Source organism: Pleurodeles waltl, chromosome 8 (assembly GCF_031143425.1).
Source record: "Pleurodeles waltl isolate 20211129_DDA chromosome 8, aPleWal1.hap1.20221129, whole genome shotgun sequence".
NCBI lineage: Eukaryota > Metazoa > Chordata > Amphibia > Caudata > Salamandridae > Pleurodeles > Pleurodeles waltl.
Window position 1 is genome coordinate 1,535,269,028 of NC_090447.1, and position 144,179 is coordinate 1,535,413,206.

The following is a 144,179-nucleotide window of genomic DNA, read 5'->3' on the forward strand; positions in this document are numbered from 1 at the left end:
TCACTGCGCACCGGTGCAGCCTCTGTGCACCATCAGTTGCCGTCTCTAGTGTCATCAGTGCGCACCAGTGCAGCCTCCGTGCACCATCAGTTGCAGTCTGTATTATCAGTGCACACCGGTGCAGCCTCTATGCACCATTAGTTGCTATCTCTAGTGTCAGTGTGCACCGGTGCAGCCTCTGTGCACCATCAGTTGCAGTCTCTAGTGTCAGTGCACACCGGTGCAGCCTCTGTGCACCATCAGGTACAGGTTACAGTGTCATCACTGCGCACCGGTGCAGCCTCTGTGCACCATCAGTTGCCGTCTCTAGTGTCATCAGTGCGTACCAGTGCAGCCTCCGTGCACCATCAGTTGCAGTCTGTATTATCAGTGCACACCGGTGCAGCCTCTATGCACCATTAGTTGCTATCTCTAGTGTCAGTGCACACCGGTGCAGCCTCTGTGCACCATCAGGTACAGGTTACAGTGTCGTCAGTGCGCACCGGTGCAGCCTCTGTGCACCATCAGTTGCCGTCTCTAGTGTCATCAGTGCGCACCGGTGCAGCCTCTGTGCACCATCAGTTGCAGGTTCTAGTGTCATCAGTGCGCACCGGTGCAGCCTCTGTGCACCATCAGTTGCAGGTTCTAGTGTCATCAGTGCGCACCGGTGCAGCCTCTGTGCACCATCAGCTGCAGGTTCCAGTGTCATCAGTGCGCACCGGTGCAGCCTCTGTGCATCATCAGCTGCAGGTTCCAGTGTCATCAGTGCGCACCGGTGCAGCCTCTGTGCACCATCAGCTGCAGGTTCCACTGTCATCAGTGCGCACCGGTGCAGCCTCTGTGCACCATCAGTTGCAGATTCTAGTGTCATCAGTGCGCACAGGTGCAGCCTCTGTGCACCATCAGTTGCAGGTTCTAGTGTCATCAGTGCGCACCGGTGCAACTTCTGTGCACCATCAGCTGCAGGTTCTAGTGTCATCAGTGCGCACCGGTGCAGCCTCTGTGCTCCATCAGCTGCAGGTTCCAGTGTCATCAGTGCGCATCGGTGCAGCCTTCGTGCACCATCAGCTGCAGGTTCTAGTGTCATCAGTGCGCACCGGTGCAGCCGCCGTGCACCATCAGTTGCAGGTTCTAGTGTCATCAGTGTGCACCGGTGCAGCCTCCGTGCACCATCAGCTGCAGGTTCCAGTGTCATCAGTGCGCACCGGTGCAGCCTCCGTGCACCATCAGTTGCAGTCTCTAGTGTCAGTGCACACCAGTGCAGCCTCTGTGCACCATCAGTTGCAGGTTACAGTGTCATCAGTGCGCACCGGTGCAGCCTCTGTGCACCATCAGCTGCAGGTTCTAGTGTCATCAGTGCGCACCGGTGCAGCCTCTGTGCACCATCAGCTGCAGGTTCCAGTGTCATCAGTGCGCACCAGTGCAGCCTCCGTGCACCATCAGCTGCAGGTTCTAGTGTCATCAGTGCACACCGGTGCAGCCTCCGTGCTCCATTAGTTGCAGGCTCTAGTGTCATCAGTGTGCACCGGTGCTGCCTCCGTGCACCATCAGTTGCAGACTCTAGTGTCAGTGCACACCAGTGCAGCCTCTGTGCACCATCAGTTGCAGTCTCTAGTGTCAGTGCACACCGGTGCAGCCTCTGTGCACCATCAGCTGCAGGTTCCAGTGTCATCAGTGTGCACCGGTGCAGCCTCCGTGCACCATCCGCTGCAGGTTCCAGTGTCATCAGTGCGCACCGGTGCAGCCTCCGTGCACCATCAGTTGCAGGTTCTAGTGTCATCAGTGCGCACTGGTGCAGCCTCTGTGCACCATCAGTTGCAGGTTCTAGTATCAGTGCACACCGGTGCAGCCTCTATGCACCATTAGTTGCTGTCTCTAGTATCAGTGCACACCGGTGCAGCGTCTGTGCACCATCTGTTGCAGTCTCTAGTGTCAGTGCACACCAGTGCAGCCTCTGTGCACCATCTGTTGCAGTCTCTAGTGTCAGTGCACACCAGTGCAGCCTCTGTGCACCATCTGTTGCAGTCTCTAATGTCAGTACACGGGGTGCAGCCTCTGTGCACCATCAGGTACAGGTTCCAGTGTCATCAGTGCGCACCAGTGCAGCCTCCGTGCACCATAAGTTGCAGTCTCTAGTGTCAGTGCACACCAGTGCAGCCTCCGTGCACCATCAGTTGCAGTCTGTATTGTCAGTGCACACCGGTGCAGCCTCTATGCACCATTATTTGCTATCTCTAGTGTCAGTGTGCACCGGTGCAGCCTCTGTGCACCATCAGTTGCAGTCTCTAGTGTCAGTGCACATCAGTGCAGCCTCTGTGCACCATCAGTTGCAGGTTCTAGTGTCATCAGTGCGCACCGGTGCAGCCTTTGTGCACCATCAGTTGCAGGTTGTAGTGTCATCAGTGCGCACCGGTGGAGCCTCTGTGCACCATCAGCTGCAGGTTCCAGTGTCATCAGTGCGCACCGGTGCAGCCTCTGTGCACCATCAGCTGCAGGTTCTAGTGTCATCAGTGCGCACTGGTGCAGCCTCTGTGCACCATCAGCTGCAGGTTCCAGTGTCATCAGTGCGCACCGGTGCAGCCTCTGTGCACCATCAGTTGCAGGTTCTAGTGTCATCAGTGCGCACAGGTGCAGCCTCTGTGCACCATCAGTTGCAGGTTCTAGTGTCATCAGTGCGCACCGGTGCAACTTCTGTGCACCATCAGCTGCAGGTTCTAGTGTCATCAGTGCGCACCGGTGCAGCCTCTGTGCTCCATCAGCTGCAGGTTCCAGTGTCATCAGTGCGCATCGGTGCAGCCTTCGTGCACCATCAGCTGCAGGTTCTAGTGTCATCAGTGCCCACCGGTGCAGCCGCCGTGCACCATCAGTTGCAGGTTCTAGTGTCATCAGTGTGCACCGGTGCAGCCTCCGTGCACATCAGCTGCAGGTTCCAGTGTCATCAGTGCGCACCGGTGCAGCCTCCGTGCACCATCAGTTGCAGTCTCTAGTGTCAGTGCACACCAGTGCAGCCTCTGTGCACCATCAGTTGCAGGTTACAGTGTCATCAGTGCGCACCGGTGCAGCCTCTGTGCACCATCAGCTGCAGGTTCTAGTGTCATCAGTGCGCACCGGTGCAGCCTCTGTGCACCATCAGCTGCAGGTTCCAGTGTCATCAGTGCGCACCAGTGCAGCCTCCGTGCACCATCAGCTGCAGGTTCTAGTGTCATCAGTGCACACCGGTGCAGCCTCCGTGCACCATTAGTTGCAGGCTCTAGTGTCATCAGTGTGCACCGGTGCTGCCTCCGTGCACCATCAGTTGCAGACTCTAGTGTCAGTGCACACCAGTGCAGCCTCTGTGCACCATCAGTTGCAGTCTCTAGTGTCAGTGCACACCGGTGCAGCCTCTGTGCACCATCAGCTGCAGGTTCCAGTGTCATCAGTGTGCACCGGTGCAGCCTCCGTGCACCATCAGCTGCAGGTTCCAGTGTCATCAGTGCGCACCGGTGCAGCCTCCGTGCACCATCAGTTGCAGGTTCTAGTGTCATCAGTGCGCACTGGTGCAGCCTCTGTGCACCATCAGTTGCAGGTTCTAGTATCAGTGCACACCGGTGCAGCCTCTATGCACCATTAGTTGCTGTCTCTAGTATCAGTGCACACCGGTGCAGCGTCTGTGCACCATCTGTTGCAGTCTCTAGTGTCAGTGCACACCAGTGCAGCCTCTGTGCACCATCTGTTGCAGTCTCTAGTGTCAGTGCACACCAGTGCAGCCTCTGTGCACCATCTGTTGCAGTCTCTAATGTCAGTACACGGGGTGCAGCCTCTGTGCACCATCAGGTACAGGTTCCAGTGTCATCAGTGCGCACCAGTGCAGCCTCCGTGCACCATAAGTTGCAGTCTCTAGTGTCAGTGCACACCGGTGCAGCCTCCGTGCACCATTAGTTGCAGTCTGTATTGTCAGTGCACACCGGTGCAGCCTCTATGCACCATTATTTGCTATCTCTAGTGTCAGTGTGCACTGGTGCAGCCTCTGTGCACCATCAGTTGCAGTCTCTAGTGTCAGTGCACACCAGTGCAGCCTCTGTGCACCATCAGTTGCAGTCTCTAGTGTCAGTGCACACTGGTGCAGCCTCTGTGCACCATCAGCTGCAGGTTCCAGTGTCATCAGTGTGCACCGGTGCAGCCTCCGTGCACCATCAGCTGCAGGTTCCAGTGTCATCAGTGCGCACCGGTGCAGCCTCCGTGCACCATCAGCTGCAGGTTCCAGTGTCATCAGTGCGCACCGGTGCAGCCTCCGTGCACCATCAGTTGCAGTCTCTAGTGTCAGTGCACACCAGTGCAGCCTCTGTGCACCATCAGTTGCAGTCTCTAGTGTCATTGCACACCGGTACAGCCTCTGTGCACCATCAGCTGCAGCTTCCAGTGTCATCAGTGTGGACCGGTGCAGCCTCCGTGCACCATCAGCTGCAGGTTCCAGTGTCATCAGTGCGCACCGGTGCAGCCTCCGTGCACCATCAGTTGCAGGTTCTAGTGTCATCAGTGCGCACTGGTGCAGCCTCTGTGCACCATCAGTTGCAGGTTCTAGTATCAGTGCACACCGGTGCAGCCTCTATGCACCATTAGTTGCTGTCTCTAGTGTCAGTGCACACCGGTGCAGCCTCTGTGCACCATCTGTTGCAGTCTCTAGTGTCAGTGCACACCAGTGCAGCCTCTGTGCACCATCTGTTGCAGTCTCTAGTGTCAGTGCACACCAGTGCAGCCTCTGTGCACCATCTGTTGCAGTCTCTAATGTCAGTACACGGGGTGCAGCCTCTGTGCACCATCAGGTACAGGTTCCAGTGTCATCAGTGCGCACCAGTGCAGCCTCCGTGCACCATAAGTTGCAGTCTCTAGTGTCAGTGCACACCGGTGCAGCCTCCGTGCACCATCAGTTGCAGTCTGTATTGTCAGTGCACACCGGTGCAGCCTCTATGCACCATTAGTTGCTATCTCTAGTGTCAGTGTGCACCGGTGCAGCCTCTGTGCACCATCAGTTGCAGTCTCTAGTGTCAGTGCACACCGGTGCAGCCTCTGTGCACCATCAGGTACAGGTTACAGTGTCATCAGTGCGCACCGGTGCAGCCTCTGTGCACCATCAGTTGCCGTCTCTAGTGTCACGAGTGCGCACCAGTGCAGCCTCTGTGCACCATCAGTTGCAGGTTCTAGTGTCATCAGTGCGCACCGGTTCAGCCTTTGTGCACCATCAGTTGCAGGTTCTAGTGTCATCAGTGCACACCGGTGCAGCCTCTGTGCACCATCAGCTGCAGGTTCCAGTGTCATCAGTGCGCACCGGTGCAGCCACTGTGCACCATCAGCTGCAGGTTCCAGTGTGATCAGTGCGCACCGGTGCAGCCTCTGTGAACCATCAGTTGCAGATTCTAGTGTCAGTGCACACCGGTACAGCCTCTGTGCACCATCAGCTGCAGGTTCCAGTGTCATCAGTGTGGACTGGTGCAGCCTCCGTGCACCATCAGCTGCAGGTTCCAGTGTCATCAGTGCGCACCGGTGCAGCCTCCGTGCACCATCAGTTGCAGGTTCTAGTGTCATCAGTGCGCACTGGTGCAGCCTCTGTGCACCATCAGTTGCAGGTTCTAGTATCAGTGCACACCGGTGCAGCCTCTATGCACCATTAGTTGCTGTCTCTAGTATCAGTGCACACCGGTGCAGCCTCTGTGCACCATCTGTTGCAGTCTCTAGTGTCAGTGCACACCAGTGCAGCCTCTGTGCACCATCTGTTGCAGTCTCTAGTGTCAGTGCACACCAGTGCAGCCTCTGTGCACCATCTGTTGCAGTCTCTAATGTCAGTACACGGGGTGCAGCCTCTGTGCACCATCAGGTACAGGTTCCAGTGTCATCAGTGCGCACCAGTGCAGCCTCCGTGCACCATAAGTTGCAGTCTCTAGTGTCAGTGCACACCGGTGCAGCCTCCGTGCACCATCAGTTGCAGTCTGTATTGTCAGTGCACACCGGTGCAGCCTCTATGCACCATTAGTTGCTATCTCTAGTGTCAGTGTGCACCGGTGCAGCCTCTGTGCACCATCAGTTGCAGTCTCTAGTGTCAGTGCACACCGGTGCAGCCTCTGTGCACCATCAGGTACAGGTTACAGTGTCATCAGTGCGCACCGGTGCAGCCTCTGTGCACCATCAGTTGCCGTCTCTAGTGTCATCAGTGCGCACCAGTGCAGCCTCTGTGCACCATCAGTTGCAGGTTCTAGTGTCATCAGTGCGCACCGGTGCAGCCTTTGTGCACCATCAGTTGCAGGTTCTAGTGTCATCAGTGCACACTGGTGCAGCCTCTGTGCACCATCAGCTGCAGGTTCCAGTGTCATCAGTGCGCACCGGTGCAGCCACTGTGCACCATCAGCTGCAGGTTCCAGTGTGATCAGTGCGCACCGGTGCAGCCTCTGTGCACCATCAGTTGCAGATTCTAGTGTCATCAGTGCGCACATGTGCTGCCTCTGTGCACCATAAATTGCAGGTTCTAGTTTCATCAGTGCGCACCGGTGCAGCCTCTGTGCACCATCTGTTGCAGTCCCTAATGTCAGTGCGACACCGGTGCAGCCTCTGTGCACCATCAGTTACAGGTTCCAGTGTCATCAGTGCGCACCGGTGCAGCCTCTGTGCACCATAAGTTGCAGTCTCTAGTGTCAGTGCACACAGGTGCAGCCTCCGTGCACCATCAGTTGCAGTCTCTAGTGTCAGTGCGCACCTGTGCAGCCTCTACACACCATCAGTTGCAGGTTCCAGTGTCATCAGTGCACACCAGTGCAGCCTCTGTGCACCATGAGTTGCCGTCTCTAGTGTCAGTGCACACCGGTTCAGCCTCCGTGCACCATCAGTCGCAGGTTCCAGTGTCATCAGTGCGCACTGGTGCAGCCTCTGTGCACCATCAGTTGCAGGTTCTAGTATCAGTGCACACCGGTGCAGCCTCTATGCACCATTAGTTGCTGTCTCTAGTATCAGTGCACACCGGTGCAGCCTCTGTGCACCATCTGTTGCAGTCTCTAGTGTCAGTGCACACCAGTGCAGCCTCTGTGCACCATCTTTTGCAGTCTCTAGTGTCAGTGCACACCAGTGCAGCCTCTGTGCACCATCTGTTGCAGTCTCTAATGTCAGTACACGGGGTGCAGCCTCTGTGCACCATGAGGTACTGGTTCCAGTGTCATCAGTGCGCACCAGTGCAGCCTCCGTGCACCATAAGTTGCAGTCTCTAGTGTCAGTGCACACCGGTGCAGCCTCCGTGCACCATCAGTTGCAGTCTGTACTGTCAGTGCACACCAGTGCAGCCTCTATGCACCATTAGTTGCTATCTCTAGTGTCAGTGCGCACCGGTGCAGCCTCTGTGCACCATCACTTGCAGTCTCTAGTGTCAGTGCACACCGGTGCAGCCTCTGTGCACCATCAGGTACAGGTTACAGTGTCATCAGTGCGCACCGGTGCAGCCTCTGTGCACCATCAGTTGCCGTCTCTAGTGTCATCAGTGCTCACCAGTGCAGCCTCAGTGCACCATCAGTTGCAGGTTCTAGTGTCATCAGTGCACACCGGTGCAGCCTTTGTGCACCATCAGTTGCAGGTTCTAGTGTCATCAGTGCACACCGGTGCAGCCTCTGTGCACCATCAGCTGCAGGTTCCAGTGTCATCAGTGCGCACCGGTGCAGCCTCTGTGCACCATAAGTTGCAGTCTCTAGTGTCAGTGCACACCGGTGCAGCCTCCGTGCACCATCAGTTGCAGTCTCTAGTGTCAGTGCGCACCTGTGCAGCCTCTACACACCATCAGTTGCAGGTTCCAGTGTCATCAGTGCACACCAGCGCAGCCTCTGTGCACCATGAGTTGCCGTCTCTAGTGTCAGTGCACACCGGTTCAGCCTCCGTGCACCATCAGTCGCAGGTTCCAGTGTCATCAGTGCGCACTGGTGCAGCCTCTGTGCACCATCAGTTGCAGGTTCTAGTATCAGTGCACACCGGTGCAGCCTCTATGCACCATTAGTTGCTGTCTCTAGTATCAGTGCACACCGGTGCAGCCTCTGTGCACCATCTGTTGCAGTCTCTAGTGTCAGTGCACACCAGTGCAGCCTCTGTGCACCATCTGTTGCAGTCTCTAGTGTCAGTGCACACCAGTGCAGTCTCTGTGCACCATCTCTTGCAGTCTCTAATGTCAGTACACGGGGTGCAGCCTCTGTGCACCATGAGGTACAGGTTAAAGTGTCATCAGTGCGCACCAGTGCAGCCTCCGTGCACCATAAGTTGCAGTCTCTAGTGTCAGTGCACACTGGTGCAGCCTCCGTGCACCATCAGTTGCAGTCTGTATTGTCAGTGCACACCAGTGCAGCCTATATGCACCATTAGTTGCTATCTCTAGTGTCAGTGCGCACCGGTGCAGCCTCTGTGCACCATCAGTTGCAGTCTCTAGTGTCAGTGCACACCGGTGCAGCCTCTGTGCACCATCAGGTACAGGTTACAGTGTCATCAGTGCGCACCGGTGCAGCCTCTGTGCACCATCAGTTGCCGTCTCTAGTGTCATCAGTGCGCACCAGTGCAGCCTCAGTGCACCATCAGTTGCAGGTTCTAGTGTCATCAGTGCACACCGGTGCAGCCTTTGTGCACCATCAGTTGCAGGTTCTAGTGTCATCAGTGCACACCGGTGCAGCCTCTGTGCACCATCAGCTGCAGGTTCCAGTGTCATCAGTGCGCACCGGTGAAGCCTCTATGCACCATTAGTTGCTGTTTCTAGTATCAGTGCACACCGGTGCAGCCTCCGTGCACCGTCTGTTGCAGTCTCTAGTGTCAGTGCACACCAGTGCAGCCTCTGTGCACCATCTGTTGCAGTCTCTAGTGTCAGTGCACACCAGTGCAGCCTCTGTGCACCATCTGTTGCAGTCTCTAATGTCAGTACACGGGGTGCAGCCTCTGTGCACCATCAGGTACAGGTTCCAGTGTCATCAGTGCGCACCAGTGCAGCCTCTGTGCACCATAAGTTGCAGTCTCTAGTGTCAGTGCACACCGGTGCAGCCTCCGTGCACCATCAGTTGCAGTCTGTATTGTTAGTGCACAGTGGTGCAGCCTCTATGCACCATTAGTTGCTATCTCTAGTGTCAGTGTGCACCGGTGCAGCCTCTGTGCACCATCAGTTGCAGTCTCTAGTGTCAGTGCACACCGGTGCAGCCTCTGTGCACCATCAGTTGCAGGTTCTAGTGTCATCAGTGCGCACCGGTGCAGCCTTTGTGCACCATCAGTTGCAGGTTCTAGTGTCATCAGTGCACACTGGTGCAGCCTCTGTGCACCATCAGTTGCAGATTCTATTGTCATCAGTGCGCACCGGTGCAGCCTCTGTGCACCATCTGTTGCAGTCCCTAATGTCAGTGCACACCGGTGCAGCCTCTGTGCACCATCAGTTACAGGTTCCAGTGTCATCAGTGCGCACCGGTGCAGCCTCTGTGCACCATCAGTTGCCGTCTCTAGTGTCATCAGTGCGCACCAGTGCAGCCTCTGTGCACCATCAGTTGCAGGTTCTAGTGTCATCAGTGCGCACCGGTGCAGCCTTTGTGCACCATCAGTTGCAGGTTCCAGTGTCATCAGTGCGCACCGGTGCAGCCTCTGTGCACCATCAGTTGCAGATTCTATTGTCATCAGAGCGCACAGGTGCAGCCTCTGTGCACCATAAATTGCAGGTTCTAGTTTCATCAGTGCGCACCGGTGCAGCCTCTGTGCACCATCTGTTGCAGTCCCTAATGTCAGTGCACACCGGTGCAGCCTCTGTGCACCATCAGTTACAGGTTCCAGTGTCATCAGTGCGCACCGGTGCAGCCTCTGTGCACCATCAGTTGCCGTCTCTAGTGTCATCAGTGCGCACCATTGCAGCCTCTGTGCACCATCAGTTGCAGGTTCTAGTATCATCAGTGCGCACCGGTGCAGCCTTTGTGCACCATCAGTTGCAGGTTCTAGTGTCATCAGTGCACGCCGGTGCAGCCTCTGTGCACCATCAGCTGCAGATTCTAGTGTCATCAGTGCGCACAGGTGCAGCCTCTGTGCACCATAAATTGCAGGTTCTAGTTTCATCAGTGCGCACCGGTGCAGCCTCTGTGCACCATCTGTTACAGGTTCCAGTGTCATCAGTGCGCACCGGTGCAGCCTCTGTGCACCATCAGTTGCCGTCTCTAGTGTCATCAGTGCGCACCATTGCAGCCTCTGTGCACCATCAGTTGCAGGTTCTAGTATCATCAGTGCGCACCGGTGCAGCCTTTGTGCACCATCAGTTGCAGGTTCCAGTGTCATCAGTGCGCACCGGTGCAGCCTCTGTGCACCATCAGTTGCAGATTCTAGTGTCATCAGTGCGCACAGGTGCAGCCTCTGTGCACCATAAATTGCAGGTTCTAGTTTCATCAGTGCGCACCGGTGCAGCCTCTGTGCACCATCTGTTGCAGTCCCTAATGTCAGTGCACACCGGTGCAGCCTCTGTGCACCATCAGTTACAGGTTCCATGGTCATCAGTGCGCACCGGTGCAGCCTCTGTGCAACATAAGTTGCAGTCTCTACTGTCAGTGCACACCGGTGAAGCCTCCGTGCACCATCAGTTGCAGTCTCTAGTGTCAGTGCGCACCTGTGCAGCCTCTACACACCATCAGATGCAGGTTCCAGTGTCATCAGTGCACACCAGTGCAGCCTCTGTGCACTATGAGTTGCCGTCTCTAGTGTCAGTGCACACCGGTGGAGCCTCCGTGCACCATCAGTCGCAGGTTCTAGTGTCATCAGTGAGCACTGGTGCAGCCTCTGTGCACCATCAGTTGCAGGTTCTAGTGTCATCAGTGCACACCGGTGCAGCCTCTATGCACAATTAGTTGCTGTCTCTTGTATCAGTGCACACCGGTGCAGCCTCTGTGCACCATCTGTTGCAGTCTCTAGTGTCAGTGCACACCAGTGCAGCCTCTGTGCACCATCTGTTGCAGTCTCTAGTGTCAGTGCACACCAGTGCAGCCTCTGTGCACCATCTGTTGCAGTCTCTAATGTCAGTACACGGGGTGCAGCCTCTGTGCACCATCAGGTACAGGTTCCAGTGTCATCAGTGTGCACCAGTGCAGCCTCCGTGCACCATAAGTTGCAGTCTCTAGTGTCAGTGCACACCGGTGCAGCCTCCGTGCACCATCAGTTGCAGTCTGTATTGTCAGTGCACACCGGTGCAGCCTCTATGCACCATTAGTTGCTATCTCTAGTGTCAGTGCGCACCGGTGCAGCCTCTGTGCACCATCAGTTGCAGTCTCTAGTGTCAGTGCACACCGGTGCTGCCTCTGTGCACCATCAGGTACAGGTTACAGTGTCATCAGTGCGCACCGGTGCAGCCTCTGTGCACCATCAGTTGCCGTCTCTAGTGTCACGAGTGCGCACCAGTGCAGCCTCTGTGCACCATCAGTTGCAGGTTCTAGTGTCATCAGTGCGCACCGGTTCAGCCTTTGTGCACCATCAGTTGCAGGTTCTAGTGTCATCAGTGCACACCGGTGCAGCCTCTGTGCACCATCAGCTGCAGGTTCCAGTGTCATCAGTGCGCACCGGTGCAGCCACTGTGCACCATCAGCTGCAGGTTCCAGTGTGATCAGTGCGCACCGGTGCAGCCTCTGTGAACCATCAGTTGCAGATTCTAGTGTCAGTGCACACCGGTACAGCCTCTGTGCACCATCAGCTGCAGGTTCCAGTGTCATCAGTGTGGACTGGTGCAGCCTCCGTGCACCATCAGCTGCAGGTTCCAGTGTCATCAGTGCGCACCGGTGCAGCCTCCGTGCACCATCAGTTGCAGGTTCTAGTGTCATCAGTGCGCACTGGTGCAGCCTCTGTGCACCATCAGTTGCAGGTTCTAGTATCAGTGCACACCGGTGCAGCCTCTATGCACCATTAGTTGCTGTCTCTAGTATCAGTGCACACCGGTGCAGCCTCTGTGCACCATCTGTTGCAGTCTCTAGTGTCAGTGCACACCAGTGCAGCCTCTGTGCACCATCTGTTGCAGTCTCTAGTGTCAGTGCACACCAGTGCAGCCTCTGTGCACCATCTGTTGCAGTCTCTAATGTCAGTACACGGGGTGCAGCCTCTGTGCACCATCAGGTACAGGTTCCAGTGTCATCAGTGCGCACCAGTGCAGCCTCCGTGCACCATAAGTTGCAGTCTCTAGTGTCAGTGCACACCGGTGCAGCCTCCGTGCACCATCAGTTGCAGTCTGTATTGTCAGTGCACACCGGTGCAGCCTCTATGCACCATTAGTTGCTATCTCTAGTGTCAGTGTGCACCGGTGCAGCCTCTGTGCACCATCAGTTGCAGTCTCTAGTGTCAGTGCACACCGGTGCAGCCTCTGTGCACCATCAGGTACAGGTTACAGTGTCATCAGTGCGCACCGGTGCAGCCTCTGTGCACCATCAGTTGCCGTCTCTAGTGTCATCAGTGCGCACCAGTGCAGCCTCTGTGCACCATCAGTTGCAGGTTCTAGTGTCATCAGTGCGCACCGGTGCAGCCTTTGTGCACCATCAGTTGCAGGTTCTAGTGTCATCAGTGCACACTGGTGCAGCCTCTGTGCACCATCAGCTGCAGGTTCCAGTGTCATCAGTGCGCACCGGTGCAGCCACTGTGCACCATCAGCTGCAGGTTCCAGTGTGATCAGTGCGCACCGGTGCAGCCTCTGTGCACCATCAGTTGCAGATTCTAGTGTCATCAGTGCGCACATGTGCTGCCTCTGTGCACCATAAATTGCAGGTTCTAGTTTCATCAGTGCGCACCGGTGCAGCCTCTGTGCACCATCTGTTGCAGTCCCTAATGTCAGTGCGACACCGGTGCAGCCTCTGTGCACCATCAGTTACAGGTTCCAGTGTCATCAGTGCGCACCGGTGCAGCCTCTGTGCACCATAAGTTGCAGTCTCTAGTGTCAGTGCACACAGGTGCAGCCTCCGTGCACCATCAGTTGCAGTCTCTAGTGTCAGTGCGCACCTGTGCAGCCTCTACACACCATCAGTTGCAGGTTCCAGTGTCATCAGTGCACACCAGTGCAGCCTCTGTGCACCATGAGTTGCCGTCTCTAGTGTCAGTGCACACCGGTTCAGCCTCCGTGCACCATCAGTCGCAGGTTCCAGTGTCATCAGTGCGCACTGGTGCAGCCTCTGTGCACCATCAGTTGCAGGTTCTAGTATCAGTGCACACCGGTGCAGCCTCTATGCACCATTAGTTGCTGTCTCTAGTATCAGTGCACACCGGTGCAGCCTCTGTGCACCATCTGTTGCAGTCTCTAGTGTCAGTGCACACCAGTGCAGCCTCTGTGCACCATCTTTTGCAGTCTCTAGTGTCAGTGCACACCAGTGCAGCCTCTGTGCACCATCTGTTGCAGTCTCTAATGTCAGTACACGGGGTGCAGCCTCTGTGCACCATGAGGTACTGGTTCCAGTGTCATCAGTGCGCACCAGTGCAGCCTCCGTGCACCATAAGTTGCAGTCTCTAGTGTCAGTGCACACCGGTGCAGCCTCCGTGCACCATCAGTTGCAGTCTGTACTGTCAGTGCACACCAGTGCAGCCTCTATGCACCATTAGTTGCTATCTCTAGTGTCAGTGCGCACCGGTGCAGCCTCTGTGCACCATCACTTGCAGTCTCTAGTGTCAGTGCACACCGGTGCAGCCTCTGTGCACCATCAGGTACAGGTTACAGTGTCATCAGTGCGCACCGGTGCAGCCTCTGTGCACCATCAGTTGCCGTCTCTAGTGTCATCAGTGCTCACCAGTGCAGCCTCAGTGCACCATCAGTTGCAGGTTCTAGTGTCATCAGTGCACACCGGTGCAGCCTTTGTGCACCATCAGTTGCAGGTTCTAGTGTCATCAGTGCACACCGGTGCAGCCTCTGTGCACCATCAGCTGCAGGTTCCAGTGTCATCAGTGCGCACCGGTGCAGCCTCTGTGCACCATAAGTTGCAGTCTCTAGTGTCAGTGCACACCGGTGCAGCCTCCGTGCACCATCAGTTGCAGTCTCTAGTGTCAGTGCGCACCTGTACAGCCTCTACACACCATCAGTTGCAGGTTCCAGTGTCATCAGTGCACACCAGCGCAGCCTCTGTGCACCATGAGTTGCCGTCTCTAGTGTCAGTGCACACCGGTTCAGCCTCCGTGCACCATCAGTCGCAGGTTCCAGTGTCATCAGTGCGCACTGGTGCAGCCTCTGTGCACCATCAGTTGCAGGTTCTAGTATCAGTGCACACCGGTGCAGCCTCTATGCACCATTAGTTGCTGTCTCTAGTATCAGTGCACACCGGTGCAGCCTCTGTGCACCATCGGTTGCAGTCTCTAGTGTCAGTGCACACCAGTGCAGCCTCTGTGCACCATCTGTTGCAGTCTCTAGTGTCAGTGCACACCAGTGCAGTCTCTGTGCACCATCTCTTGCAGTCTCTAATGTCAGTACACGGGGTGCAGCCTCTGTGCACCATGAGGTACAGGTTAAAGTGTCATCAGTGCGCACCAGTGCAGCCTCCGTGCACCATAAGTTGCAGTCTCTAGTGTCAGTGCACACTGGTGCAGCCTCCGTGCACCATCAGTTGCAGTCTGTATTGTCAGTGCACACCAGTGCAGCCTATATGCACCATTAGTTGCTATCTCTAGTGTCAGTGCGCACCGGTGCAGCCTCTGTGCACCATCAGTTGCAGTCTCTAGTGTCAGTGCACACCGGTGCAGCCTCTGTGCACCATCAGGTACAGGTTACAGTGTCATCAGTGCGCACCGGTGCAGCCTCTGTGCACCATCAGTTGCCGTCTCTAGTGTCATCAGTGCGCACCAGTGCAGCCTCAGTGCACCATCAGTTGCAGGTTCTAGTGTCATCAGTGCACACCGGTGCAGCCTTTGTGCACCATCAGTTGCAGGTTCTAGTGTCATCAGTGCACACCGGTGCAGCCTCTGTGCACCATCAGCTGCAGGTTCCAGTGTCATCAGTGAGCACCGGTGAAGCCTCTATGCACCATTAGTTGCTGTTTCTAGTATCAGTGCACACCGGTGCAGCCTCCGTGCACCGTCTGTTGCAGTCTCTAGTGTCAGTGCACACCAGTGCAGCCTCTGTGCACCATCTGTTGCAGTCTCTAGTGTCAGTGCACACCAGTGCAGCCTCTGTGCACCATCTGTTGCAGTCTCTAATGTCAGTACACGGGGTGCAGCCTCTGTGCACCATCAGGTACAGGTTCCAGTGTCATCAGTGCGCACCAGTGCAGCCTCTGTGCACCATAAGTTGCAGTCTCTAGTGTCAGTGCACACCGGTGCAGCCTCCGTGCACCATCAGTTGCAGTCTGTATTGTTAGTGCACAGTGGTGCAGCCTCTATGCACCATTAGTTGCTATCTCTAGTGTCAGTGTGCACCGGTGCAGCCTCTGTGCACCATCAGTTGCAGTCTCTAGTGTCAGTGCACACCGGTGCAGCCTCTGTGCACCATCAGTTGCAGGTTCTAGTGTCATCAGTGCGCACCGGTGCAGCCTTTGTGCACCATCAGTTGCAGGTTCTAGTGTCATCAGTGCACACTGGTGCAGCCTCTGTGCACCATCAGTTGCAGATTCTATTGTCATCAGTGCGCACCGGTGCAGCCTCTGTGCACCATCTGTTGCAGTCCCTAATGTCAGTGCACACCGGTGCAGCCTCTGTGCACCATCAGTTACAGGTTCCAGTGTCATCAGTGCGCACCGGTGCAGCCTCTGTGCACCATCAGTTGCCGTCTCTAGTGTCATCAGTGCGCACCAGTGCAGCCTCTGTGCACCATCAGTTGCAGGTTCTAGTGTCATCAGTGCGCACCGGTGCAGCCTTTGTGCACCATCAGTTGCAGGTTCCAGTGTCATCAGTGCGCACCGGTGCAGCCTCTGTGCACCATCAGTTGCAGATTCTATTGTCATCAGAGCGCACAGGTGCAGCCTCTGTGCACCATAAATTGCAGGTTCTAGTTTCATCAGTGCGCACCGGTGCAGCCTCTGTGCACCATCTGTTGCAGTCCCTAATGTCAGTGCACACCGGTGCAGCCTCTGTGCACCATCAGTTACAGGTTCCAGTGTCATCAGTGCGCACCGGTGCAGCCTCTGTGCACCATCAGTTGCCGTCTCTAGTGTCATCAGTGCGCACCATTGCAGCCTCTGTGCACCATCAGTTGCAGGTTCTAGTATCATCAGTGCGCACCGGTGCAGCCTTTGTGCACCATCAGTTGCAGGTTCTAGTGTCATCAGTGCACGCCGGTGCAGCCTCTGTGCACCATCAGCTGCAGATTCTAGTGTCATCAGTGCGCACAGGTGCAGCCTCTGTGCACCATAAATTGCAGGTTCTAGTTTCATCAGTGCGCACCGGTGCAGCCTCTGTGCACCATCTGTTACAGGTTCCAGTGTCATCAGTGCGCACCGGTGCAGCCTCTGTGCACCATCAGTTGCCGTCTCTAGTGTCATCAGTGCGCACCATTGCAGCCTCTGTGCACCATCAGTTGCAGGTTCTAGTATCATCAGTGCGCACCGGTGCAGCCTTTGTGCACCATCAGTTGCAGGTTCCAGTGTCATCAGTGCGCACCGGTGCAGCCTCTGTGCACCATCAGTTGCAGATTCTAGTGTCATCAGTGCGCACAGGTGCAGCCTCTGTGCACCATAAATTGCAGGTTCTAGTTTCATCAGTGCGCACCGGTGCAGCCTCTGTGCACCATCTGTTGCAGTCCCTAATGTCAGTGCACACCGGTGCAGCCTCTGTGCACCATCAGTTACAGGTTCCATGGTCATCAGTGCGCACCGGTGCAGCCTCTGTGCAACATAAGTTGCAGTCTCTACTGTCAGTGCACACCGGTGAAGCCTCCGTGCACCATCAGTTGCAGTCTCTAGTGTCAGTGCGCACCTGTGCAGCCTCTACACACCATCAGATGCAGGTTCCAGTGTCATCAGTGCACACCAGTGCAGCCTCTGTGCACTATGAGTTGCCGTCTCTAGTGTCAGTGCACACCGGTGGAGCCTCCGTGCACCATCAGTCGCAGGTTCTAGTGTCATCAGTGAGCACTGGTGCAGCCTCTGTGCACCATCAGTTGCAGGTTCTAGTGTCATCAGTGCACACCGGTGCAGCCTCTATGCACAATTAGTTGCTGTCTCTTGTATCAGTGCACACCGGTGCAGCCTCTGTGCACCATCTGTTGCAGTCTCTAGTGTCAGTGCACACCAGTGCAGCCTCTGTGCACCATCTGTTGCAGTCTCTAGTGTCAGTGCACACCAGTGCAGCCTCTGTGCACCATCTGTTGCAGTCTCTAATGTCAGTACACGGGGTGCAGCCTCTGTGCACCATCAGGTACAGGTTCCAGTGTCATCAGTGTGCACCAGTGCAGCCTCCGTGCACCATAAGTTGCAGTCTCTAGTGTCAGTGCACACCGGTGCAGCCTCCGTGCACCATCAGTTGCAGTCTGTATTGTCAGTGCACACCGGTGCAGCCTCTATGCACCATTAGTTGCTATCTCTAGTGTCAGTGCGCACCGGTGCAGCCTCTGTGCACCATCAGTTGCAGTCTCTAGTGTCAGTGCACACCGGTGCTGCCTCTGTGCACCATCAGGTACAGGTTACAGTGTCATCAGTGCGCACCGGTGCAGCCTCTGTGCACCATCAGTTGCCGTCTCTAGTGTCATCAGTGCGCACCAGTGCAGCCTCTGTGCACCATCAGTTGCAGGTTCTAGTGTCATCAGTGTGCACCGGTGCAGCCTTTGTGCACCATCAGTTGCAGGTTCTAGTGTCATCAGTGCACACCGGTGCAGCCTCTGTGCACCATCAGCTGCAGGTTCAAGTGTCATCAGTGCGCACCAGTGAAGCCTCTGTGCATCATCAGCTGGAGGTTCCAGTGTCATCAGTGCGCACCAGTGCAGCCTCTGTGCACCATCAGTTGCAGATTCTAGTGTCATCAGTGCGCAGAGGTGCAGCCTCTGTGCACCATAAATTGCAGGTTCTAGTTTCATCAGTGCGCACCGGTGCAGCCTCTGTGCACCATCTGTTGCAGTCCCTAATGTCAGTGCACACCGGTGCAGCCTCTGTGCACCATCAGTTACAGGTTCCAGTGTCATCAGTGCGCACCGGTGCAGCCTCTGTGCTCCATAAGTTGCAGTCTCTACTGTCAGTGCACACCGGTGCAGCCTCCGTGCACCATCAGTTGCAGTCTCTAGTGTCAGTGCGCACCTGTGCAGCCTCTGTGCACCATCAGTTGCAGGTTCCAGTGTCATCAGTGCACACCATCAGTTGCAGGTTCTAGTATCAGTGCACACCGGTGCAGCCTCTATGCACCATTAGTTGCTGTCTCTAGTATCGGTGCACACCGGTGCAGCCTCTGTGCACCATCTGTTGCAGTCTCTAGTGTCAGTGCACACCAGTGCAGCCTCTGTGCACCATCTGTTGCAGTCTCTAGTGTCAGTGCACACCAGTGCAGCCTCTGTGCACCATCTGTTGCAGTCTCTAATGTCAGTACACGGGGTGCAGCCTCTGTGCACCATCAGGTACAGGTTCCAGTGTCATCAGTGCGCACCAGTGCAGGCTCCGTGCACCATAAGTTGCAGTCTCTAGTGTCAGTGCACACCGGTGCAGCCTCCGTGCACCATCAGTTGCAGTCTGTATTGTCAGTGCACACTGGTGCAGCCTCTATGCACCATTAGTTGCTATCTCTAGTGTCAGTGCGCACCGGTGCAGCCTCTGTGCACCATCAGTTGCAGTCTCTAGTGTCAGTGCACACCAGTGCAGCCTCTGTGCACCATCAGGTACAAGTTACAATGTCAGCAGTGCGCACCGGTGCAGCCTCTGTGCACCATCAGTTGCCGTCTCTAGTGTCATCAGTGCGCACCAGTGCAGCCTCTGTGCACCATCAGTTGCAGGTTCTAGTGTCATCAGTGCGCACCGGTGCAGCCTTTGTGCACCATCAGTTGCAGGTTCTAGTGTCATCAGTGCGCACCGGTGCAGCCTCTGTGCATCATCAGCTGCAGGTTCCAGTGTCATCAGTGCGCACCGGTGCAGCCTCTGAGCACCATCAGCTGCAGATTCCAGTGTCATCAGTGCGCACCGGTGCAGCCTCTGTGCACCATCAGTTGCAGATTCTAGTGTCATCAGTGCGCACAGGTGCAGCCTCTGTGCACCATAAATTGCAGGTTCTAGTTTCATCAGTGCGCACCGGTGCAGCCTCTGTACACCATCAGTTGCAGGTTCTAGTGTCATCAGTGCGCACCGGTGCAACCTCTGTGCACCATCAGCTGCAGGTTCTAGTGTCATCAGTGCGCACCGGTGCAGCCTCCGTGCTCCATCAGCTGCAGGTTCCAGTGTCATCAGTGCGCATCGGTGCAGCCTCCGTGCTCCATCAGCTGCAGGTTCCAGTGTCATCAGTGCGCATCGGTGCAGCGTCCGTGCACCATCAGCTGCAGGTTCTAGTGTCATCAGTGCGCACCGGTGCAGCCTCCGTGCACCATCAGTTGCAGGTTCTAGTGTCATCAGTGTGCACCGGTGCAGCCTCCGTGCACCATCAGCTGCAGGTTCCAGTGTCATCAGTGCGCACCGGTGCAGCCTCCGTGCACCATCAGTTGAAGTCTCTAGTGTCAGTGCACACCAGTGCAGCCTCTGTGCACCATCAGTTGCAGGTTACAGTGTCATCAGTGCGCACCGGTGCAGCCTCTGTGCACCATCAGTTGCCGACTCTAGTGTCATCAGTGCGCACCGGTGCAGCCTCCGTGCACCATCAGTTGCAGGTTCTAGTGTCATCAGTGCGCAACGGTGCAGCCTTTGTGCACCATCAGCTGCAGGTTCTAGTGTCATCAGTGCGCACCGGTGCAGCCTCTGTGCACCATCAACTGCAGATTCCAGTGTCATCAGTGCGCACCGGTGCAGCCTCTGTGCACCATCAGCTGCAGGTTCCAGTGTCATCAGTGCGCACCGGTGCAGCCTCTGTGCACCATCAGTTGCAGATTCTAGTGTCATCAGTGCGCACAGGTGCAGCCTCTGTGCACCATCAGCTGCAGGTTCCAGTGTCATTAGTGCGCACCGGTGCAACCTCTGTGCACCATCAGCTGCAGGTTCTAGTGTCATCAGTGCGCACCGGTGCAGCCTCCGTGCTCCATCAGCTGCAGGTTCCAGTGTCATCAGTGCGCACCGGTGCAGCCTCCGTGCACCATCAGCTGCAGTTTCCAGTGTCATCAGTGCGCACCAGTGCAGCCTCTGTGCACCATCAGTTGCAGATTCTAGTGTCATCAGTGCGCACAGGTGCAGCCTCTGTGCACCATAAATTGCAGGTTCTAGTTTCATCAGTGCGCACCGGTGCAGCCTCTGTGCACCATCTGTTGCAGTCCCTAATGTCAGTGCACACCGGTGCAGCCTCTGTGCACCATCAGTTACAGGTTCCAGTGTCATCAGTGCGCACCGGTGCAGCCTCTGTGCTCCATAAGTTGCAGTCTCTACTGTCAGTGCACACCAGTGCAGCCTCCGTGCACCATCAGTTGCAGTCTCTAGTGTCAGTGCGCACCTGTGCAGCCTCTGTGCACCATCAGTTGCAGGTTCCAGTGTCATCAGTGCACACCAGTGCAGCCTCTGTGCACCATGAGTTGCCGTCTCTAGTGTCAGTGCACACCGGTGCAGCCTCCGTGCACCATCAGTTGCAGGTTCTAATATCAGTGCACACCGGTGCAGCCTCTATGCACCATTAGTTGCTGTCTCTAGTATCAGTGCACACCGGTGCAGCCTCTGTGCACCATCTGTTGCAGTCTCTAGTGTCAGTGCACACCAGTGCAGCCTCTGTGCACCATCTGTTGCAGTCTCTAGTGTCAGTGCACACCAGTGCAGCCTCTGTGCACCATCTGTTGCAGTCTCTAATGTCAGTACACGGGGTGCAGCCTCTGTGCACCATCAGGTACAGGTTCCAGTGTCATCAGTGCGCACAAGTGCAGGCTCCGTGCACCATAAGTTGCAGTCTCTAGTGTCAGTGCACACCGGTGCAGCCTCCGTGCACCATCAGTTGCAGTCTGTATTGTCAGTGCACACTGGTGCAGCCTCTATGCACCATTAGTTGCTATCTCTAGTGTCAGTGCGCACCGGTGAAGCCTCTGTGCACCATCACTTGCAGTCTCTAGTGTCAGTGCACACCAGTGCAGCCTCTGTGCACCATCAGGTACAGGTTACAATGTCAGCAGTGCGCACCGGTGCAGCCTCTGTGCACCATCAGTTGCCGTCTCTAGTGTCATCAGTGCACACCAGTGCAGCCTCTGTGCACCATCAGTTGCAGGTTCTAGTGTCATCAGTGCGCACCGGTGCAGCCTTTGTGCACCATCAGTTGCAGGTTCTAGTGTCATCAGTGCGCACCGGTGCAGCCTCTGTGCATCATCAGCTGCAGGTTCCAGTGTCATCAGTGCGCACCGGTGCAGCCTCTGAGCACCATCAGCTGCAGATTCCAGTGTCATCAGTGCGCACCGGTGCAGCCTCTGTGCACCATCAGTTGCAGATTCTAGTGTCATCAGTGCGCACAGGTGCAGCCTCTGTGCACCATAAATTGCAGGTTCTAGTTTCATCAGTGCGCACCGGTGCAGCCTCTGTGCACCATCAGTTGCAGGTTCTAGTGTCATCAGTGCGCACCGGTGCAACCTCTGTGCACCATCAGCTGCAGGTTCTAGTGTCATCAGTGCGCACCGGTGCAGCCTCCGTGCTCCATCAGCTGCAGGTTCCAGTGTCATCAGTGCGCATCGGTGCAGCATCCGTGCTCCACCAGCTGCAGGTTCCAGTGTCATCAGTGCGCATCGGTGCAGCCTCCGTGCACCATCAGCTGCAGGTTCTAGTGTCATCAGTGCGCACCGGTGCAGCCTCCATGCACCATCAGTTGCAGTTTCTAGTGTCATCAGTGTGCACCGGTGCAGCCTCCGTGCACCATCAGCTGCAGGTTCCAGTGTCATCAGTGCGCACCGGTGCAGCCTCCGTGCACCATCAGTTGAAGTCTCTAGTGTCAGTGCACACCAGTGCAGCCTCTGTGCACCATCAGTTGCAGGTTACAGTGTCATCAGTGCGCACCGGTGCAGCCTCTGTGCACCATCAGTTGCCGTCTCTAGTGTCATCAGTGCGCACCGGTGCAGCCTCCGTGCACCATCAGTTGCAGGTTCTAGTGTCATCAGTGCGCAACGGTGCAGCCTTTGTGCACCATCAGCTGCAGGTTCTAGTGTCATCAGTGCGCACCGGTGCAGCCTCTGTGCACCATCAACTGCAGATTCCAGTGTCATCAGTGCGCACCGGTGCAGCCTCTGTGCACCATCAGCTGCAGGTTCCAGTGTCATCAGTGCGCACCGGTGCAGCCTCTGTGCACCATCAGTTGCAGATTCTAGTGTCATCAGTGCGCACAGGTGCAGCCTCTGTGCACCATCAGCTGCAGGTTCCAGTGTCATTAGTGCGCACCGGTGCAACCTCTGTGCACCATCAGCTGCAGGTTCTAGTGTCATCAGTGCACACCGGTGCAGCCTCCGTGCTCCATCAGCTGCAGGTTCCAGTGTCATCAGTGCGCACTGGTGCAGCCTCCGTGCACCATCAGCTGCAGTTTCCAGTGTCATCAGTGCGCACCAGTGCAGCCTCTGTGCACCATCAGTTGCAGATTCTAGTGTCATCAGTGCGCACAGGTGCAGCCTCTGTGCACCATAAATTGCAGGTTCTAGTTTCATCAGTGCGCACCGGTGCAGCCTCTGTGCACCATCTGTTGCAGTCCCTAATGTCAGTGCACACCGGTGCAGCCTCTGTGCACCATCAGTTACAGGTTCCAGTGTCATCAGTGCGCACCGGTGCAGCCTCTGTGCTCCATAAGTTGCAGTCTCTACTGTCAGTGCACACCGGTGCAGCCTCCGTGCACCATCAGTTGCAGTCTCTAGTGTCAGTGCGCACCTGTGCAGCCTCTGTGCACCATCAGTTGCAGGTTCCAGTGTCATCAGTGCACACCAGTGCAGCCTCTGTGCACCATGAGTTGCCGTCTCTAGTGTCAGTGCACACCGGTGCAGCCTCCGTGCACCATCAGTTGCAGGTTCTAATATCAGTGCACACCGGTGCAGCCTCTATGCACCATTAGTTGCTGTCTCTAGTATCAGTGCACACCGGTGCAGCCTCTGTGCACCATCTGTTGCAGTCTCTAGTGTCAGTGCACACCAGTGCAGCCTCTGTGCACCATCTGTTGCAGTCTCTAGTGTCATCAGTGCACACCGGTGCAGCCTCTATGCACAATTAGTTGCTGTCTCTTGTATCAGTGCACACCGGTGCAGCCTCTGTGCACCATCTGTTGCAGTCTCTAGTGTCAGTGCACACCAGTGCAGCCTCTGTGCACCATCTGTTGCAGTCTCTAGTGTCAGTGCACACCAGTGCAGCCTCTGTGCACCATCTGTTGCAGTCTCTAATGTCAGTACACGGGGTGCAGCCTCTGTGCACCATCAGGTACAGGTTCCAGTGTCATCAGTGTGCACCAGTGCAGCCTCCGTGCACCATAAGTTGCAGTCTCTAGTGTCAGTGCACACCGGTGCAGCCTCCGTGCACCATCAGTTGCAGTCTGTATTGTCAGTGCACACCGGTGCAGCCTCTATGCACCATTAGTTGCTATCTCTAGTGTCAGTGCGCACCGGTGCAGCCTCTGTGCACCATCAGTTGCAGTCTCTAGTGTCAGTGCACACCGGTGCTGCCTCTGTGCACCATCAGGTACAGGTTACAGTGTCATCAGTGCGCACCGGTGCAGCCTCTGTGCACCATCAGTTGCCGTCTCTAGTGTCATCAGTGCGCACCAGTGCAGCCTCTGTGCACCATCAGTTGCAGGTTCTAGTGTCATCAGTGTGCACCGGTGCAGCCTTTGTGCACCATCAGTTGCAGGTTCTAGTGTCATCAGTGCACACCGGTGCAGCCTCTGTGCACCATCAGCTGCAGGTTCAAGTGTCATCAGTGCGCACCAGTGAAGCCTCTGTGCATCATCAGCTGGAGGTTCCAGTGTCATCAGTGCGCACCAGTGCAGCCTCTGTGCACCATCAGTTGCAGATTCTAGTGTCATCAGTGCGCAGAGGTGCAGCCTCTGTGCACCATAAATTGCAGGTTCTAGTTTCATCAGTGCGCACCGGTGCAGCCTCTGTGCACCATCTGTTGCAGTCCCTAATGTCAGTGCACACCGGTGCAGCCTCTGTGCACCATCAGTTACAGGTTCCAGTGTCATCAGTGCGCACCGGTGCAGCCTCTGTGCTCCATAAGTTGCAGTCTCTACTGTCAGTGCACACCGGTGCAGCCTCCGTGCACCATCAGTTGCAGTCTCTAGTGTCAGTGCGCACCTGTGCAGCCTCTGTGCACCATCAGTTGCAGGTTCCAGTGTCATCAGTGCACACCAGTGCAGCCTCTGTGCACCATCAGTTGCAGGTTCTAGTATCAGTGCACACCGGTGCAGCCTCTATGCACCATTAGTTGCTGTCTCTAGTATCGGTGCACACCGGTGCAGCCTCTGTGCACCATCTGTTGCAGTCTCTAGTGTCAGTGCACACCAGTGCAGCCTCTGTGCACCATCTGTTGCAGTCTCTAGTGTCAGTGCACACCAGTGCAGCCTCTGTGCACCATCTGTTGCAGTCTCTAATGTCAGTACACGGGGTGCAGCCTCTGTGCACCATCAGGTACAGGTTCCAGTGTCATCAGTGCGCACCAGTGCAGGCTCCGTGCACCATAAGTTGCAGTCTCTAGTGTCAGTGCACACCGGTGCAGCCTCCGTGCACCATCAGTTGCAGTCTGTATTGTCAGTGCACACTGGTGCAGCCTCTATGCACCATTAGTTGCTATCTCTAGTGTCAGTGCGCACCGGTGCAGCCTCTGTGCACCATCAGTTGCAGTCTCTAGTGTCAGTGCACACCAGTGCAGCCTCTGTGCACCATCAGGTACAAGTTACAATGTCAGCAGTGCGCACCGGTGCAGCCTCTGTGCACCATCAGTTGCCGTCTCTAGTGTCATCAGTGCGCACCAGTGCAGCCTCTGTGCACCATCAGTTGCAGGTTCTAGTGTCATCAGTGCGCACCGGTGCAGCCTTTGTGCACCATCAGTTGCAGGTTCTAGTGTCATCAGTGCGCACCGGTGCAGCCTCTGTGCATCATCAGCTGCAGGTTCCAGTGTCATCAGTGCGCACCGGTGCAGCCTCTGAGCACCATCAGCTGCAGATTCCAGTGTCATCAGTGCGCACCGGTGCAGCCTCTGTGCACCATCAGTTGCAGATTCTAGTGTCATCAGTGCGCACAGGTGCAGCCTCTGTGCACCATAAATTGCAGGTTCTAGTTTCATCAGTGCGCACCGGTGCAGCCTCTGTACACCATCAGTTGCAGGTTCTAGTGTCATCAGTGCGCACCGGTGCAACCTCTGTGCACCATCAGCTGCAGGTTCTAGTGTCATCAGTGCGCACCGGTGCAGCCTCCGTGCTCCATCAGCTGCAGGTTCCAGTGTCATCAGTGCGCATCGGTGCAGCCTCCGTGCTCCATCAGCTGCAGGTTCCAGTGTCATCAGTGCGCATCGGTGCAGCGTCCGTGCACCATCAGCTGCAGGTTCTAGTGTCATCAGTGCGCACCGGTGCAGCCTCCGTGCACCATCAGTTGCAGGTTCTAGTGTCATCAGTGTGCACCGGTGCAGCCTCCGTGCACCATCAGCTGCAGGTTCCAGTGTCATCAGTGCGCACCGGTGCAGCCTCCGTGCACCATCAGTTGAAGTCTCTAGTGTCAGTGCACACCAGTGCAGCCTCTGTGCACCATCAGTTGCAGGTTACAGTGTCATCAGTGCGCACCGGTGCAGCCTCTGTGCACCATCAGTTGCCGACTCTAGTGTCATTAGTGCGCACCGGTGCAGCCTCCGTGCACCATCAGTTGCAGGTTCTAGTGTCATCAGTGCGCAACGGTGCAGCCTTTGTGCACCATCAGCTGCAGGTTCTAGTGTCATCAGTGCGCACCGGTGCAGCCTCTGTGCACCATCAACTGCAGATTCCAGTGTCATCAGTGCGCACCGGTGCAGCCTCTGTGCACCATCAGCTGCAGGTTCCAGTGTCATCAGTGCGCACCGGTGCAGCCTCTGTGCACCATCAGTTGCAGATTCTAGTGTCATCAGTGCGCACAGGTGCAGCCTCTGTGCACCATCAGCTGCAGGTTCCAGTGTCATTAGTGCGCACCGGTGCAACCTCTGTGCACCATCAGCTGCAGGTTCTAGTGTCATCAGTGCGCACCGGTGCAGCCTCCGTGCTCCATCAGCTGCAGGTTCCAGTGTCATCAGTGCGCACCGGTGCAGCCTCCGTGCACCATCAGCTGCAGTTTCCAGTGTCATCAGTGCGCACCAGTGCAGCCTCTGTGCACCATCAGTTGCAGATTCTAGTGTCATCAGTGCGCACAGGTGCAGCCTCTGTGCACCATAAATTGCAGGTTCTAGTTTCATCAGTGCGCACCGGTGCAGCCTCTGTGCACCATCTGTTGCAGTCCCTAATGTCAGTGCACACCGGTGCAGCCTCTGTGCACCATCAGTTACAGGTTCCAGTGTCATCAGTGCGCACCGGTGCAGCCTCTGTGCTCCATAAGTTGCAGTCTCTACTGTCAGTGCACACCAGTGCAGCCTCCGTGCACCATCAGTTGCAGTCTCTAGTGTCAGTGCGCACCTGTGCAGCCTCTGTGCACCATCAGTTGCAGGTTCCAGTGTCATCAGTGCACACCAGTGCAGCCTCTGTGCACCATGAGTTGCCGTCTCTAGTGTCAGTGCACACCGGTGCAGCCTCCGTGCACCATCAGTTGCAGGTTCTAATATCAGTGCACACCGGTGCAGCCTCTATGCACCATTAGTTGCTGTCTCTAGTATCAGTGCACACCGGTGCAGCCTCTGTGCACCATCTGTTGCAGTCTCTAGTGTCAGTGCACACCAGTGCAGCCTCTGTGCACCATCTGTTGCAGTCTCTAGTGTCAGTGCACACCAGTGCAGCCTCTGTGCACCATCTGTTGCAGTCTCTAATGTCAGTACACGGGGTGCAGCCTCTGTGCACCATCAGGTACAGGTTCCAGTGTCATCAGTGCGCACAAGTGCAGGCTCCGTGCACCATAAGTTGCAGTCTCTAGTGTCAGTGCACACCGGTGCAGCCTCCGTGCACCATCAGTTGCAGTCTGTATTGTCAGTGCACACTGGTGCAGCCTCTATGCACCATTAGTTGCTATCTCTAGTGTCAGTGCGCACCGGTGAAGCCTCTGTGCACCATCACTTGCAGTCTCTAGTGTCAGTGCACACCAGTGCAGCCTCTGTGCACCATCAGGTACAGGTTACAATGTCAGCAGTGCGCACCGGTGCAGCCTCTGTGCACCATCAGTTGCCGTCTCTAGTGTCATCAGTGCACACCAGTGCAGCCTCTGTGCACCATCAGTTGCAGGTTCTAGTGTCATCAGTGCGCACCGGTGCAGCCTTTGTGCACCATCAGTTGCAGGTTCTAGTGTCATCAGTGCGCACCGGTGCAGCCTCTGTGCATCATCAGCTGCAGGTTCCAGTGTCATCAGTGCGCACCGGTGCAGCCTCTGAGCACCATCAGCTGCAGATTCCAGTGTCATCAGTGCGCACCGGTGCAGCCTCTGTGCACCATCAGTTGCAGATTCTAGTGTCATCAGTGCGCACAGGTGCAGCCTCTGTGCACCATAAATTGCAGGTTCTAGTTTCATCAGTGCGCACCGGTGCAGCCTCTGTGCACCATCAGTTGCAGGTTCTAGTGTCATCAGTGCGCACCGGTGCAACCTCTGTGCACCATCAGCTGCAGGTTCTAGTGTCATTAGTGCGCACCGGTGCAGCCTCCGTGCTCCATCAGCTGCAGGTTCCAGTGTCATCAGTGCGCATCGGTGCAGCATCCGTGTTCCACCAGCTGCAGGTTCCAGTGTCATCAGTGCGCATCGGTGCAGCCTCCGTGCACCATCAGCTGCAGGTTCTAGTGTCATCAGTGCGCACCGGTGCAGCCTCCATGCACCATCAGTTGCAGTTTCTAGTGTCATCAGTGTGCACCGGTGCAGCCTCCGTGCACCATCAGCTGCAGGTTCCAGTGTCATCAGTGCGCACCGGTGCAGCCTCCGTGCACCATCAGTTGAAGTCTCTAGTGTCAGTGCACACCAGTGCAGCCTCTGTGCACCATCAGTTGCAGGTTACAGTGTCATCAGTGCGCACCGGTGCAGCCTCTGTGCACCATCAGTTGCCGTCTCTAGTGTCATCAGTGCGCACCGGTGCAGCCTCCGTGCACCATCAGTTGCAGGTTCTAGTGTCATCAGTGCGCAACGGTGCAGCCTTTGTGCACCATCAGCTGCAGGTTCTAGTGTCATCAGTGCGCACCGGTGCAGCCTCTGTGCACCATCAACTGCAGATTCCAGTGTCATCAGTGCGCACCGGTGCAGCCTCTGTGCACCATCAGCTGCAGGTTCCAGTGTCATCAGTGCGCACCAGTGCAGCCTCTGTGCACCATCAGTTGCAGATTCTAGTGTCATCAGTGCGCACAGGTGCAGCCTCTGTGCACCATCAGCTGCAGGTTCCAGTGTCATTAGTGCGCACCGGTGCAACCTCTGTGCACCATCAGCTGCAGGTTCTAGTGTCATCAGTGCACACCGGTGCAGCCTCCGTGCTCCATCAGCTGCAGGTTCCAGTGTCATCAGTGCGCACTGGTGCAGCCTCCGTGCACCATCAGCTGCAGTTTCCAGTGTCATCAGTGCGCACCAGTGCAGCCTCTGTGCACCATCAGTTGCAGATTCTAGTGTCATCAGTGCGCACAGGTGCAGCCTCTGTGCACCATAAATTGCAGGTTCTAGTTTCATCAGTGCGCACCGGTGCAGCCTCTGTGCACCATCTGTTGCAGTCCCTAATGTCAGTGCACACCGGTGCAGCCTCTGTGCACCATCAGTTACAGGTTCCAGTGTCATCAGTGCGCACCGGTGCAGCCTCTGTGCTCCATAAGTTGCAGTCTCTACTGTCAGTGCACACCGGTGCAGCCTCCGTGCACCATCAGTTGCAGTCTCTAGTGTCAGTGCGCACCTGTGCAGCCTCTGTGCACCATCAGTTGCAGGTTCCAGTGTCATCAGTGCACACCAGTGCAGCCTCTGTGCACCATGAGTTGCCGTCTCTAGTGTCAGTGCACACCGGTGCAGCCTCCGTGCACCATCAGTTGCAGGTTCTAATATCAGTGCACACCGGTGCAGCCTCTATGCACCATTAGTTGCTGTCTCTAGTATCAGTGCACACCGGTGCAGCCTCTGTGCACCATCTGTTGCAGTCTCTAGTGTCAGTGCACACCAGTGCAGCCTCTGTGCACCATCTGTTGCAGTCTCTAGTGTCAGTGCACACCAGTGCAGCCTCTGTGCACCATCTGTTGCAGTCTCTAATGTCAGTACACGGGGTGCAGCCTCTGTGCACCATCAGGTACAGGTTCCAGTGTCATCAGTGCGCAAAAGTGCAGGCTCCGTGCACCATAAGTTGCAGTCTCTAGTGTCAGTGCACACCGGTGCAGCCTCCGTGCGCCATCAGTTGCAGTCTGTATTGTCAGTGCACACTGGTGCAGCCTCTATGCACCATTAGTTGCTATCTCTAGTGTCAGTGCGCACCGGTGAAGCCTCTGTGCACCATCACTTGCAGTCTCTAGTGTCAGTGCACACCAGTGCAGCCTCTGTGCACCATCAGGTACAGGTTACAATGTCAGCAGTGCGCACCGGTGCAGCCTCTGTGCACCATCAGTTGCCGTCTCTAGTGTCATCAGTGCACACCAGTGCAGCCTCTGTGCACCATCAGTTGCAGGTTCTAGTGTCATCAGTGCGCACCGGTGCAGCCTTTGTGCACCATCAGTTGCAGGTTCTAGTGTCATCAGTGCGCACCGGTGCAGCCTCTGTGCATCATCAGCTGCAGTTTCCAGTGTCATCAGTGCGCACCGGTGCAGCCTCTGAGCACCATCAGCTGCAGATTCCAGTGTCATCAGTGCGCACCGGTGCAGCCTCTGTGCACCATCAGTTGCAGATTCTAGTGTCATCAGTGCGCACAGGTGCAGCCTCTGTGCACCATAAATTGCAGGTTCTAGTTTCATCAGTGCGCACCGGTGCAGCCTCTGTGCACCATCAGTTGCAGGTTCTAGTGTCATCAGTGCGCACCGGTGCAACCTCTGTGCACCATCAGCTGCAGGTTCTAGTGTCATCAGTGCGCACCGGTGCAGCCTCCGTGCTCCATCAGCTGCAGGTTCCAGTGTCATCAGTGCGCATCGGTGCAGCATCCGTGCTCCATCAGCTGCAGGTTCCAGTGTCATCAGTGCGCATCGGTGCAGCCTCCGTGCACCATCAGCTGCAGGTTCTAGTGTCATCAGTGCGCACCGGTGCAGCCTCCGTGCACCATCAGTTGCAGGTTCTAGTGTCATCAGTGTGCACCGGTGCAGCCTCCGTGCACCATCAGCTGCAGGTTCCAGTGTCATCAGTGCGCACCGGTGCAGCCTCCGTGCACCATCAGTTGAAGTCTCTAGTGTCAGTGCACACCAGTGCAGCCTCTGTACACCATCAGTTGCAGGTTACAGTGTCATCAGTGCGCACCGGTGCAGCCTCTGTGCACCATCAGTTGCCGTCTCTAGTGTCATCAGTGCGCACCGGTGCAGCCTCTGTGCACCATCAGTTGCAGGTTCTAGTGTCATCAGTGCGCACCAGTGCAGCCTTTGTGCACCATCAGCTGCAGGTTCTAGTGTCATCAGTGCGCACCGGTGCAGACTCTGTGCACCATCAGCTGCAGGTTCCAGTGTCATCAGTGCGCACCGGTGCAGCCTCTGTGCACCATCAGCTGCAGGTTCCAGTGTCATCAGTGCGCACCGGTGCAGCCTCTGTGCACCATCAGTTGCAGATTCTAGTGTCATCAGTGCGCACAGGTGCAGCCTCTGTGCACCATAAATTGCAGGTTCTAGTTTCATCAGTGCGCACCGGTGCAGCCTCCGTGCACCATCAGCTGCAGGTTCCAGTGTCATTAGTGCGCACCGGGGCAACCTCTGTGCACCATCAGCTGCAGGTTCTAGTGTCATCAGTGCGCACCGGTGCAGCCTCCGTGCTCCATCAGCTGCAGGTTCCAGTGTCATCAGTGCGCACCGGTGCAGCCTTTGTGCACCATCAGCTGCAGGTTCTAGTGTCATTAGTGCGCACCGGTGCAGCCTCTGTGCACCATCAGCTGCAGGTTCCAGTGTCATCAGTGCGCACCGGTGCAGCCTCTGTTCACCATCAGTTGCAGATTCTAGTGTCATCAGTGCGCACAGGTGCAGCCTCTGTGCACCATAAATTGCAGGTTCTAGTTTCATCAGTGCGCACCGGTGCAGCCTCTGTGCACCATCAGTTGCAGGTTCTAGTGTCATCAGTGCGCACCGGTGCAGCCTCCGTGCTCCATCAGCTGCAGGTTCCAGTGTCATCAGTGCGCATCGGTGCAGCCTCCGTGCACCATCAGCTGCAGGTTCTAGTGTCATCAGTGCGCACCGGTGCAGCCTCCGTGCACCATCAGTTGCAGTCTCTAGTGTCAGTGCACACCAGTGCAGCCTCTGTGCACCATCAGTTGCAGGTTACAGTGTCATCAGTGCGCACCGGTGCAGCCTCTGTGCACCATCAGTTGCCGTCTCTAGTGTCATCAGTGCGCACCGGTGCAGCCTCTGTGCACCATCAGTTGCAGGTTCTAGTGTCATCAGTGCGCACCGGTGCAGCCTCTGTGCACCATCAGTTGCAGTTTCCAGTGTCATCAGTGCGCACCGGTGCAGCCTCCGTGCACCATCAGCTGCAGGTTCCAGTGTCATCACTGCGCACCGGTGCAGCCTTTGTGCACCATCAGTTGCAGGTTCCAGTGTCATCAGTGCGCACCGGTGCAGCCTCTGTGCACCATCAGCTGCAGGTTCCAGTGTCATCAGTGCGCACCGGTGCAGCCTCTGTGCACCATCAGCTGCAGGTTCCAGTGTCATCAGTGCGCACCGGTGCAGCCTCTGTGCACCATCAGTTGCAGATTCTAGTGTCATCAGTGCGCACAGGTGCAGCCTCTGTGCACCATAAATTGCAGGTTCTAGTTTCATCAGTGCGCACCGGTGCAGCCTCTGTGCACCATCAGTTGCAGGTTCTAGTGTCATCAGTGCGCACCGGTGCAACCTCTGTGAACCATCAGCTGCAGGTTCTAGTGTCATCAGTGCGCACCGGTGCAGCCTCCGTGCTCCATCAGCTGCAGGTTCCAGTGTCATCGGTGCACATCGGTGCAGCCTCCGTGCACCATAAGCTGCAGGTTCCAGTGTCATCAGTGCGCACCGGTGCAGCCTCCGTGCACCATCAGCTGCAGGTTCTAGTGTCATCAGTGTGCACCGGTGCAGCCTCCGTGCACCATCAGCTGCAGGTTCCAGTGTCATCAGTGCGCTCCGGTGCAGCCTCCGTGCACCATCAGTTGCAGTCTCTAGTGTCAGTGCACACCAGTGCACCCTCTGTGCACCATCAGTTGCAGGTTACAGTGTCATCAGTGCGCACCGGTGCAGCCTCTGTGCACCATTAGTTGCCGTCTCTAGTGTCATCAGTGCGCACCGGTGCAGCCTCTGTGCACCATCAGTTGCAGGTTCTAGTGTCATCAGTGCGCACCGGTGCAGCCTTTGTGCACCATCATTTGCAGGTTCTAGTGTCATCAGTGCGCACCGGTGCAGCCTCTGTGCACCATCAGCTGCAGGTTCCAGTGTCATCAGTGCACACCGGTGCAGCCTCTGTGCACCATCAGTTGCAGATTCTAGTGTAATCAGTGCGCACAGGTGCAGCCTCTGTGCACCATAAATTGCAGGGTCTAGTTTCATCAGTGCGCACCGGTGCAGCCTCTGTGCACCATCAGTTGCAGTCTCTAGTGTCAGTGCACACCTGTGCAGCCTCCGTGCACCATCAGCTGCAGGTTCCAGTGTCATCAGTGCGCACCGGTGCAGCCTCCGTGCACCATCAGTTGTAGGTTCTAGTGTCATCAGTGCACACCGGTGCAGCCTCCGTGCACCATGATTTGCAGTCTCTAGTGTTAGTGCACACCAGTGCAGCCTCTGTGCACCATCTGTTGCAGTCTCTAGTGTCAGTGCACACTGGTGCAGCCTCCGTGCACCATCAGTTGCAGTCTCTAGTGTGAGTGCACACCGGTGCAGCCTCTGTGCACCATCAGTTGCAGGTTCTAGTGTCATCAGAGCGCACCGGTGCAGCCTCCGTGCACCATCAGTTGCAGGTTCCAGTGTCATCAGAGCGCACCGGTGCAGCCTCCGTGCACCATCAGCTGCAGTCTCTAGTGTCAGTGCGCACCGGTGCAGCCTCCGTGCACCATCAGCTGCAGGTTCTAGTGTCCGTGCGCACCGGTGCAGCCTCTGTGCACCATCTGTTGCAGTCTCTAGTGTCAGTGCGCACCGGTGCAGCCTCCTTGCACCATCAGCTGCAGGTTCCAGTGTCATCAGTGTGCACCGGTGCAGCCTCCGTGCACCATGATTTGCAGTCTCTAGTGTCATCAGTGCGCACCTGTGCAGCCTCTGTGCAGCATAAGTTGCAGTCTCTAGTGTCAGTGCACACCGGTGCAGCTTCTAGGCTCCAGTGCCAGTGCGCACCGGTGCAGCCTCTGTGCACCATCAGCTGCAGGTTATATTGTCATCAGTGCGCACCGGTGCAGCCTCCGTGTTCCATCAGTTGCAGTCTCTAGTGTCAGTGCACATCGGTGCAGCCTCTGTGCACCATCAGCTGCAGGTTCCAGTGTCATCAGTGCGCACCAGTGCAGCCTCCGTGCACCATCAGTTGCAGGTTCTAGTGTCATCAGTGCACACCGGTGCAGCCTCTGTGCACCATGATTTGCAGTCTCTAGTGTTAGTGCACACCAGTGCAGCCTCTGTGCACCATCTGTTGCAGTCTCTAGTGTCAGTGCACACCGGTGCAGCTTCTAGGCTCCAGTGCCAGTGCGCACCGGTGCAGCCTCTGTGCACCATCAGCTGCAGGTTCTAGTGTCATCAGTGCACACCGGTGCAGCCTCTGTGCACCATCAGCTGCAGGTTCTAGTGTCATCAGTGCGTACCGGTGCAGCCTCTGCGCACCATCAGCTGCAGGTTCTAGTGTCAGTGCACACCGGTGCAGCCTCGGTGCACCATCCGTTGCAGGTTCTAGTGTCATCAGTGCGCACCTGTGCAGCTTCTAGGCTCCAGTGCCTGTGCGCAATGGTGCAGCCTCTGTGCACCATCAGCTGCAGGTTCTACTGTCAGTGCACACCGGTGCAGCTTCTAGGCTCCAGTGCCAGTGCGCACCAGCTGCAGTCTCTAGTGTCAGTGCGCACCAGTGCAGCCTCTGTGCACCATCAGTTGCAGGTTCCAGTGTCATCAGTGCGCACCGGTGCTGCCTCTGTGCACCATCAGTTGCAGTCTCTAGTGTCAGTGCACACCGGTGCAGCTTCTAGGCTCCAGTGCCTGTGCGCACCGGTGCAGCCTCTGTGCACCATCAGCTGCAGGTTCTAGTGTCAGTGCACACCAGTGCAGCTTCTAGGCTCCAGTGCCAGTGCGCACCGGTGCAGCCTCTGTGCACCATCAGCTCCAGGTTCTAGTGTCAGTGCTCACCGGTGCAGCTTCTAGGCTCCAGTGCCAGTGCGCACCAGTGCAGCCTCTGTGCACCATCAGTTGCAGGTTCTAGTGTCATCAGTGCGCACAGGTGCAGCCTCTGTGCACCATAAATTGCAGGGTCTAGTTTCATCAGTGCGCACCGGTGCAGCCTCTGTGCACCATCAGTTGCAGTCTCTAGTGTCAGTGCACACCTGTGCAGCCTCCGTGCACCATCAGCTGCAGGTTCCAGTGTCATCAGTGCGCACCGGTGCAGCCTCCGTGCACCATCAGTTGTAGGTTCTAGTGTCATCAGTGCACACCGGTGCAGCCTCCGTGCACCATGATTTGCAGTCTCTAGTGTTAGTGCACACCAGTGCAGCCTCTGTGCACCATCTGTTGCAGTCTCTAGTGTCAGTGCACACTGGTGCAGCCTCCGTGCACCATCAGTTGCAGTCTCTAGTGTGAGTGCACACCGGTGCAGCCTCTGTGCACCATCAGTTGCAGGTTCTAGTGTCATCAGAGCGCACCGGTGCAGCCTCCGTGCACCATCAGCTGCAGTCTCTAGTGTCAGTGCGCACCGGTGCAGCCTCCGTGCACCATCAGCTGCAGGTTCTAGTGTCCGTGCGCACCGGTGCAGCCTCTGTGCACCATCTGTTGCAGTCTCTAGTGTCAGTGCGCACCGGTGCAGCCTCCTTGCACCATCAGCTGCAGGTTCCAGTGTCATCAGTGTGCACCGGTGCAGCCTCCGTGCACCATGATTTGCAGTCTCTAGTGTCATCAGTGCGCACCTGTGCAGCCTCTGTGCAGCATAAGTTGCAGTCTCTAGTGTCAGTGCACACCGGTGCAGCTTCTAGGCTCCAGTGCCAGTGCGCACCGGTGCAGCCTCTGTGCACCATCAGCTGCAGGTTATATTGTCATCAGTGCGCACCGGTGCAGCCTCCGTGTTCCATCAGTTGCAGTCTCTAGTGTCAGTGCACATCGGTGCAGCCTCTGTGCACCATCAGCTGCAGGTTCCAGTGTCATCAGTGCGCACCAGTGCAGCCTCCGTGCACCATCAGTTGCAGGTTCTAGTGTCATCAGTGCACACCGGTGCAGCCTCTGTGCACCATGATTTGCAGTCTCTAGTGTTAGTGCACACCAGTGCAGCCTCTGTGCACCATCTGTTGCAGTCTCTAGTGTCAGTGCACACCGGTGCAGCTTCTAGGCTCCAGTGCCAGTGCGCACCGGTGCAGCCTCTGTGCACCATCAGCTGCAGGTTCTAGTGTCATCAGTGCACACCGGTGCAGCCTCTGTGCACCATCAGCTGCAGGTTCTAGTGTCATCAGTGCGTACCGGTGCAGCCTCTGCGCACCATCAGCTGCAGGTTCTAGTGTCAGTGCACACCGGTGCAGCCTCGGTGCACCATCCGTTGCAGGTTCTAGTGTCATCAGTGCGCACCTGTGCAGCTTCTAGGCTCCAGTGCCTGTGCGCAATGGTGCAGCCTCTGTGCACCATCAGCTGCAGGTTCTACTGTCAGTGCACACCGGTGCAGCTTCTAGGCTCCAGTGCCAGTGCGCACCAGCTGCAGTCTCTAGTGTCAGTGCGCACCAGTGCAGCCTCTGTGCACCATCAGTTGCAGGTTCCAGTGTCATCAGTGCGCACCGGTGCTGCCTCTGTGCACCATCAGTTGCAGTCTCTAGTGTCAGTGCACACCGGTGCAGCTTCTAGGCTCCAGTGCCTGTGCGCACCGGTGCAGCCTCTGTGCACCATCAGCTGCAGGTTCTAGTGTCAGTGCTCACCGGTGCAGCTTCTAGGCTCCAGTGCCAGTGCGCACCAGTGCAGCCTCTGTGCACCATCAGTTGCAGGTTCTAGTGTCAGTGCACACTGGTGCCGCTTCTAGGCTCCAGTGCCAGTGCGCACCAGTGCAGCCTCTGTGCACCATCAGTTGCAGTCTCTAGTGTCAGTGCGCACCGGTGCAGCCTCCATGCACCATCAGCTGCAGGTTCCAGTGTCATCATTGCGCACCGGTGCAGCCTCCGTGCACCATCAGTTGCAGTCTCTAGTGTCAGTGCGCACCGGTGCAGCTTCCATGCACCATCAGTTGCAGGTTCCAGTGTCATCAGTGCATACCAGTGCAGCCTCCGCGCACCATCAGCTGCAGGTTCTAGTGTCATCAGTGCGCAGCTGTGCAGCCTCCATGCACCATCAGCTGCAGGTTCTAGTGTCATCAGTGCGCAGCTGTGCAGCCTCCATGCACCATCAGTTGCAGGTTCCAGTGTCATCAGTGCTCACCGGTGCAGCCTCCGTGCACCATCAGCTGCAGGTTCTAGTGTCATCAGTGTGCACCGGTGCAACCTCTGTGCACCATCAGCTGCAGGTTCTAGTGTCATCAGTGCGCAGCTGTGCAGCCTCCATGCACCATCAGTTGCAGGTTCCAGTGTCATCAGTGCGCAGCTGTGCAGCCTCCATGCACCATCTGTTGCAGTCTCTAGTGTCAGTGCGCACCGGTGCAGCCTCCGTCCACCATCTGTTGCAGTCTCTAGTGTCAGTGCACACCGGTGCAGCCTCCGTCCACCATCTGTTGCAGTCTCTAGTGTCAGTGCACACCGATGCAGCCTCCGTCCACCATCTGTTGCAGTCTCTAGTGTCAGTGCGCACCGGTGCAGCCTCCGTGCACCATCTGTTGCAGTCTCCAGTGTTAGTGCGCACCGGTGCAGCCTCTGTGCACCATCAGCTGCAGGTTGTAGTGTCATCAGTGCACACCGGTGCAGCCTCCGTGCACCATCTGTTGCAGTCTCTAGTGTCAGTGCGCACCGGTGCAGCCTCCGTGCACCATCAGTTGCAGGTTCTAGTGTCATCAGTGCACACCGGTGCAGCCTCCATGCACCATGATTTGCAGTCTCCAGTGCCAGTGCGCACCGGTGCAGCCTCCGTGCACCATCTGTTGCAGTCTCTAGTGTCAGTGCGCTCCGGTGCAGCCTCTGTGCACCATCAGCTGCAGGTTCTAGTGTCATCAGTGCGCACCGGTGCAGCCTCCGTGCACCATGATTTGCAGTCTCTAGTGTTAGTGCACACCAGTGCAGCCTCCGTCCACCATCTGTTGCAGTCTCTAGTGTCAGTGCACACCGATGCAGCCTCCGTCCACCATCTGTTGCAGTCTCTAGTGTCAGTGCGCACCGGTGCAGCCTCCGCGCACCATCAGCTGCAGGTTCCAGTGTCATCAGTGCGCACCGGTGCAGCCTCCGTCCACCATCTGTTGCAGTCTCTAGTGTCAGTGCACACCGGTGCAGCCTCTATGCACCATTAGTTGCTATCTCTAGTGTCAGAGCGCACCGGTGCAGCCTCCGTGCACCATCTGTTGCAGTCTCTAGTGTCAGTGCACACCGGTGCAGCCTCCGTGCACCATCAGCTGCAGGTTCCAGTGTCATCAGTGCGCACCGGTGCAGCCTCCGTCCACCATCTGTTGCAGTCTCTAGTGTCAGTGTGCACCGGTGCAGCCTCTATGCACCATTAGTTGCTATCTCTAGTGTCAGTGCACACCGGTGCAGCCTCTGTGCACCATCTGTTGCAGTCTCTAGTGTCAGTGCACACCGGTGCAGCCTCCGTGCACCATCATGCCACTGCTGTCTCCGCTGTGCACTCCACCCTCCACTCGCTGTATATTTCCACTTCCGGGACAGGATTTGTGGAGCTGTCACCTGAGCCCTGAAGCTCAGTAGATTATTCCGGCTGAGCGGGGTTTGCAAACATACCCGAGACTAATCGGCGCAGTTAATCTCCGCCATGAGTGGCGCCGGGTGCGCAGGGACGGGAAACAGCACTTATTACATTAATACTTAAGGTAATGGCGCAGGAGGGAGACCCGGGGACATCCACCCACCTGTCCATGTGTGCTGGAGCATCTCTGCTCCTCTGGGCCTCTCAGCTCACAGGCCCTTCCAGCATTACTTCCTCACTGGGAGGATGCGTACATCGTGTCAGCATCCCTGTCTGCGTGCCTTCACTGTGGGGCAAAGGAGCTCCCTCCAAACTCTGAAACATCTGTTTCTAGAAGAGCCAAGAATCCAGTTTAGTTTTGTAAATTCCTATTTTCAGTGCTTAATTATTTAAAATATTTTCGCCCAAAGTTTTGCTCAGAAATCCGCAGCCGGCACTCTGGAAGGTTGGGGCTCTCTGGAAGGTTGGGGCACTGAATGCCAAGGCTGGTGGCCCTGTATCCACCTCAGGCCTCTTTAATCCACACCAGACACTCCCTGCCCCTTTATCTCACACCTGCAGGTTCTTTTTAATTCCTGCCCTCCCCCTTTCTCACTGTTTTCCTCTGTGTCTCTTCCTCCTTCTTTGCCTCTTGTGTGTTTTTCTCTTTTACTTTGGATCAGAGACTGAGAAGGAAAAGTTGGACTGGTTTCCAAAGATGAGTGTTGTTCGGCTGCGCCTGCATCCACCGGCTCAAATTAAGCACTCCATATGTTGTGTCATTTTTTTCAAACAAACACGAGGCCCACTAGTTTTGTTTCTCTATCTAGAGGGGCCTTAACTTTGACCAGCAGGACATGGAACACTAACAACCAATTTAGACCTACACTGCCCTCTGTGGCCAGTCGGAGGATTGCACATCTTAGCCACTGCAGTACTTTCAAGAGCCACCAGGGGTCACTATTGCTTTCATTTAAGCAACCCCATCTGCGGAGCTCTGGCATGTGCTATAGGCTAGTTACTCAATTCTGCATCCTGCAAAGGTGGTTATTGAAACTGCAATGTACCTGCATAGCACCCGCTCCTTGTAAGCGCCATTCCTCTAGGTGTGAGGTTTGTGAACGCTGCCAAGAGCCTTAATGATTCAGTGTAACACCAAATAGGCACATAAATACCAGAAACTGTCCATACACTTTTACTGCAGCTCTCTCACTGCTGGCACAATAGGACATCCTCTTCTTGACAATAAAGCCTAGAAACACACTGGTACCATTTCGGACCACTAGAGGGAGCTTGTTATGCTAAAATGTTTCAGTCGCTAGAGGGAATTTATCACCTAGATAACATTTTCCAGCCACTAGAGGGCATCGACCACACTGATTCCAGTCGCTAGGGGGCACTAATTGCACAGTAATATCACATTACAGCTGCTGGAGGGCGCTCATTACACACTATTACATTCCAGCCACTAGAGAGCACTCATTACTCAGTAATATCACATTACAGCCTCTAGAGGGCACTTCTTACACACTAATATCACATTCCAGCCGCTAAAGGGCAGTCATTACACACTGATATCACATTCCCACCATGAACAGTGCTCATTACACAGTAATATCACATTCAAGATAATGATATTCTGGATGCTATTCAATTTGGTTTCTGCAGTGGCCACAGCATGGAAACAGCCTTGCTTAAAGCCACTGAGGAAATCCAAGAGGCAGGACTCCTATTACTAGACCTCTCTGCAGTCTTTGACACAGTAAGCCACCAAAGGGTGCTAGGCCGCCTAGCTAACATCGGAACTGGAGGACTATCTCTGGACCTGCTGAGCGCATTTCTTTCTGGGCGGGAGCAACTGGTAAGGTTAGGTGAGATTGTCTTCCACTCTTTCTCCGTCCCATGCAGGTCCCTCAAGGATCCTCGCTTAGTTCGACTCTCTTTAATGTCTATATCACCCCTCTCACAGAGCTAGCTTTACCTTAACATGTTATGCTGGCGACACCCAGATTGTCGTCTCTTTACCAAATGATAGCTCAAGTATTGGTTCCAGGCTCTGAGAATGCATGCAGGCAGTTGACAAATGGATGGGTAGGAACTGCCTGAAATTAAACTCTGAATAAGACTGAAGTCATTCTTTTCGTTCCCTGGCCACCCTCTGGTCCCCCTCTTGCTGGCCACTCGACGTGGGACCCCTACCCAAACCTGCGAGAGAGGTTCGTAACCTCGGCATTCTTATTGATGATAAACCTACTTGTCACGATCAAATCAATGCTCTGACATCCTCTGTCTTCTCCTTGTTGAGAACATAATTTTTTTTTTTTTTCCTTACAATCCAATCCACTTGCAGAAGGCATTGGTTTCTTCTCTAGTGTTGGCTAAACTAGACTAGTGTAACAGCACAGTGTTTATCTCAAGGCACACCAATACATCCTAAACAAACTACAATTGTTACAGAATGCAACAAGACACCTTCGAAAGCTCCCTAAACACCACTCAGTGTCAAACTCTATCAGAAAACTTCACTGGCTGCCCATCAGACAGAGGATTACTTTCAAATCCCTGTGTATTACCTATGAAGCTCGTCACCGCTCAGGACCGAAATATTTACAAAATGTACTCACCTGGCAGAATTTTGCGCTCTACCAATGCCAAGTGGGTTGCAGTTCCCAGGTTCAAGCATTCAATCCGGGACAGCAGGAGTTTCGCCACAAGTGTCTCTAAGGCCTGGATTGAGTTGCCATTGGCCATCAAGAATGCCCCTAACCTGATACTTTTTCAAAAACTGCTGAAGATGTGGCTTTTTAGCACCGCTAGACTCCTCTCACTCTCAGTGCCAAGACGCATCTGGGTATTCCCTGCGCTTTCGAAATTTCCATAATATAACATATCCTGTTCAAGCCCCTTAGTCTTCGATGGACACTGATTTCACGTTACAACCACTCACCACACTATGGTGTATTTCAGCCTCTAGAGCAGTGGTCTTCAAACTTTTGAATGCCGCGCCCCCCAGTTGAAATATAGAAATAATTGGGCCCACTTTCAGAATTTTTCACAATTATTTTATGAAGATGGCAATGTTTAAATATGTCTAGACCTATTTAAACATTGCAGTTAAGTACTGTTATATTGTTTTTAATGCAATAACATGCTTTTGCTTAAAACAAAGACCTGTTATCTGTATAATGCTTTTTTTGGCCAGAGTCTGGCGCCCCCCCTGAGATCACTTAAGGCCCCCCTAGGGGGGCCCGCCCCCCAGTTTGAAGACCTCTGCTCTAGAGGGAGGTCGTTAGGTAATGATATTCTAATCCAACCACTAGAGGGCGCTAATGACACTGATAGATTCCAGTCGCTTGAGGGAGCTAATGACACTGATCAATCCCAGCCACTAGAGGGAGCTAGTACCACTGATAGATTCCAGCCACTAGAGGGAGCTAATGATGCTTATCGAGACCAGCGAGTAGAGGGAGCTAATATTTCAGCCGCTAGAGGGAGCTAATGATGCTTATAGAGTCCAGCCTCGAGGGAGCTAATGACACTGATAGATTCCAGCCACTAGAGGGAGCTAATGATGCTTATAGAGTCCAGGCAGTAGAGGGAGCTAATATTCCAGCCGCTAGAGGGAACTAATGACCCTGATAGATCCCTTCCACTAGAGGGAGCTAATGACACTGATAGATTCCAGCCACTTGAGGGAGCTAATGATGCTTATAGAGTCCAGCGAGTAGAGGGAGGTAATATTCCAGTCGCTAGGCGGAGCTAATGACCCTGATAGATCCCTGCCACTAGAGGGAGCTAGTGACACTGATAGATTCCAGCCACTAGAGGGAGCTAATGATGCTTATAGAGACCAGCGAGTAGAGGGAGCTAATCTTCCAGCCGCTAGAGGGAGCTAATGATTCCTGGCGACCTCACAAGAAGAAGAAGGCCTGTTTCACAGAAACCCCAGCAGAGAAGGAAAAGAAACAACAACTGACTTGGCCCCAGCCCTACCGGCCTGTCTCCTGCTTCAAAGAACCTGCAGAAGAAAGGCGATGCGTCCTGCAGGTCCAGCGACCTCTGAAAAACCTCCAGAGGACTGCCTGCATCACAGAGGATCATGAGCTCCCGTGGACAGTGGCCCTGTCCAAAGAAGAACAGAAGAAGAAACTTCTTCTAAAGGACTCCCACCTCACTCCAGAAGCGTGAGTCCTAACCACTCTGCACCCGACGCCCACGGCCCTGAGTCCAGGTGGCCCAACCGACCAGAGAGGACCCCCAGGCAACGGCGACCAAGAGCCCACTCTGGGTTGATCTCTCCACCCCCTCCATGACGACGTCTGTAGAGGGAATACCGAGGACACCCCCTGACTGCGACTGCCCTGGACAAAGATAACCGACGCCAAAGGACCCACTGCACCCGCAGCCCCCAGGCCTTGGAGAAATTGACACCCATTGCAGCTATGATCAACAGGTGGCCCTCTTCCCTATCCGACCGGTGGTGTGCCTGAAACCCCCCCCGGACCTCACCTGCAGCGCCTGAGTGACCCCTGGGGCCCCCTCATAGAGTTTCATTGGAAACCTGATGCCCTGTTTGCACCCTGCACCCGGCCGCCCCAGTGCCGCTGAGGGTGTGGGATTGGTGCCTACTTGGGGCCCCTCCAGTGCTCCTCTAATCCCCCCTGGTCTGCCCTCCGAGCAGCGGGTACTTACCTGCTGGCAGACCGAATTCCGAGTACCCCCTGTCTCCATAAGAGCCCAGGTTAAAACTGCTCAACTTTGACCTCTGCACCCGGCTGGCCCTGTGTTGCTGGTGGTGGGTGTTTGGGGTTGACTTGAACGCCCAATGGTGGACTACCTATAACCCCAAGACTGGAACTGTGAGTCGTGTACTTACCTCTAAACCTGTACTTTATTTTCTTCCCCCAGGAACTGTTCTGAAAATGCAGTGTCCACTTTTAAAATAGATATTCTCGGTTTTCTTAAAAACTGTTTACTTGACTAAAGTGAAACAAAGTTACTTTGATGTCTATGCTAAGTACGTACCTGCACTTGTGGTTCTAGTAATAAAGTCACAAAAATACATTTTTCTATATAAAATCCTATTGGTCTGGAGTTAAGTCATTGAGTGTGTGTTTCTTCTATTGCTTGTGTGTGTACAACAAATGCTTAACACTACCCTTTGATAAGCCTAACTGCTCGACCACACTACCGCAAATAGAGCATTAGTATTATCTCTTATCGCCTCTGTCAAGCCTCTTGGGGAACCCCTGGACCCTGTGCACACTATCTCTCCCTTTGATATAGTATATAAAAGCCAGCTTCCTATAAGTTTTCACTGCCTGTCACCGCCAGGAAAACCTTTTCGGAAAGTGGCAGTGAAAACTACTAAAAGCTTTCTCGTCACGGGAAAAGACTCCCATGGCGAGGGGTGCATTTTATTTTTTATTTAAAAAAAGAAAATCCTGTTTTGGCATTTTCATTTTGAAAATAAAAGAAATAAACTGTTTGGTGCAGGGCTCTGTCCTGCTGACAAAGTCTTGCACCAAACAGGAAATTCTTTTAAAATGTCTATTAGGTTGGTGGTCTTTTATAAATTTGGTGGGTGGAGTAGTTTCAGCCTAGCAGATGTACAGATCAGTCCAACAGAGATTACCAACATCTGCCAACATCAACAACGGGCCACAGTCCCAATGCCACTAGGGTGTTTGGTGCTTCCAGGAAAAGGCCTCTTAAAATGTATTGTATCCCTGAAGCCACACAGGAGGTCTGCCTTACAACCCTAGGAGTCCTCTTCATTGACCTGGGTACAAGATGGAGCAGATCTATCCTCTAGGGCTCCTCTCAGGTCAGAGACAGCAGGTCCAGTCCTCTTCTGATCTTGTGCATGTCCAGAAAGTGTTCTGAAGAGGGTGGGAGTGACTCCTGTACCTTGCCTAGGCAATGGGGTAAAGATTCACAGGTCCTGACCTACCTACTTGTGCAGTAGTTTCAATGTGTGAGGTTGTAAGCAGTGCATGGTGGGTGCGCACCTTATAGTTAGTTCAGCAAATTGGAACTGGTGAATTTCAGTATGTTTGTTATTGATTTAACATAGTATTTTAACTGATCTTTTCAACTTACTATAACCTCACTGTAATCTTTGTTTTTTCATATCATCTATATGTCTATTACCTAGTGGCAGCTGTCAGTAGGTAGTTATAGTTAGGACCTAGTTTCCAGCTAAAAGCATTTTTTGTTTTGCCAATAAATTTGGCTCCGCTTAACGAATTTTCATGACATTTTCAAAACTAATATGACAGTCGGTTCAGTTGCTGCCTTGAAAGTTCCGGAGTGGTCTGTCAAGCGGGCCGAGATAAAGGGGAGGTCCCAAAACACATTTTCAACATTCATTTTTTCTTAGGGTCTTTAGACACGCCTACAGTCCGAACCGCTGAACAGAATTACACCAAAATTGGCAGGAAGTTAACTGGTGCTCCCCAGACTGTGGTTTTGTAGTGTGGTGTATCTGTTCAATTGTTTCTGGGATATTAAAGGTTAAAAAATATAGATATCTAGGAACGTAGAGGATCCGTGGAGCCAGCTGTCCCCATGCTGATATCTGATATGCTGCCAACACTTAAAAAAGGAAATGTTGGCAGCCATTTTGGGTCTCGGCTTCAGCAGAGTCCCAAAGAAAAAACTAAAAAAAAAAGAAAAGGAGCCAGGGTAGGAATACCATGAGCCCTTGGCCTTGGCCCAGGGGTCCCCCAGGGACCCTGCCAGGGCTAAAAAGTATTTTTGTTTGTAAAAAGTGCAGTCTCCCGCGCTTTTCATTTATTTTGCCACTGAGTGGGCCAGGTCCTGGGGCATTGCAAGCTGATAAAAGGAGGGGGGTTTTAAGTAGCCCCTGGGACCACCACCTCCCTGGGGCTAAGATTCAAAAATATGTGGGAGGCTGCGCGCCCCCCCTCCCGGTCCCAGGGAACCACCACCTCCCCGGGGCTAACTGTGCATTATGTGCGGGGGCTGCCTGCCCCCACCACGCCATCGGGGCCACCTTCTCCCCAGGGCAAAACAATAGTACAATATTAGGGAGGGTCCTGCAGACCTCCGAGCCCCGGGGACTGCCACCTTCCAGGGGCTAACTTATAATGCAGGGGGGCCGCGCTGCACCCCCTCCTCAGGTACCACCATCTTTCCAGGGCAAAAAACTATTAGGTAATAGAGGGGTCCTGCAGACCCCTTCACCAGTCCCCAGTGTCCATATTTGGCCCTGGGAACCCCTGGCTAGTGAGTTCACAGCACTGTGTACAGAGGTGCCTGAGTCATAGTAAGTTTTTGGTGGAGTGCAAATGATAACTTAAAGTTATAACTATAACTTTTGAATTTCTAAGGTTTGTGTAGTTTAAGATGGTAATGTATAGAAATCATAAATTAAGGGGCTGATTTAAGAGCTCCTACCGTCTCCTTGCACCACATTAGCATAATATTTTATGCTAATGTGGCCCAACGAGGCCAAAATCGCCGCAACAGATTTACAAAGTGGTGCAATGCATGCATTGCGTCACTTTGTAACCCTTTGCGTTACATTATGCTTGCGCCAGGCATAATGTATGCAGAGGGGACGTTCCTCCATTAAGGGAAAGGGGCCTGGTGCTCAGAGATTTCATTTTTTCGGCACTTTTCACACCTGCTCAAAGCAGGCATTAAAAGGAGGCACATCATTGTTTTCAATAGGCCGCTGGCTGTGACGCTAGTCCTGCAAAGCTCTGAACTAGCGTCAAAAATGTTTATGCTAGTTTCCCTAACTACCGCCATGGTGCGCTGTATCTTAGATACGGCAGACACATGGTGGTGTTAGGCGGGCGCTAAGGGGCGCAAGGAAAGTGGCGCTGCACTGGGTGCAACGCCACTTTCCTTAACTTAAATCAGGCACTAAGGTTTCCTAAATATAAGTAATCCTAATTCTTATTTTTTCATCAAATTAGCAGTTTTATTGTTTTTTAGAAAAATTGTTTCTAATCATATAATGTTGTTTATTATGCTATAAATTATTATATTATATTGTTTTTTGGTACCAAGGTACTTTCAAGGTAGGTCAAATTTCATTATGAATGTAAGGGTCATCTGCGTGATCATTTTGCTTTCATTTGCACTTCTTGGAAAGTATTGCGGTACCTCTGTAAATTAAAAAAATATATCATTGCATCGTGGCTACTTATATTTTATTGGTATGTTGATATGTTGTTAGTTTTGTAACTGCAGGATGTGTTTGTGAATTATACGGGTGCTGAGATAGTATCAAGATGCTACTGTGGTACTTTTGCTTTTATAAAACAGCGTTTCATTGGCTTAGAACTCTGTCAATTGTAGGAAACAGGAAGTGTATACTCCTTATCCTTATTCCAATTGATATCTTCAAAGGTTGCAAGAGGTAAAATCTTCAGTTCAGATTCCACCTTAATGTTTTTGGAGAAGTGCAATGACTTCCTACTGGAGGACGAGGAGCAAGAGGCGGCGTGGAGGACGAAACTGGAGGATTCCATTGTGTGCAATATTTTCTCATTGCCACCTGGATGGAAAGAGGCGCAGCATTTGGTATAATTCTGGCAAATGCAATCAGGTTGTAAAGCACTTGCTAGAGAGATCTGGTTGCAAGTTTTAGTAATCACAGAGTATCTCATGGGGTTAATGTCCCTGCTGGAAACCACTCTTTGTAACCTGTATATCACTTGTATAAACCCGCACAGTGAATGGAAGCACTTCTAAAGAGATCCAGCAGACCGGGTTTGGGGGCCACATGTCATGGTACGGATTGTTTCCTCCAGGTTCTGAGGTCAGTCCCACAGTGGCTGAGCAAATTGGGCCAAGTACACCCCTTTTCACACTTGATTTTCAGAGTAGCGATTGAAGGTTAGTATGAAGGGGGAGAGCTCAGAAGTCAGAGACACTAAATTCACTGTTCAGCTTGGTGCTTGTCTTCTTAGTAAAAGGAAGTCATTTAATATCACAGCGGAACAGAATACTAGACAATTAGATAGGAGTATGATTACAAGGTAAAACAATCTAACCCAGGGCTCGAAACACATCTCTGCAACGTTTACGGTGCCCTCCTTCCTACTCTACGTTGTCCCCTAATGTTTGTGGTGTCCTCTCCACAAGTTGAACAGGCGGTCAGCGTTATGCCCTTAAGAATCCACTTCTTTGGTCTGGGTACAAGAGGGAGCAGGTATACTCCTTCAGGGCTCCACTCAGGTCTCAGGCAGCCGGTTTAGTCCTCTTCTGATCTTCCCCATGTCCAGGAGTGTTCTGAAGTTGGTGCCTGGAAATCCCACTTTTATCCCTAACACAACCTAGTGGGTTGGAACCACCCCTTGGCAAGCCCTAACCCATTGGGTTCCTGAGGCTAACCCTATCCATGTTGAGCATTTTCAAGATGCTGAAAGGTTTCATCCGCGCTAAATTTGGACTACGACAACTGGGGTTGTGTGTGTCCAGAGGTGTACTGTGGTAATCCTAATGTCCTCCCACATCTAACACTAAAATCAAGTTTGAAGCATGTCCTGTACCCACATCAAACTCAAAGACAGATGTCTGGTTAAACAAAAGCAGAGGTTTCCAGCAGTCGGACAATGGGTACACAAGAATTGTCTTGGCACGCCGTTCTCTTCCTTTCAAGTGTGCCCAAAGTGTTATATGTAAACCTAGCATACCTGTCAAGCAGTTTTTTTATACCCAAGCAGAAGTTGACACACTAATGTCAAAAAGAGGCTCACTGTGAATGGGGCCTGAGTGGCTGCAGGGACAATAGAAGGGCCCTGCCCAGGCGTCAGATAACATTTGCCCATGACAGGAGAAGCCTCTTTGAAATACTCCCCAAGTATGTCATGAAAACCCCCATCAGACCTTAAGCAGGATGTGACAATCAAGTAGCATTTTCCACTAAAATGTAAAAAGGATGCTAACAGCCCCATTCTGAAAGGTTCAAAAGGGTCATCTCTGGCCACTTAGGACATCCTATTATTTGCACTTGGGAGGCATTTCACACCCAATAATACCTATTTGTATGCCTTCAACTGGTTTGCAGAAGTTGGACATAAAATGCAAATAGGCCTCCAGAGGTTTTAGGCAGGCTAAAGGTTACTTTCTAAAAGTTACTTTTCCTTAATATTTAGTAAAAATTCAACTTCACTGTGTCATTGGATTTTTAAAAGCTATTAAAATAATTGTTTGGCTAGTCCCTTTCCTGAGATACAGTATGAATAATAAATATTGCATCCGGGTGTCCCCCTAAGGAACAGCTAGCCTTGCTACAGCGAAAATAGCTTTTTCACTGAAGGGACATGTGTAACATTTAACCCTTACTAGTATTACTTTTAAATACTGTAGGAAGTTGGCTCTGTATATACTATTTCAAAGTAAGAAATAGTGTGCACAGAGTCCAAGGGTTCTGCTTAGAGGTAAGATAGTGGCAAAATTAGATAATTCTAATGCTCTATTTTGTGGTAGTGTGGTCGAGCAGTAGGCTTATCAGAGGGTAGTGTTAAGCATTTGTCGTACACACACAGGCAATAAATGAGGAACACACCCTCAAAGACTTACTCCAGGCCAATAGGTTTTTATATTGAAAAATATATTTTCTTAGTTTATTTTAAGAACCACAGGTTCAAGATTTGCAGTAAACACTTTAAATGCAAGGTACTTCACTTAGATACTGTAGGAACTTTGAATAAAAGCAATATCATATACAGTCTTTGTAAAAATGGCAATAAGCTATTTTCAAAGTGGACACTGCAAAAATCAACAATTCCTGGGGGAGGTAAGTAAAGGTTAGATTAGGAGGTAAGTAAAACACTTACAAGTCTCAGTCCTGGGGCATAGGCAGCCCACCTTTGGAGGTTCAAGGCAACCCCAAAGTTACCACACCAGCATCTCAGGGCCGGTCAGGGGCAGAGGTCAAAGAGGTGCCCAAAACACATAGGTGCCTATGGAGAACAGGGGTGCTCCAGTTCCAGTCTGCCAGCAGGTAAGTACCTGCATCCTCGGGGGGCAGACCAGTGGGGTTTTGTAGAGCACTGGGGGGGACACAAGTAGGCACACAAAACACACCCTCAGCGGCACAGGGGTGGCCGGGTGGAGTGTGCAAATCAGGCGTCGGGTTCTAGATAGGAACCAATAGAGGGACCCCGGGGTCACTCTAGTGGTGCAGGCAGGCACAGGGGGGGCTTCTCGGGACAGCCACCACCTGGGCTAGGCAGAGGGTCGCCTGGGGGTCACTCCTGCGCTGAGGTTCGGTTCCTTCAGGTCCTGGGGTCTGCGGGTGCAGTGCTGGTTCCAGGCGTCGGGTCCCTTGTTACAGACAGTCGTGGTCAGGGACAGCCTCTGGATTCTCTCTGCAGGCATTGCTGTCGGGGTTCAGGGGGGTCACCTCTGGTTACTCACGGGCTCGCCGTCACCAGGGAGTCCTCCCTGAGGTGTTTGGTCTCTGGATCTCGAGCCGGGGGCGTCGGGTGCAGAGTGTGAACTCTCACGCTTCCGGCGGGAAACGTGCAGTCTTTGAAAGTTACATCTTTGTTGCAAAGAAGTAGCTGGTTTTGAACAGGGCCGCTTTTCACAGGAGTTTCTAGATCCTTTAGTCCAGGGCAGTCCTCTGAGGCTTCAGTGGTCGCTGGTCCCTGTCGGATGCGTCGCTGGCTGCAGGTTTTCGAAGTTGGAGACAGGCCAGTAGGGCTGGGGCCAAAGCAGTTGTCGTCTTCCTCCTTCTCTGCAGGCTTGTAGGTCAGCAGTCCTTCTGGTTTCTTCAGGTTGCAGGAATCTGATTTCCTGGGATCTGGGGTGCCCCTAAATACTGAATTTAGGGGTGTGTTTAGGCCTGGGAGGGCAGTAGCCAATGGCTACTGTCCTTGAGGGTGGCTACACCCTCTTTGTGCCTCCTCCCTGTGGGAAGGGGGGCACATCCCTAATCCTATTGGGGGAATCCTCCAAACACAAGATGGAGGATTTCTCAAGGCAGGGGTCACCTCAGCTCCGGACACCTTAGGGGCTGTCCTGACTGGTAGGTGACTCCTCCTTGTTTTTCTCATTATCTCCTCCAGCCTTGCCGCCAAAAGTGGGGGCAGTGGCCGGATGGGCGGGCATCTCCACTAGCTGGGATGCCCTGGGGGCGCTGTAACAAAAGGGGTGAGCCTTTAAGGCTCACCGCCAGGTGTTACAGTTCCTGCAGGGGGAGGTGTGAAGCACCTCTACCCAGTGCAGGCTTTGTTCCTGGGCACAGAGTGACAAAGGCACTCTCCCCATGTGGCTAGCAACATGTCTGGTGTGTGGCAGGCTGGCAGAAACTGGTCAGCCTACACTAGAAGTTGGATTGGTATTCAGGGGGCATCTCTAAGATGCCCTCTAGGTGTTTGTTAGAAGAAATTGCACACAGGCATCAGTGTGCATTTATTGCGCTGTGAAGTTTGATACCAAACTTCCCAGTTTTCAGTGTAACCATTATGGAACGGTGGAGTTCGTGTTTGACAAACTCCCAGTGTGAGAAGGTAGCCTCTTTCTAGCCTTGTTACCCCCACTTTTGGCCTGTTTGTGAGTGTATGTCAGGGTGTTTGTCACTGTTTTCACTGTCTCACTGGGATCCTGATAGCCAGGCCTCAGTGCTCATAGTGAAAACACCATGTTTTCAGTATGGTTGTTATGTGTCACTGGGATCCTGCTGGTCAGGACCCCAGTGCTCATAGGTTTGTGGCCTATATGTATGTGTCACTGGGACCCTATCACACAGGGCCCCAGTGCTCATAGGTGTGCATGTATATGTTCCCTGTGTGGTGCCTATTTTTACCAATTTACATTGGCTTACTGGAACACCCTTATAATTCCCTAGTATATGGTACTGAGGTACCCAGGGTATTGGGGTTCCAGGAGATCCCTATGGGCTGCAGCATTTCTTTTGCCACCCATAGGGAGCTCTGACAATTCTTACACAGGCCTGCCACTGCAGCCTGAGTGAAATAACGTCCACGTTATTTCACAGCCATTTTACACTGCACTTAAGTAACTTATAAGTCACCTATATGTCTAACCTTTACCTGGTAAAGGTTAGGTGCAAAGTTACTTAGTGTGAGGGCACCCTGGCACTAGCCAAGGTGCCCCCACATTGTTCAGAGCCAATTCACTGAACTTTGTGAGTGCGGGGACACCATTACACGCGTGCACTACATATAGGTCACTACCTATATGTAGCTTCACCATGGTAACTCCGAATATGGCCATGTAACATGTCTATGATCATGGAATTGCCCCCTCTATGCCATCCTGGCATTGTTGGTACAATTCCATGATCCCAGTGGTCTGTAGCACAGACCCTGGTACTGCCAGACTGCCCTTCCTGGGGTTTCTCTGCAGCTGCTGCTGCTGCCAACCCCTCAGACAGGCAGCTGCCCTCCTGGGGTCCAGCCAGGCCTGGCCCAGGATGGCAGAACAAAGAACTTCCTCTGAGAGAGGGTGTGACACCCTCTCCCTTTGGAAAATGGTGTGAAGGCAGGGGAGGAGTAGCCTCCCCCAGCCTCTGGAAATGCTTTGTTGGGCACAGATGTGCCCAATTCTGCATAAGCCAGTCTACACCGGTTCAGGGAACCCTTAGCCCCTGCTCTGGCGCGAAACTGGACAAAGGAAAGGGGAGTGACCACTCCCCTGACCTGCACCTCCCCTGGGAGGTGTCCAGAGCTCCTCCAGTGTGCTCCAGACCTCTGCCATCTTGGAAACAGAGGTGCTGCTGGCACACTGGACTGCTCTGAGTGGCCAGTGCCACCAGGTGACGTCAGAGACTCCTGCTGATAGGCTCCTTCAGGTGTTAGTAGCCTTTCCTCTCTCCTAGGTAGCCAAACCCTCTTTTCTGGCTATTTAGGGTCTCTGTCTCTGGGGAAACTTTAGATAACGAATGCATGAGCTCAGCCGAGTTCCTCTGCATCTCCCTCTTCACCTTCTGATAAGGAATCGACCGCTGACCGCGCTGGAAGCCTGCAAACCTGCAACATAGTAGCAAAGACGACTACTGCAACTCTGTAACGCTGATCCTGCCGCCTTCTCGACTGTTTTCCTGCTTGTGCATGCTGTGGGGGTAGCCTGCCTCCTCTCTGCACCAGAAGCTCCGAAGAAATCTCCCGTGGGTCGACGGAATCTTCCCCCTGCAACCGCAGGCACCAAAAAGCTGCATCTCCGGTCCCTTGGGTCTCCTCTCAGCACGACGAGCGAGGTCCCTCGAATCCAGCGACACCGTCCAAGTGACCCCCACAGTCCAGTGACTCTTCAGCCCAAGTTTGGTGGAGGTAAGTCCTTGCCTCACCTCGCTGGGCTGCATTGCTGGGAACCGCGACTTTGCAAGCTTCTCCGGCCCCTGTGCACTTCCGGCGGAAATCCTCTGTGCACAGCCAAGCCTGGGTCCACGGCACTCTAACCTGCATTGCACGACTTTCTAAGTTGGTCTCCGGCGACGTGGGACTCCTTTGTGCAACTTCGGCGAGCACCGTTTCACGCATCCTCGTAGTGCCTGTTTCTGGCACTTCTCCGGGTGCTACCTGCTTCAGTGAGGGCTCTTTGTCTTGCTCGACGTCCCCTCTCTCTGCAGGTCCAATTTGCGACCTCCTGGTCCCTCCTGGGCCCCAGCAGCGTCCAAAAACGCCAAACGCACAATTTGCGTGTAGCAAGGCTTGTTGGCGTCCTTCCGGCGGGAAAACACTTCTGCACGACTCTCCAAGGCGTGGGGGATCCATCCTCCAAAGGGGAAGTCTCTAGCCCTTGTCGTTCCTGCAGTATTCACAGTTCTTCAGCCTAGTAAGAGCTTCTTTGCACCAACCGCTGGCATTTCTTGGGCATCTGCCCATCTCCGAGTTGCTTGTGACTTTTGGACTTGGTCCCCTTGTTCCACAGGTACCCTCAGTCAGGAATCCATCATTGTTGCATTGCTGATTTGTGTTTTCCTTGCATTTTCCCTCTAACACGACTATTTTGTCCTTAGGGGAACTTTGGTGCACTTTGCACTCACTTTTCAGGGTCTTGGGGAGGGTTATTTTGCTAACTCTCACTATTTTCTAATAGTCCCAGCGACCCTCTACAAGGTCACATAGGTTTGGGGTCCATTCGTGGTTCGCATTCCACTTCTGGAGTATATGGTTTGTGTTGCCCCTATCCCTATGTTTCCCCATTGCATCCTATTGTAACTATACATTGTTTGCACTGTTTTCTAAGACTATACTGCATATTTTTGCTATTGTGTATATATATCTTGTGTATATTTCCTATCCTCTCACTGAGAGTACACTCTAAGATACTTTGGCATATTGTCATAAAAATAAAGTACCTTTATTTTTAGTATAACTGTGTATTGTGTTTTCTTATGATATTGTGCATATGACACTAAGTGGTACTGTAGTAGCTTCACACGTCTCCTAGTTCAGCCTAAGCTGCTCTGCTAAGCTACCATTATCTATCAGCCTAAGCTGCTAGACACCCTATACACTAATAAGGGATAACTGGGCCTGGTGCAAGGTGCAAGTACCCCTTGGTACTCACTACAAGCCAGTCCAGCCTCCTACACCCAGACCATATACTCTTATGGCTACCCTGCACTTACAATGTCTAAGGTTTTGCTTAGACACTGTAGGGGCATAGTGCTCATGCACATATGCCCTCACCCCCTCACCTGTGGTATAGTGCACCCTGCCTTAGGACTGTAAGGCCTGCTAGAGGGGTGACTTACCTATACCTGAGGGGAGTGCCATGTCGACTTAGTCATTTTCTCCCCACCAGCACACACAAGCTGTAAGGCATTGTGCATGTGCTGAGTGAGGGGTCCCCAGGGTGGCATAAGACATGCTGCAGCCCTTAGAGACCTTCCCTGGCATCAGGGGCCTTGGTACCAGGGGTACCAGTTACAAGGGACTTACCTGAGTGCCAGGGTTGTGCCAATTGTGGAGACAGTTTAGGGAAAGAACACTGGTGCTGGGGCCTGGTTAGCAGGGTCCCAGCACACTTTCGATCAAAAGTTAGCATCAGCAAAGGCAAAAAGTTAGGGGGTAACCATGCCAAGGAGGCATTTCCTTACAAATACCATGCAGCAGCCTTGTAGCCAATCAGGCCTACATATGGGTGACATAAATATTTAAATGGAAGGATTTTTTGGCAGGTTGAATGTACAGTTTAAAACTGCACAGCGGGGCAACAGAGGGTAGGCCTGCCATCATTACACTGTCACTATAATGGATGGCATAATGGGTGCTGCAATAGTGATATTTAACTTACAGGCTCTGGGTAAACATCGTACCATACACTAGGGACTATGGGTAAGTTAAATATGCCATTAATGAGTATCCCAATGTTACCATGTTGAGAGGAGGACCACAAGCAGTTTATCACTGCTTAGCAGGGGTGAAGTGCAGAGTTCTCCAGCCACCAAAAATATAGGGTCCAGCAACAGGGCGAAAAGTCCGGGCTGACCAAGTAGAAAAGACAAGTTTCCTACATCTGATTTATGAAAAAAAGTGCCCTTTGTGTCATTGATGGATTTAAGCACTCAATAAGTCATGATATGTCACTCATCTTTTCACTCATGCATTTGTTCATCAATTCACTGACTCTTTCGTCACCCTCAGACACAACCACAAAAAACACACACAAACCCACCAAAATAAGCAAGACAAATTAAAAGAATGCAAGTAACAAAAAGATGACATGCTGCCTTCTGAACGTGAGGGACATATGCTTGCAATTAGGAAACTAAACGTAGCAGCGGGTGTCCGTCTGGCAGAAGTATCCGGCATCACAGGCAGCGCATTAAAATGGCTATCTTTATTTGTAACCAACAGAAGCTTCCACGCCAGCGAGGGGTCCTTCCGCTCTAATATTGATTAGCTAAACATGCGGAGTGCTTCACGGCTCCTCCCTCAGCCCCACTCTTTTTAACATTTACGTTCGCCCCTTATCTGATATTATATGCTCCCTAGACTTTACGATGGTATCATATGCAAACGATACGCAGATTATTGTCTCCTGCTCTCCTTACGTCAGTACCACCTCTCAAAAATGAAGGGCCTCGTTTACAAGGCTCTAGCGGCACACTGCACCACCGGAGCATCATTTTTGTTATGTTCCGGTGGCGCAGTGTGCCGGCCCATACTTACGAGGCCACGTAACGCCACCTTGTGTGGTTTTCAAGGCCTTGTAGATATGGACCCCTCTCACGCATAACACTGAGTGAAGGGGGCGTTTCATGGGTGTCGCTTGGGGTGTTCCCATGCAACACCCATGGGACCCGAACGAATGTGACGCATTCCCAGATTTACAAGTCTGGGAATGCGTTGGCCCCAGGGCCTGGCCTGTGGCCGGACGCTGCGGTCAACAACCCAACCCCATGCTGCCTTTGCCAGTGCACTTCGGGAGCTGGCCACAGCCTGTCTCACTGAGTGTGAGAATAGGTGTGAGAGGATGTATCTGGGTGGGAGAGTGGCTGTGAGAGTGTCTGGGTGTGAGAGTGGCTGCATCAGTGTCTTAGTGTGTCTGTGAGTGGGTGTATCAGTGTCTGTGTGGGTCTGTCAGCATGTGTGTGAGTGTTTCAGTGGGTCTGTGAGTGGGCGTATGACAGTCTGAGTGGGTCTGTGAGTGGGTGCGTGAGTGTCTGAGTGGGTCTGTGAGTGGGGGTGTGAGAGTCTGAGTGAGGATGTCAGTGGGTGCACAAGGGTCTGAGTGGGACTGTGAGTGGGTGCACAAGGGTCTGAATGACTGTGTGAGTGGAAGAAAGATTGAAAAGGTGAAATTGAGAAAGAGAGATAAAGAGAGTGAGAGGGAGAAAGATAGAGAGTTTTTTAGGCTTTGATGAATGATACACTTAGAATGAGATATTACATAGCACTAATAAATAAACAGACACACTGCCAAGCGATACTAGGATTTGGCTTTGTTCTGCTCGGCATCCAAATGTAACATTAACATTCGTACCAAACACCTTGCCAGTCTTCTTCTTTGAAGTCATTGCATGGAGAGACCATTGAAATGACAATTTCTCTTTCTCTCTTCCATCCCATTACAGAAGAGAGAGAGAAGAAGAGTGATAGGACCACGGGGGAGCCTCAAGGCCCCTGCGGTCCTAGCCGGCTTCCCGCGTCCTGCAGGAGCCGGCATTGTTCCCACAAGCAGTGAGCTGCTTTAAATAGCAGCTCCAATAGCAGCTCCCTTGTTTTGGGAGCAATGTTTTCATCTGTTTCCCTGCACGCATGATTTTTAATTTCTCAAAAACTACTGAATCAAGAGCTACCTTTCTGCCAAATTTGGTGTTATTCTGACCAGTGGTTCAGGCGCGATTGCTGTTCAAAATCCCTTTGGAAAAATGCATGGGTAGAAAGCATTTTGGGTCCCCCCTTCTTCTCAGCACCCACTTCACTGATCACCCCAAAACTTTCCAGACATCAGCTGACGTGAGCGTAAAATGTTTTGGAGAAGATTAGTCAACCTGTGCCAAAGATGTAGGCAAGTCAAAAATAACGTTTTCTATAGAAATTAGGTCTTAACTGTAACTACCTAGTGGTGATATATATATATGTAGGGATATGTGTGTTATTTCATTATTTTTTATTACAAAAACCTGTTAGATAGATAAGAAGAGATTCTATCAAGAATTATTGCAATATAAATGTTCTTTGTCTAGGCTTTGTCATAGGCGGTACTAGCAACAACATCCTTCCCTACAAAGGTGATCTCTGATGTTTCATTTAACAAAGTACCTCTCTTTAGGTTTTACTACAGAGTAATACCAAACACCCTTGACTTTAACATACAATTTTCACAATCAATATGTCAGGCCTACTGCCTTTATTGTAATTTTTCATTATAAAGAATCAGATATTTAACCTTTATCATTGGCTTGTCACTATAAGCAACTCAGACCTATTGTGTTGGTCAAAATCCTTCTGACAAGGCAACCATCAGGTATAATGTAATAAAATTACAAATATGTACAAAATACAGTTATCAAAACAATATAAAATCCCTACTAATGGAGCTTAATAAGGATTATAACAGTGCGAATACTCTGTCCCCATGCCTAATCCGTGAGATTCCATGTAAAACAATATCTGCCTACAATCTTTAGCACTGTGAAATAACCCACCTTTATAAGCCTATTGCCTTTGATACATGCTTTTCCCCATAAGGAAGTAACGCCTACTTGTTTTGTCATAACTTTTCATTAAAAACTGATCACATCTAAGGAATCTAACAAACCTTTCCCCAACAAACTGATAAGGCCTCTAGCCTTTTCCAATGGCCTGATGCTATATACCGCACAGGCCCACTGAAATGCACATAAACTGGCAACCATAAGCCACACAATTATAAAATCACAAATAAACACAATTATAGTTGGCAAAACAATACACAACTCCTCTACAGGACCCAAGAAGAATCATCACAGTGAAATTGTACTCCCAAGGCTCATCAGAGCGGGTCACCAACACCCTTCCCTGCTATGGTAATCTGTAAGATTACTTGTAACGAAATATCATTCTAAGGCTCGTAACTGTGTGTGTTAACAATCCACTCTTAGAGGCCTATTGGCTTTACCATGCGTTTCACAATAAACAAGTCAGGCCTGCTGCTTTTGTAATAACCTTTCATACTGAACAGGCCAGACCACGGTATTGGACGTAACATTTCCTTTTACACCAATCAAGCATTTAGCTCCTATCATTGGTTTGCCACCATAACTATCTCGGGCCTACTGTACAGAGCGGAAACTTACCCACAAAGGAACCGCCATGCACATAGTCGTACACTTGAGAATGTATTCAAAATGACATTTGGCAAAGCAAAATGCTATCTCTCCTAACATCACAGTGCAAATATTCTATACTCATGGTTGGTCAGAGGGGATAGCTAACACCAAAACCCTTGAATACTAAGGTAACCTACAAAATACCTACCTGGAGGCTTCAACATAGAGTAGCAACAATCCACATTTCAATACCTGCACAGATCAAGCCTTAAGACTTGATCATTGGCTTGCCACCGTAACAAGCTAAGTTCTGTTGTATCAAGTATAAGCTTTATTGCAAGCCAAAAAGCAGAATACCAGCAGTCGTTTTAATCAAATCCTGTACCCAGGAAAACTGGCATGTGGGTGGATCCCAAGCCCCTCTCTCAGTAGTGCTCTGAAAGCTCTTTTGTTTGTTGATCAAATAACGTGTGTGACCATTGAACTGTCAAGCCAAACCTAAAGCCCGGGTAGATCAGTATAGCCATGGGTGTCCCATGCTGCTCTCAAACACACGCACTCTGAAGGCTCAAGTCAATGATGAGAGGGGAGGGTGCTGGGGCTGCAATACATTCCTCATGCCTGCCCCCCTACCATCTTTGCTGCTGACAGAAAAAAAACAAATGGTAAATTATCTAGTTATCTTAGACACTTTAACAGCCTTACAGTGTCATATGTGTGGTCGTGAAAGTTCAAAGTCAAGCATCCATATTACTGCCGGCTTAGGCAGCTGGACTAATAAGCAAAATAATCACTTGTGCGTGGATGGGAAGCACTTTTTCTGTGGAAACGCACAACTTCTGCCCAACCACAACAAGTGCTCCTGGCTACCACATGAGGGCTGCACCAAAGTCCCTGTCGTAGTCATGCTGAAACCTATTTTTTAGGTTGATTACATTGTCACGTGACAGCTGCACTGTCAAGCCAGACCTAAAATATATATGTGGGGTAGGGGGAGAGAAATGTGAAGGAAATTCTCCAAACCAAAGCGTGTGTCTGGGTGCTTTGTGGGGTGCGATATCCTAGAAGTGATTTCTCTTTGTATCTTTCAGGCAGAAGCCTTGTTTGTACAGGATCTGATTAAGTGACAGCCGGTAATCAAATGATTCTGTGAGCTATCCCACAAGTCAATAAACACACCTTTGCTTTCAGCAAACACCTTCAGCAAACAGTCATTTTGATTTAGAGTTTGCTGTTTGAAAAGCACACAAACCTGGTACTGATGTTCGTGCTCTGAGAAAACAATCCAACTGAAAGTGTAACTCTGGTAAGGGGGTAAGATGAGAAATCCAATAGATATATTTTCAGATCCATCGGAACCATGTTACCTTAGTCACGTGCGCGTGTGTGGGTGTACAAGCAGGAGGGTCTGGAAGGATGAGCAGAGGTGTCTGCAAGGTTTGTGAAAGTAGATGCGATTGTTGAGGTATGCTGGGCCAGTGTTATGAACTGCCTTAAAAGTGTGGGTGAGGAGTTTGACTTAGGCATGTTAGTGAATGGGGAAGGAGTGGAGCTCCTTCAGGTGTGCTGTGATGTGAGTTCTGAATGGTCTGCAGATTTCTGGTGAGTTTTGTGTTGATTCCAGCATTGAAAGTGTCCCCGTAGTCCAGCTTGCTTGTGATCAGAGTGTGCATGATGGTTTTCCGGTGCTGATTGGGAGCAACTTGAAAATATTCCTCAGCATCTTCAGGGTACGAAAGCGTGAGGCGGTGATGGCGTTGACTTGGGTGGTCATGCTGTTGATGATGATCCCGATGTCCTTGCTTTGTCATTCCTAGCTTTGTTGGCCATCAGGTGGAGTCCCACGGTGATGTGCTTTTCACAAAAATCATGATTCCGGTCTTACAAGTGTTCAGCTTTAGACAGTCAGTCTTTATTCAGTGGGTGATTTCAGTCCTGCAGGCACTGAACTTAATCTAAGTAAAGGGCGTGCTGCCCATGAGGGAAGAGAATGAGTTGCTATTCCCACTCCATCATAAGCAAAATCATGGGAAGAGCTGGATTTTGGAGCTGTTATTTACTATTCCCACTCCATCTAAACACCACTAGGAAAAGTGATGGACTTTGAGGGAGTTAGATTTACTATTCCACTCTAACGCAAGCAACAGCAGGGAGTTTTGGACTTAGGAACGGTTAGATATACCATTCCAATTGATAATCACTTTTAAGAAACATTTAAATATGTAACAATATAAAACATATTAAACCATATGCAAAATCAAAAATATATCACAAAAAATTAAATTAAATGTAATTGACAGCAATAAATTATACAAAAATAATTCAACAAACACAAAACGAAACCAAAAAAAACTAAATAAATTATTAAATAACATTACTCATTAAAATAGTAATAAAATAAAACACATACGATTAAGACAAAGAATAAATATAAAATTCATTTTAGAAAGTGTGTTTCTAATTAGACTTATCAATGAATTAACAACTATTTACAATACAACTAATACTTGACAGAACAAAACGTCAATTAAACAATTTACATAATTATCAAGTGATCTTTTAAATAATGCAAAACTCATTGCAAATAAAAAAAATACAGTTTTTAATAACTTCCAGTTCTAATCCCCCACAAACCCCCAAACCCATGTATAATTATTTGAATGTTTTTGCTAAGCCCAGTGCCACCTATTACATGCAGCATACTAGATGTGAAGTCTTGGTGACAACTCATTTCTTTTGTATTTTTATTATAGTTATTCTTGCATAAATATAATTGGAAGCCATCACTTCTGACATAATCTTCAATCAAAAAATGTAAGATACACTGTTCCAAATGGAGAGAAAGGAAACTGTGGCGGGGGTCCTAAAATTTAGGAGCAAGAAACCTCACACATCCAAAAGGATGTCATGCTTTATCATCGGAGTTGCTCCTTGTCAGACCGGCACTGCAATGTCTGACGGGCACCACCCCAGATAGGGGGGCTCCTTGCCGGAGATCTTTTTCAATGGTGGTGCCGTGACCCCAAGAGTGAGTAAGCAAGACAGGAGATCGAAGACAAAGTGATTAAAATTGGCTCTCAAAGCCTCAAACGGGTAAATGATTTATTGGACCAGGTGGAAGGTAGGGGCCAAGGTTAAAAAATAGTCATGAGAGTGAAACAGAGACAATGATCAGTCACTCTATATCAAAGGAAAAAAGGGAGGGGTGGAGAATTTCCAAACCAGCCCTATCACGGGTCAACATGTTTCGCATCCTGGTGGTCCATACGGATCCAGTGATGCTTCGTCAGGACCTAGATGACTATGGGGGTGATTCAAACCCTGGCGGTCGGTGATAAAGCGGCGGCCAAATCGCCAACAGGCCGGCGGTCCAAAAAATGGAATTCTGACCCTGGCGGGAACCGCCAACAAAGCCCGCCACATTAACACTCCGACCACCACGGCGGGACCGGCAAACAGCGCGGCGGTCACCGCCAACAGCCAGGCGGCAGACAATGTACCGCCCACACTATCATGACCCACCAATCCGCCACCTTTTCCGGGGCGGGAGCCCCGCCGATAAAAACACGGCGGAAACAGACTACGAATGTGAAAACGCACACCTCTACGCACTCCACGAGTACGGAGGACAGCATGGAACCCGAATTGAACATCATACCTGCTCTCGTCTACCTGCTCATCTACCACGAGTACGAACTCCGGCGCAGACGTCAACGGTGAGTACAGCACCTACGACACACGGGAGGGGGGAGGACGAAAGGTTACGGGCACACACATATGCAACCCCCCCCCCAATATGTACACACCAATGCAGAGCAACAAGTCACAGTGACACCAACCAAACCCCCGTAAAAAATGCAATGACATTTCAAAATTGCCAATAAATATTTATGTCCAAATTAGCCTCCGATAAGTATTGGTCAACTAGCCAGAATATTTACATTTAAAAAGTCAATATACACAGCAGTGGACAACTGCAGAAATCAGTCCTGCACAGTTTACGTAGTAACGATTTGTCCGTGGGCCAAAGTGTAGCAACACAAGGGCAAAGCCCACACACGAGACCTGAGTCCTTTAGAGAGAACACTGCAGGGGCATCTGATGACAAAACTACAGGCACCTCAGGGGGAAGGGAAGGGGGGGCACCTCAGCCACATGAGTCCACGACGCCAGACCCACGAAGGGGCCACCATGCCCACTGCCATATCCTGGGGAGTGCTTGACAGGAAGGGCCCAGCGGAGCGGTGCTTGAGACGGCGGGGCCCAGCGGAGCGGTGCTTGACAGGAGGGGCCCAGCGGAGCGGTGCTTGAGACGGCGGGGCCCAGCGGAGCGGTGCTTGAGACGGCGGGGCCCAGCGGAGCGGTGCTTGACAGGAAGGGCCCAGCGGAGCGGTGCTTGAGACGGCGGGGCCCAGCGGAGCGGTGCTTGACAGGAGGGGCCCAGCGGAGCGGTGCTTGAGACGGCGGGGCCCAGCGGAGCGGTGCTTGACAGGAAGGGCCCAGCGGAGCGGTGCTTGAGACGGCGGGGCCCAGCGGAGCGGTGCTTGACAGGAAGGGCCCAGCGGAGCGGTGCTTGAGACGGCGGGCCCTGTTCAGCGGTGCTCTTCTGCACGGCGGGGCCCTGTTCAGCGGTGCTCTTCTGCACGGCGGGGCCCTGTTCAGCGGTGCCTGTCTTCACGGCGGGGCCCTGTTCAGCGGTGCCTGTCTTCACGGCGGGGCCCTGTTCAGCGGTGCTCTTCTGCACGCCGGGGCCCTGTTCAGCGGTGCCTGTCTTCACGGCGGGGCCCTGTTCAGCGGTGCTCTTCTGCACGGCAGGGCCCTGTTCAGCGGTGCCTGTCTTCACGGCGGGGCCCTGTTCAGCGGTGCCTGTCTTTACGGCGGGGCCCTGTTCAGCGGTGCTCTTCTGCATGGCGGGGCCCTGTTCAGCGGTGCCTGTCTTCACGGCGGGGCCCTGTTCAGCGGTGCCTGTCTTCACGGCGGGGCCCTGTTCAGCGGTGCCTGTCTTCACGGCGGGGCCCTGTTCAGCGGTGCTCTTCTGCACGGCGGGGCCCTGTTCAGCGGTGCTCTTCTGCACGGCGGGGCCCTGTTCAGCGGTGCTCTTCTGCACGGCGGGGCCCTGTTCAGCGGTGCTCTTCCAGGAAGTCTAGGGAGCCAGACCTGGGCTGGACACCCTGATCACTCGCCCTCCGAATGTGCAGTGGCAGGCCCCTTCGGGGACGGAGTCCTGGGCCCTTTGCTGTCGTCCCTTGCAGGCGGGATGGGGCTTGCGGGGCCCTCCAGCTCCGCGCTCCTGATGGATGACCTCTCCGCCCTGCTGCCCTTTCGCTCCTTAGATGGGGCTCCCGGGCCCTTGCCTCCCCTGGCTGTTGTGGCAGGTGAAGTGGCCGTTGTTGGCTCCTTGGGGGCAGCCGTCTCAGTCCTCTCACGGCGGCCCTTCACTTTACGTGTCCTCTTGCCTGGGGGTGGGCTGGATGTCCCCTTGCTGCTCAGTGAAGTGTCACTGCCGCCAAAGGGTGGACTCCAGAAGCCATGCACCACTTGGACCCTCGAAGCTGGGCTGGTGGTGGCTGAGGTGCTCTTGGGACTCTTAACCGATGGGGGGGGTGGGTCAGGGGAGGGAAAGAGGTTAAGATTAGAGAGGTAACATTTCTTAGGACCAAGGTAAAGGGTAGGAGTAGTGGTGATGGAAGTGGAGGAAGAGGATGTGGTTGTAGGAGAGTCAGGTGTGCTGTCTTTGGGTGCAGGTGACTGAGGCGTAGGCTGTCGTGAGGTGGTTGGCTGTTGTTTGGGTGTCTGCCTGCGTTTATGTGTCTTGGAAGAGGGGGTGACAGACACAGTGGGAGAGGACCCAGGGGACGTGTAGATGGTAGTGGGGGTGGTGACTGCACGTGTGCGGAGTGTTCTGGTGGGTGTGCTGGTGATGGAGGTAGTGGCTGATGATGTTGTGCATGCAGGTGTGAGTGTAGACATCACAGGGAGGGAGGAGGGAGACGAGGAGGAGGGGGACACAGAGCTGGTAGTGACTATTGGAATGTCTGCATCTGGGTGTTGCTTGGGTGAGTGTTTGTGGGATCTGTGGTGCTTGTGTCTGGATGAGCTGCCCTTGGGTGTTGAGGTGTGTGCAGGCTGGTCTGATGGTGTGGATGGGATAGGCTGAGGGACAGGAGACAGAGACAGGGTGGAGGCAGTTAGAAGAGGGAGGCTGGAGACAGGGACAATGGCTGCCGTCAGTGCTGAGGCCAGAGCATTGAACGATCGTTGATGGGCAGCCTGACCCGAATGAATGCCCTCCAGGTAGGCATTGCTCCGATGCACCTCCCTTTCCACCCCCTGGATGGCATTCAAAAGGGTAGTCTGCCCAACAATGAGCGTCCTCACGAGGTCAATGAGCTCCGCACTGAGGGCAGCAGGGGTAACTGGGGCAGGGGCTGAGGTGCCTGGGGCGAAGGAGACGTCCGCCTTCCTGGGCGAGCGGGCACGGAGCGAAGGCTGAGGGGCTGCTGGGAGGGCGGAGCTGGAGCGCTGGGTGGCGGCTGTACCTGTGGAGGCGGGGGGCCCGGATGTTGCCGCCCCCGCTAGGGAGCTCCCAAACGAGGACGTGTCCGTGTCGCTGGTGTCTTCACCGGTCCCCGTTGTGGTGCTCCCCTCGCCCTCCGGATCACTGGTGCCCTCGGTGTCTGTTCCAGTGCCCACCGGGGCATTGTGACTTGCAGCTCCCTCGTGCTCCGACGCCAATTCTCCTCCGCCTGATGATGCTGATGCACAAGAAGACAAAGAATAAGGGTGGGGGGAGAAATAATACAAAGTTGAGTGTATGCCTTGTCAATACCGTTGGCGGAGAGGACAGACACAGGTGCCTCATGCACTAAGCCGCGAAATTGGGGTACACTACTCAGTACTTCTGACTAGGCCAACAGGTCTAGGGACAACAGACGCGCACATGGGTGATGCAGGACCATGGATAGCTGTACTTGGCACCCTACAGAGGTGGGGGGCGGGGGCACAGGGCCATGTCTAAGGGAGGGGACTACACTACAGAAAGCGCCCTGGCCTAGTGTCACCCACGGCCCTCCTCCCCCACCCAGACGCCTCAACTGCGCTTAAGGATAGCAGAATGTGCAGGTACTCACCCCCTTGTGTCTGCTGTGATGTCCTCAAGCGCCCATCCAAATCAGGGTAGGCCACCGCCAGGATCCGGGACATCAGGGGGGTCAGGGTACAACTGGCACCCCTCCTAGGTCGGGAGGCCATCCCCAGCAGTGACTCGGCGGTCTTTCGGGTTCCGCGGCGGATGTCCTCCCACCTCTTGCGGCAGTGGGTGCCCTGTCTGGTGTAGACCCCCAGGGCCCGGACTTCCTTGGCAATGGCACGCCAAATGTCGATTTTCTGATGGGCGCTCACCTGTTAGACATGTACAGGGTGGGAAAGAGAAAACGTCAATTTTCGGCATGTTTGGAGTACATGCCCACCCCTCCCCAACCTTGCCATGTGGCCCATTCTCTCATCTGTCGTGCGTTGCAGTCCTCATTTTCTCCCCACCCCAACAACTTACATCCACCCCACTCCACACAGCCATAACCTATTCGATGTGCACTCAGTGTACTCACCTGTTGGTCTGGAGGACCGTAGAGTAGCGCATACTGGGGGAGGACCCCATCCACTAGTTTCTCCAACTCTTCAGACGTGAAGGCAGGGGCCCTTTCCCCAGTCGCAGCAGCCATTGTCACTTCCAGACCGAGGTCACAGCAGCACTTGCAGTATAGGTCCTCTCCTGTGGATGATCAGGTATCGAGTGATTAGGCAGATAGAAAATGGCGGTCACGGCCGCGGCGGTGCGTACCGCGGCGGGGCGTACCGCGACCGCCGGCGCACATCGTCATTGGCTCCTGAATCCCATAGGGTTCAATGTTAACCAATGCGGGTTCGTATAGCGGTCTTCGACCGCCTACCGCCACGGTGTGCCACGCCAGCGCATTGACCTCACATCCCATTGTCCCACTTCACCGGTCAGGCAGCCGCCATTTCAAGGGCCCACATGGCTTAATTTCAACTGCGTCACACAGGCCTAGGCCTTGCATTGCCACACATCCAAACATAGCCATCCATACCTTTTCGTGTACTGTGCATGCAGTGGTGAACGTACCTGTGACTTGCTTGACTCTGTGCTCCATGTTGTCCTTCCTAGGCACCGTCCGCTGGGACTTGCGAGGAGAAGGATGAATCCTCGCGTGTACCGCCCGCTGGTGGACCTGTCGACAATGGAAGAACGCCACATCATACTACGATACCGGCTTGACCGAGCCACTATACATGAACTGTGTGCCCAGCTGGAGCCAGACCTGATGTCCCCCATCCGCCAACCCACAGGAATTCCCCCTCTAGTGCAGGTTCTGTCAGTCCTCCATTTTTTGGCAAGTGGCTCATTCCAGACAACAGTGGCCATGTCATCTGGAATGTCTCAGCCTATGTTTTCAAAAATCTTGTCTAGAGTGTTGTCTGCCCTGACGAAACACATGCAGCGCTACATAGTATTCCCTGAGGAGGTTGATTTGGCCACTGTGAAGGGTGATTTTTATGCCCTTGGACATATCCCCAACATAATTGGTGCCATTGATGGGACCCATGTGGCTTTAGTACCCCCAAAAGACGATGAGCAGGTGTACAGAAACAGGAAAAGTTACCATTCTATGAACGTCCAGGTGGTCTGTTTGGCTGACCAGTACATCTCCCATGTGAATGCCAAGTTCCCTGGGTCAGTGCATGACGCGTATGTGATGCGAAATAGCAGCATCCCTTATGTGATGGAACAGCTACAGAGACACCGTGTGTGGCTAATTGGTGACTCTGGTTACCCCAACCTGTCGTGGCTACTGACCCCAGTGAGGAATCCCCGGACCAGGGCAGAGGAACGGTACAATGAGGCCCATGGGCGAACTAGGAGGGTTATAGAAAGAACCTTCGGCCTCCTGAAGGCCAGGTTTAGGTGCCTACATATGACAGGGGGATCCCTGATGTACTCACCAAAGAAGGTGTGCCAGATCATCGTGGCCTGCTGTATGCTTCACAATCTGGCATTGCGACGTCAGGTGCCCTTCCTGCAGGAGGATGGTCCAGATGGTGGTGTTGAAGCAGCTGTGGAGCCTGCGGAGAGTGAAGAGGAGGAAGACGAAGAGGACGACCCAGACAACAGGGACAGAGTTATCCTACAGTATTTTCAGTAGCACACAGGTAGGAATCACCCACGCCATTTACCATTTAGTGAATGCCCCCTGCATCTTTACTTTCTGTATTTCCCCCCAGTTCTTTTAACCTGAAGTTTACTTTTCCCTTCCCTTTTCAGTGCTGTTTGACCCACTGCGTGACTTCTGCCTGGTTAGCCCATGGACTAATGCTTATTGACATCGGTATGTTGTCCACACATATATAACAGAACATTATTGATAAGTAATGTGTTATACATTTGTAAATAATACAGGCTGACTCCAGAATGATTTATGTGCAATGAGTGATTTATTTTTAGTGCTATATTTTGGTACATGATATTAAAATGTGAAGGGTGAGGGTGGAGTTATGTCCATGGCAGAGTCCAGTTCTCGGTCGCACAGGTGCATTGTTCATATGGCAGTGGAAGGATGGAGCAGGGGCAGTTCAAGGTTGGACAGGGTGACACTGTGGGACAGTGGAATGACATCCGGGGGGATATTAGACTGGCGGGGGTCTTGGCATCCTACTCTGTCTTCCTTTGAGATCTCAGGTTCCTCTTGCGGGGTGGTTGTTCTTCAGCAGGAGGTGGGGTTCTGGTGGCCCGTCGTTCTGTGGGGGCCTCCTGACCACTAGCGCCGGCGGAGGTGGTAGGCTGATCCTGGCTAGTGGCAGGGGCCCTTTGCGGTGCCACATGGTCCCGCAATGTGGTTTCAATGCGGTTTAGGGCCTGGACTATGGTCCCCATTGCGGTAGCGATGGCCCAGAGTTCATTGCTGAACCCCATGTACCGTTCCTCCTGCTGTGCCTGGATCTCGGTGAACCTGGCCAGTACCGTCGCCATCGTCTCCTGGGAGTGATGATACGCTCCCATGATGGTGGTGAGGGCCTCTTGGAGGGTCGGTTCCCTGGGCCTGTCCTCCCCTCCCTGTCGCACAGCAGCCCTCCCAGTTGCCCTGTTTCCCCGGGCCTCTGTCCCCTGGACGGTGTGCCCACTACCACTGCCCCCAGGTCCCTGTTGTTGTTGGGGTGTTGGGTCAGCCTGGGTGCCCTGTAGTGGCGGACACACCGCTGATTGACGCGTCCGCGGGACAGAGGCATGGGCCCGCTGGGTGGGAGCTGTGCTGGTGTTCCCAGGGGGGTTTGGGTCTGCTGTGGCCTGTGTGTGGGGAACCGACTGTCCAGAGGTCCCCGATGGTCCGGGCTGGTCGTCAGGTTCAAGGTCGACAGAGCTGCTGTCCTCGCTGGGGGCCTGTTCTGGGGGTGGGATGGACATCTCTGGACCCTCCGTGGCGGTGTGTTGTTGTTCGGGCCCTGCAGGGGTAAAGGAGTATGGTTATTGTTTCTGTGTGTGCCATGGCGTGCATTTTGGGTGCCCTTGTCCCCCAGTGCTGGGATTCCCTTGTGGGAGGTGTTGTGAGGGTTGGGGGGGGTGTATGGGTATGTGCAATGGTCATGCTTTGGTGGTGGCTGTCTATGGTTTGTGTTGGCATTCAGGGGTTGGTGTTGTTTAGGGTGGGTTGTGCTGGTGAGACATTGGCAGGGAGGTTATGTGCTGGGGGGTGAGATTGGGGGTGAGGGGGGGGGGGTTGGCATGCTGGTGTTTGGGGGGGGATGAAGTAGTTGAGATTCTACTTACCAGAGTCCATTCCTCCACCTACTCCAGTGAGGCCATCAGGATGCAGGATGTTTACCACCTCTTGCTCCCATGCTGTGAATTGGGGTGGGGTGGGTGGGGGTCCGCCGCCAGTCTTCTGCACAGCGATGTTGTGCCTGGAGATCATCGAGCGCACCTTCCCCCGTAGGTCGTTCCATCGCTTTCTGATATCTTCCCGATTTCTGGGATGCTGTCCCACAGCGTTGACCCTGTCTACGATCCTTTGCCATAGTTCAGCCTTCCTTGCTATGGTGGTGTGCTGCACCTGTGTGCCGAAGAGCTGGGGCTCAACCCTCATGATTTCCTCAACCATGACCCGGAGTTCTTGGTCCGAAAACCTTGGGTGTCTTTGGGGTGCCATGGGGTGGTGTGGATGAGGTGTGGGGTGGTGTTTGTGGTGATGTGCGTGGTGATATGTGGTGATGTGTGCGTAGATGTGGTGTGGGTGATGAAGTTGTGTTCCTGTGTGTGTTGGGGTTTTCTAATGCTGTGCTCGCTATTGCTATCTCTCGCTCTCGCCTTCGCTCCGATTTCCAACTAGTGGGGGTTTGTGGGTGATGTGGGTGTGTGTTTTATAGTTGATTGGATGTGTGGGAGCGTTGTTTGTATGTGTGTCAGGTGTGCGTATTTCAAAATGTCCAATGTGGCAGTGTTTTGGAGCTGTGTGTGTATTTTGAGCGCGGCGGTGTGTACCGCCAATGGAATACCGCGGTTCAAAGACCGCCGCGTGGATTCGTGGGTCAGAATGCCATGGGCGTGTTTGTGTTGGCGTGACGGTGGAGGTTTGGTCATCTCCAGTTTTCCGCGGCCCGCTGATGTGGCGGCCTTCCTTGGATGTTGGATTTTTGGCGGTTTCACAGTTGGTGGTCAGAATGACCGTGGCGGTCTACCGCGGCCGCGGCGGTAGTATGGCGGACTTCTGACCGGCGGTAAGGGCCTTTTACCGCCGAGGTCAGAATGACCCCCTATGTGTATCTCCTAATCGTCAAGGCCATGTGTATCTCCTTAATCATAAAGGTGTATGGATTACTCTTTACCAGAAATTTTCAGGAAAAGGTAACCAGTCTTTTACATCAGTATGGAACCAGTAATTCTTAACTGTCGCCCTGCAAATGAAATTACACAGGTCAATCAAAGGAAAGGACGAATCAAACTGAGTTACTACAGGTGGAAAAACTGGTGGTAAAAAAAAAAACGTGCTACACACTGTGAGTGTCAACTAGTGAAAAAATGCATGCACTTATACATAGTCTTGGCTTACCATCCCAATTTAAGGAGTGCGCTTCCTAGGACCACACAGACCAATGGTCAGGCGCAAGGTAAGTCTAAGGGAGAGGTGCAAGAAGGTTAAAAAGAGATACAACAATTAGTTGTCAAGGTAAATCACGTTCAAACATCATGGAGGTATAGACCTACTACCTAAGTAAAATGGCAGTTCATATTATCAGTATTGGTAGAGTGTATGTCTCAAAGAATAAATACATGGGTGTTACTATGTAGATAAACCCAAAAAGTCAGTATAATGAAATCGAGGGTCCAGTATTTCAGATCAAAAAATTGTAGATTGTATGAGAACAACACAGTTAACAAACGCCCTCAAAAAAGATGTCAGCTCATTTCATAATGATTGTGTAAATGTCTTGAGTACAAGCATATTTAAGTCGGGGGAGGGCACGAGTGTGCCTGACAACCCTAACAGTAAACCACAGCAGAAAATTAAGAAAATGGTTCGGGCGGGCTGGGTCCAAAATTAGTGGACGCGGGTCCCTCTAAGCGTACAAGAAGCACAAACTTACTTCGGAATGCTGCCGCTGCCGGTCGGGAACCTACCCCGGTCCGTGGTTCCTGAATAGTAAACGGAACTCCGGGCGTGCCAGTATTATCCCATGCGACCCGGAAATCACTGTGGAGTATTTCCGGGGCTCGTAGGGTCACGCAACATTCCGGGCACCCAGATGTGGATAAGGAGAGGTAGAAAGTGACGAAGGGCTCTAAAGTGAGAAGCCCGGGGGAAAGGAAAGCAGAAATAGAAAAAGGACTCATACCCAGTGTAGAGTCCACAGAGGCCAAAGCGGAGTATAGCCTCCAAAACAAAGTAACCTTGGATAGTAATATGGTAGTAATATAGCTGGGCCCCCTAAGCCTGGGCTCTCTAAGTACAGATGAAAAAGTAGAACATATATAGACTCAGATATGATCATAGAGCCAACAATGTCAAAAATACAAAAATAAAATGAAATCAAATAGTGGAGTTAGTTGGTTAGACTAGTCCAAGGAATATCATCATTCAATCCCTTAACATGAGTACGCAGTTTGAACACCCACTGTTGCTCTAGCTCAAATAGAGAGTTAGTGGTGTTGTGTGAGCTAGTTTGTAGGACAACCCACCACATGTCATCTGGGCTATGTCCAATCTCAAGGAAATGAAGCCTCAGTTTAGTTGTGGCGTGGCCACATCTGATATTGCTGCGGTGTTTGTTGATTCTCAGTTTCACTGCTCTTGTGGTCATTCCTATGTATTGTAAACCACATGGGCAAGTGATCATGTATACACAGTTCCGAGTATTACAGTTAGTGTGTTTGACCAGTTGCCAAGTGCCTAAAGGTTCAAAGTCAATGGATTTCAATCGTTTAGTAAAGGCACAGGCTTTACAGTTGCCGCATGGGAAGTGACCAGCCACGGGGGGAATACCCCAGAGTGAATGTTGTCGGGGTGGTAAAGGGCAGACCGGGGTCTAGTATGGACTAATAGGTCCTTCACATTAGTGGTTCGTTTGAAAGCAAAGAGAGGTTTAGGGATCTGTTCACCTCCACTGCATAGGATTGACCATCTCTTATTCACAACTTTTTGGATGGAATTGGATGGGGGGTGAAAGTGGACACACAGGTAAGTTTCGTGTCTGCAGTGTGTGGGGAGGTAGATAGCAAAGTGTCTCTATTGCAAGATTTGGCCCGCTTGTATGCTGCCTTCACCACAGGGTATGGATAGTGGCAGCTGCCAAGCTTATTGGACAGATCTTTAGCTTGAGAATTGAACATGTGTGTGGTGCTACAATTACGTCGTAGTCGAAGAAACTGGCCGTAGGGCAAATTATCTCTTAGTGCCTTAGGATGGTGACTCTCATATAATAGGAGACTGTTACGGTCAGTGGTTTTTTGGTAAGTATGCGTGTACAGTTTTCCACCCTCGATACAGATCATAAGATCCAGAAAAGGTATCTGAGTGTCAGAGACAGAGGATGTGAATTTCAAAAATGGATTCAGTGTATTAATCCAAGTAGTAAATAGTTCAACCTCCGCGAGAGTGCCCAAATGTAGTGGATTCTAGTCATGCTTAACAGGCATTGAAAGGATGTTTTGTGTTGGACCATTTTACATTGTATTTTGTGGCACTGTGCTTTGTTTGTCCTCTTCTAATGAATAGTTCTTGTCCTGGTTAATGCCTATTAAATTTGACATCTGAGTTAATACCACCTGATTCAAGCAGTGAATAATATGACTTGAAGTGTAGTTTGATATGCGTTTTCTATGTGGTACCATTCACTTTAGTCTGCTACAGAGCTCTTTTTGTTTTTTGTTTCCAATTTATTATCAAATGACCCATAAACAATCGCAGACAGCGCTTAGTACTGCGTCAGTTGCTGTGCCGTAATATATATGCCTGCATCACATAATCATGTCTTGTAACTTGAGAATAATGTTGGATATATGCAATACTGGTTATAACTAAGATAAAAACAATTTGTATTTTCCCCACTTCTCTACTCAGGTCCGCCTTCTTTCTTTTGTCTGAAATCATATTAGAATGCATTTGTTTGGTCTATCAAATAATTCAGTTGGGTTGATGTTTTCTTGTGATTTTTAACAGTTAATAATTAAGTTCTGGCGAACCATCAGTTCTTTCCTATTGCTCACAAAAAGAACAATCCTGAAGACCTGAGAGGCTTCCCCGTTGGAGTCCTGGTTAAATTATGGCCTCAAATTTCTTTCAAATACATACTAAGGTACTGGGAATTGACTAATGCCCACCACTCAAACATGGCCGATCCATTTACTTATCATAACCTTGACCTGATCTGAATGACCAAGTCTTGGTTAAATCCTAAATCACAGAGAATTGCTGATATAATGGTTGTGCATTTATGCATCATTATTCATCATGACAAGCAAAGTAAAACCCCACGCCACGCAAAGACCATGAGCGGCGTGGGATTGGCTGCCTCCCGGTGGCTGCCTGCAGGGAGTTGGACGCAAGGCCTGGCTGCAAGTCAGGTTAAAATAACATTACAGGTAGGTGTGAAAAATGCACGAGCATAGCCAGCACTCACAAATCAGGACAATGTGAGCTGCACAGAGGTACCACCTCACTGTTCCAACTATTGGAAGCGGTCAATATTCCACATCAAATAGCATTATCGAATAGCACGTACTTCAACGTTATCTACTTCATTGGACAACTAAATGGATACTTCATAGTAAACTAAATCCTCTTGTCCAAAGATATATTCGTTTAAGATGTTAACATCAACTAGGACAACTAACCAAAACCAATTTGCTCCTTTGAGATGTTGCTAAAACAAAACAGTCTTAAACTAAACTTAACTTACTCTTGCTTACTGAGTAAAGCCTTCTTCAAAGAAGTTATGGTCTGGCTGTTGTCTCCTCCCCTTCATTGTAGACCTATTCCAGCCACTAATGAAACCCAGTTCTACACCTGTGAAAAATCCTGAAAGATTGTTGACCCAAGGAGCATTAACTGCTGTCCTAAGAAATGTGAACTACACCCAGGCCCTGTGGCCAACCTTTCGTATGCATCCAAACCCATGCCACGCTTGACCTTAGGCCATGCACGGCGTGGGTGGGCCACAGGACCAGGCCTATGTCCAACCACCCCAGGCATCTAACCCCGCGCCACCATGGCCATCGGCGTTGCGTGGTGGGGGTTGGACACAGAGACTGGCCTGTGGCCAGGCCCTGCACCCCACCCCTCTGTAGTCACCCAATGCGACGACATGTACTGCCATGGGGATTGGCCACAGGGCCTGCCCTGTGACCAGGCCCTGGACCAATCCCCCCATGGCACCTAACCCCACGCCACGGACGGCCTTTGGCTGTGCTCAGCGAGGGTTGGCCACAAGCGTTGTTCAACATGGAATTGCAGAGAAAACACCCTTGCTTTGCCTTGAAAACATTCAATAGGTTGGGAGGGTTTGTCCTTTAAAGAATCTGAGCTACAACTGGGGCACCTGCTATGTTTATATTTGTAAGTGCTTCCCGCTGAGGTTCAATTTTTGTGAAATAAGTATTGGTGCCAGAATAGATCCTCGCCTGCCTATTTATCAAAGAAGACACAACAGTTTTGCGCAAAATGTCTACCCAACTGGAGTCCTTTCTACTGGCTAATTAGTGAGTTCCACCTCAATGGCTAAAGGTATAGTGCACATTGTCCTCTATCACTATGGAAAAGAGCATGAGTTAATTCCTTCAGTGACCATGTCTAGTGTAATTTTGGGAATGTCACTGTTCCTCAAGCGTCTTCCCACTGAAATCTGTGTTAACATGAATCCTTGTATAGAGAAGACAGCGAGTCTCCAAAGAGTTGAATCTCCACCAAACAAGAGTACTTCCTCTTAATTACATGAAGTAAGTGCTTCCTTGTTTGGTGGAGATGTGCTCATATTCCTCTGCATCGTAAAACACTTGTGGGGCCTTTTGGTAAGCTGTCTATCTAGCTAGAAAAACTTGGGAAGACCAATGCATACCACTAACCTATATGGGGCGGGCCAAACGGGCGAAACTTTGGGGTCATTTTGCACTTTTGCATACTCCTAGTAATTAAAAGGATGAAGGGTGAACTGTGCTGTCACCAGGAGAGCACTGGAAAGATCCCGCTCATCGCAGTCACCACAGAGAGATTGTGCTCTAATCCAGCAATGATGCATAAGAATCTTCACTCAGATTGGATCCTCACCTGCCGATTTATCCAAGAAGAGCTTGCAGTTTTGTGCAAACTGTGGACTCTTATAGACCGTGAGGAGAGCCTCAATTCCCCCATGGTCTTATTGCTCCTGCAAACAGGGACCAGCAAGCAATTCCACTTGCTGCGTGCGGGAGCAATTGCTTCATCTGTTTTCCTGCCAGCGGGCAGGAAAACAAATTAAAAGTGAACTCTCAGCAGGCAGGAGCAGTTTTCCTGCTCCTGCTCGCTGGAAGCTGACTTACAGTCCCCCACAGGGCAGCCAGGTCCTGCATCCGACTGTCCACAGGAATTCACCTGGAGGCAGCCAACTCCATGCCATGCATAGCCTTTGCTCGTGCATGCATGGGGTTAGATGGAGGGCCTGTGTTGCAGCCATGCCCTACTTCCAACTCCCAGAAGGCAGCCAACCCCACGCTGCACACAGACTTTGGCTGTGCACAGCAGGGGGTTGATCACAGGGCTTGGCCTTCCACCAGGCCATGAGGCCAGGGCCCCACCAAGCTGCCAACCCCACACCGAGCCTTTGCAGTGTGCAGAGTAAGGTTTGCCTTCAGGTCCCGGGACCACATAAAAAAATATAGACTAAGGGGTGGTTGTGCAGTTCCTTCCCCCAACCTTGATTGGTCCCAAGGACCCTATCCCCTGGGGCCAAATATAATAAAAAGGAGAAGGTGGCCATGAGACCCCTGTTGCAAAACTTTAGTAGACCCTTGGGACCCCATCCTCTGGGGCTAAACCCAAAAAAAGTGGAGGGGGGGGCCATGTGGCCTCCTTCCCAGAGCTTCATTAGGCCGTGGGGGCCTGTAACTTTATGTCTGCATACTTGAAGGCCATGTGGAAGGAATGTGGTGTAACATACAAATTCACCACACCTTATCATCTACAAACAAATGGACTGGTAGAGAGGTTTAATAAAACTCTCAAAGGAATGATAATGGAACTCCCTGAAAAACTCAGGAGGAGATGGGATGTCCTGTTACCTTGCCTCCTTTTTGCTTACAGGGAGGTACCCCAGAAAGGAGTGGGCTTCAGCCCCTTTGAACTCCTCTTTGGGCACCCTGTAAGAGGTCCTCTAACACTTGTGAAGGAGGGTTGGGAACAACCTTTAAAAGCTCCCAAGCAAGACATAGTGGACTATGTACTCGGCCTAAGATCCAGAATGGCTGAGTACATGAAAAAGGGCAGTAAAAACCTTCAGGCCAGCCAAGAGCTCCAAAAGCAATGGCATGACCAGAAGGCTGTTCTGATTCAGTACCAACCAGGGCAGAAAGTGTGGGTCTTGGAGCCTGTGTCCCCAAGAGCACTCCAAGACAAATGGAGTGGTCCCCACATTATTGTTGAGAAAAAGGGAGAAGTCACCTACTTGGTTGACTTAGGCACTGCCAGCAGTCCCCTTAAGGTGCTCCATGTCAATCGCCTGAAACCCTACTATGACAGGGCTGATCTCACCCTGCTCATGGCAACAGATGAAGGACAGGAAGAAGAAAGTGACCCTCTCCCTGATCTCGTCTCTTCCACAGAACAGGATGCTCTAGTGGAAGGTGTAGTTTTGGCAGACTGTCTTACTGCTGAGCAGAAAGACAACTGCATAAATCTTCTAGGTCAGTTTTCTGAACTCTTTTCAACTGTGCCAGGCACCACATCTTGGTGTGAGCACACAATAGATACTGGAGACAGCATGCCTGTCAAAAGTAAAATCTATAGGTAGCCTGACCATGTCAGGGACTGCATAAAACAAGAAGTTCAGAAAATGCTTGAACTAGGAGTGGTTGAACATTCTGAAAGCCCATGGGCCTCTCCTGTGGTGCTTGTACCAAAGCCTCACTCAAAAGATGGAAAAAGGGAGATTAAGTTTTGTGTAGATTACAGAGGTCTCAACTAGGTAACACAAACTGATGCTCACCCTATACCCAGGGCAGATGAGCTCATAGATACACTGGCATCTGCCAAGTATCTAAGCACCTTTGATTTGACTGCAGGGTATTGGCAGATCAAGTTATCAGAGGATGCTAAAGCAAAAACTGCATTTCTGACTATTGGAGGGCACTACCAATTCACAGTAATGCCCTTTGGTTTGAAAATTGCCCCTGCCACTTTTCAGAGGCTGGTGAATACAGTCTTGCAAGGGTTGGAGGCTTTTAGTGCAGCATATCTGGACGATATAGCTGTCTTTAGTTCCACCTGGGATAATCACCTGGTCCACCTGTGGAAAGTTTTGGAGGCCCTACAAAAGGCAGGCCTCACTATCAAGGCCTCAAAGTGCCAGATAGGGCAGGGGAAAGTGTTTTATCTGGGACACCTGGTAGGTGGAGAACAGATTGCACCACTTCAGGGGAAAATCCAGACAATCATGGATTGGGTTCCCCCTACAACTCAGACCCAAGTGAGAGCCTTCCTAGGCCTCACGGGTATTACAGGAGATTCATTAAAAACTATGGCTCCATTGCAGCCCCACTTAATGATCTCACTTCCAAGAAGATGCCTAAAAAAAGGTATTGTGGACAGCTAGCTGTCAGAAAGCTTTTGAGGAGCTCAAACAGGCCATGTGCACTGCACCTGTCCTAAAAAGCCCATGTTACTCCAAGAAATTCATTGTTCAAACTGATGCATCTGAATTAGGGGTAGGGGCAGTCTTATCACAACTCAATTCTGAGGGACAGGATCAACCTGTTGCTTTTATCAGCAGGAGGATGACCCCTAGAGAAAAGCGTTGGTCTGCCATAGAGAGGGAGGCCTTTGCTGTGGTCTGGGCACTGGAGAAGTTGAGGCCATACCTGTTTGGCACTCACTTCATTGTTCAGACAGACCACAAACCTCTACTTTGGCTAAAACAAAAGAAAGGTGAAAACCCTAAATTGTTGAGGTGGTCCATATCTCTACAGGGAATGGACTATACAGTGGAACATAGACCTGGGAGTACCCACTCTAATGCAGATGGACTCTCCATATATTTCCACTTAGACAATGAAGACTCATCAGGTCATGGCTAGTCTTATTGTCCTTCGTTTGGCGGGGGGTTGTGTAGGAAAGTACCATCTTGCCTGGCATGTTACCCCCATATTTCACTGAATATATGTTGTTTTAGTCTATGTGTCACTGGGACCCTGCCAGGCAGGGCCCCAGTGCTCATAAGTGTGCCCTGTATATGTTCCCTGTGTTATGACTAACTGTCTCACTGAGGCTCTGCTAACCAGAACCTCAGTGGTTATGCTCTCTCTGCTTTCCAAATTGTCACTAACAGGCTAGTGACCAATTTCACCAATTCACATTGGCATACTGGAACACCCTTATAATTCCCTAGTATATGGTACTGAGGTACCCAGGGTATTGGGGTTCCAGGAGATCCCTATGGGCTGCAGCATTTCTTTTGCCACCCATAGGGAGATCTGACAATTCCTACACAGGCCTGCCAGTGCAGCCTGAGTGAAATAACGTCCACGTTATTTCACAGCCATTTACCACTGCACTTAAGTAACGTATAAGTCACCTATATGTCTAACCTTCACCTGGTGAAGGTTGGGTGCAAAGTTACTTAGTGTGAGGGCACCCTGGCAGCCAAGGTGCCCCCACATCGTTCAGGGCAAATTCCCCGGACTTTGTGAGTGCGGGGACACCCTTACACGTGTGCACTGTACATATGTCTCCACCTATGTACAGCGTCACAATGGTAACTCTGAACATGCCCATGTAATATGTCTAGGATCATGGAATTGTCACCCCAATGCCATTCTGGCATTGGGGGGACAATTCCATGATGCCCCGGGTCTCTAGCACAGAACCCAGGTACTGCCAAACTGCCTTTCCCAGCGTTTCACTGCAGCTGCTGCTGCTGCCAACCCCTCAGACAGGTTTCTGCCCTCCTGGGGTCCAGCCAGGCCTGGCCCAGGAAGGCAGAACAAAGGACTTCCTCAGAGAGATGGTGTTACACCCTCTCCCTTTGGAAATAGGTGTCAGGGCTGGGGAGGAGTAGCCTCCCCCAGCCTCTGGAAATGCTTTGATGGGCACAGATGGTGCCCATCTCTGTATAAGCCAGTCTACACCGGTTCAGGGATCCCCCAACCCTGCTCTGGCGCAAAACTGGACAAAGGAAAGGGGAGTGACCACTCCCCTGACCTGCACCTCCCAGGGGAGGTGCCCAGAGCTCCTCCAGCGTGCCCCAGACCTCTGCCATCTTGGATTCAGAGGTGTGCTGGCACACTGGACTGCTCTGAGTGGCCAGGGCCAGCAGGTGACATCAGAGACTCCTTCTGATAGGCTCTTACTGTTCTTACTAGCCTATCCTCCTTCCTAGGTAGCCAAACCTCCTTTTCTGGCTATTTAGGGTCTCTGCTTTGGGGAATTCTTCAGATACCGAATGCAAGAGCTCACCAGAGTTCCTCTGCATCTCCCTCTTCACCTTCTGCCAAAGGATCGACCGCTGACTGCTCAGGACGCCTGCAAAACCGCAACAAAGTAGCAAAGACGACTACTGCAACCTTGTATCGCTTCATCCTGCCGGCTTTCTCGCCTGTTTCCTGGTGGTGCATGCTCTGGGGGTAGCCTGCCTCCTCTCTGTACCAGGAGCTCTGAAGAAATCTCCCGTGGGTCGACGGAATCTTCCCCCTGCAACCGCAGGCAACAAAAGACTGCATCACCGGTCCTCTGGGTCCCCTCTCAGCACGACGAGCGTGGTCCCTGGAACTCAGCAACTCTGTCCAAGTGACTCCCACAGTCCAGTGACTGTTCAGTCCAAGTTTGGTGGAGGTAAGTCCTTGCCTCCCCACGCTAGACTGTATTGCTGGGTACCGCATGATTTGCAGCTGCTCCGGCTCCTGTGCACTCTTCCAGGATTTCCTTCATGCACAGCCAAGCCTGGGTCCCCGATACTCTAACCTACAGTGCACAACCTTCTGAGTTGTCCTCCGGCGTCGTGGGACTCCCTTTTCTGACTTCGGGTGGACTCTGGTTCACTCCTCTTCCAGGTGCCTGTTCCGGTACTTCTGTGGGTGCTGCCTGCTTCTGTCAGGGCTCCCTGACTTGCTGGGCGCCCCCTCTGTCTTGTCATCCAAGTGGCGACATCCTGGTCCCTCCTGGGCCACAGCAGCATCCAAAAACCTTAACCGCGATCCTTGCAGCTAGCAAGGCTTGTTTGCGGTCTTTCTGTGTCAGAATACCTCTGCAAGCTTCTTCACGACGTGGACATCCATCATCCAAAGGGGAAGTTCCTAGTCCTCTTCGTTCTTGCAGAACACCAAGCTTCTTCCATCTGGTGGCAGCTGCCTTGCACCCTCAGCTGGCATTTTTCTGGGCATCTGCCCACTCTCGACACTGTTGCGACTCTTGGACTTGGTTCCCTTGTCTTACAGGTACTCAGGTCCAGAAATCCACTGTTGTTGCATTGCTGGTGTTGGTTTTCCTTGCAGAATCCCCCTATCACGACTTCTGTGCTGCCTGCGGGTTGTAGGTGCACTTTACACCTACCTTACAGGGTCTTGGGGTGGGCTATTTTATTAACCCTCACTGTTTTCTTACAGTCCCAGCAACCCTCTGCAAGCTCACATAGGTTTGGGGTCCATTTGTGGTTCGCATTCCACTTTTGGAGTATATGGTTTGTGTTGCCCCTATACCTATGTGCTCCTATTGCAATCTATTGTAACTTTACACTGCTTGCATTACTTCCTTTTGCTATTACTGCATATTTTTGGTATTGTGTACATATATCTTGTGTATATTTGGCATCCTCATACTGAGGGTACTCACTGAGATACTTTTGGCATATTGTCATAAAAATAAAGTACCTTTATTTTTAGTATATCTGTGTATTGTGTTTTCTTATGATATTGTGCATATGACACCAGTGGTATAGTAGGAGCTTTGCATGTCTCCTAGTTCAGCCTAAGCTGCTCTGCTATAGCTACCGTCTATCAGCCTAAGCTACTAGAAACTCCTCTTCTACTTTAATAAGGGATAACTGGACCTGGTACAGAGTGTAAGTACCCCTTGGTACCCACTACAAGCCAGGCCAGCCTCCTACAGGGCCCATCCCCCATATTTTCTTTTAAAGAGGTAGGGGCAATGTAGCCCTACTCCCTTAGCCTCATTAGCTCCTGAGGACCCCATCCTCCAGGGCCTTATGTAATTTAAAGGGGAGAGGGCCCTCATGGCCCTCCTCCCTAAGCCTCATTAGGCCCGAGGACCCCTTTCTCAAGGGTCTTATAAAATATAAAGAGGAAGGGGGTCTCATGGCTTCCCTCCTTGAGCCTCATTAGGCCCTGGGGACTCCAACGGGGAATTCTTAGCTAATTCCAAGTGATTAAGCTGCAGTAAATGACATGAGGTACTCCAACCCATACAATGCATCTACATTTTAAAGTTTGATATATTGTTTGTGTAGGAAAGTCCTCCTTTATGCCCTGGTCACCCCCAAGCTTTTTGACTGATACTGGTGGTTACTGACTCTGACTGTGCCCTGGGCACTGCTAACCAGTCCCAGGGCCAGTGCTCAATGGATTATGAAAATTTGGCTAATTATAATTGACTGTACTAACCTACCTATAAGTCCCTAGTATATGGTAGGGCATGTAGGTTTAGGGGCCCCAGTATAGATAGTACGCCCATAGTTAGACTGCTGTGGTGCCCAGTGCAATTTTAAAAGCAGATCTGCCTTGCTGTCTGCTTTTAGGTAAATGCTACCTTATGTTTACATATAAATCACCCCTAAGGTATGTCATATGTGCCCCTAGAGTTGAGTGTGATGTAATTGGAAGCAGGGACTTTATAAAAGATATTTTATAAGCCCTGGTGAGGGACAAATAGCCACATTTGTTTTTCCCATTGTAGTGAATGGGCTCCAGAGTCTAACATGGAGAGACCTCATTTTAAAATAATAAAGTCTTATTTTCCATAGGAAGGGGCTAAATATATCTGGTTTCGTATCAAATTAAAAGTTATAATAAATCCAACAACTCGTCACAGTTGAATTTAATTACACTTGAACAGCGAAAGAGTTTTAGAACTCTTTCTAAAAGTTAACAACTTCAGTCCTGTAGTGCCCTTCCCTGATTGTTCAGCTTCTGGCAGCCTGAGCCAGGCTGCCTAGATATAGTGTGAAGTGGCCTGGGCTGAAACAAAGGAAGCATGTGGAATCAAAGGAGATCTGCCTCAGCAGATGGTAGAACAGGATGGGGGAGAGCAGCCAAACTGGACTTCAATGGAGGGAAGGACATTTGCGGCAGCAACTGGACCTCCTCTATTTCCTGTAGCCCCAGACAACCAGGTGACCCCTGATTAGATTAGGAGAGGGCTGGATAGGGGTGCATTAAGGGAAACTTAGACACACCAGTGAGTGGGCTCAACCAAATTTAAACTCTAAGATTGAATTATTGCCATCTTGGATTTTGGAGAAATGTTGCTCCCTGGGATTGATTTTTGCCACACTTCCCAGGAAGTGGTTACTCAAGAGGGTGGTGGCCTGCACGTGACTGGACAGGAGCATCCCCGATTTCCACCCCATGTTGAGACAGGGCCACTCACCTGAAAAGCAGGATGTCTGCAGGGGCGATGGTATGCCCCCGACCTCCTGGAACACCTCTCGGCACTTCCTGGTGGACACAGAAACCCCAGCAGGTGTTCCAAAAGGAAAGGGGGAGTGGAAGAGAAAGAGACAAAACACTGTCACGTCTTGCCGGTCCAGCCAGGCACCCTGTATCTTCGGGGGCAGGTCATTGTTGACAGAGTGATAGTAGAGTTAGTGCACTCACCTTCTTTGAAACTGAATCTCTCTTTCTGATATGGGCACGGGAGCGGTAGAAGAATACCGGGATGCTCCAGTACTTTTCTTGGATAATAATAACTGTTGGCACAATTATTAACAGTGCATTACCAAAAACCCAAACTGAGTACCATAACAATAAGTACTGCAACACCAGGGCTGGCTTCACAGAGATTCACTGTTGCACACTACAATTGGAACTGTGGGTGCACTTATCATGTACAAGAAAGACAAAAAAGGGCATTAGTTATATCATGTATAGCTTTCCTGCATGCATAGGGTTAAACTAAAAGGAACAAAAACAATCCAAGAAATACAAAAGTCCACTCTGGGTTCAAACAGCTACGGTGGCACAGTTTGGTTTGGTTTTACTCTGTGTGTGAAAAACCCTTCAAAAAGCAAATTCCTCAAACCTGAAACACAGGCATGAATGACACAATTGAAATCCAAGAGTTATGCTATTAGAGAAAGAAAAGTCACGTAAATGCTCTATTAAAATTGCACTGTCGCTTTTTGTAGTACTTGAGCTCAAGCAGATTTCCTGAAGCACATTTAGGCAAGTAACTACAATAATAATGTAGAATGTTCAGAAATGCATTTGTCTCTTCATGATAAGCATACCAGCTGATCTAGGAAAGCGCGGCACTCACAGAACAATACTAGTCACTTAGCCTCAGTGTTTTCCGGAGTGCTGGAGGACTGTCTGGTGTCAGCTGGTATAGGAATGAAGAAAATAATTACCTCAAAAGTCCTGAATACAAGGATGACAGCAGGGGCTGGACTCCCAAGTCAGATACTGAGATCAGGAAGCAAAACAAAGCCAAGCAGGGAGGCATGCTTCACTCTGCTATGTATAGCCAATCAGGAAAGCAGTTGAGATGAGTCACCACGCCCAATTAGAAGCACATGTCTACACCTGCTCACATTAGCAAACAAGCATTGGTAAAACAAGCATTGATAAAACCAATTATGTAACACAGCACATTATGTTTACTTAGAAACATTAAGGTTTAACCAAGAACAGAGATATGATTTAACCCTAATCCCTGGGGATGCTGACAGATAACGCAGGAGGCACCTTGGGGATTCCTGACACCCCAGGAGCAAGGATAAATATGGCAGAGCTGCCCCACACTTCGAATCCCTACTGGAAAAAGACAAGAAGAAGAAAGACTGTCCTGCTAGACCCCTGGCCTACACCTGGACCCTCAGTCAGAAGGACTGCACCAGCTGTACACTTTGGGCTTCATCAAGGAAAGGACTTTGCCTTACTTCTATAACTCCAAAAAGGGACTCCCTGTAAACTACAGGTTGAAAAGAGCTGACCGGAGTCCCCTGCACCAAGTCCTGCAAAAATAGCCCAGCTTACCAGTGACTAGTGTTCATTTAAGGATTTGGACCCTGTGCATTCTGGAAATTGAAGTCCTAACACTCAAGAAACAACTCAGAGCTTCTGGAACCTTGGGGTGAGATGTGGACACTTGAAGGATTTTAAAAGTAGTTATAGAAGAAGATCCAGAAGTTTGGAGAAATGTGGAGCAACTTTGGAGAAAAGCTCCACAGAGGACCGGTCCGACGTTGAGAGTCATGCCGGCCAGCGTCGACCGCAAGCCAGCCTGACTTGCAGGTTCATCCCGCTGAAAAGCTCCAGAGCCCCAGAATTTGATCGGGGGCCCGTTGAAATCTGACGATGCTGTATCAATATCGGCTTGCTGAGGAGGGTCATCCGACGTTGGGGAAGAAAAGCTCCAGAAAAGTTTCTAAGTCTGAAGGTAAAAGTTTGACAAGGCCTCCCACACAGTGTATCCGAGGAGGGCTCCAGCGATGTTGGCTTCAACTTTCGACTTGGGCCTGGAGGAAGGATTTCGTCCCAAAAAAGTTTCTAAATCAAAACGTAGAAAACTTGATCAAGGCCTCCCGCAATGTGTATCCGAAGAAGGCTCCAGCAAGGTCAGCCTCAACTTGTGACTTCATCCTGGTTGAAGAAAAATCTTCAAGAAAACATCTGTGTGAATGTAAAACTTTAACTGAGGACTCCCGCTCAGTGTAGCCAAGCAGGGGTCCATCGCGGTCGGCCTCAACTTTTGATTTTGCCCCGGTCGAGGGCAGCCAGTTGTCCAGAGTGGCGCTAATTGTTTCTAGGTGCTAGAAAATATTTAGGGGAAGATTTAAGAAACGTGGCACTGCACCTAGTGCAGTGCCACTTTCCATGCACCTACCGTCAGGCAAAGGGTAGGAGGAAATAGCATCAGAATTTTTGACGCTATTGATGTACTGTTCAGGGTTAGTGCCAGCATTTTGGCGCTAACCAAGAACAGAACTTAGAGGCCCATTGTAACCAATGGTGTGCCCCCTTTTAACGCCTACTCTGAGCAGGCATTAAAAGTGCCAAAAAAAATGACTAGAAGAAATCTTTTAGATTTCTTTACACAATGTTTCACCCCCCCCTCCACTTGCATACATTATGCCTGGTGCAAGGGGTTACAAAGTGGCGCAATCCACCCTCAGAGGATCCCTCGTCTACCGTCCTCCCGGACCTCGCGCCTCTTTCAGCGACGCCATCGCCGACTTCATCTCCCCGCACGCCCTCGCCTCACCGGACTACATCCTCCTAGGCGACCTCAACTTCCATCTGGAACAAAACAACGACCCCAACACCACCACCCTGCTCGACAACCTCGCCAACCTCGGCCTCAAACAACTGGTGAACACCGCCACCCACATCGCCGGACACACGCTCGACCCTATCTTCTCCGCCAGCAAACACGTCTTCTTCAGCCACACCTCTGCCCTACACTGGACCGACCACAGCTGCGTCCACTTCACATTCCGACGCGAGACCTCCCACCTCCGCACTCAACCCATCCCTCGTCGACAGTGGAACAAGATCCCTGAAGAGCAACTCTTCTCCGCTCTCGCCGCCAACCAACCCACCCTCACCACCGACCCCAACGACGCAGCTCTCAACCTCACAAACTGGATCTCCAACTGCGCTGACAACCTTGCTCCCCTCAAACGCACGCATCGACAGACCAACACCAAAAAACCTCTCTGGTTCTCTGACACCCTCAAAGAATCAAAGAAAACTTGTCGTGCCCTTGAGAAGGCCTGGCGCAAGGACCACACCGCTGACAACATGACCGCCCTCAAGAACGCTACACGCGAACACCACCACCTGATCCGCACTGCCAAAAGGAACTTTTTCACCGACAGACTAGACAAAAACAGCCACAACAGCAGAGAACTCTTCAGCATCGTCAAAGAGTTCTCCAACCCCAGCGCCAGCGCCAACGCCGTCACGCCCTCACAGGATTTGTGCGAATCCCTCGCCACTTTCTTCCATCGCAAGATCAGCGACCTCCACGACAGCTTCGGACACCAGACCCAACCATACACCACTGAACCCGCTTCCCCGGACATCACCCTCAACAACTGGACCCACATCAACACGGAAGAAACCAAATCCATCATGAACTCTATCCACTCCGGCGCCCCTTCGGACCCCTGCCCGCACTTCATCTTTAACAAAGCCGACGACATCATCGCCCCGCACCTCCAGACCGTCATCAACTCTTCTTTTTCTTCTGCTACCTTCCCCGAATGCTGGAAGCACGCTGAAGTCAACGCCCTACTAAAGAAACCTACGGCTGACCCAAGCGACCTGAAAAACTTCCGCCCCATCTCTCTTCTACCTTTCCCAGCCAAGGTAATAGAAAAGACCGTCAACAAACAGCTGACCACCTTCCTGGAAGACAACAACCTGCTCGACCCTTCACAAACCGGATTCCGAACCAACCACAGCACGGAAACCGCCCTCATCTCAGTCACAGACGACATCAGAACCCTGATGGACAACGGTGAAACAGTCGCCCTCATTCTCCTCGACCTCTCGGCTGCCTTTGACACCGTCTGTCACCGCACCCTAATCACCCGCCTACGCTCCACCGGGATCCAAGGCCAGGCCCTGGACTGGATCGCCTCCTTCCTCGCTAACCGCTCCCAAAGAGTTTACCTCCCTCCGTTTCGCTCAGAACCCACCAAGATCATCTGCGGCGTACCTCAAGGCTCATCGCTCAGCCCGACACTCTTCAATGTCTACATGAGCCCCCTCGCCGACATCGTACGCAAGCACGACATCATCATCACCTCCTACGCCGACGACACCCAACTTGTACTCTCCCTCACCAAGGACCCCGCCAGCGCCAAGACCAACCTACAAGAGGGTATGAAGGACGTCGCAGATTGGATGAGGCTCAGCCGCCTAAAGCTGAACTCTGAAAAAACGGAAGTCCTCATCCTCGGCAACACCCCGTCCGCCTGGGACGACTCCTGGTGGCCCACGGCCCTCGGCACCGCACCGACCCCCGCAGACCACGCCCGCAACCTCGGCTTCATCCTGGACCCTCTTCTCACCATGACCAAGCAAGTCAACGCTGTGTCCTCCGCCTGCTTCCTCACTCTCCGCATGCTCCGCAAGATCTTCCGCTGGATCCCCGCCGACACCAGAAAAACCGTGACCCACGCCCTTGTCACGAGTCGCCTGGACTACGGCAATACCCTCTACGCCGGGACCACCGCCAAACTCCAAAACCGCCTGCAACGCATCCAAAACGCCTCGGCCCGCCTCATCCTCGACGTACCCCGCAACAGCCACATCTCCGCACACCTGAGACACCTGCATTGGCTCCCAGTCAGCAAAAGGATCACCTTCCGTCTTCTCACCCACGCACACAAAGCCCTCCACAACAAGGGACCGGAATACCTCAACAGACGCCTCAGCTTCTACGTCCCCACCCGCCCCCTCCGCTCCGCTGGCCTCGCACTTGCTGCCGTCCCTCGCACCCGCCGCTCCACGGCGGGTGGGAGATCTTTCTCCTTCCTGGCGGCCAAGACCTGGAACTCCCTCCCCACCAGCCTCAGGACCACCCAGGACCACTCCGCTTTCCGGAGACTCCTAAAGACTTGGCTGTTCGAGCAGCGATAACCCCCCCTTTCCCCCCTAGCGCCTTGAGACCCGCACGGGTGAGTAGCGCGCTTTATAAATGTTAATGATTTGATTTGATTTGATTTGATTTGATTTCTAAATCTGGTGTGGCATTTTGTCGATAATATCACCACATTAGCATCACAGAAAATGACCCTAATGTGGCGATATCATGGCGCCAGGGGCTCCTAAATCTGCCCCTTAATCTTTGAAAAAAATGTAAAGATAAAAAATAAAGGCCCTCATTACAACCCTGGCGGTCGGTGTTAAAGCGGCGGTAATACCGCCAACAGGCTGGCGGAAAAAAAAATGGGATTATGACTACGGTGGAAACCGCCAACATAGACAGTCACTTTAACACTCCGACCGCCACGGCGGTAGAAACAAACAGCATGGCGGTCACCGCCAACAGTCAGGCGGAACACAATGTACCGCCCACACTATTATGACAGGCCAATCAGCCACCTTTTCCGGGGTAGATTCAACGCGAACAAAAACACGGCGGAAACAGGACTTGGAAGGGGAAACACTCACCTCTACACAACCCACGAGGAACCAGGACGCCATGGAGCCTGAACTCCAAATACTCCCTGCGATTGTCTTCCTGCTCCTCTACCAGGAGCACGACCGACGGCGGCGACGACCACGGTGAGTACTGCACCTACAACACAAGGGAGGGGGGAGGGAAAAGAGAGTGACGCACACACACAACACGCAATACCCCCACCCTCACCCACTGCAACACACACACACCAATACATGCTGAAACATTACATTTACACCCCCCTCGAAGAACGCAATGACAAAAGGAAATGAGTTGAACGATTGTAATCATGTAAAATCCATTAATCAAAATTTTATATACACTATAAACAAATATGTACACCAAGAATTCAAGTCCAGGTACTGCACCAATATAGTCCGTGGACCACTGGGCCCAAAATGCATCGGCGAGGTCCACACAAGATACCCAATCCAAACGGACAGAACACTGCAGGGGTATCAGATGGAAAAAAAACAGGCACCTCAGGGGGAAGGGAAGGGGGGGGCACCTCAGCCAGATGAGTGCACGACGCCAGCTCCACAAGGGGGCTCCATGCCGGGGAGTGCAAAGCCACAGTCTCACAAGTCTCTCAAGTGGGTGGTTTGCCCACTGCTCTATCCTGGGGAGTGCAAAGCCACAGTCTCTCAAGTCTCTCCAGTGGGTGGGTTGCCCACTGCTTTATCCTGGGGAGTGCAAAGCCACAGTCTCACAAGTCTCTCAAGTGGGTGGTTTGCCCACTGCTTTATCCTGGGGAGTGCAAAGCCACAGTCTCAAAAGTCTCTCCAGTGGGTGGGTTGCCCACTGCTTTATCCTGGGGAGTGCAAAGCCACCGTCTCTCAAGTGGATGTCTTTCTCCACTGGTTCTGGAGGGGGCTTTGTGCCCAAAGTGCTTCATCCTGCCAAGGACTGAGGTAGTGGATGCCTTTCTCCAATGGCTCTGGAGGGGGCATTGTGCCCAGAGTGCTTAATCCTGCCAAGGACTGAGGTAGTGGATGTGATACTCCACTGGTTCTGGAGGGGGCATTGTGCCCAGAGTGCTTCATCCTGCCAAGGACTGAGGTAGTGGATGCCTTTTTCCACTGGTTCTGGAGTTGGCATTGTGCCCAGAGTGCTTCATCCTGCCAAGGACTGAGGTAGTGGATGCCATTCTCCACTGGTTCTGGAGGGGGCACTGTGCCCAGAGTGCTTCATCCTGCCAAGGACTGAGGTAGTGGATGCCATTCTCCACTGGTTGTGGAGGGGGCATTGTGCCCAGAGTGCTTCATCCTGCCAAGGACTGAGGTAGTAGATGTGATACTCCACTTGTTCTGGAGGGGGCATTGTGCCCAGAGTGCTTCATCCTGCCAAGGACTGAGGTAGTGGATGCCTTTCTCCACTGGTTCTGGAGGGGGCATTGTGCCCAGAGTGCTTCATCCTGCCAAGGACTGAGGTAGTGGATGTGATACTCCACTGACGGTGAGGCAACATGGAAGCTGCCCAGGCCCATGGAACTGACCACCAGCCTCGAAAAAAATGACCACTGGGGATGGCAGCCATGTCTGCGGTGGTGCCACTGGCTCAGGATGTGGTGTGGCCCCTGGCGGCGGGCTCAGTAGCGGCAGTGCTTGCGGCGGTCATTGGGCAGCGGTGCTGGTGGCAGGCTCACTGACCTCGGTGCTGGCGGCGGTGTCATGAGCGACGGTGCTGGTGGGGGGCTCACTGACCTCAGTGCTGGCGGCGGTGTCATGAGTGGCGGTGCTGGTGGGGGGCTCATTGACCTCGGTGCTGGCGGCGGTGTCATGAGCGGCGGTGCTGGTGGCGGGCTCACTGACCGCGGTGCTGCTAAATGGCACAGTGTCTGCGGTGCTGGTGAAGGGCTCAGTATCTTGGATGCTGGCGGCGGTGCCGGTGCCGGTGGCGGCGGTGCATGTGGCGGTCTTGTCCGCCATGCAGGTTGGCGGCGACGTTGACTTGCCTTTCTTTTTCAGGCCCTTCCCCACCTTGGATGGTGGCGCAGCTGTCATACCACTCCCAACTGTTGTCTTAGCTGAGCCCTTGGTGGCAGGTGTTTTGGCCTTCTCCCTCCAGGATGTGGGCAACTTCTTCTGTTTTGGAGGTGGGGGAATGTCCTTGGCCTCGCTCCTTGGGACACTGGCAGCCCTGCTGTTTGGCGCACTCAAGAATCCGGTTACTGCTGGCACCACTGTGCCCGGTGATGTGGTGGCTGAGGTGCTGGGTTGGGACCTGGAAAGGCGGGCCCTAGGGAACGGAAGGGATGGGGGAGGCGAAGGGAAGAGGTCAAGGTTTGACAGGAAAAGTTTTTTAGACACACTGGGATGGGTAGATGGAGGGGGTTTGGGAGTGGAGGAAGAGGTACTGGTTGCAGGAGGTGTTCTTTTGCTAACTTTGGGTAAAGGTGCATGGGCTGGAGGCTGTCATGAGGTGGATGGCTGTTGGGTGGGTGTGTGGCTGCGTTTGTGTACTTTGGGAGGAGGGCTCACAGACACACTGGTAGAGGACACAGGGGATGTGTGAATGGTAGTGGGGGTGGTGATTGCATGTGAGCGGTGTGTGGTGATGGGCATGCTGGTGATGGAGGTAGTGGCTGAGGATGTAGTGCATGTAGGTATGAGTGGAGACGTGACAGGGAGGGAGGAGGGAGACGTGGAGGAGGGGGACACAGTGGAGGCAGTGGATGTTGGTATGTGTGCATGGGTATGATGCTTGTGTGAGTGCCTGTGGGATGTGTGATGCTTAAGTTTGCCAGAGCTACCCTTGTGTGTTGAGGTGTGTGCATGCTGTTCTGATGGTGTGCTTGGGATAGGCTGAGGTACTGGGAATTGGGTCTGGGTGGAGGAAGTTGGAGGGGGAGGTTGGACACAGGGACAATGGCTGCCATCAGTGCTGAGGCCAGAGTCTGAAATGCTCGCTGTTGGGCTGCCTGGCCAGAATGAATGCCCTCCAGGTATGCACTTGTTTGTTGCAAATGCCTCTCTACACCCTGGATGGCATTCAGCATGGTAGACTGCCCAACAGTGAGGGATCTCAGGAGGTCAATGGCCTCCTCACTGAGGGCAGCAGGGCTGACTGGGGCAGGGCCTGAGGTGCCTGGGGCGAAGGAGATGCCCACCCTCCTGGGTGAGCCTCCACGGGGCACACGCTGAGGGGCTGCTGGGAGGGTGGTGCTGGTAGGGGGGGTGGCGGCTGTACCTGTAGATGCGGGGGGCACAGAGGGGCCCACCACTGCAAGGGAGCTCCCATCAGAGGAGCTCCCATCAGAGGAGTTGCTGGTCTCGGCTCCAGTCCCGGCTGTGGAGCTCCCCTCGCCCTCCGTCCCACTGGTGAATTCTGACTCCGTAGTCTCGCCCTCCAGGGCCATGTGGGATGCAGCTCCCTCCTGCTCCGGTGGCACAGCTCCTCCGCCTGATGATGCTAATGTACACAAGAACAGGGAGACCACAAAAAGGGGGGGAAAGAAAGTAGAAAGACATGTTCAGTACATTCAATACCGCTACAGTTGGCGGACACTACAGACACAGCAGCCCTCTGCACTACGCCATGCACTTAGAGATCCCTAATTCCTCACAGGGACATGGGGTACATGGCCTATGCCCGATTGCTGCACACATGGAAGTCACAGGAGCCTGACTAGGTGTAGATGGCTCTTACTACTGGTGGGGTTGGGGTGCCACTTAGCCTGCCTCACAAAGGGTCCTTGCCTACAAGGCTCGCCCTAGCCTAGGGGAACCCACAGCCCACCTCCCCCCGTCCAGACACCTCCAATGCGTGCAGAGTCAGATGGATGTGAATGTACTCACCCCCTTGTGGCTGCTGTGATGCCCTCAAGTGCCCATCCAACTCCGGATACGCCACCGCCAGGATCTGGAACATCAGGGGGGTCATGGTGCGACGGGCACCCCTCCCACGTTGGGAGGCCATCCCCAGCTGGGCATCCGTCGTCTTCTTGCTCCAGCGGCGAATGTCCTCCCATCTTTTACAGCAGTGGGTGCTCCGTCTGTGGTGGACCCCCAGGGTCCGGATGTCCTTGTCGATGGCACGCCAAATATCCTTCTTCTGGTGGACCGTCACAGTCATTGGCCCACGTTCCCACCCTTGCCCTGACGCACATACACTCACCGTTGGATCATGCACACCTCAGCCTCCCCCCCTATCTCCCATCCACACCACTCCAAACAGGCATTGCCCATACAGCATGCTCACAGTGTACTCACCTGTTGTCTGGAGGACCGTAGAGTAGCGTGTACTGGGGGAGGACCACTTCCACTAGTTTATCCAACTCCTCCGATGTGAAGGCAGGGACCCTTTCCCCAGACACATGAGCCATTGTCGCTTCCAGACTGACGTCACAGCAGCACTTGCAGTGTAGGTCCTCTCCTGTTGAAGATAAGGTATCAAGTGAGTGAACAGAGAGAAAATGGCGGTCACGTCCACGGCGGTGCGTACCGTCACCACCGGCGTACATCGTCATTGGCTCCTGGGACCCATAGGGTCCAATGTTAACCAATGCAGGATTGCGCCGCAGTCTTTGACCGCCTGCCGCGACGGTGTACAACGCCAGCGCAGTTACCTTATATCCCCTTGTCCCACAGTACAGGTCAGGCAGCCGCCATTTCAGGGGGCCACATGACATTAATTCTAAATGAGTCACACATATCTAGGCCTTGCATACACACTAAGACAGGCACATAGCGGACTGACATATGTGTGCAATAAAGTTGTCTTTTTTAGTACCTGTGTTGGCTGACCCTCTGATCGCTATTCTCATCCATACGTCTGCTGGGGCAGGTGAGGAGATGGTGGCATCCTCCGGTGTACAGACCGCTGGTGGACCTGTCGACAATGGAAGAGCGACATGTAATTGTCAACTACAGACTTGATCATGCCACAATCCATGAACTGTGTGCCCAGTTGGAGCCAGACCTGATGTCAGCTATCCGCCATCCCACCGGAATCCCCCCTCTAGTGCAGGTCCTGTCAGTACTCCATTTCCTGGCAAGTGCGTCTTTTCAAACTACAGTGACCATTGCATCAGGGATGTCACAGCCAATGTTCTCTAACGTGTTGTCCAGAGTGTTGTCTGCCCTGCTGAAACACATGCGCAGCTACATCGTTTTCCCTCAGGTGGAGGATTTGCCTACAGTGAAAGGTGACTTCTATGCCCTGGGACATATCCCCAACATCATAGGTGCCATTGATCGGACACATGTGGCCTTGGTACCCCCCCAGCAGGAGTGAACAGGTGTTCAGAAACCGGAAGAACTACCATTCTATGAATGTGCAGATGGTGTGTTTGGCAGACCAGTACATCTCCCATGTGAACGCCAAGTTTCCTGGCTCTGTGCATGGCACTTACATTTTGAGGAATGGAGCAACTCCAGGGGCACCGTGTTTGGCTAATAGGTGAGGACAAGGACTCTATACCATGCAAATGATTGTCTGGGTCTGGGGTTGTTCCTAAGGGTTAGTGTGTGTCTAACAGTTGTCCCTCGACATTTGCAGGTGACTCTGGCTACCCAAACCTGTCATGGCTACTGACCCCAGTGAAGAATCCCAGGACAAGGGCAGAGGAATGCTACAATGAGGCACATGGGCGAACTAGGAGGGTTATAGAGAGGACCTTCGGCCTCCATATGATAGGTGGTTCCCTATACTACTCACCAAAGAAGGTGTGCCAGATCATTGTGGCCTGCTGTATGCTGCACAACTTGTCTTTGCGACGACAGGTGCCTTTTCTGCAGGAGGATGGTCCAGAAGGAGGTCTTGTGGCAGCTGTGGAGCCTGTGGGCAGTGAAGAAGAGGAGGCAGAAGAAGAGGACATAGACAACAGAAACACCGTGATCCAGCAATACTTCCAGTGAGACACAGGTAAGAAGACATCACTGCCTCCTACATCTGCCTCCTACATCTGATGAAACTGTTCGACCTATCATCTGCTGTCACTTTCACCCAGTGTATGGACCCTGAATTGTCACTTTCCCTTTCGATTTCACAGATGTGGGTACCTTTGCTATGTTACCTCATGGACTAGAGCTGTGTGACATAGGTATGTTGACAATACAATGGAAATTGCTATTTCCCTCAGTTATTGCAAATACACATTTGTTAAATATTAGAGACCTAGGCACTCAATAATGTATAACAATATAGTATTAATTGAGACTCTAACATACAAACTCAAATAGGAGTTCAAACCAGATCTTGGAACAGGAGGAAATGAGGGATACCAACATTGGGTCCATCGCTATTGTCAATTTATCGGATTTTGAACTCTCTACTCATGCTAATACACCACTTACTAAGGGACTAGGCTTTTGCCCGACTAGTTCCGGGGATTTTCAAAAAACCAAAATTGACTTTTTTAAATTTGTGAGGAGACTAAAACGTAAGAAATTTTTTAGTGCTTACAATAAAACTACGGACAGGGACATCCTTTCGGCTGTCAACAAGGATTATCATCCTCTTTCTATTAAAGATATACATGACACAGCGGTTTTGCTCTCTATTACAGATTATGAGCAGGATCCCATGAAGGTTACTAAGATTTTGGAAGATTTGGATGTAGCACCAGAGACTAGAGCAAGTCGTTTGAAATCTAGATCCAGGTGGATACCTACTTTGAGTGGAGACACCTTTTTTAAATTGGTGTGGCAGGATCTTTTGAAGGCTGAATATAGAAACAAGGCTCACTATCAGAAGCAGCACAATAATTTGACCCAGAATGAATTGGAGTGTCTTAAAAGCTTATGTACTCGTGAGGATATTACTATAAGGGAGGCAGATAAAGGCGGTAACATTGTGGTAATGAACACCCGTGACTACAATTTAGAAATCTGGAGACAATTAGAGGATCCTGATTGTTATGAGCAAATTCATTATAACCCTATACCAGCTCTTTCTAATAAGATCAATACATTTTTAAAAGCCTATTTTGATCAACGGTTACTTAGGGAAGATGAGTACCTATATTTGTTGGTACGCAGACCTAAATTTCCCTGTCTGTATACGTTACCTAAAATTCACAAGGATACTTGTTCACCTCCGGGCAGACCAATTGTATCGGGAATGGGTGGTCCGACAGAGAGGTTGTCCGAATATGTAGACATATTCTTACAGCCTTTTGTTATCAATCTCCCCTCGTACATTAAAGATACCAAACATATTCTGGGTATCCTAGGTGACATTACTTGGGAACAGGGTATGACATTAGTGACGTTAGATGTAACCTCATTATATACCAGTATTGATCACGACTTAGGTATGATAGCTTTACGTCACTTTTTACACAGTCAGTCGGCCAGTGTATATGGACATACCACTATGGTGTTGGAGATGATTAGACTGATATTGGATAATAACTTCTTTCTATTTAATAACAAATGGTTTCGTCAAAAGAGGGGTGTAGCTATGGGATCTCGCTTCTCTCCATCATATGCAAACCTATTTATGGGGTATTTCGAACACAAACTTGTATGGGGTCCAGAAGCATAAACATGGAATTCATATATACTCTTCTGGGGTCGTTATATCGATGACGTTATCATGATTTGGACTGGAGATGTTACTCAACTAAAGGAGTTTGTTGAATTTTTAAATTCCAATCACCTTAACATTAGATTTACCTGGGAATACAGCAACACCAATATTACATTTCTTGATGTGGAATTCTTTATTCTTCAAGACAAAATTGAAAGTCGATTACATAGAAAAAGCACAGCCTGCAATTCAATTCTTCACGCCAATAGTGCACATCCACGCCATCAGATCTTTTCCATTCCCTGTGGGGAAATGATACGTGCCAGAAGAAGCTGTAGTGTTGAGTCAGATTTTGTTGAAAATGTTCGTGAAATCACAGCTAGATTTAAATCACGGGGGTATCCTACTGGGGTTTTGGAGAAAGCATGTGATAAAATTATACGTGTTCCCAGGGTAGATACCCTAAAGCACAAAAATATAGTTTTAGACAAACATACTAGATGTGTGGTTGACTATACCCCTGCTTCAATGGCTCTACGCAGGTGTATGAAGAGGTTTTGGCACATACTTAAGGCAGATATAACTCTTAAGGATTTTTTATCCAATTCACCTTTATTTACTTTTCGAAGGGGTAGAACTCTTAAGAACATCTTATGTCCTAGTTACCCCAGGGTTTTGTCACATGATAATTGGCTCACTACCCATAACAAGGGATTTTTCAAATGTGGCCGGTGTGGCATGTGCAAGCTTAGCAGGTCTGGTATTTCTAATTTTGTTAGTCTGATGGGAGATAAATTCCCCATCACCACCCATATCACCTGTGACAGTTGTTTTACCATATATATGATAATTTGTAAATGTGGTTTATATTATATTGGCAGTACGATCAGACCTCTTAAAGTTAGAATTGGTGAGCATTACAGAGCTCTTACTTATCGAGATGAGCGTTATCCCATTATTGCACACATGAGTCAATGTCCGAATCAGACGGACAGATGTTCCTTTGAATTTTTTGGTTTTGAGACAGTTGGAGCCAATCCGCGTGGTGGAGATAGGGAGTTACAATTAAGGAAGAGGGAATGTAAATGGATTCTCAAACTTAGAGCGGTAGAAATGGGTCTCAATTCGATTTACGAAAATTGAATACTTTTTAGATTGATGTAAATTACTGAAGGAATTTTGCTTAGTATCTTGTTGTTTTCACATTAACTTATGGGTCTTCTCGATCTTTAAAAACATTATTGTCTATGAAGATTCTGTGGAGGATAACTTTTGTACTAGATGATTACTATGCAATGTACTCATATTAAGGTACAGCTAATGTTAAAGTGTACATAGAGTTTTTTTTCTCTGTATCACATAGCCTTCTCCATTTGCTTGTGTTTAATTATTATATTATATATTCGTTATGATAATCTTTAGCTGATAGTAATTGTTATTTTTTCAAACTGACCTATCGCTGCCCGGTTTGACTGGAGAAATGAAGACCAAGGCACAATTGCTCTTTAAATTTTGGGATTCTCTGAGTTATTATTTAAAAATGATATATTTTTATTGGATAGTATAGGGTTATATTGATTCTTGTGGAATTTGTTTTTTTTTTGCAATAACGTTTTGGGTCTGTGAGTATAGGTAGTAATTCCATTTGCTCTAGGATAGTTGGGGCAGCAGGTTTGATGGTTTTCACCTTTTCAAGATGGCGCCCGTAAGTTGCCAAAACACTAGAACGGATATTCTAACAAGTCGCGCTCTCCTTTTAGTATAACGCGCGCCGGCTGAAGGGTAGTTATTTAAGGAGGTAACTCACTGTATTCAGGTTTCATTGAACGGCCGGCATGATCAGAACTGCTAATCGCGGCTCCGGTCTTTTGTAGGAGGTTTATATAACGGATCAGGTAAGAGACCAATAATGTTTATAGTTACACGGGGAGCACATATAATATTGAAACTTGTAACATGTTTTTTCGAGCTGATCGGTTTTTCGGTATTACTTTCGTTATCAGAGACGTCGTGGACACTCTGTTACAACTTTACTTCGAGATGGCCAGATGGCCGTAAGTGGGTAGGTGTTAGTTGTTGGTACTAACAGGCACAAGATTATTATAATTAGCTAGCTACCTGTTATACCTCGTATTATATCTCAATTTCAGAAGACGTGGTACATGTTTACTACGAGTTAGCGACACAGAGCTTTTTCTTATTAGAATCGAGGTATGATAATTTTACTGGGACCTGTACGTTCTTGGGATACTGCACATTGGTTTTCAGTATATATCAATTTTGGGTGACACTTTGATGGGTCACTTATAGTTGTTGTTTACACTTACTATATTATTGAGTTTAGTTTATATATTTTTTTTATCACTGGTATTTGGTTAACTGTGGGTGTTGCCTTGGTCTTCTTTTCTCTCTTGTCACATTGGGCTGTAATGGATGTGAACTCAACTATAGATTTATTTGTTATAACATTTATTACATAATTAATTTATGGATTCAGATCTTAATTATATAGCAAAGAAGAGTTGATAACTTTTGTTCTGTGGTTTGCCTCATTTTTTGCTATGTTAATTAATCTCAAGAACACAATATGTGTTAATATGCTTTGTTATCTTCAACTTATAATTTACATATATTCTGTATTTTGGGTTCTTTACAGCCTTGACAAAGTCACGGGGAGTACCCACTCCCATGACGAAACACGTGTTGGCTGGTGTTTGTTTCATTGTTTCATTAAAGGATGGATTCGTCAATCAACCTGATGTCTATTGGACTGTGTCAATTTACAATGTCTCAGTGGTTGATCTACTAATCATTGAATTACTTCACTTTGTCTGTTAGAGTCTCATTTAATACTATATTGTTATACATTATTGAGTGCCTAGGTCTCCAATATTTAGCTTGTTTATCTGTGTTTTTCACAGTTCAAGGGGGTGGGGGAGATTCCTTTGAGGCCGGGAGCACCAACGTTTGTAACATTCTGATCTTTGTTTACTTTAGTTTGGTACTGTTGTGAGCGCTTTTTTTCCCCTTTCATCTCTCCCCATTAGCATTAGTAAATACACATTTGTGAAAGCACAGACTGACTCCAGATTGTTTTGTGATTCAAAGGTGTTTATTTAAGTGCTAACTAGTGGAGGGGGTTGTAAAATGGTCAGGGGTGATGGTGGAGGAATGTCCATGGCAGAGTCCAGTTTATTTGTCTCACAGGTTCATTGTCCAAAGGGGCATTGGAAGTGGAGCTAGGGCAGTTTAAGGACGGACAGGTTACAAAGTGGGACAGAAGGATGACATTCAGGGTGGTCTCATTTCTTGGCGGGGGTCTTGGCATTGTTCTCTGTGTTTGTCCTGGATCTCAGGGACCACTTGCGGGTGGTTCCCCATCTGCAGGGGGTGGGGTGCTGGTGTCGTGGTCCTGTGGCGGTGCCTCCTGTGCACTAGCGCCGGCGGAGGTGGTGGGCAGTTCATCATCCAGGCTAGTGTCAGGGGCCCCTTGTGCCACAGTGTCCCTCCTGGTGTTCACAAGGTCCTTCAGCACCCCTACAATGGTGCCCAGGGTGGTGTTGATGTACTTGGTTCCTCCCTGAACCCCAAATACTGTTCCTCCTGCAGCCGCTGGGTCTCCTGAAACTTGGCCAGTACCGTTGCCATTGTCTCCTGGGAATGATGGTACGCTCCCATGATGTTGGAGAGGGCCTCGTGGAGAGTGGGTTCCCTGGGCCTGTCCTCCCCCTGTCGCACAGCAGACCTCCCAGTTCCCCGGTTTTCCTGGCCCTCTGTCCCCTGAACCGTGTGCCCACTGCCACTGCCACTGCCCCCAGATCCCTGCTGTTCTTGGGGCAGTGGGTTAGCCTGGGTTCCCTGTAGTGGTGAACACACTGCTGCTTGACGTGTCCATGGGACAGAGGTATGGGTCCGCTGGGTGGGTGCTGTGCTGGTGTTTCCTGAGGGGGGAGGCTCTGTGGTGGCCTGTGACTGTGTCAGGGGAACCGACTGTCCCGAGGTCCCAGATCGGCCGGGCTGGTCATCTAGATCCAGTTGGACAGAGCTGTTGTCATCACTGTGGGCCTCTTCTGTGGGGGGAGTGGACATGTCTGGAACCTCCTGTCCGGTGACATTGGGTAGGGGTCCTGCAGGGGTGTAAAGGCATGAATATTGTATCTGTGTGTGCCATGGTGTGCAATGGGTGGGTGACCGTGTTCCCCAGTGCTTACATTCTTGTGTAGGACCTTGTGTGATAATTGTTTAGGGGTCTGTGTGGGTATCTATAGTGGACATGCATTGGTGATGGGTGTCCATGCTTTGTTGTTGCATACAGGGCTTGGTGTTGGGATGTGTGGTTTGTGATAGTGGGACATATGTGAGGAGCTGGAGTGATGGGGGTGAGGGCGAGGGTGGGGTTATGTGACAGCATGCCGGGGGGGGGGGGGGAGATGAAGTAGTTAAAGATTTGACTTACCAGAGTCCATTCCTCCACTTACTCCTGCGAGGCCCTCAGTATGCAGTATAGCCAAGACCTGCTCCTCCCATGTTGTTAGTTGTGGGGGAGGAGGTGGGGGTCCGCCGCCAGTCCTCTGAACCGCAATGTGGTGTCTTGAGACCATGGAACGCACCTTCCCCCGTAGGTCGTTCCACCTCTTCCTGATGTCATCCCTAGTTCTTGGGTGCTGTCCCACTGCGTTGATCCTGTCCACGATTCTGCGCCATAGCTCCATCTTCCTATCTGTGGAGGTGTGCTGCACCTGTGATCCGAATAGCTGTGGCTCTACCTGGATGATTTCCTCCACCATGACCCTGAGCTCCTCCTCAGAGAACCTGGGGTGTCTTTGCGGTGCCATGGGGTGGTGTGGGTGATGTGTGAGGTGGTGTGTGTTGTGATGTGTGGGGTGATGTTTAGGGGTGTGTGGTGTTTTGTGCGTGGATGTGTATAAGTGATGGTGTTGTGTGCCTCTGTGTGCTGGTGTGGTCTTTGCTTTGCTGTCTCTCTGCTTCTTCCAAATTGTTCGTTGTAAGAGTTTGTGGGTAATGTGGGTGTGTGTTTTATACTGTATTGGGTGTGTGGGAGTGGTGTGTGTATGTGTATCAGGTGTGTGTATTTGGAATTGTCTAATGTGGTTGTGTTTTATAAATGTGTGTGTATTTTGAGCTCGGCGGTGTGTACCGCCAGTGGAATACCGCGGTTGAAAGACCTCTGCGTGGATTCGTGGATTCGTGGGTCGTGATAGTGTGGGCATATTCCTGTTGGCGTGACGTGTCGGTTTTGTTATCGCCAGTTTATCACTGACCTTTGGTGTGGCGGACATGTGTGGGTGTCTAGATTCTGGCAGATTCTGAGCTGTGGGTTGTAATAGCTGTGGCGGAATTCCGCGGCTGCGGCGGTGTGTTGGCGGTCTTCTGCACGGTGGTAAGCGGGATTTACCGCCAATGTTGTAATGAGGGCCATAATCAATTTTTATAAATTGGAGTTGGATTTTTTTTGTGTTTTGTGTTTTACTTATTTACTGTTTTATTGATGTTAAATGCTTTACACACCTGTCTCCTAAGATAAGACTAGCTGCTCGTTGCCAAGATACCAAGGCTTGAGACAGGATTAATTTATTGAGATCTTGACTGTACCTAGTAGGGGTTTATGGCCTATTACTAAGTGTAGGTACCCACCGGCCCTTACCAATAATCCACTTTCCAACATTTGTGGTGCGTAGTGGTGGGATCCAATACTTATGTTTAATATCACAATACAGCTTTAAGTGAAGCAAATTAAAAATCCTCCAAATTGTGCTAATGCAAAAAATGTTTTTCATTTTGACTAATTTCAATGTATTAATTTTTGTGATTTTTCTAAATTTCTGATTAAATTTTCGCAAAAGTTTTTTTTTCAAGTGACACAAAACTTAAGGATACCATGGAGCTTGATCTAGCTAGCCTACCCACACTCACTGTAGTCCAGCTCAGGGGGTTGTGTGCTGAAAGGGGATTGGCATCAGCCACTAATATTAGAGAGAATGAGCTGATTAAATCCCTGACAGCTTGGGCAGAGGCCCAGGAGGTAGGCACAGAGGAAACTTCAGTGGGGAGGAGGGGTGTCCAGTTCCATCCTTTCAGAGGACGGAGAACTCCTACACCTCAGTGATGGGGAGGAGGGGGTTTACCTCTCCACACAATCACCAGGGCCATGCCTAGAGCTAGTTGGGGAAAAGGATCCCTTCAGAAAGGATCAATCTGTCTCTCAGAGAGAGAGAACTTGAGGCCCAGTTGGCCTATATAGCACTGGAGGCAGAGAAGTTGGCCCTAGAAAAGAAGTGGGCAAGAGAACAAAGAGATGGTGGCAGCGAAGAAGTTCCTTAATGAGATGTCCAACCCCTTCTCAGGGAAGTAGCACGGCTTTCACTGCATCCTCCTGGGATGAGGGATGCTTGCTGTCAACATTATTCTCTGCCTACCCTTAGGGCATCTGCTGCCTCTGGGGGGTTTACAACAGGCTTTGCTCAGCCGGAACTGTTCTGTTCTTCCTTGTTTGTTTTGTTCTTCAAGACTCTATTAATCAATGTTTCCTGCTCCCCAGCTCAGTTTCTCTGCATCAAATCTTATTGGAGAGCAGATGGCACTCTGAGGACTTTAAATCCTCGAGTTTCAATGAAAAAGCTAAACCTGCCGGGGGATCCATCAGTGGAATCGTCTCTACCACTGAGAGAGGGAACAGAGCAACAAATGGCACCATGATTACTGCTCCCTCCAGATGTTTGAGGAGTTCATTGCAGCCCAACTCTAAAGCAGGTCGAAGGCATCAATTCAATTCAATAATAATCTTTATTCAACCACAAAATGTTGATCATAAAAGTGTCATAAAAAACAAACAGAGTAAAATACAGGGTATAAACTCATTACACTCATTACATGAGAACAGTTGACCTCTTCTCTATGGCACGTTGAATACAAACAGCAGATAAAAAGCAGATCCCCACAGCTGGCAGTGTTTGCAAGTTCCTAACAGCAGCTCCACTGTTTTGGATGTTGGCCTGTTTTAAAAAAAGTAAAAGATTAAATTTTCTCAATATCACATAAAATTTACAGAAGAACGTAAAGTGAAATGTGCTTTGTGTTGAATGGCCGTTGCAGGGGCAGGCGGGTAAATTCATGAAATAGAATCGTGGAGGGGAAAGGCAGCTAAAAAGTGCGCTGTGCACCATCTGAATCTTACTATCAAGAACCTGTGATACTGGATGCCGACCCATGTTAGATATGGCTCAATACCATTGTTTGCATAAATCTCTATATATGCCTGGACACTTGGCTTGTCAACCTCCCTCCGTACTCTATCATACACATAGTATCAAACTCATACTTGGAAAGGTGAACGTCCAATAAACCGTAAGACACTTCACCAGCTCCAGTTGGTTAGATCAGGAAGCCATTTATGGTACGGTCCATGTGGCCTTCACCTGAATGACCCGCCACTACACGTACGAGGTTCACCCTCACTTCTTGAATTCTGCAAGAAGCTGAAGACCAGGATTTTCAATTAATCCCACCAGGCCCCAGGTTTGGTTAGACTGACACCAGATCAGCTCCAGAACACCCTACCATGTAATAGTGCACTCTATAAACACAACAACACAATCCCCACCCTGCATATTCTGTGGGCCTCGGGGGAGTCATCTCGGCCATTGTTTAGTCCGCAGGGGCATTGCACACCTATTCACTCCTATTTGAATGCTAATTACTGGCAGAGAGGAGGCAGAATAAATGCAAATGGGCCTCCAGAAGCTTCAGGCAAGGAAAAAGTAACTTTCTCAAAGTTATGTTTCCTTAATATTTGATAAAAAATTGACTTCACCGTTGCATTTGATTGGTAATAAGTATTAAGATAGCTGTTTAATCCTTTTCAACCTAGTCTCATTTCTGAGGTACAGTAGTAGCATTTTAATCTGTATTCTGTTCTACATATGACAACCAGACCTGGCGCACTGAAAATAGCACTTGGGTTCTAGCCACTGTATGAGCATGTTAACAGAACATTGCCACATGCCCTTTTAAGTACAATGCACCCTGCTTTGTGGGCCACAAGGCTTACATTGGGTGACTTATTAATATTTAAAAGGAAGGATTTGACCTGCCAACAGTTTTTTTCTGGAAGGTTGAATTGCAGTTTTCACACTGCTGCAGTCAGGCGACACTGCTAGGCCTGCACCCATGTTTACATTGTCTCAGTAGTGGGTGGCACAGTAGGTGCTGCAGTCCAAGAGTGACATTTAACCTACAGGCCCTGGGCACATTTTGTACATATGCTAGGGACGTATATATGCAAGTTCAATATGCTAAATAGGAACATGCCAATTCAACCATGTTTAAAGGGTGAGCACAGAGGCTTTACCCCTGGTTAGGAGGGTTAAAGTGCTAAAGCCATGAAAAACATAGGGCCCAGCAAAAGGTGCACTCACATTACTCTGCACTTCAGGGAGCTCCAATGGCTCCCAATCCACAAACGAGCTCCAAACGCCTCATGGACACATACAAAGCCTTGCAAAACATTGGCCCCACATACATCAAACCTGCCAGACACCTCAGATGAGGCAGACACCCCCACTGAGCCAGACTCCTCATCACACACACCCCTTTCTGCAAGAACTTGAAGACCCGGCTCTTCACCTAGCCGCGACCCTTGCTGGGCCCTTACAGCTCCTGCTTCAGCGCCGGGGTACCTTCCAGAGTGAGTTGTGTGCTATACAAATACACATAACATAACAACACGGGTGACCACACAGGTCCTAATATGTACACTTTTTACACACAAGGAGACGGTTGGCCCAGAATCACACACTTTCCAGTCAAATGCTGAAGCTGGGATTCAACCCATGACCCTAGGCTCTGAAATCAGTAGCCTGCTGTTGGACCTGGCCATTTTTGCAGGTCATCCCAAAACCTTTTTCCTTACTTCTCCTGTTTTTCTGACCTCTTTTTGTTGGATCTCGGGCTCTGGGCACTATATCGCTGCTGATCAGTGCTAAAGTGAAGGTGCTGTCCCTTCTAAACTTGGTAGGATTATTTTACACCTGATTGGCATATTTAATTTACCTGTAAGTCCCTTGTATAGTGGTATCCCTAACATTCAGGGCCTGTAAATTAAATACTACTAGTGGGCTTGCAGCACAGCTTGCACCACCCATAGACGTAGCCTTTCAAACCTGTCTCAGGCCTGCCACGGCAAGGCCTGCATGCACAATTTACTGCCACACCGACTTGGCAAGTCAAACCACTTTGCCAAGGCCTAAACTCCCTTTTTAATACACCTAAGTCACCACTAAGGTAGGCCCTAGATAGCCATATGGGCAGGGTGCTGTGTATGTAAAAGTTAAAACATGTGTCTTTATGTATTACTGACAGCTCCACTTGGTGTATACTTTCCAGACAGCCACAACACAGGAAGAGCTGGGCATGACAGAAGAGGCACCTTTATACTGATAGTCATCCTGGGATGGGGAGAGGGAGGGTTGTTCACACCTAAGGCTGTGTCCTGGCCTCACACAATGGACTGATTACCACCTTCTGATGTTTGGAGACAGGGCAGGGTTGAAATGGTGAAGTGTTTCACTTGAAAGAGCTCTTTTGAATTTACCCCCTGAACAAAGGCATTTGTGAGTATAAGTAGAGGGGCTCTGTCCCCTGATTGGAAAGCACTTTTGGAACTGAGACTGAACCTCTGTCAGGAGGACTGCTGGACTGCACAAAGGACTAATCTAGCCTGCTCTTCTGGTTGTTGCCCTGCGGCCTGGTCTCTACTTAGTGGCCCAAAGGACTCATGTTGCCCAGCTGCCAGCTACTCCCTGACACATTTCTGCCCAGACACTGCATGGACCTCGAACCAGATGCTGCTGAAAGGGGCTGTTATGCTACAAGGAACCACCATTGGACTGACCTGCTGTTGTGCTGACGTATGGCCTGCTGAGGCACAAGAAGAACTGCCTCTTTGCCTATCAGACCCTGATGTGCTGGCCTGTTGCTAGCTCCCTCCATCTGCCGGCTCCCTAGTTGTTCTCCGGGGATTAGGTGGTGTGTTTTCCTCCTACCCCTGTTTTGGCTGTTAAGTCTGCATCTAGCACGAGTGGAGCCCTGTGCCCAAATCTTCCGGGAGTACGCCCTTGTTCATCACAGGGCTGTGCACCTTAATTAGCGCTGGGAGAGGGCTACCTGATTTCCCTTTGGATGGCCCCTTATCCTGTGTTGAGCGCTTCAGCCTAGAAGGGAGTTGTGTGTGAGGAGCGCGCCCTCCAGAATGGGCTGACCTGGGGCCCTCTGCCAGGGCAGCCAGGGGAACACTGCTCACAGTGTTGCCATGAGCATGTGGAGAGCGCTTCCTGGCTCTCACTCTAGGACGGTGCCCCCAGCCAAGGGGGACCGCGACGGACGGCCGTCAGAAGACCCGAAGAGGTCTCCAATGCAACCAGCACCTTCTGAATCTTCCCCGCTGTGCAGGGGTTGGGAACTTGCCCCCAACGGGTCCCGGGAGGCTGGAACCAGTGCCAGAAGAGGTGGCATTGGGCAGACCGAATGGACACACGACCCACCAGACTGGCAGGGGCCACGCTCGTGCAGCACAAGGAGGAGCCGTGTCGCTCTGTAGAGGCACCCGTACCACTTGTTCGCTGTCAGTGGCATGAGATTACTCCCATTACAGCCTAAGGTGTATTGAGGTGCCTTCCTCCCGTATATGTGGATACATTTTGGGAGGCTGGTACCAAGCTGTAGCGGCATCTTTTTGGAGCCAGTTGTAATACAGCTGGCAGGATGGGGAGGAAAACCTCGACGGAGGTCCTGTGCCTGCCCAGCCTCTTTTGTTTATGGCAGTCATTGCAGTAGGATCGTGGGAGCTCCTACAGTAGCAGAGGTGGAATTTTGTATCATATATCCTTTAATAGGAGTGTGGGAGCTCCTGTCCCCGACAATGTGGATCTGCAATTACCGCATACCTTGTATAGGAAGCACAGGTGCGCTGCAATCTCCACGTAGAAGGTGCTGTTGGTGATTCTTGGAGAAGCTACAGTCCACACTGATGTCTTTGCCCTCATTGTGCATGTTGCATTTCTTTCTATGACCTGACTGGTGATAAATGTCATGCTTGCCATGTTGAGATGACGTATGTATTCTCAGGGTCTGTCTCATTTGCAGGTGGAGGGTGTGTTCCTTATGACCTGCACAGTATAGGAATGTTCTCTGCAAGTGCACTCATGATGATGATCTGACCACTGCTGGCTTAGGAGAGTATTACTGATTTATGTCGTTTTTTGGTCTAATGTTTTATGCAATGCCATTTATTTTTATATAATTTGTTGTGGAGTTTTCTTTGTGGTGTATTTATTGTGTCACTGGGTTGTGTGTGTTGTGCAAACGCTTTACACATTGCCTCTGGGATAAGTCTGACTGCTTGTGCCAAGCTACCAAGGGGGTGAGCAAGGGTCATCTTGGGTGTGCAACTCCCTCGCCCTGACTAGAGTGATGGTACCTGCCTGGCTCAGGTGCCTACCCTAGCCAACCAGGAAACCCATTTCTAACACCTAGTCACTAGACTGCATTGCTTCATGCGTTTTGATTGGGTATATGTTGCATTGACTGGTGCTGGGGGTTTGATACCTGCTATACTGGTGTTCCTCGAAGAGAAGCATCTTCAGTTCTTTCCTGAAGTGGGGGAGGGATGAAGCCAGTTGCCACTTCCATGGAAGCTTTTCAGATCCTTGGAGTTCAGGCTTACCTCCTTAGCTCATTGAGTCTGGGCACAAGTTGCAGAAGGCGCTTTAGTGGTGGCTCATAGGTGCCTGGGATGCTGTTAGGAGAGGACCAGTTTTTCTCATACAGATGGATGGAATCTGAAAGAGACATCTGTGATGGGCACAAAAGGTTTACTATGAATATGAGTAACAGCAGAAACTTATACTGCCCTCCTAAAAGTGGTTCACCAAACCATGTGGCATCAGCATGTCCTTTTCTTATAAAATAAATTTCACTTTCTTACTTCTAATTATGAGACACGGTGCAAGGCCTTGTCATTTCTGACATCACCAGGGCTTTAAGTGGGCCTGGCCCCTCTGGGTCTCAGAACCAGCAGTAATTAAAATCGAACACTGAAATAGGTCCCTATGGACATATTCATGTGCTTAACTTTAAACGCGAAAACACTGAATGGTTTCTAAACACTGAGGTCCTTATTTAGATTTTGGCGGATTTCCTGTGCATTGAAATATAAATCCCATTAAATCCTAAGGAATTTTGTTTTTGGCGGACGGTATATCCGTCACCGTTGTGATGGAGTAACCCCTCCCCCAAACTCTAAATCAGGCCCTGAATGTTAGAAACATTAAGTTTATCTGTGTCAGTGATTTAGTTTCTATTTATATTTCACTTGTTTTACTTAATCTTGCATTCCGTTAAAGTGTTAGCTATTTCCAGGAAATGGGTTTCTGTATTTTTTTCCATGTGGGAGATTACTCTTGTATAGTGCTTACTTTCAGCTGAGTCGTCTCCGAGTGTTTAAAAAAGGCCGATTGAAAGCTCTGGCGTTGAGGCTGAAGGCAGGGCGAGTTGCCCAATAGTGTCTGTCAGTGGGCCAGAAAAGTGTTCAGAATATGTGGCCATCCGATCCGTGGCCTCTCAATGGTCATGTATTCCAGTTGCAGTTATGATTCTATGCAAATTATGTGTGAAGGAGGTAAAACAATGATCAAAATATTGACAAGGCAAAAGTAAAAGAAAGTGCAGTGTTCACAGGTGAGTGGGAATCCAGGAATGTAGGGGCATAATTACGACAGATGGCGTAGGGCAGCGGTGGAAGTCTTTTTGCTGCACTGCCCTGCACCAATTCAAAAGCGCGGGAATGCACCGTCTTTACAAGATATGGTGCATTTCTGTCCTTTCACCCAGCACCGGCACACAATGTGGTGCCTAGTGCCAACGCGTGCACCCTTGCACCATGGTACAAGGGTGTCTGTATTGCATGCATGGTTCTTTTTGCGCAGGAAAGGGCACCTTCCTGCACAAAAAGAATCCCAAGAGACATTCTCCTCTTCCTGTGTGTGCTGCAGAAGGCAGCACACATGGAAAGAGGAAACAAACGAGGAGAAATGCAAATATTTCCTCTTGTTGCACCACTCCTGGGGAGGCGTAAGGTTTTGTTACTGTCCCAAGTTTACGTCATTTAGTAAATCTGGGGCAGCGTCACAATTCATGGGTGTTGCATGGGAAAACTTACTGCAATGCCCTTGCAATGCCTCCCTGGCACAGAGTAAGGTAAAGCAGTCACTTGCGCTGCACTGCGTTGCCTCACACTCATATCTATGAGGCCACGTAAAGTGGCTGTGTGTGGCCTCATAGATATGGGTCTGCACTCTGCTCCGTCAGTGCATCACAAAAAGTGGCACACCAGCAGCGCAAGGGGCTTCTAAATATGCCCCGTGGCTTACATGTATAAGCAGGTGCGGCTCCTCCGCTAAGTGTAGGGGGGTTGCTTCCCGTCAGCAGGAGCAGCGGCCAAACTTTTACAATAAAACGATAATAAACTATGTCATGTAAGAGGGTCATGTACCACATAGGTCGCACAAGGGTGTTTTGCACTAATGTGATTTAATCGGTGTGTGGTGCTGTCTGTCCGTATTCATGCCCAAATGTGCTGTGACGCAGTTAGGTGCCCTGCCATGTGCCCCCCTAAAATGGTGGCTGCCTGACCTGTAAGGAGGGACAAGGGGAAATGAGGTAACTGTGCTGGCGTTGTGCAGCATCGCGGTAGTCGGTCATAGACCGCCGCGCAATTCAGCATTGGTTATCATTGGGCCCTATGGGTTCCAGGAGCCAATGACGATGTACGCCGGTGGTGACGGTATGCACCGCCGCAGACGTTACCACCATTTTCTAGCTGTTCACTCACTTGATACCTGACCTTCAACATGAGAGGACCTACACTGCAAGTGCTGCTGTGACCTCAGTCTGGAAACGACAATGGCTCTAGTGTCTGGGGAAAGGGCCCCTGCCTTCTCCCCCAGTACAACCTACTCTATGGTCCTCCAGTCAAACATTTGAGTAAACTGTGAGCATGATGCATGGGACATGAATGTATGGAGTGGTCTGGATGGAAGATACATGTTGTGGGGGGGGCTGAGGCCTGCATGTGAGGATGGTCAGTGTATGTGTTTCAGGGCATGGGTGGAACTGGTGGCCAATGAGTATGAAGAACCGGACGGGGGAGCAAGTTCCATTCTTACTTTACCTTTCCTCCAGGTCACTGCCCACCAGAAGAAGGGTATTTGGCGTGGCATGCGAGTCTATCATAGACAGAGCACCCACTGCCGCAAGAGATGGGAGGATCTGCGCCGTTGGACCAAGAAGACGGCGGAGGCCCAGTTGGGGATGGCCTCGCAACGTGGAAGGGGTGCCCGTCGCACCATGACCCCCCTGATGTTCTGGATCCTGGTGGTGGCATATCCGGAGTTGAATGGGCACTTCAGGGCATCACAGCAGCCACAAGGGAGTGAGTACAGTCTCATTCAGCTGACTCTGCGCGCTTTACGAGGTGTCTCGATGGGGATGTGGGCTGTGGGTTTCCCTAGGCCAGGGCAAACTTGGTAGGGTAGGTCCCTTGTTAGGCAGGCTCTGTAGCACTCCAAACCTAATAGTGTTAGTGGCCATCTACAACTAGTCAGCCTCCTGTGGGTTCCAGGTGTGCAGCAAATGAAGTTAGGCACAGTCCCCCATGGGTAGGTGATTTTCCTAAGAATAGTTAGTGCATAGGCTAGTGCATAGGGCTGCTCCCTGTGTGTTGTGTCCGCCAACGGTAGTGGTGTTGCTGGCATTGACCATGTGTGTGAGAAAGTATCCTCTTTCTAGCCTTATTACCCCCACTTTTGGCCTGTTTGTGAGTGTATGTCAGGGTGTTTTCACTTTCTCACTGGGATCCTGCCAGCCAGGGCCCAGTGCTCATAGTGAAAACCCTATCTTTTCAGTATGTTTGTTATGTGTCACTGGGACCCTGCTAGTCAGGACCCCAGTGCTCATACGTTTGTGACCTATATGTATGTGTTCCCTGTGTGATGCCTAACTGTCTCACTGAGGCTCTGCTAACCAGAACCTCAGTGGTTATGCTCTCTCTTTACAAATTGTCACTAACAGGCTAGTGACCATTTCACCAATTCACATTGGCTTACTGGAACACCCTTATAATTCCCTAGTATATGGTACTGAGGTACCCAGGGTATTGGGGTTCCAGGAGATCCCTATGGGCTGCAGCATTTCTTTTGCCACCCATAGGGAGCTCTGACAATTCTTACACAGGCCTGCCACTGCAGCCTGAGTGAAATAATGCACACGTTATTTCACAGCCATTTTCACTGCACTTAAGTAACTTATAAGTCACCTATATGTCTAACCTTTACCTGGTAAAGGTTGGGTGCTAAGTTACTTAGTGTGTGGGCACCCTGGCACTAGCCAGAGTGCTCCCACATCATTCAGGGAAATTCCCCAGACTTTGTGAGTGCCGGGACACCATTACACGCGTGCACTACACATAGGTCACTACCTATGTGTAGCTTCACAATGGTAACTCCGAATATGGCCATGTAACATGTCTAAGATCATGGAATTGCCCCCTCTATGCCATCCTGGCATTGTTGGCACAGTCCCATGATCCCACGGGTCTGTAGCTCAGACCCGGGTACTGCCAAACTGCCTTTTCAGGGGTTTCACTGCAGCTGCTGCTGCTGCCAACCCCTCAGACAGGTTTCTGCCCTCCTGGGGTCCAGACAGGCTTGGCCCAGGAAGGCAGAACAAAGGACTTCCTCAGAGAGAGGGTGTTACACCCTCTCCCTTTGGAAAAAGGTGTGAAGGCAGAGGAGGAGTAGCCTCCCCCAGCCTCTGGTAATGCTTTCATGGGCACAGATGGTGCCCATTTCTGCATAAGCCAGTCTACACCGGTTCAGGGACCCCTCAGCCCTGCTCTGGCGCGAAACTGGACAAAGGAAAGGGGAGTGACCACTCCCCTGACCTGCACCACCCCTGGGAGGTGCCCAGAGCTCCTCCAGTGTGCTCCAGACCTCTGCCATCTTGGAAACAGAGGTGCTGCTGGCACACTGGACTGCTCTGAGTGGCCAGGGCCAGCAGGTGACGTCAGAGACTCCTTCTGATAGGCTCCTTCAGGTGTTGCTAGCCTATCCTCTCTCCTAAGTAGCCAAACCCTCTTTTCTGGCTATTTAGGGTCTCTGCTTTGGGGAATTCCTTAGATAACGAATGCAAGAGCTCATCAGAGTTCCTCTGCATCTCTCTCTTCACCTTCTGCCAAGGAAACGACTGCTGACCGCGCTGGAAGCCTGCAAAACTGCAACAAAGTTGTGAAGACGACTACTGCAACTCTGTAACGCTGATCCTGCCGCCTTCTCAACTGTTTTCCTGGTGGTGCATGCTGTGGGGGTAGTCTGCCTCCTCTCTGCACTAGAAGCTCCGAAGAAATCTCCCATGGGTCGACGGAATCTTCCCCCTGCAACCGCAGGCACCAAAGAACTGCATTACCGGTACTCTGGGTCTCCTCTCAGCATGACGAGCGAGGTCCCTTGATTCCAGCAACTCTGTCCAAGTGACTCCCACAGTCCCGTGACGCTTCAGTCCAAGTTTGGTGGAGGTAAGTCCTTGCCTTCCCACGCCAGACTGCATTGCTGGGAACTGCGTCTTTTGCAGCTACTCCGGCCTCTGTGCACTTCTGGCAGAAATCCTTTGTGCACAGCCAAGCCTGGGTCCACAGCACTCTAACCTGCATTGCACGACTTTCTAGGTTGTCCTCCGGCGGCGTGGGACTCCTTTGTGCAACTTCGGGTGAGCACTGTTTCACTCCTCTTTGTAGTGCCTGTTTTGGCACTTCTGCGGGTGCTGCCTGCTTCTGAGAGAGCTCCATGTCTTGCTCGATGCCCCCTCTGTCCCCAGACGCAATTGGCGACATCCTGGTCCCTCCTGGGCTACAGCAGCATGCAAAAACCTTTACCGTATGATTTGCAGCTAGCAAGGCTTGTTGGCGGTTTTCCTTCAGGAAAACACATCTGCACGACTCTCCACGGCGTGGGGAATCCATCCTCCAAAAGGGAAGTCTCTAGCCCTTGTCGTTCCTGCAGAATCCTCAGCTTCTACTGTCCAGTAGCAGCTTCTTTGCACCCACAGCTGGCATTTCCTGGGCATCTGCCCATCCCTGACTTGCTTGTGACTTTTGGACTTGGTCCCCTTATTCCACCCTCGTTTGGAAATCCATTGTTGTTGCATTGCTGGTTTGTGTCTTTCCTGCAGAATTCCCCTATCACAACTTCTATGTCCTTTGGGGAGCTTTAGTGCCCTTTGCACTCACTTTTCAGGGTCTTGGGGTGGGCTATTTTTCTAACCCTAACTGTTTTCTTACAGTCCCAGAGACCCTCTACCAGGTCACATAGGTTTGGGGTCCATTCGTGGTTCACATTCCACTTTTGGAGTATATGGTTTGTGTTGCCCCTATCCCTATGTGTCCCCATTGCATCCTATTGTAACTATACATTGTTTGCACTGTTTTCTAAGACTATACTGCATATTTTTGGTATTGTGTACATATATCTTGTGTATATTTGCTATCCTCATACTGAGGGTACTCACTGAGATACTTTGGCATATTGTCATAAAAATAAAGTACCTTTATTTTTAGTATATCCGTGTATTGTGTTTTCTTATGATATTGTGCAAGTGACACTAGTGGTACTGTAGGAGCTTCACTCGGCTCCTAGTTCAGCCTAAGCTGCTCTGCTAAGCTACCATTATCTATCAGCCTAAGCTGCTAGACACCCTATACACTAATAAGGGATACCTGGGCCTGGTGCAAGGTGTAAGTACCCCTTGGTACTCACTACAAGCCAGTCCAGCCTCCTACAATGTGTCTCCTCTGTCTTTCCCCCCCTTTTTGTTTTGTCACCTTGTTCTTGTGTGCAATAGCATCATCTGGCGGAGGAGCAGTGGCATCGGAGCAGGAGGGAGCTGCATCCCACATGGCTCAGGAGGGTGAATGTATGGAGTCTGAATGCACCAGTGGGACGGAGGACGAGGGGAGCTCCACGATGGGGACAGGAGGGGACACCAGCGACAGCGACTCCTCCTCTTATAGGAGCTTCCTTGTGGGGGCGGGCACCTCTGTGCCCACCGCAACAACAGGTACAGCCACCACCACCCCTCCAGCACTGCCCTCCCAGCAGCCCCTCAGCATGTTTCCCGTGCCCGCTCACCTAGGAGGGTGGGCTTCTCCTTTGCCCCAGGCACCTCAGGCCCTGCCCCAGTTAGCCCTGCTGCCCTCAGTGAGGAGTCTATTGACCTCCTGAGATCCCTCACTGTTGGGCAGTCAACCATTTTGAATGTCATCCAGGGTGTCGAGAGGCATTTGCAGCAAACAAATGCATACCTGGAGGGCATTCATTCTGGCGTGGCGGCCCAACAGAGAGCATTTCAGGCTCTGGCCTCAGCACTGATGGCAGCCATTATCCCTGTGTCCAGCCTCCCCCCTCCAACCTCCACTACTCCTACCCAATCCACTCGACCTCAGCCTATCCCAAGCACACCATCAGACCAGCATGCACAAACATCAAAACACAAAAGTGGCCGAGGCAAACATAAGCACCACTCATCCCACAGGCACTCACACAAGCACCATACCCATGCAGACACACCAACATCCACTGCCTCCACTGTGTACCCCTCCTCCACGTCCTCCACCTCCCTCCCAGTCTCGTCTCCACTCAGACCTGCATGCAATACATCCTCAGCCACTACCTCCATCACCAGCACGTACATCATCACACACCGCTCACGTGCAATCACCACCCCCACTACCATTCTCACGTCCCCTGTGTCCTCTCCCAGTGTGTCTGTAAGCCCTCCTCCCAAAGTACACAAACGCCGGCACACACCCACTCAACAGCCATCCACCTCACAACAGCCTCCAAACCATGCACCTTCACCCGAACTCAGCAGACGTACACCTCCTACAACCACTATCTCTTCCTCCACTCCAATACCCACTCCATCTTCCCGTCCCAGTGTGTCTAAGAAACTTTTCCTGGCTACCATTGACCTCTTCCCTACACCTCCCCCCCCCGTCCTTCCTCTAGGGCCAGGTTGTCTAGAGCCCTGACCAGCACCTCAGTCACCCAATCCTCGTCCAGTGTGGTCCCTGCAAGTCCTGGAACATCGAAGGGGGCACCCATCAGAACTGCCAGTGGGCCACCTAGTGAAGCCAAGTACCACCCTATTCCGCCACCGGCCAAGGTAAAGAAGGGGCCAGCATGCAGAAGAGAAAAGCCGCACTACTCACCCAGCAAGGCCTCATCCAGAACCAAGGACAGTGCCAAGGTCCCAGCAGCGTGTTCCAAGGTGGGGAAGGGACAAAAGAGCAAAGGGAAGTCACCTCAGGGCACGGAGCCTCAGGGTGAGGGACTGGTGTCCCCCCTTTAGCAAGACAGCCCAGCAGCCTGTACCGCGGTGAGCACCACCGCAATGACCGCCACCTGCAACACCACCTGCACTGCAGGTGCCTCAACTACAGTCACTAGCATCATCCCCAGTGGGCAGCCATCCGAGGCTGCAGAAGACGGCCTGGTGTCTCCCTCCACAAGTGCAGACACCTGCATCACCGGCAACATCTCTGCCGCAGACACCGCCGGAGTCACCGCCACCGGCTCCGCGACGTGCCCAGCCAGTGCCACTACAGCAGACATCAGCAGCATCCCCAGTGGGCAGCTCTCCGAGGCTGCAGGAGACGCCCTGGACCGTGCACACACTACATGAACCACCAGCACTGGCACTACGAGCGGTTTGCAGCCTCAGTCGTCACAAGGAGGAGTGTGGCTCTGCCTCCATGGAGTATCATGCTACCTGTTACCGGTAAATCTTGTGGCTCAGACACCCATGTGAGGGAATGGGAACTGCCACACCCCAAGTGCAGCATCACTGGGCACCAAGCCCCCTCCAGAACCAGTGGAGAAAAGCATCCACTAACACAGTCCTTGGCAGGATGAAGCACTCTGGGCACCAAGCCCCCTCCAGAACCAGTGGAGACTGTTATCCACTTGTGAGACTGTGGCTGTGCACTCCCCAGGACCAAGCAGTGGGCAACCCATCCACTTGAGAGACTGTGGCTTTGCACTCCCCAGGACCAAGCAGTGGGCCACCCACCCACTTGAGAGACTGTGGCTTTGCACTTCCCAGGACCAGGCAGTGGGCATGGAGCCCCCTCGAGGAGCAGTGGCGTCGTCCCATCATCCGGCTGAGGTGCCCCTTTCCCCTGAGGTGCCTGGTTTTTTTCGACCTGATGCCCCTGCAGTGTTCTCTCCGTTTTGAGGCAGGTGTCATGTGTGGGCTTCGCCCATGCTTTTTGGGATCACTGGTCCACGGACATTTAATGGGACAGTGTACAGACTTGTGTACTTGCTGTAAATATTTGTATATACTGATCATTTAAAGTTATCTTGGGCTATCTGATTGTTCGATTATTACACTCGTTAAACTCATTTCATTTGGTTCTTGCGTTCTTCCAGGGGGTGACTGGGTGTATCTGTGATGTTACTGGATGTGTGTGTGTGTGTATGTTGTTGTGGGTGTTTGTCACTCTCTTTTTCCTCCCCCCTCCCCTGTGTACTAGGTGCAGCACTCACCGCCATCGTCGCCGCTGTCTTTGATGTTCCTGGTAGATGAGGAGGTAAACCAACATGGGCAGGACCTGTAACTCGGGCTCCATGGCGTCCTGGTTCCTTGTTGGGTGTCAAGAGGTGAGTGGTTCCCCTTCTGTGTACTGTTTCCGCTGTGCTTTTGATGGCGTTGTTACCGCCCCGGAAAAGCTGGCGGATTGGTGCTTTGTAATAGTGTGGGCGGTACATTGTCTTCCTCCTGTCTGTTGGCGGTTACCGCCACGGTGTTTGTTTCTACCGCCGTGGCAGTCGGAGTGTTAAAGTGGCTGTCTGTGTTGGGGGTTTGCGCCATGGTCATGATTCCATTTTTTTTACCACCGGCCTGTTGGCGGTATTACTGCCGCTTTATCACTGACCGTCAGGGTTGTAATGTGGGCCTGAATGTACAAGAACAGTGACTGTACAAGAACACACTGAATGTACAAGAACAGTGACTGTACAAGATGCTGACTATACAAGAGCGCTGGCTGTACAAGAAAACTGACTGTACAGTAACGCTGACTTACAGAAATGCTGATTGTACAGGAACACACTGAATGTACAAGAACACTGACTGTACAGTAACGCTGACTGTACAGGAATGCTGATTGCACAAGAACACAATGAATGTACAAGAACACTGACTGTACAAGAACACTGACTGTACAGGCATGCTGATTGTACAAGAACACACTGAATGCACAAAGATACTGACTGTACAAAAATGCCGACTGTACACGAACGCTGACTTACATTACCGTTGAGTGTGTGAGAACACTGTAGATTAATGCTGACTGTACAAGAACACTGACTATTCAAGAACACTGACTGTGTCACATTACAGTGGACATAGTCTACATATGTGTATGTAGAGATCTGAGAATGTGTGTCATAGTGACAGTGTAATGTATGTGAACACAGGTGTATGTTGGAATGAGAAGTGGTAAAATACGTATTACCTATCTTATGTGCGTACTTACCTGTTGTCCTTTCAGAGTACGTAGACCTGGACTTGGTGACCCCGTCCACCATGGATTAGTGACAATCCTGGTGTGTCCCTTACAAGTAGAGTACCACGTCACATTGCCTTGCAGCAGAGGATGATGAAATCATAGGTGCCATGGTCCCAGGTTGGTCAAGGGGTCCTACAATGTGATTGGCACATGTGTAGACCCACTAATAGTAGAGGGGAAGTGGAATACAGACATATTACAGTGTGTAAATTGATTTCAGCTGGTCAGAATCCATATTAAAAACCACAGAGTCAGTTCCTATGCCTAAACTTAGGAGCTGAAGGAATTTTGACACATTGCAGGTTTTGCGAGACGCATCTGACAGATGCGTCAAATGGGAAAAATGTTGTAAATATCACTGCATCAATTGTAAGTTACTTTTTTCCGATGGACCCCCCACTCTGCATACATTAAAATTAGAGTAGCACAGCCGGATCCTAAGCAGGTTTTTTGACACAGGGCCAGGAAAATGTATACATTTGGCCAAATGCGTCACGTTGTAAATATGGGGCAAGCACAGAGCCGCCGCTTCATTAAAAAAATGACGCAATGGTGGTGCCATGTCCTTATAAATATCCATGAGTGTACAAGAGCGTGACTGTACAAGAAAACTGACGGTACAATAACGCTGACCATACAAGAACACTGACTGCACAAGAACACTGACGGGTACAAGAAAACTGACTATTATAACGCTGACTAGACAAGAACACTGATTGTACAAGAGTGCTCAATGTACAAGAACACTGACTGTACAAGAACGGTGACTGTGGAAGAAGGCTGACTGTACAAAAATGCTGACGGTACAAGAACACTGAGTGCAGAGGAATATGACTGTACAAAATGCTGACTGTACACGATACTGACTGTACAAGAACACTGACTGTACAAATATGATGACTGTACTAGAAAACTGAGGGGGTCATTCTGACCCTGGCGGCCGGTGGCCGCCAGGGCCACCGACCACGGGAGCACCGCCAACAGGCTGGCGGTGCTCCCGAGGGCATTCTGACCGCGGCGGTTCAGCCGCGGTCAGAAAGGGTAAACCGGCGGTCTCCCGCCGGTTTACCACTTCCCTACAGAATCCTCCATGGCTGCGGAGCGCGCTCCGCCGCCATTGGGATTCTGACACCCCCTACCGCCATCCTGTTCCTGGCGGGTCTCCCGCCAGGAACAGGATGGCGGTAGGGGGTGCCGCGGGGCCCCTGGGGGCCCCTGCATTGCCCATGCCCATGGCATGGGCACTGCAGGGGCCCCCGTAAGAGGGCCCCGCAAAGTATTTCAGTGTCTGCTAAGCAGACACTGAAATACGCGACGGGTGCAACTGCACCCGTCGCACCCCTGCAACTACGCCGGCTCAATTCTGAGCCGGCGTCCTCGTTGCAGGGGCATTTCCTCTGGGCCGGCGGGCGCTCTTTTGGAGAGCGCCCGCGGCCCAGAGGAAATGTCTGAATGGCCGCTGCGGTCTTTTGACCGCGGTGCGGTCATTCAGCGGCGGTACCTTGGCGGACGGCCTCCGCCGTCCGCCAAGGTCATAATGACCCCCTGAGTGTACAAGAACATGAACTGCATCCGAATGCTGACAGTAGAAGAAAGCTGACTGTACAATAACGGTGACTGTACAAGAACAATGATTGTACAAGAATGCTGGCTGTACAAGAATGCTGGCTGTACAAGAGCACTAAGGCCCATATTTATACTCAGTTTGTGCTGAATTAGCGTCATTTTTTTATGCTAATTCAGCGTAAACCTAACTCCATATTTATACTTCAGCGCTAGACGCGTTTAGTGCCAAAGTTATGGAGTTTAAGTAATTTTCTGAACGTGGAAACCTACCTTGCGTCAATGAGATGCAAGGTAGGCGTTCCCGTGCAGAAAACGATGAAATGGCCTTAGCGCCATATTTATACCCCCATGCTAAAATCTAGCACAGGGGGATAGGGGCCTTATTTAACGCCTGGGTATGGGCAGGCATTAGGGGACCTGTGGGACTTTTCCCATGGTCAGAGACCATGGAAGGAGCCCACAGGTGCCCTTTCCTGGCCCCGGGGACACTCCCACCCACACCAGAGGGACACCACAGGATGGGGGACCCATCCCAGGTAGGTCGTGGTAAGTATATATATATTTTTTTCCCGCTCGGGGTCCTGACTTGGGGCCCCCTGCATGGCGCTGGCTCTAATGTTATGAACATGGGCATGGCCACTGGGGTGGTTGGCATGACTCCTGTCTTTACTAAGACAGGAGCCATGTCCATGGAGGTTGTGCACCAGGAAATGGCATTACTTTGCTTAGAGGCTTTTTTTTGCCTCTAAACAGTGTAGTGCCATAATTTGGCACACCACCTCTGGTTTCCCCTACACCTCCCCCACCCGGTAGCGTCCTTTACAAGGATGCTAACAGGGCATTAGCTCTGGCTAGTGCCATTCCATAAATATGGCACCCAGGAATGGCGCTAGTCGGCATTATACTTTTACACGCAAAACTGCGCTAACGCAGATTTGTGTGTAAAAGTATAAATATGGCCCTCAGTTTACAATAACACTGACTGTACAAGAACGCCGGCTGTACAAGAACACTGAGAGTACAAGTATACTGACTGTACAATAATGCTGACTATACAAAAACACTGACTGTACAGGAATACCGACTGTACGGAAATACTTGCCCTCATTATGATACTGGTGGTAAAAACTGCCTACTGCCATGGCGACGGCCAACAAAAAGATCGTCGCCGCAGGCACCAGCCGTCCACCGTAATATGCCCACAGCCGGATTTCCGCCAGAAGGATGGAGGAAATCCGACTGTGGCCATGCCAGCGGATGGCGGTAAGATGGCGCTGCAGACCGCCGCCAGACATATTATGAGAACTAATACGGCCTGGCGGTGTTCTGCTGGCAGACGCTGCTGCTGGCAGCAGCACCCCATGCCGTCTTCTGCCGGAGGACCCCCTGCACACAGGTAAGTGGGTGCTCCAACAGGGGAGGAGGGTGGGGGGTGTTGTGTGTGTGGGGGGGTGTATGTTTAGATGTGCATGTATGCGGGTGTGTGTTGCGTGTTGGATGTGAGTGCGCCTGTTTGAAGGTGTGAGTGCGTGTATGTTATGTTTTGTAAATGAGTGTGTGCATGCATGTTTCAAAGTGTGTGCAGGTGTGTGTGAGTGGAAGTATGCATGCATGGATGTTTGTGGGAATGTGTGTGTATGTGTGTGTGTGTGTTTGTAGGGGGACGTGAATATAGGGGGGTGTGAGGGTATTGGTGATGCAGGGGGGTTGGGGGGGTAACCGGAGAGGGAGAGGGAGGGGGGAGACCCCTATCAGTGACAGGGAAGGAATTCCCAGTCACTGATAGTGCCTACCGCCCTGGTTTTCATGGTGTAAGGAAGCCACGAAAACCATGGAGGTAGGCGGGGTCATAATCCCACGGGTAGAACAGTGACAGCCGCTGGGCTGGAGATAGATATCTCCAGCCCGCCGGCTGTCACCGCCATGGCGGTCGAAGTGGTACATTGGCGGGTTGGCTTCAGCCAACCTGACAATGTCATAATATGGCCATATTTCCACGGGCTGCCGGGGTCATAATGACCTCCTCTGACTTTACAAGAATACTGACTGTACAAGAATACTGACTGTACAGGAACACTGACTTTACAAGAACAATGTACAAGAATACTGGCTGTACAGGAATGCTGACTATACAAGAACTCTGACTGTACAAGAATCTGACTGGACAAGAATGCTGAACATACAAGAACACTGATGGTAGAAGAAAGCTGACTGTACAAGAACACTGACTTACAATAAAGGTGATTGTACAAGAATGTTCACTATAAAGAACATTAGCTGTACAAGAACACTGTACAAGAATGCTGCCTGTACTAGAACGCTGGCTGTAAAAGAATGCTGACTGTACGAAAACGCTGACTGTACAAGAACACTGAGTTTAGAAAAACGTGACTGTACAAAACACTGACTGTACAAGAACACTGACTGTACAATAATGCTTACTGTACAAGAATGTTCACTGTACAAGAAAACTGGCTGTACAAGAATGCTGCCTGTAGAAGAACGCTGCCTTTACAAAAACGCTGACTGTACAAGAACACTGAGTATAGAACGTGACTGTACAAAATACTGACTGTACAAAAACTGACTGTACAAGATGTGAGAAGGTAGCCTCTTTCTAGCCTTGTTACCCCCACTTTTGGCCTGTTTGTGAGTGTATGTCAGGGTGTTTGTCACTGTTTTCACTGTCTCACTGGGATCCTGATAGCCAGGCCTCAGTGCTCATAGTGAAAACACTATGTTTTCAGTATGTTTGTTATGTGTCACTGGGATCCTGCTGGTCAGGACCCCAGTGCTCATAGGTTTGTGGCCTATATGTATGTGTCACTGGGACCCTGTCACACAGTGCCCCAGTGCTCATAGGTGTGCATGTATATGTTCCCTGTGTGGTGCCTAACTGTCTCACTGAGGCTCTGCTAACCAGAACCTCAGTGGTTATGCTCTCTCATGTCTTTCCAAATTGTCACTGACAGGCTAGTGACCATTTTTACCAATTTACATTGGCTTACTGGAACACCCTTATAATTCCCTAGTATATGGTACTGAGGTACCCAGGGTATTGGGGTTCCAGGAGATCCCTATGGGCTGCAGCATTTCTTTTGCCACCCATAGGGAACTCTGACAATTCTTACACAGGCCTGCCACTGCAGCCTGAGTGAAATAACGTCCACGTTATTTCACAGCCATTTTACACTGCACTTAAGTAACTTATAAGTCACCTATATGTCTAACCTTTACCTGGTAAAGGTTAGGTGCAAAGTTACTTAGTGTGAGGGCACCCTGGCACTAGCCAAGGTGCCCCCACATTGTTCAGAGCCAATTCCCTGAACTTTGTGAGTGCGGGGACACCATTACACGCGTGCACTACATATAGGTCACTACCTATATGTGGCTTCACAATGGTAACTCCGAATATGGCCATGTAACATGTCTATGATCATGGAATTGCCCCCTCTATGCCATCCTGGCATAATTGGCACAATCCCATGGTCCCAGTGGTCTGTAGCACAGACCCTGGTACTGCCAAACTGCCCTTCCTGGGGTTTCACTGCAGCTGCTGCTGCTGCCAACCCCTCAGACAGGCAGCTGCCCTCCTGGGGTCCAGCCAGGCCTGGCCCAGGATGGCAGAACAAAGAACTTCCTCTGAGAGAGGGTGTGACACCCTCTCCCTTTGGAAAATGGTGTGAAGGCAGGGGAGGAGTAGCCTCCCCCAGCCTCTGGAAATGCTTTGTTGGGCACAGAGGTGCCCAATTCTGCATAAGCCAGTCTACACCGGTTCAGGGACCCCTTAGCCCCTGCTCTGGCGCGAAACTGGACAAAGGAAAGGGGAGTGACCACTCCCCTGACCTGCACCTCCCCTGGGAGGTGTCCAGAGCTCCTCCAGTGTGCTCCAGACCTCTGCCATCTTGGAAACAGAGGTGCTGCTGGCACACTGGACTGCTCTGAGTGGCCAGTGCCACCAGGTGACGTCAGAGACTCCTGCTGATAGGCTCCTTCAGGTGTTAGTAGCCTATCCTCTCTCCTAGGTAGCCAAACCCTCTTTTCTGGCTATTTAGGGTCTCTGTCTCTGGGGAAACTGGAGATAACGAATGCAAGAGCTCATCCGAGTTCCTCTGCATCTCCCTCTTCACCTTCTGATAAGGAATCGACTGCTGACCGCGCTGGAAGCCTGCAAACCTGCAACATAGTAGCAAAGACGACTACTGCAACTCTGTAACGCTGATCCTGCCGCCTTCTCGACTGTTTTCCTGCTTGTGCATGCTGTGGGGGTAGTCTGCCTCCTCTCTGCACCAGAAGCTCTGAAGAAATCTCCCGTGGGTCGACGGAATCTTCCCCCTGCAACCGCAGGCACCAAAAAGCTGCATTACCGGTCCCGTGGGTCTCCTCTCAGCACGACGAGCGAGGTCCCTCGAATCCAGCGACTCTGTCCAAGTGACCCCCACAGTCCAGTGACTCTTCAGCCCAAGTTTGGTGGAGGTAAGTCCTTGCCTCACCTCGCTGGGCTGCATTGCTGGGAACCGCGACTTTGCAGCTACTCCGGCCCCTGTGCACTTCCGGCAGAAATCCTTTGTGCACAGCCAAGCCTGGGTCCACGGCACTCTAACCTGCATTGCACGACTTTCTAAGTTGGTCTCCGGCGACGTGGGACTCCTTTGTGCAACTTTGGCAAGCACCGTTTCACGCATCCTTGTAGTGCCTGTTTCTGGCACTTCTCCGGGTGCTACCTGTTTCAGTGAGGGCTCTTTGTTTTGCGCGACGTCCCCTCTCTCTTCAGGTCCAATTTGCGACCTCCTGATCCCTCCTGGGCCCCAGCAGTGTCCAAAAACGCTAACCGCACGATTTGCAGCTAGCAAGGCTTGTTAGCGTCCTTTCGGCAGGAAAACACTTCTGCGCGACTCTCCACGGCAAGAGGGATCCGTCCACCAAAGGGGAAGTCTCTAGCCCTTTTCGTTCCTGCAGAAACCTCAGCTTCTTCTGTCCAGTCGAAGCTTCTTTGCACCCGCAGCTGGCATTTCCTGGGCATCTGCCCATCTCCGACTTGCTTGTGACTTTTGGACTTGGTCCCCTTGTTCCACAGGTACCCTAGATTGGAAATCCACAGTTGTTGCATTGCTGGTTTGTGTCTTTCCTGCATTATTCCTCTAACACGACTTCTTTGTCCTTAGGGGAACTTTAGTGCACTTTGCACTCGCTTTTCAGGGTCTTGGGGAGGGTTATTTTTCTAACTCTCACTATTTTCTAATAGTCCCAGCGACCCTCTACAAGGTCACATAGGTTTGGGGTCCATTCGTGGTTCGCATTCCACTTTTGGAGTATATGGTTTGTGTTGCCCCTATCCCTATGTTTCCCCATTGCATCCTATTGTAACTATACATTGTTTGCACTGTTTTCTAAGACTATACTGCATATTTTTGCTATTGTGTATATATATCTTGTGTATATTTCCTATCCTCTCACTGAGGGTACACTCTAAGATACTTTGGCATATTGTCATAAAAATAAAGTACCTTTATTTTTAGTATAACTGTGTATTGTGTTTTCTTATGATATTGTGCATACGACACTAGGTGGTACTGTAGTAGCTTCACACGTCTCCTAGTTCAGCCTAAGCTGCTCTGCTAAGCTACCATTATCTATCAGCCTAAGCTGCTAGACACCCTATACACTAATAAGGGATAACTGGGCCTGGTGCAAGGTGCAAGTACCCCTTGGTACTCACTACAAGCCAGTCCAGCCTCTTACATTGGTTGTGCAGTGGTGGGATAAGTGCTTGAGACTACTTACCACTCTTGTCATTGTACTTTTCATAAGAGAAAAATATACAAAACAAGGTCAGTGTATATACACATAGCCAAAAAGTTTTGCATTTCCTCTTTTCACTCTTTTCTAAGTGCTGAAAAGTACTTCTAAACTTTCAAAAAGTTCTTAAAAGTTTAAAAAGTTTTTTTCTGTCTTTCCAAAAAGTTCTGAAAACTTTTTTTCTCTTTTTCTATCACTTTAACTCTCTCTAAAAAAATGTCTGGCACAGGCCAAAGTGTTGATCTGTCCAAACTTGCATATGACAACCTTAGCTGGAAAAGAGCAAGGAGTCTCTGTATAGAGAGAGGTTTGAGTGTAGGGAAGAATCCTTCCTTGGAACTGTTACTTAACATGCTTAGAGAACAGGATAAGGCCATAGGTGCCTCATCTGTTGAAAAAGTACCTAATAGTTCTCAATCTGATTCAGGGACTCCCCCAGGAAAAGATTCAGGAAAGAAACTTCCTAGCCTGCCCATTACTAGACAATCTAGCATAGATGGTAATGATGATGAGCCCCACCATATAAATAGTGTTGTCTCACATCATAGCAAAAGCATTTATTCTCACCATACTGGTAGTAATGTTTCTGTAAACCAAGCTGTTAGGGTGGCTTCTGTAAGGGACAGGTCTCCTTCTGTTCATTCCCATCATAGCTCTGTTTCTAGAAATGTCCCTCCCACCAACCCTGATGACAGAATGTTAGAGAGGGAACTCAATAAGTTGAGGGTGGAACAAACCAGACTGAAGCTTAAAAAGCAACAGCTGGATTTGGATAGACAGTCTTTTGAATTAGAGAAGGAAAGACAGAAGTTGGGTTTAGATACCCATGGTGGCAGCAGCAGTATTCCCCATAGTCATCCTGCAAAAGAGCATGATTCCAGGAATCTGCACAAGATAGTTCCCCCTTATAAGGAGGGGGATGACATTAACAAGTGGTTTGCTGCACTTGAGACGGCCTGTGTTGTACAGGATGTCCCTCAAAGGCAGTGGGCTGCTATCCTATGGCTATCATTTAGTGGAAAAGGTAGGGATAGGCTCCTTACTGTGAAAGAAAATGATGCTAATAATTTCCAAGTTCTTAAGAATGCACTCCTGGATGGTTATGGCTTAACCACTGAACAGTACAGGATAAAGTTCAGAGAGACCAAAAAGGAGTCTTCACAAGACTGGGTTGATTTCATTGACCATTCAGTGAAGGCCTTGGAGGGGTGGTTACATGGCAGTAAAGTTACTGATTATGAAAGCCTGTATAACACAATCCTGAGAGAGCATATACTTAATAATTGTGTGTCTGATTTGTTGCACCAGTACCTGGTAGACTCTGATCTGACCTCTCCCCAAGAATTGGGAAAGAAGGCAGACAAATGGGTCAGAACAAGGGTGAACAGAAAAGTTCATACAGGGGGTGACAAAGATGGCAATAAGAAGAAAGATGGTGAAAAATCTCAAGATAAGCATGGGGATAAGGGTAAAACCAAAGATCCCACTTCAAATCTTAAACACTCTTCAGAGGGTGGGGATAAAACAAATTCTTCCTCTTCTTCCCAACCTGCGCACATTAAAAAGCCTTGGTGCTTTGTGTGTAAAAATAGAGGCCATAGGCCAGGGGATAAGTCCTGTCCAGGTAAACCCCCTGAGCCTACCACCACTAATACATCAAGCTCTAGTGCCCCTAGCAGTAGTGGTACTAGTGGTGGGACTGCTGGCAACAGTCAAGCAAAGGGTGTAGTTGGGTTCACTTATGGGTCCATAGTGGAAACTGATGTAATCAGTCCCAAGACAGTTTCTGTCACACCTAGTGGCATTGGCCTTGCCACACTGGCTGCTTGTCCCCTTACAATGGATAAGTACAGGCAGACAGTTTCAATAAATGGTGTTGAGGCCTTGGCCTACAGGGACACAGGTGCCAGTTTCACTTTGGTGACTGAAAACCTAGTGCCTCCTGAACAACACATCATTGGACAACAGTATAAGATTATTGATGTCCATAACTCCACTAAGTTTCTTCCCTTAGCTATAATTCAGTTTAGTTGGGGTGGAGTTACTGGCCCTAAGCAGGTGGTGGTATCACCTAGCTTACCTGTAGACTGTCTCTTAGGTAATGACCTAGAGGCCTCAGGTTGGGCTGATGTAGAGTTTTATGCCCATGCAGCCATGCTGGGCATCCCTGAGGAATTGTTCCCTCTCATTTCAAGTGAAATGAAAAAGCAAAGGAGAGAAGGCCTGAAAACTCAGGATCCCTCTCCATCAACAGGTAAAAAGGGTATCACAGTATCCCCTAACCACCCTACCATTCAGGATACTATTCCTGTGGTGGGAGAAACCTCTCCTGGGGTGGCACCTGTTCCAAGGGAATCATCAGCTGCCAAAGCTGGACTCCCTGAGGTGGAAGTACCTCTCTGTGGGATAACTAACATTGGTGAGAAAAACAGCACCATTTTAGTTAACATGGAGCATCCCTCCAACCCTCCCAGAGAAACTTTAGTGCAGAAACCCTGCACTACCTCACAACACTTAGGACAGCATCCCTGCCCTAGTGTGGAGCTCATAGGACAGCATCCCTGCCCTGCTCCAACTCAAGAGAAACAGCATCCCTGTTCTCTCTTCCAGCCATATGGACAAAGTTTTTGCCCAGCTATGGCTTTTCTGAGACAGCATCCCTGTCTGGCATTTCCATCACTACAAATAGGTTCAGTGGACAATTCCCACTGCTCTAAACTAAAACTTACTGATAGAAACTCTGAAAATACATCTTCACATTGTTGCTTAGCTAAAAAACTTCAAACAGGGTGGTTTACATCCCCACAGGGAAGTAACCATATAGTGGATGATAAAGGGAGTAACCAGTCTATTGCAGAGCTACTCTCTACTTATCACCACTTAGACAATAAAGTCTCAACTGGCCAAGGTTAGCCTTATTGTCCTTCGTTTGGGGGGGGGTTGTGTGAGAAGGTAGCCTCTTTCTAGCCTTGTTACCCCCACTTTTGGCCTGTTTGTGAGTGTATGTCAGGGTGTTTGTCACTGTTTTCACTGTCTCACTGGGATCCTGATAGCCAGGCCTCAGTGCTCATAGTGAAAACACTATGTTTTCAGTATGTTTGTTATGTGTCACTGGGATCCTGCTGGTCAGGACCCCAGTGCTCATAGGTTTGTGGCCTATATGTATGTGTCACTGGGACCCTGTCACACAGGGCCCCAGTGCTCATAGGTGTGCATGTATATGTTCCCTGTGTGGTGCCTAACTGTCTCACTGAGGCTCTGCTAACCAGAACCTCAGTGGTTATGCTCTCTCATGTCTTTCCAAATTGTCACTGACAGGCTAGTGACCATTTTTACCAATTTACATTGGCTTACTGGAACACCCTTATAATTCCCTAGTATATGGTACTGAGGTACCCAGGGTATTGGGGTTCCAGGAGATCCCTATGGGCTGCAGCATTTCTTTTGCCACCCATAGGGAACTCTGACAATTCTTACACAGGCCTGCCACTGCAGCCTGAGTGAAATAACGTCCACGTTATTTCACAGCCATTTTACACTGCACTTAAGTAACTTATAAGTCACCTATATGTCTAACCTTTACCTGGTAAAGGTTAGGTGCAAAGTTACTTAGTGTGAGGGCACCCTGGCACTAGCCAAGGTGCCCCCACATTGTTCAGAGCCAATTCCCTGAACTTTGTGAGTGCGGGGACACCATTACACGCGTGCACTACATATAGGTCACTACCTATATGTGGCTTCACAATGGTAACTCCGAATATGGCCATGTAACATGTCTATGATCATGGAATTGCCCCCTCTATGCCATCCTGGCATAATTGGCACAATCCCATGGTCCCAGTGGTCTGTAGCACAGACCCTGGTACTGCCAAACTGCCCTTCCTGGGGTTTCACTGCAGCTGCTGCTGCTGCCAACCCCTCAGACAGGCAGCTGCCCTCCTGGGGTCCAGCCAGGCCTGGCCCAGGATGGCAGAACAAAGAACTTCCTCTGAGAGAGGGTGTGACACCCTCTCCCTTTGGAAAATGGTGTGAAGGCAGGGGAGGAGTAGCCTCCCCCAGCCTCTGGAAATGCTTTGTTGGGCACAGAGGTGCCCAATTCTGCATAAGCCAGTCTACACCGGTTCAGGGACCCCTTAGCCCCTGCTCTGGCGCGAAACTGGACAAAGGAAAGGGGAGTGACCACTCCCCTGACCTGCACCTCCCCTGGGAGGTGTCCAGAGCTCCTCCAGTGTGCTCCAGACCTCTGCCATCTTGGAAACAGAGGTGCTGCTGGCACACTGGACTGCTCTGAGTGGCCAGTGCCACCAGGTGACGTCAGAGACTCCTGCTGATAGGCTCCTTCAGGTGTTAGTAGCCTATCCTCTCTCCTAGGTAGCCAAACCCTCTTTTCTGGCTATTTAGGGTCTCTGTCTCTGGGGAAACTGGAGATAACGAATGCAAGAGCTCATCCGAGTTCCTCTGCATCTCCCTCTTCACCTTCTGATAAGGAATCGACTGCTGACCGCGCTGGAAGCCTGCAAACCTGCAACATAGTAGCAAAGACGACTACTGCAACTCTGTAACGCTGATCCTGCCGCCTTCTCGACTGTTTTCCTGCTTGTGCATGCTGTGGGGGTAGTCTGCCTCCTCTCTGCACCAGAAGCTCCGAAGAAATCTCCCGTGGGTCGACGGAATCTTCCCCCTGCAACCGCAGGCACCAAAAAGCTGCATTACCGGTCCCTTGGGTCTCCTCTCAGCACGACGAGCGAGGTCCCTCGAATACAGCGACTCTGTCCAAGTGACCCCCACAGTCCAGTGACTCTTCAGCCCAAGTTTGGTGGAGGTAAGTCCTTGCCTCACCTCGCTGGGCTGCATTGCTGGGAACCGCGACTTTGCAGCTACTCCGGCCCCTGTGCACTTCCGGCGGAAATCCTTTGTGCACAGCCAAGCCTGGGTCCACGGCACTCTAACCTGCATTGCACGACTTTCTAAGTTGGTCTCCGGCGACGTGGGACTCCTTTGTGCAACTTCGGCGAGCACCGTTTCACGCATCCTTGTAGTGCCTGTTTCTGGCACTTCTTCGGGTGCTACCTGTTTCAGTGAGGGCTCTTTGTCTTGCTCGATGTCTCCTCTCTCTTCAGGTCCAATTTGCGACCTCCTGGTCTCTCCTGGGCCCCAGCAGTGTCCAAAAACGCTAACCGCACGATTTGCAGCTAGCAAGGCTTGTTAGCGTCCTTTCGGCGGGAAAACACTTCTGCACGACTCTCCACGGCGAGAGGGATCCGTCCACCAAAGGGGAAGTCTCTAGCCCTTTTCGTTCTTGCAGAAACCTCAGCTTCTTCTGTCCAGTCGAAGCTTCTTTGCACCCGCAGCTGGCATTTCCTGGGCATCTGCCCATCTCCGACTTGCTTGTGACTTTTGGACTTGGTCCCCTTGTTCCACAGGTACCCTAGATTGGAAATCCACAGTTGTTGCATTGCTGGTTTGTGTCTTTCCTGCATTATTCCTCTAACACGACTTCTTTGTCCTTAGGGGAACTTTAGTGCACTTTGCACTCGCTTTTCAGGGTCTTGGGGAGGGCTATTTTTCTAACCCTAACTGTTTTCTTACAGTCCCAGCAACCCTCTACAAGGTCACATAGGTTTGGGGTCCATTCGTGGTTCGCATTCCACTTTTGGAGTATATGGTTTGTGTTGCCCCTATCCCTATGTTTCCCCATTGCATCCTATTGTAACTATACATTGTTTGCACTGTTTCCTAATACTATACTGCATATTTGTGGTATTGTGTACATATATCTTGTGTATTTTTGCTATCCTCATACTGAGGGTACTCACTGAGATACTTTTGGCATATTGTCATAAAAATAAAGTACCTTTATTTTTAGTATATCTGTGTATTGTGTTTTCTTATGATATTGTGCATATGACACTAAGTGGTACTGTAGGAGCTTCACTCGTCTCCTAGTTCAGCCTAAGCTGCTCTGCTAAGCTACCATTATCTATCAGCCTAAGCTGCTAGACACCCTATACACTAATAAGGGATAACTGGGCCTGGTGCAAGGTGCAAGTACCCCTTGGTACTCACTACAAGCCAGTCCAGCCTCCTACACAAGAAAACTGACTTTATAAAAATGCTGACTGTACGAGAACACTGACTGTACAAAAATACTGACTATACAAGAACATTGACTGCAGAAGAACATTGATTGTCGAAAAATACTGCCTGTTCAATAATGCTTACTGTATCACTTTGCCCCATCTTCAGGGTGGCTGTGCGAGGAGGCCTCTTTGTGCATGGCTAGCCCCCATTTTTTGCCTGATGTTGATGTGTTCTAGAAGATGGTAGTGCCCAGGGCCGCTGCTAAACAGGTTCCCTGGGCCAGGCCTTTTTCCCTAAATCTGTTGTGATGCTTGGCACAATTGGATACACTCTTAATTATCCCCATAAGTCCCTAATAAAGGGGTATCCCAGCACCCAGGGCAAGAGATAGTAAGAATAGACCCCTGGAGGCATCAGCACTGATTGTGCCACCCCAAGGGTCCTGCACCCAGATGCACCCAGCACTGCCATTGCAGGTTGAGTGTACGGGGGCAAACCTAAAAAGACAAACTTGACATGACACACCCTCTGTGTGCCCTGTCCACCCTACACTGCATATATTAAGGGTATGTCACCCCTCTGGCAGTCCTTCCAGCCCTAAGGCAGGGTGCACCATATTATGTGTGAGGGCATAGCTGCATGAGCAATATGCCCCCACTGTGTCCTTGCCAAACCAAAGACATAGTGAGTGAACAGAGCAGCCATTTTACATGCATGTACTGGACACTGGGACAGTGAGTTTCCCAGCTACATGAGGGCTACTCTGCACCATGGGCTGTTTGGTATCAAACAACTCGGAATATGAAATCCAAACTGGTACCAGTGCTGGATTTAAACCTAAATGTATCCATGGGCCACCTTATAGGTGCCCCCTGCAAAAGCTAACCCTAACTAGCATAGTTGTTGACTGGTTCCATCCAGCCTGCCGCTCCTGATGGTCAATATGCAAACCCGGGGGAGAGCCATGGCTCCCTGGTTTGTACGACAATGCCCTTCCGGGGTGGAGGAGCTTACACCCCTCCCTCAGGAATGTGCCACCCTGCGGTGAGCTTCAAAGAGCTTCAGCCCCTGAAACTCGAACCCCCAGGCCTGCTGCTAGTAGCAGAGGGCTTCCTCCCTTGCAAACCCCCACTTTGGGCGGGAGTAAAGGCAGGAAACCAAAGGATAGGAAGTTTGGCCTCGCTGAGCATGCACCACCCCTAAGAGCTTGCATGCGAAGTGGACCCTCTATCTCATTTTCCTCCATTTTGGAATGGAGGAAAATAGCCAATCAGGTTTAGGGAAGTGACCCTTCCCACAGGAAGTGGTCACTGTAGTGGGTGTAGCCACCCAAGGGTAAGTGTCCCATTGGACACTACCAGGTTCCCCCTAAAACGCCCACTAAATTCAGTATTTAGGGCCAGATGTAGCAATCTTCCAAATTGCGACTTGCAATTTGCGAGTCCCAGCGACTCGCAAATTGCAACTCGCAATTTGGAATGCAGTACGGTGTCTCAGACACCGACTGCAACTCGCTATGGGGTCGCAATGACCCACCTCATTAATATTAATGAGGTGGGTCGCAAATTGCGGCCCCATAGCGAGTATAGGCACTCGCTAACATGGAGGCCTGCTGTAGTCAGCAGGCCTCCATGTTAGCGACCTGCTTTTAAATAAAGCAGTTTTTTTTTTTTTTTTAATGTAGCCCGTTTTCCCTAAGGGAAAACGAGCTGGATTTCAAAAAAATCCGAAACCTTTTGTTTCGGTTTTTTCAGGGCAGGGAGTGGTCCCTTGGACCACTCCCTGCCCTGAAAAAATGTTTTGGGGTACATTCACAAAGGGGAAGGGGTCCCATGGGGACCCCTTCCCGTTTGCGAATGGGTTACCATCCACTTGAAGTGGATGGTAACTGCGACTCCATTTGCGACCGCATACGCGGTCGCAAATGGAATTGCATACCATTGCGAATCGCAAATAGGAAGGGAACACCCCTTCCTATTTGCGATTCGGAAATGCATTTTGCGAGTCGGTAACGACTCGCAAAATGCATTTCTGCATAGGAAACACGCATTTGCGAGTCGCAAACGGCAGATTTTGCCGTTTGCGACTCGCAAAGTGTTTCCTACATCTGGCCCTTAGTGTGCTCCCCTAGACCAGGAATTCAGATTGAACAGGAAGAAAGAAGACAGTAACAAAGAACCTGCCAGTATGAGAACCGAGGACCTGCTGCACCAGAAGAGGCTCCAAGACCCCTGCTGGCTGCATTAGAGCCCCAACAATTTCCACTGCGGAGGAGCTGACCACAGAGGACCTCCAGGCTTTGCAAATAGTCTAAATCTCCCTCCTGAGAGGAGGCACCACTCAAGAAAATCAAGAAACCAGCAAAGGACCAACAAACCAGTGAGGTTTACCTCACTGAATCGCCAATATCTCTGCGACCGGAAGTCACAGCTGGACCCGATGACACTCAGACTACCACCCAGATGTGACCTGTCTCTGTGCCAAGTTTGGTGCACTGCGCCCTCTAGTGGCCGAGTTACAGCAATACCCTGGGTACTTGTCAGCTGACGTCGGACCAGCAGAAAGCCAGCTCCCCCAGAGCTGAAAAAGGATCAGGTGGAAGCCCCAGTCGAGGGACTTCAGGAACACCCTAGACCTCCGACCAGAGTGCCCCATTGTCCTGTAAATCGCCCTCAAAGGGACTCAGCTCCAGTGGACTCAGTTATGCACAGCATTCAAGGCCTCCAAAACGCCTTGCACCAGGCCGCCCTGGACCTTGCATCGCGGGATCTGCTGTGTGCCCCGGGTCCCCAACCCTTTGCGACCTCAACAGCCCAAGGGGACCCCAAGGCACCATCTTTAAACCTGCAAACCAGCTCCTTTTCCAAGTGGCCCCTCCAGGTGGCCTTGTGCCTGTGCCAAGAACCTCTGCAACGCTGCTCCCGCCAGAACCGGGAGCCACGCTAGACTCTCTAGCCGGCACAGTGTGTCCACCGACTGCTGAGACCACCCTGCAAGAGAAGAAACTTTAACTCAACTGCGTGATTTTTACTGCATTTTTAAAGGTGACTGTGCATTGATTCCAAAGGTGCGTAATTACGCACAGAAAGACTAACTTTGCTAAAACTTAAAAAAATCATAACTTGAAAAGTACTGAACGTATTCTAAAGATCTTGGTCTTAAAATGTATACATAAATCTGAAGTATTTTTATAAATGTTGGTCTCAAGTTATTCATTGAGTGTGTGTGGTGCATGATTTGATTTGTGAGTACAGCAAATACTTAGCACATCTCCTGGATTAGACAAACTGCTCGACCAGCTACCTCTAAAATTGGAGCATTCGATGGTCTGATTTTCACCTCTGGAAACCAACCTGTGGCTGCCCAGACCCTCTGCATAGTGTGCTTGGTTTTGCCACTGCATAGAGGGCCAGCCTCCAACAGTGGCAATTAATTTATTTCTGCAGTTTATACAGCGCGAACCCACAGGAGCTCGAGTGCTTTTTTCAGTAGACACGTGTCACATGGATAATTACTGAGGGTAAAATTACCAAATGTTATTATATATAGTTACATAAGGTCAAGAATTATAAAATGGTAAATCATTACAGAAAACAATTTGTACAAGCAGTATACACAGCAGTGAAAAGGTTTTGAGCCATGCCAATTCTGAGACATTCTGGAAACTGTGAAAATGTTGGTCTTGTTTTAGCAGCAAAATTGTTGCTGCCTGTTTTTTGGTTAGAAAACTCTGGTCGCCCTCGGTATCACCTCGCCCTGGGTCCAGTCGCCCTCTCCCCCTGAAGGAAAGCCTCCACAGCCTGCCTCCTCCCATCCTGCATCCTCTCTGACGAAGGATGCGAGGGGCCAGTGTTACCATGGCAACAGATGAGAGCCGGCAGCGCCGAGGAAGGAATCAGGGGGGCGGAAGGGAATAGCTGAGGCGCTGCCTTATAGGGCGAGGAAGGGCGGAGACCCTCCCTGTGGAGGCCGGAGGGGGCAGGTGTCAGAAGGGCTGGTACTGCAACCGTTGCTGTTCTAAAGAGAGCGCATCGGGTAACTTTGGGTGTCATGGCAATACATAGGATAGCAGAGCATGGCGCGACATGCGGTGTCAGAGAATGACCAGGGACGTAGCTTCAAGGGGGGTGGGGCGCGGGGGGGGGGGGGGGTGAGTTGAGTGCTACACTCCCAAAAAATTGTATCTTGTAATAAATGGCTGGGTACAGTCGGGTATGAAATCGATTCCGCCAAGAATGTTTACACACAGACAAAAATGCGCACAAAAAATGCTGGTTCTTTCACAAAGTTGTGTTGAGTAAACTATGCGGCAAGAAAAGGCAAATTATTCAGCATAATGTGGCACAATTTGTAATAGTGTTACTTCATTATTTTGTCATTTTTAGGGTCGAGCGCACAAGCGCTCCGTCCCTGTTGTAATCTCCCTTTGGGCTTTTAACCACGCCCAGGTCACGCCTGTCACTTTCATTGGTTCCTGGGCTTGCCTTTTATAATCCGCTTGCTTTCATTAGTGAAATGCACGCATTCGTCATGCCTCTTCTGGTGTTTAGCCCGCCTTGAGCGCACCAGCCAACTACTGAAAACATACGAGGCTCCATGTTTTCAGCCTGGTTTCTGCACTACTTTATCTTTATTTTCCACGCAGAGCGATTGCGCTGGGTTTTACGTAGCACGATTGCGCTTGGTTATTAGGTTTTCAATTTTAGCACGATCGCACTGGGTTTTACGTAGCACGGTTGCGCTTGTTTTTTGGGTTTTCAATTTAAGTGGCAAGAAAAGTCCAGTGAGGACTTTACAACGCTAATAGCTCTAACTCGAGCAAACGCGAAACCCGTTGCATTGCAAATGCTTGTTCAACTTGGTAACGCTCTCCTGGCATTGGTGCACCTCATCTCGACCAATTTAACACCCGAATATCGTAATAAGCAACAGGAAGTTGACCAGTGCCGCTGTCCCAATGGGCCTGTCTCTGCGCAGCAACATGTCTCGTCATTTTTGGTAACTTTTGAACCGTTTGAGCTAGAAACAAATTTAGTTGTTAAATCTGCAGATTATGTGGCAGGTGACAGATTATGAGGCGAATCTATAATTATGTGAAAATTGTTGCGGCCATACAAGCGCTTACATTCCAGTGCCCTGGGTATAAGGTAGTTTAACATTATGTGGCAGAATGATTGTTGAGAATTCTGAAGCTCGCCCCCCCAATCTAAATGAAGAGGCCACGCCCCTGAGAATGAGAGAGAATATCCCAGCATGACACGACATGTCACAGCATGACATGATAGCATAACAGAGGGAAGCGTGACATCACCGAGCACACTGCAATATGGCACGACATAGAATGGAAGAGCATGGCGTCACTGAGTATATCCGAGCATGACACGACATAGGATATGAGGGCATGGCACGACATGTGTCACAGCGTGATATAACAACATAACAGAGAAGAGCATGGCGCGGCATACAATAGCAGAACATGGCACAGCATGGGTGTCACAACACGACAGAGAATATCCCAGCATGCCACAGCATAACACACCGTATCACGACATAAGATAGAGCGTGGCACGACATGCGGTGTCAGAGCACGACAAACGTAGAGACGATTCAAGTACAACATAACACGACATGGAGTCTAGTGTAACGTTACGCAACATAGTGACACACAATATAGGAAACGAAGAGATGATTGAAGTAAAACCCACCACAGCCCAGTGTAAGGTAACACAACTTCGCACAGAGCACAGGATTACACAAAAACATTCTGCCCGACGTATCATAACACATGGGGATTGCACAACCCGCCTCGCCTCACACTCTGCACGCGTTCAGCGCATGTCCTAACCTACACCAGGCGCCCTTGTGGCCACTGCAGAAGGTCTCCAGGCACCGATGCGAAGTGGAGCGCTTCGCAGCCTCGAAAGTTGGATGAAGCGCTATACAGATGTGATGATACAACACAAAGCACAGCAAAACATGACAAAACTTAGCAACATGTGACTGAACTTTCAGGAAAGAACTCGCTCGCCAGCTCTCCGTCCACACACCCTCCTGCCCCCCCCCCCCCCCCCCCCCGGTCCACGGCCTCACCCCAACACACACAGCATACAATATAGACTTGTCTGACGTAGCATAACATCGCATTTTGTAAAATAACTAGTGCCGAAGCGTAGCTGTCTATAGTGCAGCAGGTGCAGTGGCACCAGGGTCCAGGGATATGACGGACCCTCTGTCACCCAATTTTCACATTTTTGAAACTACCTAAACAGAGAATAGGGCCCCATTTCCCTTCCTTGCATTATGACCTATGACCTCTTTGCCACACCACACCATAGCGCTTATTACTGGACCAGATTCTAGACTCGCCATCTTAGGTCGAGCCTGCTACAAAGCGCGTGGGCTGTCTGTTGCAAGATAAATCCTGGACTTACCAAGAACTCAGAGAGACCTGGAGTTGTCCATTGCTTACCATTGTCTGGCTTTCCTGTCACTCTCATTTGGCAGCTTCCTATTTGTGTCCCAGTTTGTCAATCTTGTGCGTGTCCCTCCCATGGCGCACTGCCTCTATACTACCTCTTTGATTTGCTGGTATCCCTACAATCCCTTCTTGCTTTTCATGCACTACTTTTTTTTCTTGTGTGTTAAGCACTCCATGAGAGTGCATGTGTGTTTGAGCTGTCTCTCCCACTGCATTTGTGTTGCTCTCTGCCGCCTCTCTCTCTCTTCCGAGTGCTTCTCTGTGCACCGGTTTGCTTTCCTCCATTTACCTGCTGCCCCCTCCATGTTGCTTTCCGCATCCGGTGTTGCTTTTCCCTTGTGTTGCTTCCTCTCCCTGCAATGCTGTGTTGCGTCTGCCACCCTCCTGCCTACCCTTCCCATGTTGCGGCTTCATCAAAGGCTTTTTTAAACCTTTAGTTACGCTGCACAACATGGCCTAAACTATTGGCAAAACCAATGGGTTACAAAGGAGAGACCTATTGGCTTTGCCAATACTTGGTTTACTTGAAAGTGTGTTTTTAGTCCCATCCTAAGCCAGGTACTAACTCAGGCGGAGGCTGCAACACGGCCAGACAGGTTTCCTGCACGTGCTTGTGTGTGACACGTTGCATCCTGACCAGTACCTGGATCAAGTTAAATTGCCTGAGTGACTGAAATCACACACTGTCTACAGCTGAACATCAACAAGACTGAAATTGTGATCGTGAAGAGCACATCACTGTGGGACTACACCTGGTTGCCAACAGAGCTAGGACTGACACCCTCACCACCCACGCCAAGAACTCCAGGGTCACCATTAACAGCAAACTCGACATTACCACCCACGCCAAGAACTTCAGGATCACCATTAACAGAAAACTCGACATTACCACCCACGCCAAGAACTTCAGGATCACCATTAACAGAAAATTCGACATTACCACCCATGTCAGTCATGTCCGTCTGGTGCTTACAAACCCTGAAAATGCTAAGGAAGATTTTAAAATGGCTCCCAATCAGCACCTGGAAAACCGTCACACACGCCCTGGTCACAAGCGAGCTGGACTACAGGAACCTCTCTATGTCCGGATCAACAAACAACTCACCAGAAGGCTGCAGACCATTCAGAACTCAGTGGCCAGAATCACTCACATCACAATGCACCTGAAGGAGCTCCACCTGCTCCCCATAGTAAAATGAGAATAATTCAAACTTCTAACCCGCGCTTCGAGGCACCACACAACACTGGCCCAGTTTACCTCAACAATCGCATCTGCTCTCACAAATCTTTCAGACACCTCCGCTCACCCGGACTCCTTACTTGCACGCATCCCACACACGCGGAAAATCCTATCTAGTGGTTGCTTTCTCCTACATTGTTCTTAAAGCGTGGAACAACCTGCCGCTACACGTTACAGCTTCATCCTCACTTCCTGAATTCCGCAAGTAACCGAAGACCAGGCTGTTCGAGTGCCTGCACTAGGCCCTAGGTTTGGAGAGGCTCACACCTGCTCAGCACCAGGATCCCATCCCAAGAGGTGGCACACTCTGCAAATCTACATAACATAACATAGCGCATAGGGAAGACAGGTACGGATACAGGCGCTGAGGATTCTGAGCACAAGGAGGCCCACGTGAAGTGCAATGGCGTGTGTGTCCATGCTGGACACGGGTTTAGGGGAGGACAGGCACTTATAGACCACTAAACCTATCAAGCTTATGAAAAGGGATCAGCTGCCCACAGGACTTAACCGAGTGTGACTGGTACAGAGGCCTAATTCCCAGCACCGGTTCTGAGCTCCCTGTGACCTGGGGCTTAGCGCTGTGCACCTGATCCCAGGAGCTGTGTCCTTCGGTGCCTCTCCACGTGCTCACCACCGACTGCAACACTTCGAGGTCTGTGTTTATGCAATACAACTTTAAATCTCAATATATTATCTTCGTTATACATATATACGCTTTCTATGTAGTTAGGTATCTCTATATTTCTTAATTTACTCCTACTGGAGAATAGAAAAAAAAGAAAAACATTTTTTCACTTTCTGCAGTGCACCACTCTGTCTCACCCTAGACCTCTCTAATCTATCCTCTATCTCCAGGCTCCGGCTCATCCCAAACCCCAGTTTACCACTGTGATCTCCAAAATAACCTCCTAGACTCGTCCCTCCTCTACCCCGCCTGGCTCACACAAACCTCAGTTTACGACTGTGATCTCCCAAACAACCCTTTCTAAACTCTTCCCTCCTTCATCTCTCCATTATCCCATGCTACCCAACTAACAGACTCACATGTCCACCACTCAGATTAACTCCTTTTACCCTTCTGGATTCCGGAATAGCGTGCTACTCGCCGAAAAGCGCTTCGATGACTCGTCAGGGGTAGTAAGCGATATATAAATAAAATTACAATTACCTTGCCGGCTCTAGGGTGGTACGGCTTTTCCCCATCACACACCGCTAAGGCAGCTGGCCATCATGGCCTTGAAAGAAGACGAAAGAGGAGGGTCTGAGGGCCGTGGTTCTATTTATTTACGAACAGCTAGCGCCAAGAAGCAATCAAACCTCGCAAAATATCAGTTCATCAGATTCTCCCAGGACAAAACCTTCTGTGACATAAACATTCATTGGAATAACAAACAAAAAACTATACCAGTCACAACCGGGTCACAAGTCCTAAGGGAAATAGTGAGTGGACTAATAATTACATGCAAAACAAATGACGTCACAGGAAGTGACGTCACAAGAACGGATCACAAACCAAAGGGGTGTTGGAAGTTTAAGGGACAAGGGTACCATGTATCTCACAAACCAACAACTCTCCCCAATCCACTCATTAAATTAACAATAGACAAATTGATAAAAAATGTACTTGTGTGTTGGTGAATGGAAGGATCTGTTTAGTTTGGAGAGCATCAGGGTTGAATCCATGGGTGCCTGTGACATGTGCAGAAGTGACAAAGAGGGCAGGGATCTCCCAGGGGAGACATCACAACGGATGGTGGCACTGCAGGGGGGAGATCCCACGTCAGGGCTCTGAGGACTCTGTGGTCATTTATCTTGGTGTCAAAAGTAGACTGACCATGAACCATACTGATGAGAGGCGCGGGGCCAAAGGTCATGGCTGTGGTCACAGGTGCTTGTGGTGAAATATGCAACCCTACAAGTGATGGTGTTTAGAGTGGTGAAATCACGAGTTGTCACGCTGAGGGCACTGAGGCTGGAAGTTGTGACTTTAAACGTCGTGAGGTCATAAGGCAAGGTCACGATCAGTGATGTCGACAGATTTCTGACACTGCATTTGGTCCCATTTTTCTCCAAACTTCAAAAAAAAAACAGTGCACAAGGATGTGACCTGTATAAAATAGAGGTTGTGCAAAATTTTTGCAAGTTGCTTTTGAATAATTATGAGAAAATTCATGAAAACTATGCATATTCACACAAAATGTAGATCTGTAATTCGGCGCTCTATTTTAGCATGAAGTGTGTCCTTGCATCAATTTTTGGCACAAGAATGGATAAATTGTGTAACAAAATAGAGTGAAAAACACAATTGCCATGAAGAACAGCCGCTCGTGTTCTGTCATTTATGCTTTTAGTCTGCTCCTGTGCCATCATTTTGGGAGCAAGTGACAGCATGATTACGCAATGTGGCATAATGACGTAATTTCACATAACAAGCAACTACCCCCGCTTCGCCGAAACGCCCTGCGTCATCAGCATTTTCCGGGGGGGGGGTATGTTCAAAGTAATGTAGACTTCGAACTCTGAAGGACCAAAGCTGCCAAAACTATAAAAGTCCAAGAAAAATGGCTCTAAGAGGAACATTTTCTGATATAATCGGAATTGTTCTGTTGTTGAATTACGGAAGGGATAATAATTATTATGGCATGGTTTGAATCTCTGGGTTGTGTCTTAGTCCAGTGATCATTTAGGGCCTGATTTAGAACTTGGCAGAGGGGAATACTCTGTCAGTAACATGACTGATATCCCGTCACCGATATCATGATCCCAATAGACACATTGGGCCTGATTAAGACTTCGGCGGAGGGGATTATCCGTCCTAATGTGACGGATATCCCGCCCGCCGAATTACGAGTCCATTACATCCTATGGAACTCGTAATTCGTTGGGTGGGATATCCGTCACATTTGCGACAGTATAATCCCCTCAGCCGAAGTCGTAATCAGGCCCGATGTGTCCTATATGGTGGACAGAGTATCCGGCATGTTTCTGACGGAGTATTCCCCTCCGCCGAAGTCGTAATCAGGCCCGATGTGTCCTATATGGTGGACAGAGCATCCTGCATGTTTCTGACGGAGTACTCCCCTCCGCCGAAGTCGTAATCAGGCCCGATGTCTCCTATATGGTGGACAGAGTATCCGGCATGTTTCTGACGGAGTATTCCCCTCCGCCGAAGTCGTAATCAGGCCCGATGTGTCCTATATGGTGGACAGAGCATCCGGCATGTTTCTGACAGAGTACCCCCCTCCGCCGAAGTCGTAATCAGGCCCGATGTGTCCTATATGGTGGACAGAGCATCCGGCATGTTTCTGACGGAGTACCCCCCTCCACCGAAGTCGTAATCAGGCCCGATGTGTCCTATATGGTGGACAGAGCATCCGGCATGTTTCTGACGGAGTATTCCCCTCCGCCGAAGTCGTAATCAGGCCCTATGTGTCCTATATGGTGGACAGAGCATCCGGCATGTTTCTGACAGAGTACTCCCTTCCGCCGAAGTCGTAATCAGGCCCGATGTGTCCTATATGGTGGACAGAGTATCCGGCATGTTTCTGACGGAGTATTCCCCCCCGCCAAGTTCTAAACCAGGCCCTTAGATTTGAGCAGATGGGCAACTCCATCACAACGGTGACGGATATCCTGTCCGCTGACATCTAAATCCAATTGTTTCCTATGGGATTTTACTTCCTATAAGATTTACATTTCGGTCGATGGGATATCCGTCACAATTGTCACGGGGTAACCCTCCGCCGAAATCTAATTCACGCCCTGGATGTTTTCACAGTTTCGCGTATAAGAGTAAATAGTGAGGAACAGTCGTGATTTTTAAAATAACGTGGAGGGGGCATGGCAAAGTACCGAAAGAAGTGTAAATCAATAGAACAGTGTCCTGGGTTTGAAAGTGGTGAGGTTGTATGAGACGGCTCTGAGAGTGATGAGGTCAACAGTCATGGCGTTGAGAGCGATGAGGTCATACGTCATGACGTTGACACTGGAGAGGTCAACAGTCCCGACAATAAGGGTGCGCGGCCCATAAGCTTTGACATAGAAGGTGGTGATGCCAAAAGCCATTAAGCTGAGAATAGTGAGATCATAAGTTGTGGCGTTGAGAGTGGAGACATCAGAAGCTATGAAGTTGAAGGTGGTAAAGTTATGTCATGCCACTTGGAACTGTGAGGTCACAAGCCATGGCACTTGGAATTTTAAGGTCTCAAGCCATAGCATTGGGAATTGTGAGGTCATAAGCCATGGCACTGGGAATTGAGAGGTCATAAGTCATGTCGTTGGGAATTGTGAGGTCATAATCCATGGCATTGGAATCGTGAGGTCATAAGCCATGGCACTGGGAATTGTGAAGTCATACAGCCATGGCATTGGGAATTGTGAGGTCATAAGCCATGGCACTGGGAATTGTGAGGTCATAAGCCATGGCATTGAGAATTGTGAGGTCATAAGCCATGGCACTGGGAATTGTGAGGTAATAATCCATGGCATTGGAATCGTGAGGTCATAAGCCATGGCACTGGGAATTGTGAGGTCATTAGCCATGGCATTGGGAATTGTGAGGTCATAAGCCATGGCGTTGGGAATTATGAGGTCTCAAGCCATGGCATTGGGAATTGTGAGGTCACAAGCCATGGCGTTGGCAACTGTGAAGTCATAAGCCATGGCATGGGGAATTGTGAGGTCATAAGCCATGGCACTGGGAATTGTGAGGTCATAAGCCATGGCATTGGGAATCATGAGGTCATAAACCATAGTGTAGGGAATTGTGAGGTCAAAAATCATGGCATTCAGAGAGGTCATGGCCTTGAGAGAAGTAAGGATGGATGTGAGTCTTTGACTCACCACTTTCAAACTTTGACTCAACAAGGGTCATGAGGTAAGACGAGATGTTAGACCAGACAATAAACAAGAAGAACATGGATATTCAAGAAATGATTGAGATCAGAGTCCTTCGGACTGTGGAAGACCAAAGAGTGGTGGTTGGAGTTGAGATACTGAGGCCCCATCTCCAGGGTTAGTCAAAGAAGGACCAATCAGAGCAAGGAGCAGCCGCATCGAGGACAACTTAAGCAGCAGTGTACTGGAAAGAAGTTGCCTCACAATTACCTCGTTGTACGGTTCCTGTAAGATCAGTTCCCTTGCCCTGGTTACGTTCCCTTTGCTTTTGTTTTGTTCTCCGGGTCTTTCTTTTCATGTTGCTACCCGCACCTCTGGCGACTACAAAGAAGGCTTCTCTCTCAGTTTTGGGCCGTCTACTCCTGAACTTACTCTGAAGTAGCTCTCTCTTACGCCGTCTCCTGGTGCTTCTGAGCTCGGGGAAGGTCTCCAGGTACTTCCTGGTCTTGTTTCCAGTACCACCTATTGGAGCATCGGGCAGACTCATCTCAACCTCCCATATGACCCTCTCAGTTGTGACACTTTGATTGGGAGCGGCTTGAAGGAGTATCATTAGGGGTGTAATGTAGGGGTATGGGTGACAAGAAGCGCCCTACAAATCTACTGATCGATTGATTGATTGGGGATGGTAAATCCTGGTGGCTCATGTGTTTTTGATGCCTTGTTTGATGTTGATTTTGCTCAGAAACAAGCAGTTGATGGAGAGGCACATATCGGTGGTCAGGGCTTCGGCAAGCATGATACGTAGACTATATGCTGAAGTGTATTTATTTTAACCAATCACACAGAAAATACATATTCTTGGCCAACAATAAACACATAAATTGATGGCTGGATTAGAAGTATCTGGCCGTCATGCTGTGCATGATACGTAAAAGATCAGTAGTTGTGGTCGGGGGACCCCTGGG